Raw genomic sequence first — 101,635 nt, forward strand, 5'->3', positions numbered from 1 at the left:
CTACCGAGTTTGTGGTTTCTTGCCTTCCACACAACACAACCAGCTTCTGACCCTGAGATTTCCTCCCTTCAATCTACATTTCTCATGAAACTCAATCTCCAAGCATGAAACCAACTCTCGCTAATCTGTTTTCTGTTATCAGTTTACTCACAGGTATGTTTATAAAAGGACATACAAGTGGGTAGTATGCATGTCTCTCACTTGAGTTTGCCTCTGGCAGTTACCATTTAAACCACAGAAAGCAGAACAGGGATATTAAGCTCAGCATTTTCCAAATGGGCTCCAGCTTTGGATGGCTTACTTGATATCATTCATTTCCAGTCAATAAAAATTATTTCTTCACAAAATCAGATTTTATCCCACCTTTTACACAGTCAACTTAGATCTTAGGGAGCAGGTTAAGAACAGATAGCACAGAAAGACAAACAGGGCAGGTTAACTACATCTCACCTCTGTCCTAGAGTGGTTGTGCATGGCTGCCTGGGACTGGAAGCAGGCTGCAAGCTTGTGTGATCACCTCCAACACCTATTCTATCACTTTGCATTGTCTTTTATTACTGGAGATAGGCATTACTTTGAGACCAAAAAAAAAATTACGTAAAAAGTAAATATAAAACAAGCTGCAATAAAGTGTAACCAGGACTCATTTAGAGATGGAAGCTTTCTGATTTGGAGGTTTGGCCATGAGTATGCCCAAGCCTTCCTCTACACACAGGGCAGCCACAACTCCCTAAGCTCAGTGGGGATCTGTTTGAGCTCAGACACAGATCTCATCTGCACAGCTCCTCTGGGATCAGCCCTGCTCCCGGGAAGGGCTCCTGATCCATTCCTTTCATTCACTGCAATTGCTGCCAGTGCAGCTCGTGGACACTGGTGGCACAGGCACAGTAACTTCACCTGGCAATAAGCAGTTCCCTCTCAGCCTGAGTGCATGCCAAGAACAGCCTAATCTGCTCAAGAAATTATAAGCCCTGCAGCTATTTGCACTGAAACCCCTGCAGAAACAGCCCTCCCCCACTTCCTTCTCTGCTAGCTTGCTCTAACAGCAGGCAGACATAAGTGAAAGGAAAAACAATGAGAAAGGAAACTTGGGAGGGACAGGTTAGAAGCAGAAGGAAGAAGCAAAAGGTCTGACTCTGCAGACCGTATTCATGATGAAAAGCATTTGCACAAATAACCTAATTGCATTCTGTGGGACTGCCGGGCTGAGTAAAAGTGCTGCAAGTGCAAGCAACAATTGCAGAGGCAGGAAACAAGTAGGAAAAGAAAGAAAAAGGAAGCCTCACATGAATCAGACACCTGCACAGAGGAGAGCAGTCTCACACACCCCAGGAAAAACAAATCAACCAAAACACTCACTGCCTTTGAGTTACTGCAGAAATATTTATAGCGCCTTTCCCGACCTCTGCCTTGCTTCCTGGCAGGCAACGCCACAGAAAGAATCTTTACCACTGGCATCCCTTTCTTCTGCCAAGCAAGAAAGCAGTCCCTTCCCAGAGCCTGCAGAGGCAGGAAAAGAGAGCAGGCAGGCTGCAGGAGCGGCCTGGTCTTCACCTGGGGAAGGACCAGCAGCAACCCAGGCACACTCACAGGAGGGAGCGTGGGCCTCTCTTCCTGTGTGATGAATTGGGGCCACAGCATTGGTTTTGTATTGATTACTCTCAGCAAGGAATAACACAGGAGCCAAGGAAGTGATGGGTTCCAACAAAACCCCTCATCTTCTCTAAATGGTCACTTCTTTCCTTTCCCTACAAAGCATGATGTGGCACTGAAGAGAATCTCATGTCCAGTAACTGAATTGCTCATTTTCCAGCGAGCTCTTCCAGGAATTCTCAAGACACCTTCCATGACAGAGCAGTTCTAAGATTATAAATCACTAAAATAATGCATTTATTTATCAAAAGCTTTTCTCCTAAAATGAAACACTAGAGAGCAATCCAATCATTCCAATGAAGACATGCATTTGAATTCTCTGGGCTCACACTAATTGGCACTTTTCAAAATGTTTCCAGTTAGGATTGTCCATAAGTGTAAAAAGGAAAATCAAAATATGTCTCTCTGAGATTGGCTCATGTTTGTGAAACAAAACTATCAAATCAATCAGGGAAACCGGGGACTAAATTCAAAGCAATGATGGCTTGAGATCATACATTAAAGTTGACAAGATCTTTCTAAGTCACCTCAAACATGAAACACTTGCAGTACTAAGTCACAAACTTATCTGAAAAACACACACTACCACCTACTGGCAATTATTCATATATGTTATTTACATACTGATAAGTGGCAACAATACATGCACATTTAATTTGCATGAACTTTGCCAGAACAAAGATTTTTCTTCGTCTTTATAATTCCTAGACTTGAAGAAAAATATATTCCTGTGGATGTAATTCCCACAGCATGTGACTAGTTATTGTTTTCTTTTCAATAAGAACTTAAACCAGAATAGCTGTTTAGTGAAACACTTCCCATTTTAGGTGGTTGTTTTTGCCAGTAATGTAATATGGGGTTATTTTTGGCTCATCCATAAGTTAGTAACATGGTCCCACCAGGCTTACAGATCTTCTCATTTCACACCCACTGTTCTGGAAATGGGGCAAAAATTATTTCAGTGGTGGTATGGGACCAGGGAAGAAACATGGGGCAAGTGCTGCTCCTGGATTCAACCACTCTTCTGCCCCAGCCACACAGCAGCCTGGGAAAAGGAGGACCATGGCTGATTGAGGAGCTAACATGAAGGAAAAATGACACTCTGAAACATCTTTTCCTCAGGTGATTCCCTGCCTTTTGCTGCAGTTCTCACCTTCTTGCCCTAAGGTTTACAGTAATGCCACAGAAACATCCTGGAGGCAGAAATGCTGTGATTTATATGCCAGATTTGTATGTTAGTTAAAGGCCCTGGTGTGCACAGCCCACACATCACCCTGGCTGAGCTGGGGTGGCATTTCCCACCTCCATGCTCTCAGAGGAGATCCCTGCATGATTGCTGAGGTGGTGCTGCTGCGGATGATGCCTAATATTGCACATCATTCAGAATACAAAGTTGATGCTGGGACTATGTCAATGTGCAGCCTGACTGAGCCCTCACCTCAGCAAAAGGAAAATGTGCCAGGAAAGCCAGGCCTGGCTCCACTGAGTCACGCTCTGACCTGCTGTGCACTTGGTCTCAGCCCTGCTGCTGCCATTGCTTGCATGAGATCAGCTTCCAGGGAGGCTTTGGGTACGTGGGTGGCAATGTCAGAGAGACTGGCTGGCCCTGATGTAAAGGCTCCCTGAAGGCCAGAGTTGGACACTGAGAAGAATTGTCCCTGCAGCTCTGAGGGCACCTGCCCACACCACACCAGGTTAAACCCCAGACTGTGCCTACTCAGAAGTCAAACCAGCAACAAGAGAAGCTCATCACCAGCTGTTGCAGCTCTGCAGGAAAACTTTTCAGCATCTTAGAAATAAACCATTCCATCCAAGAGCGGCATTTTGAAATGAATAAACTTTTATACATTTACGATTAATACAATTTATCATTTAATTCGATTTTTTTGTAACCTGAGTTGATTTTCAAAACATTTTTTTCTGTTAGCTAAATCCTAATTATACACCAGGTTTCCTGCTGGCAAGTATCAGACTAGCTCAAGACAGGCCTTCAGATATGCTGTGCTAATGCCTGACACTCAGAACAGACACTTTTCGTTCCCTTCAATATATGCATTGCAAGTAGTATTTTAATTGGGCTCCCAATTCAGAAGGCTGGAATGAGCTCGTGAGTCATTTTTACAAGTTGACTCACATGCTACAAAATTGAAGAATTTGGTGCAGGGGAAAAGAAAAAGCAGAGGCAGGGTTTGTGGATTTCTGCACATCCCTGTGGTGGGGAAAAGGGTGAGCTTGTCCCCAGACCCAGCTGCAATTAAAATACAGCACAGGGGTTCAGCAAGTGCATTGCTCAGCTGAGGCTTTTTCACTTGTAGCTGTTGAAGGAAGGATGCTCTTGGGAGGCCTTTGTTTCATGAAAGCTGTGATCAAGAGATTATATAAAGTATGATAATTTTGAGATAGTTTCCTTTTGGAGAAGGGAGCAGTCCCAGCCTCACAGGATGCCTGGTTTCAGGGTGTTTCAGTGGTTGCATTTCAGCAGTTCCATTTCAAGACTGGGCAACATAGAGACAACAGGGAGAGAGCTCCTCTTCCTCTCCCTCAGATGCCAACCCTGCATCTCCAATCTCAACCTGGAGACAGAGTTGGATGAGTTCTTTTCTCCCTGCACATCACCAAGGAAGTGTCCCACAGCTCCCACTATATCCATGTGAAAACCCTGATGCCTTCCCACTGCAGTGCCTGCATTGTGTAACCTCAGAGCCTCAAACCATCTGCATGGGTGCAAGGGATGGGAACTCAGTTGGAACAAGGCAAGTGGAATCAAACCCGTCCTTCTTTTTGCTGTTACCTCAAAAAATGGTAAACCCCACATTTATTCACTGAAGCAAGGAAGTGTGAACTGCAATACACAGAAACTACAAAAATAATTTTCCTTATACTGAGGAAAAGGCTTTTTTGACCTGTCACTTTGGCTGTCATAACCACATTTTAACATTTTTCTTTCCTTATCCTTAGAGGAATCTATACAAGACACAAATGAAAGGCAAATTCAGAGAAGGCAGAAAATGCCAGGGTGTTTTTCATTGTCACGAGGACAAATGCCAGAGCCCTTCTGGGACATTCAGAACATCTACTCACTGTATCTTATTCAAGGGAAAAGCCATCTGTCAACAAACTAATCACTGGACAGATTCAGAGACAAGTGAAAATAAAAAGCCAACACAAACATGCAGATGAGGTTCCAGTCAGCAACTAGCCACAGAAAACAAACAAATCCCATCCACAAAGCCTGGCATTTGGGCCCAGCCATTTTTCACTGAAGTCAAAGCTGGGGAGGGAATAATGCAAAGTGATCTCCACACCCTACCTACATAAGCCAGTAACAGCAGCAGAACAGAGCTCCTACCACATTATTAACAGTATTAAAAGCCCTACTGCTTAATATTTAAGCATCCAATGATACTGAACAATTGGAGTCTCAGCTTGTGGCTGATTGCAGCCTTCATTTTTGATCAGAAACACACTACCCCAAGGGAAGGGCTCCAATAACTAATGTTCCTAGTGGCCAGGATTCTATCACCACTGCAAAGTGAAGCATCTGCCCCACGTGTGGGCCCAACTCTCATATTTTTTTCATGAGTGTTTTCTATGACAAGGGACTTCATGATATGTGGACTGAGATCTTTGCCAGTCTTCCTCTTGAAAAATGAAAGCCCTCTCCTGGGTCACCACAAGTACACTTTCCTCAAGCACAAAGGCACAAAGAGCGCTCTGCAAAGGAGTTCCCTGATGTTAAAGCCCTGTTTTTCCTTTCTTTTCTAAGCCTCACTTCAGGATGTGCATGCAAATGGCAAAAGGACATCATTGTTTTGATTCTGCACCAAGTTTGCTCTTATATTGGTGAAAAAGATTGAACAGCAGAGGAAAACTGGGATATTTCACATCATTAGCATGTGCCTTGTTAAATAAACAACTGAGTTTGATTTCAGTTTCAGCAACATGAAACATGAAAGAAGTTCAGCTGAAATCAACCTGAAGGAGTCCGAACTTCTGAGAGCTAAAATCATAATTGCTTCCTTAAAGGCATCACTTGAATAAAATTAAATGCTTTTCTCCAAAAGCTTCACTAGCATAGCAACTGATTGGCCCTTGAGGATTCCTATAGATACTTGTCATTCAGCATGAAATCAGGTCAGCAGCTAAAATTAAACACCCACCTCTCCCCTGCATCGCTTGTGGAGTCATCGCTTTTAGTATTGCTCAGCTCTGCCTCCCCAAATGGCTTCATTCTTACCACAAGCTTAAAGGCTGTCTTATCAAGGAGCACTGATGGATACAGTCATTGCTGCTCCCAGATGAAACTGTTGGGAATCAGGCTGGCAGTCCCTTTGACTCCATCTGCATTGATTAGCTCTCGGGCAGCCTGCCAAGGCTCTGTGCTGCCTCTCGCCCTCGCCACTGTTAATCTGCCTCAGCGAGGCCTGCAAGCCCTACATAAACTGCAATTTCTCTTCATTAGTGTGATTCTGCCTGCATGAATCTGATAACATATGGGATATTATCATAAAACAGCCTATTTCACCAATTCATTTTCTCCTTTATGAAGATTATGAATGTATTGCAAGCTCATAGGCAGGATAGAACAGAGGAGTCTACTGTACAGTTTAGCTTTGATTCAGTTTCTAAAATGCAGATAGCCTTCCTTTTAAATTCACATTTCCCAATAATCCTGTGCTAATATATTACAAAAACTGCTGACTCTCTCTCCCTGACTCTCTCTAGTTCATTATGGCTGATCCACACTCGGTGTCACTTGCCTGGATGGAGACTTTAACGATGAACAGAGCTAGCAGATGCCACACAATGGAAAAAATGGGAGCTACAGTAACTGTTTAGTCAACCCTAATCAGTGCCACAGTCTGACTAAGCATGAACATGAAACATGATCACAGTTTGACTACGGATTATGTAATTTCAAACATATGCTTCGTGCCCCCTCACTTCCTGCCTGTTTCAGATAAGGCCAGTCTGTTGGAAGGGGCAGCTTCTGCACAGCTGAATGAGCACTTTGTCTGGGCATGACACAGACGCAGGTAGATCCCTACCTGCTTCTGAGATTTATTAATTAGCACGTGTCCCCATTTAATGAAGCCTGCGTGCCCTCTGCTGGTACATGCATGCACTCCTAGGAACATCAGCACACACACACACAGAGAGCTGCTGCTGCCCCTGGGACAACGTGTGTGCGCCTGTCCTGGTGTGCTTACACGTCCAATATAGAATAAAATGAAATTAAAATACCCTTTTATTCTAAACAACACAGCTGTTTTGCCCTTCAAACAGTTAGGTTGCTCTGTGCCTCTGTTTTGAGGGCATTTTCTGCTAAAAGGTGCCATTCCAAGTGCACAGTGCATGTCTCCTGCAGGGATTTTCCATGCACTGATCCCTCAGGGAGTGGCTCTAAGGGGATGCTGCAGAGGGCAGAGAACAGAGAAGCCTGCAGCAACGACAGACTTGTTCTGTGCTGCCCCCAAGGAAAAAAAAAAATTCAGCTTTCCAGGATTAATCCATTATAAAATGCTACACTAACTCCTGGCTAATCTGTATCAATTACTGAGTACAGACACATGCAGTAAAGGTCATTGTAATAAGCAGTTCACTCTCTAAATTGCTTCCTCTGCCAAACCAAGTCAAGATTGCTAGGGATCATTACTAGGGGATCATTAGCTTAACTCCTCTGACAACCTCTTCTGCAGACCCTTCTGACTCTTCATACTGCCAAACACCAGCAACAGCAGAACCCACAAGACTGTGGAATGGCTTTTTCTCAAGGAAACAAACAAAAACCACAGGATGGGCAGGGTGAAAGTGGCATCAAATGAAGATAAATATGCCCATAATTACCAGCTGGCACCAGTGCCCAGAGAGGTACTGACAGTTCCCTTCAGCTGGATGGTTCCAGGAGAAATGGGACATACCCATGCACCATTCATACATGGCTGTAGAGCAGAGGGGACAAAAACCATCTCCCTGCACCCTAAACTATGAGAAATCCCATGAAAAAAAAAACCCTTGAGAAAAAGTATTTTTGTACCTCCCTAATGGCAATTAAAACAGTAACAGCAAGGAAACAGCTGAGTGTGTGGCTGACATCGTGCCCTGCCCTGGGAAGTGGCAGCAGATCCTGGCAGTGCCCAGCAGCACTGGCACAGGTGGCACTGTGAGACTGTCACAAGGGCTAACCACTGCATGTCAGAGAGAAGGGGCAGGCAGGAATGTCACTGGGAACTGGCTGGCTCAGGGCAGCACAGGAAAAGCTGTGTGAATTTTCAATGCTGCTCATGTTCAAGACCCAACACTGAGTGTGGACCAGTGACCTGTGCCAGGGAGGTTTGCCAGCTATTGCTCAGATGCATATCAAGGACTCCTATCTGTTCTTTATTCTTTCCTTTCCTTTTAAACTGAGCAGTAGCTATTGCACAAACGTGTGAGTACAGACCAGCCTAACTGCTGCAGGAGACAGAAATGTCAAACAGGCTGTCAGGAATGGGAATCAGAGTTAGAATCAGTCCTGCCCAGATGAAAGCATAGCACAAAAATTACCTGCAGTGGCATCTTCTCTATCTTCCTGTAATTTCACTGCATTATTAAACTCCATTCTCACTGCGGGCTCATCCAGACTAGAAGAGGTCACAACCAAACATGGAAGCAAACACAGCATTAAACCCAATTTTATGTCCAATGTTCTGCTATTTCAGCTGTGTTAAAAGTACTGTGATCTGTCTGAGAAAGGAGGAGAGCCAAGAGACAGGTGTAGGCAGAGATTTTTCAAAAGTGCTAAAAAGCATGAGTCTCAAAGCAGAACACAGCTGGAAAGGAGAGAGGAGGCTCATTAACCCACAGGTACTAATACATTTTGAAACATGACCCATTTTTACAGAGTCAGAGTACAGAAAATGTCCACACTGTGGCTCTAATAAAGCCTGTGACAGCAATAAGGGACACTGAACAGGTACAAGAAGCTGTATGAGTAGGTGAGCAGGAGATGGAGCCAGGCCAAACTTCCTGCCGTAAACACACACACATGTTGTTTTTCCAAATCCAGACACAAGCTTATTTATTCCAATTTCAAGGATGTACACACTGTACTAGAGACACATTGTCAGTAACAAAAATCTATCCCAATATGGTCAAACTACCTCCCTATAGCTACTCCTGCTGGCTGGTGATGTCTCTGTTAAAGCTGTGTCACCACCACTGCTGGCAGCTCCCCACAGCAACAACCCAAACTTCATAAACAACTCACCCATGGCTAAAAACCTCCTTCTGGTAGTATGTCCTCATTTAGTATTTGGTTGGACTGGAAGACAAGATCATCTCCCTTTCCTGCTTTTCCTAAGATGATACAAAAGAGATACAAGAGCTAGGAAACTGACTTGCTTTTTATATTTTTAAAAAAAAATTTAAAATATATATTTATATATATAGAAATTATGGGCAGATGGGACTGACTCCAGGAACTCTTTATATTAAAATATGTTATATATATATATATATATATATGTGTGTGTGTGTGTGTGTGTGTGTGTGTGTGTGTGTGTGTGGTTGTCCTTCATCAGATTAGGTTATTATCAGGCTAGATAATAAACATCAGAACCATGATTACAACTTCCAGCCTGTGAGGACATAAGCAAAGATCTTCAAAGAATAAGATGTTGAGGTGCATTTGTGCAGGAAACTGAGCAGGAGCCCAAGAGGCCTTTTTTCTAGTTTGTGGCTACCTTAGCTCCTCATTACTAATGCTCTACTCTGCCTAGTGATGGGTGAACAGCAAGACCTTGGTCAATAGAAATAACCATATTTCAGTTTTAAAGCAGGACAATACTTATCAGCTTTCTGGATCCAGTGCACATCTGGGCATTCAACTCTTAAGATTAATGTTCATAAAGTTGCCTGCCAGGTCTATCTTCATTTCTCCTACATGTCTTCGTCAATAAACAAAGAGTTCTGTAAGACTGGATTTTATTCTCTTAGTCAAAACAAGTATAGAAAAGAGTTCCTCATTTCCTGTGAAGAGATCTGGCTCACTTTGTGTCTTCTCATGCCTTAATCCTAAGATTACAGTAACCTTTAAGCTTGGCAGTTGTTTTTGCAAGTATCCTCACTACCAACAATCAGCAGCAGCCACAGCATCCACTGCAGAATCAAAGCAAGGAAAAGGTTTCTCTCATTGGTATTTAAAAAAAAGGAAATAGACTGTTGTGAGATTTTAAGAGCAATTTCTGTACTCAGAGAGATCCTAAAGTTGAAGTGAACTGGGAGTACTCACTAACAGAGACCCATTGACAAGGCCAGAGAATGAAGTGCTGTTCCCATCCAAAGAGCAGATACCCTGCTCAGTACAAGTTCTCCCACTTCCACCTCAATCTCGTTCTGACGTCATGTCTAGAACTGAGAAAGTTGCCCAGTCTCCACAGCCATTCAATCATACTATTCTTGGAATTACATTTGTGCCTTCAGGCCTCAACCTATTCAAGATTCAGTTGTATGAAGCATTCAGAACATGAGACAGTCCCTGCCCCAAAGAGCTTTCCATATAAATAGCACTTTCTGCAAGCAGGGAGCTCAGAGTGAAGCTTTGCATTTCTGTACCAGCCCGTCTGCAAGGATGCTAATTACTGCCAGGAGAACTCTGGGCTGGTGACGTGAAATCCTCGTCCACTGGGAATCAAGGCTCATACCCAGCAAAGCAGCCATCAGATGATAGTAACTATTTTTAGGCTCCTTCTGACCTTTCACAAAGTAAGGACTCTTCAAAAGATGATTAAAATACTATGTGAATTATGCAGAGAGTTGAATAGTCTGAAGAAAATGAAACTTCATTTAGTCTTGCATAACGCCTTTGGTAACACGGTTAGATTCTTCTGGCCCACAAGAGTCTGATTTTCCACTCAAGTGTCAGGATGTAAGTTGGGCTGGTTATTGAGTAATAGAGAGGGCTTTCTTATTTGTGCAAACTTCCTAACCTTCAAGAGAACAAAGATTAATCAACAACATTGAAGAGGATGTTGTCATGAGATCCAGTCATAAGATTTGTAAGGACTCCTGCAGGGGCTGCAGTCCTTAAAACTATTTTGGAATAAAATCTGAGAGATGGAAGCACATACAGAAAATATTTTCGAAATAAAATCCAATACAGTTATTAATGATGGAGTCAAGGAAGTTCTGCCATTGCAGTACATATCTGAAGAGCAGAGTTCAGCACATGAAGATGATATTGTGAGGTAGAAATAAATGCAGAGGCAGCCACCTGGTTCTGAGTTTGGGATCTAAATGATCCACTGGCTTTCAAAAATAAGTACTCCTTGTTTTGAAAATTACTTCTGAAATCATTGCCAGTGCATCTTTACACTGGCTTCTTGTGCTTCAGGCTATTTTTGTGCTAACATGGAAGTGACATAAAGGGACATCTCTGCACCTTAAAGCAAGGTACCTCAGGGATTCACAGCTGTGTGGCAAAAGAAGCATCCAGAAGTACCTGCAGCTGGTGTGGTTCTATGAAATCAGGGGCAAGATTTCCAAAACATCTAGATTGCTGACTTCACCCTACCCAACACATGCTGAGCAAGCTCATGAGAATGGCCTCCCAGGGTATCTGGGAGGATTTGAAAAGAGATGGGCTCTGTTGCTCACATGCTGTCTTTGCCTGAGGCCACATTGAGCTGATTGGGACAACTGCAGCTGAAGAGAGCTTAGCAAAACTTCCTACTTAAAGATGAGTTTCTGAAATTCCTTAATAAGGAAAGCAGCCCCCTCTCCTGGCTTGTCACACAAGGCAGCCTGAGACAGGGCAGGGGCAACTTTTCAGATCATCTTTTCTGAGCTACAAAATCTTTTAACTGTGGTTTACAGTAAAGTATTTAACACCACCTAGAGGTGGTGCAGGACTGGCAAGCTGAGGAGCTGGGCACGTACCAAGCCATGCCCATGTTGGAAGATGCCCCCTCACCTCCCTACAAAATCATTACTCACCTACCAGGTAAAATCCTCAATCGTCTGAGTGTTGAAATATCTGAGGCCTTGCTGCCAGACCTCTCAAAACAAGGGACAAAAGGAATAAATAGCCAGCAGGAATCATAAAAATGAAGCAGCTGAACTTTAAGAGAGGGATTAGCTGTCTAGATAACCTGGGGTGAAAAAGAGAACCAGGGAAAGCTGGAAGCAGTTGGACTAGGCTGGTACAGCTGACTGAAGAGCAAGTTCCTGATGAGGAACCTCTGGAAGCAGTCACAGGACTGAAAGGCTGGGCTAGAAATGCTGTTCCAGCTGGCTTCTGCTGCAGCAAGAGCAGGTAGGTCCAGACCTGCGTGTTGTCTGAAAGCAGCACCGGCAGATCAGCCAAAGCCTGACAGTCCTGGTTTCTCAACTATCCCCAACAAAAATGAACTTGGCACAGGAAAGGATGGTAAAGGCAAGCAAGTGGTCTGTGTGGAATGTTTGCTGCGTTTTCCATGGACTGTCAGCAGCTCTATGAGCACTTCAGAGCAGCCATAAAAATAAAAAACAACAAAAAAAGGGAGGAACCCAAAAAACCACGGGCCGAGCTGAAGGCAAAGCAGTGAGGGCAGAGCACAACAGCGCCCCTGAGCAGCTGCAAATCACAAAAAATGAAGTGTGAGGATCAAGACTTGCCCTTGCAGGATGCAGTGGCTGGGGACACAAGGTGTGCAGGGAGGAAGGGAAGCAGATCCCAGGCTCTGTGCCAACGCAGATAACCAAGGGGACCAGAGGAAGGAAACCACAAAGCTCTGCAGTAAACACAGGGATTAGGAGAAGGGGCAGATGAACCAGTCAGACAAAATAACTGACCCAAAACTCTCTTCTCAAAACTCAGATGAGATTTGTGTTTTAAAAATATACAGTGCTTTCCTCTCTTCCCACTTCCTATATATATATATATATATATATATATATATATATATATAATTTTTTTTTTTTAACACTTTCTGGTTTTGGCCAGAAATGGGTAAGAAAGTGCCAGGATACTGCTAGAAAATCTGTCTGTTCTCACAGTGTTTCTGGACCAATCAGGAGTAGGACGGAGCTGGACTCCCAGGAGAGAGTCTGTTTCCATTTAATTTCCAGGCCAGTTTTGCAGACTTACAAGGTTAGGTAAGGTACCAGACTTCTGGGTGCTGCTGGAAAAAAAACCTTGAGCCCTTGGAAACTTTTCTTCTCAGCAGTCAGGAGAAATACTGTAAACACAGAGGGAAGAGATTTGAGGGAACAATGATGTCATAATAAGAAACATGGAAGTTTAGAGCCTCCCATGCCACCTCTTTTATTCTTTCCAAGGCTAGGTGTCTTTTAAGAAAAGCTATATAAGACTATTTAAAGCATTAAGACAACATGAGTTGCTCAATGCAAAGCAGAAACTAAATACAAATTATTTCATTAATTGTTTAGTAATAATTCCACTTCTGTATTTTACACTTAAAAAAGAAAACAAATGGAGAAACACTCATTGTGAGCAGGGAGATGTAGGTAACATCTGGTTAAAATGCCAGAGGGTTTGCCTGGCAAGGGGCCCTTGCAGGCTGCTCACTGACTCGCTGGAATCCCCTGGGGTAGCTGGGGGTGTTTTGGAGAGGCCAGAGAGGAAAATGTTCAGGGGCTGAGGACTGAAAGGCAGGAAAAGCTCGCTGAGAGCAGGCAGGAGCAAAAGCAAAGCCTGTGGGAGCTGCTGGCATAGGTGTAGCTTGTCAGAGGCTTGGCTTGCCCCTCCTCCTGTGGCAGCAGAGCCTCAATCAGGCTGTTCTGACTCCAGCTCAGGCAGGCTGTGCTCTGGCTGCTCCTCACAGCCCTGGGAGAAGCCCAGAGAGCCCTGTGATGGCTCTGGTGGCACCGAGCACACGGCGCTGAACCTGCCGCTCCAAGGGCTGCGGAGTCAGCACAGCAATTTCTCTGGCTTTCCTTTAGCACTTCCCTGGGGTTAAAGTCTCAGCCCTTGTGAATGTATTTGTTTTCTTTCAGCATACCAAAGAAACCACCCATTTAAAAATATTTGCTTTAAAAAAAAACCTCGACCCATCCATTTTCAAAGACAAATCATTTTTTCTTGAATTCTGGGGAGAGAAGGAGGAAGGATGCATACTTTGGAGTTTGAAAGAAAATCAGCTTACCTCTAGATGCAGTTCAGACTTTTATTTTCAGATTTCATCCTAATGAAAAGAAGTTACTTCAGCCCAACTCCTTCTCTGCTGCCAGCACCACTTTCAGCCCAGAGGAAGCTACACCTATCCCCACTCTCTGTTTACATAACTGGCACATCCAAAGCACAAGGATTGCAGCAAGATGGCCCATACCAAGCACAGAGCTAGCAAGACACAAAAACAGGATATAAAAGCAGCTGCTTCACCTAAGGTAAGTGATGGCCACACATAAAACCCGAATTTTGAGAGCTCCAAAATATTTCTCAGCAAAAGCAAATTCAGAATAAGCTCACACTGACCTTATCAAAAGACACTGCATAGGACTAGTTGTTATCTCTCCTAACATTGTTCCTAGAGCACAATTAAGAAGCAAATATCACATTTCCCACTCTAGCAGATACAGGAATTTCTGAATTCAACTGCATGTTTCAGAGACTTTCCAAGGTCTGAGAATCCTTGTTAACAGGAGAAATTTCTATGAAGGTACAACCAGACCTAACAGATGCTCACCTTTTCACCTGCTTTCCTCACTTTCCTCCCTACATGCATTTTTTCTCATGTTTATTTAGGACCTCAGCTAACTGAGGACCTCAGATGCCAGCCCTCAGTTAGGACAGGCATCCAGGACTCTCTGTGGCCCAGCAGGTCTCACAAAGCCTCTCTGGAGGAATCTCCCTTCTGAGGGGTTTTGGCCTGTCTGGCAAGGGAAGAAATGCACTGGAGAGATCCTTGCAGGGACTGCAAACCCAGCTGAGGATGGTCCTGCCAAGGGCAGCCTGAGCAGGGGCTGGACAAGGTCACATCCAGAGGTCCCTTCCAGCCACAACCACTCTGATTCTCTGGGATGGGCCCACGACTGTGGTGACAGAGGACAGAGACATGGAGACAATGCATTTCACCCGCACTGACACCTCCTCACACTCTCCTGTCCTCATCTGCCTCTGCACCACCCTGTGCCTCTTCTCCCCAGTGTTCCCTGCTCTGATGTCCATGCTCTGGTGAACCCTGAAGAGAACTTTGCAGCAATTCATCAGGAGTTTCCACACAGACACGGAAAACAAAGAAAAATCAGCTGGAATTTTGTCACTCAGAACATTTTGGAGATATCCATGGGGAGGCTGTCAGGAAGGAAATGCTGAAAAGCCAGCAATAGACATGCTGATTAAAATTCATGTACCTCTCCCAAACCTGGACTTGCTTTCCTAGAAGACATCCCATATTTTTTTTTTAAGAATCTAGGAAAGTTGTGAAAAACAAGCTCATCAAGGCAAGAGACAAGGTGCAACCTTGACTGTGAAGCAGCTACAAGATTTCCAGTTGCCAGCTATGCTACAGCATCTCCCCAATCTTTTTTTGAATCACACAAAAAACCTTTTATCAAAAATTAACAAATATTATACATACACCTGATTTATGTACAGAACTATTCTAATCAGAAACAAAGAAAGAGTGAAGGCTCAACATTCATAAATGTTACAGGTGATGGGAATGTGGGCTGTTAATCTGCAGCACTGCACAGATGGTAGGAAAAAAGGGCACCAATGGATATCCAAAAAACAGCATAAATGACATTTAATTTAAGCTTAATAAACATATTATAATGTTAGAGTAGTCATAATATGCACAAATGCTAAAAGGTGGCCCAGAGTTAGGAGAGGAACCAAGGATGAAACATCTGATGGTATTCATTATATAAGGTGTCATCTACTATCTCAAAGAAAGCATTTTAAAAACCTCCAAAGATATAGAGTATGTTCTAAAAACAACTTTTCAACATCAGCATCTTGGGTTTGAGACTATTCAAACAGCAATAGCATCTTTCACCCACTTCTGGGGAGAAGGGCAACTACACATTATGATACATAAAAATACATGATCTCCTTATGTTATATGCTACCAAGTAATGACCAGAATCACAAAGCTAGCTTCATGCTAGAATTATTTGGTTGTGTTCAAGCATTGTGGGTTTTAACATGGAGAAATAATCAAGGCCTCCAACCTCCAAAAACCTGTAAATTAACACTGTGAATGTTATTTGGTTACCCCATAAATTCTTTAGCACTGTAATTAATACCTTTTTTCAGTACACTGAGCCGTGACCTAATGACTGCCCTTAGTGACTCAAGAGTGGGGTTTATGTTTGCAGGAGCTGAACTTTAAGGATTCTTTGAGCAAAAGCCATAAGGCAGATAGATAATGCATCAAACACTATCCCCGTAACTGGGGAGCTCAACAGAAACACTGATTCTTTAGCCAGTCATGCAGCTGCAGGCTCCAGCAGACGTAAGGAAATACCCTAATTATTAAACTGTCCATTCTTCCCAATAATTTCAAATCACAGAGTGAATAACCATTTGGGCTGGGCAGTAATGACATTTACCTGTCTAGGAAGAGAAGAGTTAATGGACACAGCACATGATGGACTTTCCCTGGCCCTGCAGGAAGCCCAGGGCTGGCAGGCCCGTGCCAGCAGCAGCTGCAGCCTTGCTCAGCTGCCACATTTCATGTCAGGACAAATGTCCCAGCACAGGAGCCTCTCCTGGCCCAGCAGCTGCCTCCTGTACTGGGCTGCCCAGTGCACTGTTCCAGACACCAGCAGTTTCCTTCTCCCTGCTCAGCTCTCCTATTTGAGAATTTGAACAGGGATTGGTGCTGTTTTTGGTGTGCCCTGGGCATGGAGGGACGGTCCTGTTCCAGACCACCTCTGCTCAGGTGAGAAACCAGAGCAGCTTTGTTCTGGCATTCAGGCTGGAGACAGGTAATCTGTGAGTGAGCTGAGCTGCTCACAGTGAGGAGCTTTCAGAGAGAGAGAGCATTTATAATTTCATAACAAACCTCAAGATCAATATGGTAAACACGTGCCCAACTCAAAGACTGCTCTCAGAAGGATAGCACAGATAGCCATCTTCCTAAGTAGATTTTTACTTCCTTTAGTGGAAGCAAATAGGGTGGGTAAGTGCTGGGCCATGTCTCTGAGCGAATTCACATTCACAAGTGAGGCTCTTATCTGTGCCATCTCCTCGCTGCGATAGGAACAGGGTGAGCAAAGCCAAGGTTAGCTCCTGCTCAGCTCACAATAGCAGCATGTGGTGCCTTTCAGAGCATGAATGCCAGTTCTTTACTGCAGGTGCTCTTGTGGTGTGGCCACGGGAGGAAAGCGATAACTGACATCGTTTTCCATTCAATTTACAGTCAAAAGAGTGTTTGTAATTTAGCAGTTGACTGGCTGAAGCTCAGCCCATATGGTAGCTGTTGTTCAGCAAAGGAAAAAAAAAAAAGTACAGTACTTAAACCGGAAAGAACAGGCAGTCTGTGCTTCAGCTCCAGGCTTCAAGGAGGTTCTGGCCCACTTTCATTCATATTGAAATGTGCACGTTCACACTGGGCACAGGGACACCGAGCCTCATTTCCGAATAGTGCAAATCACTGCTTTACTTTAGGGTCTTGTGCTGTTACACACAAAGAGGGGAAAAACGTGAATGCAGATTTGCATCAGTGTCCCATGAGGAATGCTGAACGTTAGAAGCAAAACCAGCTGGAAAGTACATAAAGAGCACAACAGACTCCAGTCTGGTTCCCTTTGCAGAATATTTCTCTCCCATTTGCCTTCTGATTGCAGCTCTAAGAGGCCCTGAAGTCACTGTCTACAGCACATAATTCTGAACACAAAGAAAACAAAGATGAACTTCCTCGATCCTTTATCTATGAGGTGAAATGTAATTCTGAACGGAAATGTCACCTTATGAGGGAAAAAAAAATAAATCAGTTTCTTTCCTTTCAGTCTTTTTAGACAAAGATATGCTGTTATCAGTATTTCTTTAAAAAGCAATAAAAGAAGTTAAAAGTGGCAAATATGTCCCACAGAACAACGAACAGAAAGAATGACATTAAAAATAAAAATGGTAGAATGATGATTTCAGGTTAGCTTTAGCTTGGGGAGAGTACAGAAAAGAAATCAATACAGGGTACACTGGCACATGCAATCTTGCTGAGACTTATATTCTACAGCTATGGAGCTTCCCAAGAAAACAAGGAACAAAGGAGAATGGGCAAAGAGGAAAAGAGGGAGGGAAGGGGAAGAGGAACCTCATCTCTTTCACTTGGATTTCACTACTCCAGTCAAGCTTTTTAAAACATTTATGATACCACTGGGGACCTGGAGCTGACACATGACTCAAAGGGGAGATGCAGTTATTAAAATTGTGATTAGCAATTACAAGTGAAGAGCTTGTGGAATTATGTTTTTCCTGTGCAAACGCATCCCAGAGATAGGAGCTACACAGAAATTGTATTTGCACACCACAGAAATTGTATTTGCACACCACTGTACACACTGACAGCTACTGCCAAGCAGCATCAATTTCTGTCCATTAGTCCTTTAGTTTAGGATAGCACACAGATCACATTAGCAAGCCAAAAAAAAGATATGTTCTAGCCTAAAATAAAAACTAGTAAAAAGTAATTTCTGCATCCTTCCAACTAGCTCCCAGACTATCCAGGTATGTACTTTGCAATGCCATCCTCTTATGAACTTTTCTTCTTGCATGTGAAAAGCCACACAAACAACAGGAAACTGTCCCAACATGCAGGAGAAATAGTGAAAGTCACTGCACACAAACTGATCTCAGACACATAAATCAGATGAAAACCTGATTTTTAATGTCATAATACGAGATATTAAAAATTAATACCAATAACACAGAAGACCTGGATTGCTCAAAAGGTAAAATGCACAAAAATCAACACATGGAAGGACTGACAAAGGAAAGAGGCTTTCTCTGCTTCAATCCAGCAACAAACCACAGCAAGAATATTCAATTCTTCACCCTCTTTGCAGCTCCCACAACCCTGCACCCCCTGCAGCATCCTGGATGCCAACATGAAGGTATTGACTGCAGAAATTAATAGGCATCATTCTGAGGTATTTTGAAAGCAATTTTGCAGCCACTAAACCCCTGCTGTGTTAAATGAGAAAATTGTCTTTGTTGGTTCATGCGAAATTGGCCTTTTCTATGAATTAAGGTAATTTTGCTGTGGCTACAGTGGTATGTCTGTTTTTTTACAGTGCTTCTGCAATTTAAAAGCTGGTCACTGTGGAAAAGTCTTTCACTTTGCTGTTGTGTTTCAGGCTAATTAATAAAGGTGACAGCATTAAAAGAAAACACTGAAGTTACATCTGAGGTAGATGCACATGTGCATACTACATGGGTTAGCATAGAAATGTTAGGAACAAAAAATGATTATTCAAGGTTATATATTCAAGTTTATCTCCAATTATCCAAGTTTACTACCTTTAAAAAGTAGTTTTGAGCAGCTAAAAGCTAGCTACACATCCCACAATATCAACAGAAGCATTCTGTTATTTCATACTGTATTTCTGCAGGTTTCATTAGCAAGGTCAGGAGTCAACATTAGTGATTTACAGTCTGCAAAAAGGATGATGTCACTGAAATATGAAGAAGGTCAGAATCCCCAAAGAGAAATTATCGTAACAACAGAGTGAGATCATTGCTTGCACTTATCTGCTCCAGGGGGCAATAATCAAACAGACCTACATGTAAAGCCTGAACTGAGCATTAGATAAAAGCCACAGAGGCAGTACTTTCCCTAGGTAATACAGCAGAGTGCTGTAGATTTTGTTCTGAGCTTCACTCATGAAAAAGCTTACTCTGCAAGGGTCTCAATCCCTTTTTTCTCCCCTAAAACATTACATAGAAAATTTTATACACGTATGTGAATAAAAAACCTGGTTCCATTTCAAACAGAAGCACTGATACCTACACAAAACTAAATAAAGGGGCTCATTAAAAAAGGAGCTTGTCTTTGACCTTTCATGTAAGGTTTAATACACAGCTTTTCCCTGCACTGAAATTCTACAGGCTGCTCAAGATCCCAATCTGCACCAAGAATAAAATCCCACAAAGACCCATAACTACAATAAATACTTAAACTTCCCTGATCTACAAGAGGTGCAACACTGGCTAACTAATGTTAGCTATCAAGACAAGAAAATTAACAAGCTTATACTATCTGAGAAAACATCCACATTTTTATTGTTCTACCTTCTGCAACATTTTCCTGTGGATATGGGGGTGCAGAAGTTGCTGTGCTGTGGTGAAAAGAAAATGTCTTTACAGAACAGAGAGTGCTGCTAATCATCTGCAATAGGAATGAGCAATTCATCAAAAATTAAGTAAGCTTAAAATGAATTTGTAACCAAGGTCTCCTCTTATTTAGAAGTGGTGTCAAGTTGTTAGCTCTCCTCTTCCATCTCAAATAAATACAAATTTCCAAAGTTCAGTGCTTCTGAAGTGGAAAAGATGTCCTATCAGTACATTTAAGGAAGAACTGCAATTGTGCTCCCACATGAGAGAAGCAGCTTCCTGGCCGTGGGTGTTTCATTTAAACTTTTAAGAGGACATCAAAACACATTTACATGAATATAGATCAGTGCTTCCGCTGGGTGATTTAAACGCATCTTACAGCTGTGGAGAAAAAGTTTCTCAGGATTCAAAACATCCTTCTTAAAAAGAGGAATTATTAACTTATTTCTTTCTTTTTAAACACATCAGTAAAATCAGCCCCACCCCTGAACCCCTGTATTTCCTTAGCAGCAACCCTCCTGCTCCTTGTATTTGCCCTGTCCCAGAACTCCAACACTTCTGCCTGGCAAACATTCCATGGCACACTGAGCTCAGGGTGAGTGCTCAGTGCCAGACACACTTCACACCTGAAGCCATCACATATCCCAGCACAGAAATCCTGAGTTTGTAAAATCAGGTCTTTTCCACTACTAATATGGGTGTGCTGGAAGAACAACCATCATGAGGAAACCATCATCTACAAAACCTGCTGATTCCTGGTGTGTCTTCTGGCTCACCAGGACAATTTATTTTTATTTTCTTTTAAACAAACAAAGAAAACTGAAGGTTGTTTCTTTAGCTGAAATGTGAGTGTAGAAAATCAGTTTGGGACTTGTTCCCTGGGTAGGTCAGTGTGAGCTCACTCTGAGCTCTCTGTGTGGGTGAGGGCAGTGCTGCAGCCCTATCAGCTGATCTGGGGAATGTGATCCATTAGAGAACCATCCTGCCCTGAGGGACCAAACACAGGGTATGCATGAAAGGCTGCATGAATTAATGCTGCACAGACCGGTAATGACTTCTGATTAGATAATATAATACATCCCTGAGCAATCAGCACAGAAAAAACACCCCAGATTCTGCCACCAGCTCTTCCTCTGCTACACCAGTCACAAATCACGCACGTCCCCAAGTACATGCTTCATTTTTTAAACACTGTACAACAAAATATGTACTGTTCAGAAACATATTTGTCATGTATTCTTCATGAGAAGAGAAAATACATTTTTTACTGACTTGGTGAGTTCCTGGGATGTTCTCCCCTGTTTTTATATCCCCAGAGAAAGCAGTATGCTCTTTGAGAGTGTCACTGGAAGTCAGCAATGAGTATCATCACCAAGAAGTTCGACACAGCACCATCAGAAAAGGAAGCATGGAACAACAGAGAAACCCCCCATGTTTGCCTTAAAAATACATCTATAATTAATAAGATTTGGTTAAATCCATGGAGTAAAAAGGACAGAAAATAAACTAGCTCCCCTTACTTTGCTGTAATTCCAAAAAGAAGCTTTTTAGAGTACAACAACATAAAATCAACATAGCTCAGTCATGGAAAATATCTTTTGATTTCAAAATTAACAAACGTTGCAAAATTTCAATCTCTTAAGTATCAGATAATCATTATTTCTGCTAACCTCCTCTTAACCTTTCCAAAAGAATGTTTCTTGTAGCAAAAAGGCCTTTGAACTTACCAAATTCTTATTTTCTCTTCTGTAATCTTACCTCTGGTTGCACAACTCTCAAAAGTGAAGTTTGCCCACTGTTCCAGTAATCATGTTTCTCTCTTCAGCCCTGATAACTGCTTCATCTGCAACAGCATTTATTGTCAACAAAAGCAGAGTGAAAAGCTTATTCAATGACATTTTTTGCCCTTTCATTACTTATTCAGGATGCTTAAATCTGATCTGGAGTAATTTCAAATTGATTTTTACATGTGGAATATCAAACACAACAACTTGCCATTTTTCTGCCTTTTGTTGGAGTGCTGAATAATTATGTTATGCTTTAAAAGACTTAAACATTTAATCTTTCTCTCTGTGCAAAGAAGAGTGGTCAATTCACAGGAGTGGGTGAGAGGAGAGCTCCAGTTGAGTTTGCAGTGCCCAGAGCCACAGAGATTCAGCCTGAGCACTTGAAGGAAGTGATGACTTGAGACTTCTCCAGTAAAAGCACAGCACACACACCCTGGTTTGCTGAGTCAGAGTGGGGGCTAAGGGAGGGCTCTATCATGAGAAAATCCTCAAAAAGTGAAATCCACGGTCTAAAAATGAAAACAGAACAAATTTTTCCTTAAACATGATGAAAAGCAGGGGTAACTCAGCACATATTGAGCAAAGAGGGAAGAATCAAGGCTGGCACTTCCCTCCACAACAGCTCAATATTTCAGCAGATTTACTGTCAGCCTCCAGCCCTTCTGCTTTGGATCATGCAGACTCAGATCCAGAGTCAGATCTAGGGAAAAGGCATCTGTTCAGGGACTATTAGCAGCTCTTTGTTTTATGAAGTGACCAATGTTTCCAAAGGATGCAACATCTTTTCTTTTTCAATAAGGATTTTGCAAGAAGCTTATCTGCAATGAAAAAAACACCACCACTTTATAAAAAGTATTACAAAAGTCATTTTTACAGTTACAGTAAAAGACCACAACACAGACATTAAGAGTCTGTCCCTCAAAACCACAGGTCTTTCATTTGCTTGATGGTTTGGGATTTTTTGTTTGTTGTTTTTAAAGTAAAATACTATATTTGGGGGTTCTTGTATGCATTTGTTTTTTCTGCCATCATGGTGAAGCTGCAAACACTGTCATGTTTTTCTCTAATTTGGTGCCAACATCAAACTGGAAACTTTTTTTTTTTTAACTGAAAACCAAGATTGTGATGAAATACAAGACCTGTGGTTTTTAGGAAAAACAAAGTATCACAAGATTTGTCATAAAAACACAGGGCTGGCAACAGTAACAATCTTATGTACAGTAGCCTGCTATTTATAGGTGCACTCACAAGTCTGCAGACATATTTCTGCTCTCCAGTAACAAACCTAGGAGGAAAAAGGCTCAGCAACAATTATCACAGATACCTGTCATAAGTCAAGAACAAAATGGAAGTGGCACAAAACCCAGATCATCATCTGGCAGAAATCAAACTGCAGACACATAAAAAACAAATTACAAAAAATGAGATTCTGGTCCTAAAACTCTGTAAAAGTCCTAAAAAATCCTTAAGTCCTAAGAACCAAAGGCTCTGCTGTATTCTAAAGGGCACTTCCATGGAATGGGCAGCAAAGGGAGGGATATACATTCTTTGTATATCCAGTCCTGGCTCACTGAGGTGTGTCTCTGACACTGTACATGGGATTTTCATGCACTGGCTCTGTCAACTGCTCAGTGCCTTCCTTCCCTGAACAGCTCCTTTGTTCCCTGCAAGTTGAGGCTTAACTTAAAATGTCCACCTCCAGCTCTTCTGGCCCCTGTGTTCCTGCTCACAGGACACCCTCTGGGGGTTAGCACAGCCCCACAGCATGGAAGGGGCAATGTGGCTCTTTTTGATTGTCTCACAGTGATTCACACATAATATGACAATGACATTGCTCAAGTCCAAAGTCCTAATATCAATATTAAATGTTTATACACAGATGCAAGGAAACCTTTCAGACATATTTAGAAGATGCAGGTGTTTGACTTTTTTTTTAGTCACCTATGAAAAAATGCATGGCTTAATTCTTTCTGACCAGAGAAATGTGTTGGCTGCAAGCTCCAGAGGAAAAGCAGAGCTCAGCTTGTCAGACACCAACTCTTTGTCTACACAGTTAAGTAACTGTGACACAGTGATGTTAATCACTTTTAGTATTTTCTCCTTGGAAGAAATGATGCTGATAAGCTCAAATACAAGTGACAGCTATCAGAGAGCAGGATGGTTACTGTACTTCCATCCTCTACAGCCCAACTCTGCCAGTCCAGGTTAGCAGAGGCTTCTTCATGTGCTCTGGGGTGCTCAACCAAGAATGACAAGACCAAAAGAGTAATTAAGGGATTTCCCTTACAGTATTCTTTTAGTTGAGAAGGAGTAAGATCTGTAATTTTATGATGTTGGGCCTCCCACCTTCAGGCAGTCCCAGAACTGCATCCCCAGTGGATCTCAGAACACCAACCCTGACATATACATTTCCATTCAGTTCTTCAGGCTCCACCTGTCCCAGCAACAAGATTCAACAGAAGCCATGATTCAGTGGGAGGTCCTGGCAGAAATGGGATTAAAAAGGTTATTTAGAGCTGCTTTCTGTAGTCATTGTACTGGTAACCGGGGAATTGTTGCTGCTGGGAACACACAGCTCCCTTCCAACAAGCTCCCCAAATGATGAGCCTGCCACAGTATTTTTACTGAAATCACACGACTGCAAAGGAGACAGAGGCTTGTTTCTTCACACAGTCCTTTGCAGAAGCAAGGCTACACAGAAGGGCTGCTCTGACTCCTAATACACTCTGCCTGCCAAGGCAGCCAATCTTCCATGGAGCACACTTGCACATTATCTATTATTGACCACTTCTAGAGCACAAAGCAATCTCATTATGCAATGAAAACAGTTCCTATAAAGGCATCTATGCAAGTGTGATGGGTTTTTTTCCACAGCATTTTTACATTACTCCTCCAGCCTTCCCCTTTCATGCCAGCTGCAGTCGAACTACTCGCTGGCCTTGATGCTTACAATGTTGGATGTGATAGGAACAGACTAGACATTGTTTTAACACAGGAAGGTTAATTTAAAATAACCTTCCTAAGCTGTTCCTCCTGCAAGACAGCAACATTACAAGGAGAAGACAAGGATTCATAAATAGGATCAGCTTTCAGTGCTCAGAGCAGTGGCAGCAGCACTTGTGACGAGCGCTCTGTGCCGAGTCTCCGGGGAAGCGCAGCCTCAGCTGCTCTCACAGCTCCTGCTGTCACTCACTCACAGCCTCTCCCACTCAGGAGCCTTGCTCTTGATCTCCTAAAGGTAAATGCTACCACCAGACAAGAGATGAAAGGCAGAAAATGCTCCATAGCATGCCCACTACTGTATTTCAGCACCAGCTTTCTTTTGATGTATCTGTATCCCCCAGCAAACGAGCCAGCCTTTGAAATTAGGCTGATTGTTAGAAAATCATCACTTAAAGGAGCCTTAAAAAGATATAAGAAAAAAAAAAAAACCAAGACTTACAGTCACACACATGTATTAGAGGTAACCAAAAGTCACTACTAAAAGGCTGTCTAAGTCCTGCCATAAAAATTTCTTGAGGGATTTTTGTCATCTTAGTCTCTACTCCCACATGACTGACCTTGACTTTGCATCCTCCCCTTTGAACAAAGCAGGAATAATACCCCAGAGTGCTCAGGAGATAAGTCTAGCCAAAAAGATACACTGCCTTCAGATGCAGCAAAGGATTAGAATTCCTGAAGCTGTCATGGACTTTGTCAAGGTCTTTATAAGCATAATTAAATGTGTCTCTTTCTCACGATCAACCTTCTAACAGGTCCACAAAAACAGCATTTAGGCAGCCTTGCATGATGGCCACTCCAAACTATTTCCTTGAATCCTACAATGAAAAGACTACTGGATGTTGTTTTCCAAATGCCATAAAAACACCACACTGAATTTAAAAGGCCAGGGATTATTTTGTACTACCCCTCTAAAAAGCCTGTTGCTTACTCCATAGCCACCTTTTTAGACAAACAGTGTGGGCTATTTCTTCTATTTTAAGAAAGTTATAGTCCAGAATTACTGTTTTCATGAAAATATGGCAGAGGGGACAATGAACCATACAACTGTCATGGAATCATCACTAAAGCCCAGGAGTTTCTTAAGGCTTGTCTCTAACTCTGAGGCCTCTGCTATAGCAAAAAAAAAAAAAAAAAAAGAAAAAAGACAAAATATTCCATGGTAGCAGTTCACACTGGCATAAATCATTCTGAAAGCAGTGATATAACAGTGATTTATTCATTACCTTACTTATTACAGTGTAAAAGAATCATATGAAAAAATCTGGAAAGAGCTCTCCACAGATGGGAAAAAGCCAGCACTGAACTGGTGATGATGAACAATCTGCCTTCCATTTGTAATTCCACCTGAGAAGATGCAGATTTCAGCTGTGCTCAGTGGCCACTTCACAAAAAAAAAAAAAAAAATCTTATAACAGCACTGAATTCCCCTCCTCCTCAGGGGGTAGCAAAACTGTGTGAGCACGTAGGAAATGAAGGGCTCCTGACTAAAGTTTTATTTTTGCTGTTATTATTATTAGTTGTTACCCTTTTACACAGTAGCTTTTCTGGGAAAAAAAATGCATCCAGATGTCTCACTGGAGAACACTAAGACATGTCACTTTGTAAGGGTGAAGGACAAGGCTTTTACAAGGCCATGAAAATGCTAACAGGAAAGCACTACTGAATTTTGCCTTTTTTTTTTTTTCTGTGTTGAAATTCCAGAATCAGCAAGTCTTTACAAAGCTAAGCAGTTTCAGTATAAAGAAGTAAGATGATAATAAAAATATTCCTCTAAAGAATCAGTCAAGTGTTATACAGTTGGATCTTTGCTAAAATAGGAAATGAAGGAGGAGGGATGAGGGGAAGAAAGGATAAATTAACAAACAAATAAATAAATAAATAAAGCAAGCTCCTGTAGGAAAACAGCATCTGTTGAAATAGCAAATATCTGTCATACAGCCCAAACCACACTATTTCATGGTATCTATTTTTTCCTCCCATTAGTCATGGTTTGCAGGAGTTTTAGAACCATGGAATGATGCAGCTGTAAAAAACCAAAACCTTTTCAGTTTATTAATAGATGCTATAAAAATAAATACTAATTTTTATCTTATCTACTTTTGAGTAGATCCAAAGTAGCACAAAACAAATCAAAAAGCACAAAATCACAACAGAGGATATGACTAAGCCACATCAAGTAGATAAGAGCCCAAACTTCAGGCACACTGCTAAATCAAATTGGTATTTACATGTAAATATTTTATCTTGCATGTAAACCATTTGTCTCAACACCAGTAAGATCAGCAAAGCCTACACAGACAACTCATGTTAGCACTGGAAGTGTTTTCCTTCTCAGGGCTGTACTGAGGCAGCACATCACAGATACTGCACATTTGAGAAGTAAAACTGGTGAAGAATAACACAACATGAAAAGTACACACTTTTTTATCACTATCCCAACATACCTATGTATGGTTTAAAATAAGAGGTTCTACTCCAAGGACCAATTTCATAACATTTTATGAATTCCAAAGGACAATGTGCCAACTTACAACAGGTATTAAAAAGCCCTTATCCCTGTTTTCATGACTGTCCCCCTGCTATACATGATGCAACAAAAAAAACTACACTCTCTTGCCTAGTTTCAACTCTTCGGTTTTCACAGGCAGTCTGGTATGAACAAGAACCAAAATGAATCAGAAGCCATGTGAGAACTCAAATTATGCATTAAAAAAAAATGGTGCTGACAAAATTGTCCAGCTCATTCACATCCTCTCCTCCACGTGCTCTTCTCTTTCTGCTTCCAAAGGAAGCTACAAAGAAGCACAGAAAAATTTACACAGCATTCTGAACCAAACTGAAGTTAGAAAGGAGAAAACCTAATAGAAGAAGCAAAACTACCAGATACCTTCCCTGAAGAATTTAGATTGATGTGATCAGGGCCAGGAGAAAAGTCACTTGAGCTCCCAATTCGAGTTCTGCTGCCAAGTCACACTGTGGGAGGTTTTAAGCAGACCTGCAAGCTTCTAGTCCCATCTGTAAATGCAACTTGTCTGGCACTAGGTTTAAATATGAAAAAACATTTCAGACAGATATATTTGAGGAAACCCTCTCTAATCAGGAGTGCTGTTTTACTTCCAGAGTTTTCAAGTACAAAGTACTTTACTTCCTGCATAAAGTATGGGAAGAAAACTGATGTCCAGTTTCTCATTCATACTGAAGATACTCACTCCCCTCACCTAATTTGTGGTAACTGAAGTTTGTAATAAGGTGTTCTCTAAGGAGGGAAAACAAGACAAATCTTGCTCAGCTTTTTGCAGTGCTGTATTCCACATATGCTATTTTTGCCCTCTGATTTAAAGATATATTAAAAGATGTAAAATATTAAGATCTATTACTGCTTTAAATAACTGCTCACATGAGGAATGGAGTAAAACAAATAGTTTAGAAACTCCTAATAGGCTTACATCTATTTACATACAGGTAACTATGAAAGGTATGGGTAAGAAACAAATACATTACAGAAATTAATTTAAAAAACAGTCAAATCCATTAAAGAGCTAAATTCAGTGCATGGTTTATTTGCAAGAAGCTAGTTAACCAGCTCTTACTGCAACTACATGTGACAAATCAGAAAAGAACAAATTGAATTGGGAGTTCCTAATCCTTGGGACACAATGTTCAACAGGGCATTAAATTTTAAAAATTTAGACCAATTGCAGTGAATACATTTCTATTTTATTTCAATAAATAAACTATTTTCTCTGTACAAAACTTGGAAAGGCTTAAGTTTATTAAAACATAAGCCACAGACAAAGCATGTAAGAAAAATGGTATCAAAGAACAAAGTCCAGATGAAATTTTGCATCTGCTGCATATAAAACACTCCACCCACACTTAGCTGTGTCAGGAGGGAAAGGAGGCAGACACAGCTACTTATTTCTGCTCAGAGTTCTTTGCTTCTCAGCGTGCTCCACGATTTTTTCTTCCACATAGAGCCCCTTCCTCTTTCTCACTGCATTCATGTACTTGCGGGCCTGGTTCTCCGAGTCTGCCTTCTCCCCAAAGTGCAAATATTCCTCCTCAGTCGTGGGCACCCAGAACGGGTCACTGGAAATGATCTACAAAAGGAAACAAACAAAAAAGAGTCAAGTAGTACAAAAGTTTATTAGCACATTTCAAGCAATCAACTGCTGGACTGGAGAAACCAAAGTAGAGCAGATCGAGCTGTCTGGAAAGGCTGCAATGAGCTATGGAAGCAGAGGACAAGAGTTAACACACACTCTGCAGCTCTCACCCTAAGAAATCCACAATAACTTTTCAAATTCAGCTGCAATTATCTGTACAAGTTTTTCTAAAAGCAATTTCAACTGCCCATCAGCAAACAGTGCTAAATAATGTTCAGAAAATTCTCAACTTTCAAGAGAGAACTCCTTATTTAGAATATTATTATCACACAACTATTATATCAGAATTTATCAGAACTGAAGATTTCTACTCATTTCTGTGCCCTATGTTTTCCAATCCCAATCCTGAGTTGGACAGATGGTTTAAAAATCACTGTTTCTGGCTCTAACATATTTAGCAGAGCTGCTCTTGCAGCTTTGTAGCCCTCCTCTAGAACAGATTTAGATCTAACATGATCAGACAATAACTGGACAAGCCTTTATTTCCAGTTCATGCTATATACCCCACACTTGTGGGACTACCATAGTGGGTATTACAGAGAATCCTAAATATGAACATTGGGAAGGGATGGAGTTGACCATATAACGTTACACAGGTTCTATTGTAGATTTCAAAAACAGTAATTTTTCTTGATTGTAGATTTCCTCACAACAGGCAGTTACAGATAATATATTTTTTTCTAAAAAAACCCAAAGATAATAATGTACTCATTTCTTAAACAAAACCCTCATGGAAAAAGCAGTCCAGACAAGTATTAGTTACTGCAAGAACCACAACAGTTGTAACAACTGAGCACATTACTCTATAATAATTCTGAAATATTAGCGCAAGCACTAATAACTGACAAGGAGAGAACAAATTTTCCTAAATTACCAATTTTAGCTTAATGCTATGAGCCTTTTGTACCGTTGCAAACTTTTTCTTCTGACAAATCCTTTCAATTGCCATATGGTACTTCAACCTAAGCAAAATAACCTAAAGCTCAGGTTACACAAACAAACAAGAAGAGGAATTAAAAAATGATGACTGAAGATGGATGATTTTCCCCAGAAAAATCAACAATTGTGGAGTCTTAATTTAATACCTCACATTAAATAACTCCCAAGACAACCACACAAATTACACTTTATGGGGAGTTAGGAGAGTGACTATGGCAGCCTAATTTGTATTAGGCAATACTATAGGTTCAATCTTGCAAAAATGGGATGTAAAGCTAAACCAACAGAAACAGTTCTAGCTTGCCACAGTTAAGCACATGCACAGACTAAATTAAGTGGGTATTAGTCGTGCTGAAAGTGACAGCCAATCTCAATTATTTACATGGGAAATGACTATGCACAGGCTTGTCTGGCTGAAAACCAAAAGCAAGTAGAGCTCAGAAATAAACAGTCTGAAAGTCAGCTTTCCAAATTTTTCTGTGTTTATTTTTCACCATAAACGTAAGGACTGTCTAACCACAGAAGAATCTGCTTGAGTCATACCCACTCTGATGTTTTGCACAGGGCCTTCTAACCAACGCATACAAACTTAGAGGTAATTCCTTGACAGCTTACATCTATAAAAAAAAAGAATGGTCCCCCCTCTGTAAGAGTTTGAAAGTTTCACCATTAGTTTATGCCCTAAAAATACAAAGGGCAGTGAAGATTGCATGCTGACTTGCGCTCATCCTGAACACCTTAATGATGTAAAGCTACAAGGGACTTCCCCTTTAATGATCTGCCTAAAGAGCTGAACAAACAAAAAACTCCAAGTCTAAGAATACATGAAGAAAAAAGGTGATTGATGCTCAATTGATTTGCTTCAGACTGTACTACTGAAGGAGGTTCTACAGCTACAAACCTCTAAGTTAAAGATTGTTACTATGCCCTTTGATGCCTTTTTTTAATTGGCAAGAAATGTAACACCCAGAAATTATGCCCAGAGAGAAGCTGTGAAACAGCAGTTCTTGAAGAATGAATGTAACAGAGGAGTCCAAAAGTATACAAAATTGAACTTACAGATCTAATATACCTGTAAATATTTAGATACTGTAGTGATGGATGTTTAAGAAAATCCCCAGGTTTGACAGACTGGCTCTTTCAATAATTTATGAAAGACTTGCCCTACTGAAGTTTTGCACTGGTTATTTCTTCCACTGACAAGATTTCTTTATGCTTCAACAGGTCTAAGGGAAGTCAACATAACAGCAGGTTTAAATGTACTATTACTATTCAGTATTTATTAGCCAGCAAGGGTAAAGCTATTTCAGCCCAGGGTTACAGAATCCTGAGTGAACCTTGTACTGCTACATGATGCAGAGCAGTGCAGTAAAGAGGTTAATTAGGTTTCAAAGAACTACCTCAGGAGTAGCTTGGCTTTTCAACCTGTCTAAATAATTCAGCCACTACACACTGCTTCTAGAGCAAGATCTGGTGGCATCAGAAAATTTCTGTTAGAGGACTACACCTATCTAAATGGTGCAGATACACTATAAAAGATTAAATAATCAGCAGATGTGTTGCCATGCCATGCTAAGCAAAGAGAAAGAGGAACCTAGGCCATCATCTTTAAGAAGTCATTGTAATCCTATTATGACACAGAGGGGTGTTACTGACTCAGTGACCCAAACAAAAAAGTAGAAAGTTTTCCTTTTTTGAAAGTTCTGATTCTGTGAGTGAAGGCAAAGGCACAAACCAGACTGTTCCTCTTTATTCATATCACATTAATGCATCGAGGCAAATGTTCACAGCAGGTGGAATCCATCATTCCCCTGCTCTGTTAATACAGTGCAAGCATGCAAAAGGAGAACAGTCCCAAAGCATTGTCATCAATTTCCTTACAATGGGAACTGTCAGAATGGTGGGTCTGGGTTTCCTGGAATCAGAGCTAAGAAGCTTTTTAGGTCCTGAGCTATTGTTTGTATTCATGGGAACCACACAGGGATGGTTCTGGAATTTGTAACAGGAATTGAGTTTTTGTCTGGATGAAGCCCTCAGTGATGAATTAGATTCTAAATGGACAATTCCTTCTGGAATACGGTATAGTAATTTCACAGAGAGCATTTACTTTGGATCCTGAAAAATCCACAGGCTCAAAGCAGAACAGATACCCAGAAACATTATTTATTCTATGTTGCATGCCACTTCTAACTTAAAATTATTTAAATGTTTCCATATTCTACTTTTTCAGTACAAAACTACAACATATAGCTAAGACTCCCCTTAAAATCAGAAATGTGACAGCATGTTGACAACACTGTTACAAAAAGCTACACTCCTCAACAAAACCTTCAATCAAAAGAGAACTGGACGTTCAAAATAATATGCTTTGCAGAGATGAAAAATCTTTAAGAGACTGAAGCAATTCAGTCAACCTTCTATCAGAGGTCTGCCTCTCTCTCTCTGCCAGTGTATTGTGTGTCTGGGAACCACTGAGCAGGGAGGAAAATAAAATTATCACAGCCAAATATTATGCCCCAAGTTTAAGAGACAGAAGATGTCAAGAGGCACGAACATTAGGAATAAGAATCTGTAAAACCAATGACATTATGGTATTGTTAGCATTATGATAAAGTACATTTACAAATACCACCATAGACTTGGTAAGTGGAAAATTCAGCACACCTTTTCTCCAGGAATTTTTCTAGGATTTGGGAAATTTTATTTTTAACAGCATGAACTAGCCAGTGGCCTCTGCTTATTTATTACTCAACATCAGAATTCTCTGACAGGGACAATATCAGCCTTAACTGCAAACAGCCCAGAACATCCACGATTACTCCTCCAAGTGTACACAACAAAGTGCTTCCTCCTTAACACAACTGAGTATTTCTACACACATGCAAGGCTCTTCTGACATTTATTTTTCAAAGTAAACTATAAATCAAGATCCATGCAGTGGATCACTGGACCAGCATTTATTCTATTAGAAAACAAGCATTTTCTCAAAATGAGCCCATATAAAATGCAACACAGGAAAATGAATCAGTGCACAGCAGCTGATACAGTTCTTAAATCTGTTATTGCAAACACAATGCCTAAGTGATGGAAATGTTCCTATTAAAGGAGCACTGAAATTAAGGAACATTTTAAATTAATCTCCATTGATTTATTTTCTAGAAATCTTGAGTGATATAATTTGTTTAAAGTATGACTATAAGCACACCTGTAGAATTCCATTATGCTTAAAAGAAAAATAAAAACTCCCAGTCAAATACATGAAGTGTGTCCCATCACTCACTGCAGAACCCGCTCTAGGTATAAATAAAACTATTTATAATGTGTCAACTGGGATTAGGTATCTCAAAAGAAGTGAAGAGATTACTTCAAATATTACAAGCAAAGAGTGTTCTTTAGAAGAAGAAACCACTCTAAAGCAAGACGTTTCATTAAATATAACAACTATTCAAACCAACACACCCAAACAATGAAGTCTCCTAAGACTTGTTTAGTAAGAGCATGCAGAGTAGCACAAGCAAAACAGATGTCACTCTCCTTCAGCCTAACAACACATTAATTATTCAAGCTATAAATGCTTGTATCTCTGTGAGAGACATAATCTGAATACCTGTAATAATAATCAATAAAAATAGAAATACTGTGAGCATACTATGTCAATACTGATAAATGATTGAGTGTGTACTAATCCTGCAAATGATTATGTAGGCTAATAAAGCTTTTCAGGAAGACATGAGTTAGAGCAGACCACTTGCAATTCAAGAGGACTTGGAATTTTAAGGCTTAATTTGAGGATGATTTATTATTTGCATTTCAGTGTCACCCAGATGGCTCCAATAGTGATCCTGGTCCCATTGTCTAGTGTATTTCACAAAATGATGGTAAGAAACAGTTTCTGCCTAAGGCAGTCTAATTATGCAAAACAAGGTTGAGAGAAGCACCAGAAGCAAACAGAAGGCATCAGCCCAGTTCATCCAAAAGGTCAGGCAGATTTGGGAACACAGCCATGCTCCTGGTAGCACTTCCCCTACTGCTCCTTACTGTCTGATGAAGACAGAAAATTTCTTTTGAGCCAAATATCATCAATGTGGAAAATGCTGGGCCATGAATAGAAAGAGCAATCTTACACTGTCTGACTGAGATTTGAAGTCCAAGCAGTATTATGGCCTTTGTGAACTGCTCAGTAAGAAATCTCAAGAAACACTAAATTCAGTATGACTGGGCACAGCAGCCATCAGCAAGCCAGGAAAAACATTATGCCAGAAGTTCTTTCTTGTGTCCAAAAAAAGTCATCTATTATGCACAATTTCAAAGATGACACAGGCTCCAGTGGATCAGAAGCCTTTCTACCTTCGAAAATTTGATGGCAGAAAGGTATTTCAGGAGCATTTACAGTTCAAGTGGTGTCCACCACCTAGCAAAGACAATGAAATAGACACAGACTATGCAACTGAGAAAGGTACAGCTGATATGAATGTCTGATATGTCTCAAGTAGCCCTGAGAAACAAAGAATACAGAGGTGTATGTGAACAGTTATCAACTGTTTTTCAAGAAAACCATATGTAACATGCTGGGTAATGCTGCACAAGTGGTTCTGCACTGAGCACAATGCAAATTCAAGTACTTGGGTACTGGCACTGTGCTTCCAGAACAGAGAATACCCTACATGAGTGTACTGGCTGTGTGGATGCCCTGCAAATAAAAGAAGCATCCAAAACTATCCCATAATTCAGAGCTTCCACGCACAATATAATGGGGGCTGCCAAGGCCTGAAAATGCCTGGTTAGATACAAGAACTCCTCTTCCAAGAAATATTGAAATAATGAACATTTACACAGTAAGCTATAAAATAAACTCATACAAGTTTATTTTGGCTCAGCAGCATCATCCTTGTTTGTGTCTCAAACAGTGACAGCTAAACTTTACTCTTGACTTCAGCCAGGAGCTGTTAATGGGAATTTGGTGACTGGAAATAAAAAAAGGAGATGTGTGGCTCTACTGCTGCATTTTTTCCTATTACTTAAGAAACATGTATTGAGAAAGAGAATTAAAGCCACACCCCTAGCACTCTTATTTACTGTTTCAATTAGCTTCAGATGTTCCTGCCAAAACAATGAGGTTTTTATATTTGAAAGGTTCCAGGTTACTCCTCGAATTCATTTATGCGCCCAAACTGTCACTGGTAAAATAATGTATGTAAAATTACAGTTCAAACCTAGAATAGATTCTCTCTCATTCCCTCAGCCTGCTTCCTGTTTAATGCAAGCCTAACAATCTCATCCAGCAACTTCTATATTAAGCCCTATCTTCTGAGCTGTAAAATGACTTACAATTCAAAAGGCATGAATTAAAATTCAGAATATAAAACTTCCACATTCAGAAGTCTCATATTCGTGGCAATTATTACACACAGCCCTTCTCTTACCTTTCTCCAGAGCCCTGAGGCACGTTCTAGGCACTTTTCTACTTAGAAGGGACAATGACAAAGAATTCTGATTAAATGTGTTTACAGTTCACTCATGCCCCCTCAGGAAGAAAAGCATCTTTAATAGTTAATATTCACACAGTTGAAAAGATGTGATTTAACAGGAATACTACACATTTTACAACTTTACAACTAGTAGATGTGTTTGACAATTCTTGCTGAAAATTCAATCAGCATCTGAATAGAGCCACATGCATTATTTCTTCTTGCTTTTAACACAGATTTCCCAAATGGGATGAGAGTTCCATTATTCTAAGGATTCTGTAATCACAAATACCTTCTTGTTCAAAACCCTATGATTAAGATAAAATTTCATGACTGAGTAAAAGATTTAACTGCAAAGAATTGAGAACAAAAGTAACAGGCTTAAACAAAAACATACTTATTAACTGAAGGTTATTATTAATCCAAAGTTTAAAAAAATACAACTAGCTCATAATTATCCCAAAGTTAAATAATTCAAACTAACAATTAAATAAGAAAGTTTATACTGAAATCTAAGAAAGTGCTGCCAAGTAAACCCAACACACCTAACATTTGCCTAACTTTAGTTTTTTTTAAGCTGGGACTAAACTGAAAGCTCCCATTAATGGTTCCTTGGTGCTGTCCTTTACAGGCAGGAATAAATTGCATAGGCATGCCAGAAGAAATTAATAAAAAAGGAATATCTGACAAGACAGACCTCGATATATGTATTGCTCCATCACTTGGGGCTGGAGCAATCCCAACTACACAAAATCCATTCATTAACTGAATTTTTTTAAAAAAAATGGCAGTATCATTTCCACAAAGACCAAAATGGCTTCATTTAAATGTAGGGTCTATCACTGACTTATCTGTATTCAGAGTCTACAAATCATGGGAAGGAAATATATTAAAAGAGTGAACTCAAACCTCAATTCTTTAAACATACTCTATGCATGTGATTTCCATGGGACAGTGTTTGGAAGTTTAAAAATCCTCCATACTGTCTATTCCCCTTTGTGTAAAATGGGGTTAACAACACTTTAGAAGGAATTTGTGTGACAAATACATGTCCCAGGTACTCAGCTAATGAGCTGAGCACACTGAGAAAACAGCAGCACCACAGAGTTCATTCAGAATGCCATGGAAGGGTTTGGAGAGTGTGCAATCAAAGCAGCAGCCACACTCTCAGTAACACAGTTTTAACACTAAGGAAAAACCAGCTTAAGATTACACAAAGTTCACATTATACTATCTTAAACAATGATGCATTAAATAGTAAGAATTCAAATAAAATGCTGGAGTTTATCATGTAGATATATATACCATAATTCATCAGTAAAGCGATAAAGTCATGCCCAACACCTGATGCAACTTTGTACAGAATTCAAAGAAAGGAAGAAACAAGAGCTGAGATACAAATAATTTCTCATGGTTTCTCTGTCATGTTAACACTAGAGATTCTGAAAATTGTATTTGTTGAGAAATTGTCTTGATGGTGTGAGAGCAACATGCACTCCTTCTGCCATCACTGCACAGAGATAACACTACCAGTAGCTTAGTAAAAGGCTTACTTTATCACAAAAATATGTGAGCATGGCTTTCATGGAGACAAAAAGCCCAATCCTCCCCCACTGACAGATTCCCCAGGTGGAAAGGTGACTGCTTACACAGTAATTTTCCTACTACCAATGCATTTTACATACTAGCTGCAATAATAATCTCTCTCAGAGGTCAGTTTAGAATATGTTGCCAGTTGTTCAAATCCCTCTCTCCTGAGAATATCTATAATCATTTGTGAATATTTTTTAATGTGAAATTTGTAACATCTGAGAGTGAATGCACCCACCAAGGCTTGGGGATAGAAGGGGAAGTCTGAGAGCCACAGGGTTCATGTTTTTGCTTAGTGCTGGAGCACAGGAGCTACAAACCCTAAAGAAGCTGGCACAGAACAATGGTTAGCTGGAATTGAATCCCACTGGCTGATATTCCTCCAGGGCACTGATGTCAGAGGTTCACACAAAAGACCACTAAAGCCACAAAACCTCACCAGCTGCACTTCAGAGGAGACCATCCAGAACTGACAAGATTACTGTACACTCACTGGTTTGAGGTTACCTGATCTGTAACTGGCTGTAACCAGAACCTTTATACTTAAAAGATGCAGCTGATCTATTTTGTGGTGTGTATACACCATGTGTGAAGGGTCTTTTTTTTCCTTTCTGCATTCTGTGCAGCTGTTTTTCCTTCTGTGGTTCTATGTGAAGGTGGACTTAGTCACAAGAAGACTAAATAAATCAATATAAAGGAGGAGAGCCAAGACCTTGGTGCCTGCATTCACTAACACCAGTAAGGCACCACTGCCAAGCAAGACATAATGTGCTTTTCCAAGTGGACTGTTTCAAGTACTCTTCCCAACTCTTTTGCTAGCACGTGGCCAGTTTGCAGTTTTCCATTATCATCCACATAAAATTTCTGACACAGTTACCCTAGTTACTAACAAAGAAATACAGTCAGTGGAGTATTTTACAGATAGGGGGACAACTTAGCTGTGGATGAAGGATCCACACCATGTGAAAAGGCAGCACATACTTCAGAGAAACACTGGTAAGCAGCCCATACTCAGCTGGTAACTGAGTGTCACTGACCTCAAAATCTACAGGTGGTTGTACTCAGAGACTTGACATTTGAGGTGACAAAATAAATCAAGGATCAAACAAAGAAAGATTTTTTTCATCCATTTACAAAAGATTCTGTTGTTTTCTAACACCAAATAAAGGAAGGCTTCACCAGAACCAACAAACAAACACCCCCAACCAAACCCAGAAAAACCTAGACTTTGAAGTTATTTTAAAAATTTAAGGTGAAAAGTTTATACCCACTGACTTTTGCCCTTGAAGCCATTTTTAGCTTCTTCAGTGGAGTCTTCTGAGGAGCCTGACAATGAAGGTGTGTTTGTCTTGAACAAGGAGCTCTGATTTACAGCCTTTTATTTTTCCCCCTGAATATCTACTCCCCACATCATAGAAATAAACTACACTTTCAGCTGATGACACTCCTCAGCAGTTCTCCCACTTGATTTACACCTTCACATTCAACTCTTCATTTCTTTAAGTGACAGAGATGACCAAAAAGAAATGATTTTGAGGGCACCACTACTTACTATCAACAGACTTAATTTTGAGAGAATGAAATCTATTCGGTTTGTCTTTTAAGCGTGAAAATTTATGTTGGCTTGGAATATGGAAGGTGCCTGCTAGACCTTAAGAGGTTAACTTTCATGTGCATTAGATTTGCTGATACATTTATTTTCTGTTAGTGGTAGGTTGGGGCTGTTTTGTGGTTTTGGTTTCTTTCCCATACCCCAAACAAGTTTACCAGAGAACTCATGAAAAAGGGCACATAAATACAGGAAAACATATCTATAAAGAAACAGTTTCATTTATGAAATATTTACTTGCTATTGAAATAAAAAGACCATCTAAACAAAATATAAATACATTTCTGAACAGCATATGTACAAAAAGAAATAATATAAGGCTTTTTTCCTCATTTCAAAAAGGAATTAATCAAATGTCTTGACCAAAACTTAACCTTTTCTGCTTATTATTCCAGTCTGCCACATCTACAGGAAATAGATCACCAAAACAGATGGAATGAATAGATATTTTTACCTCCCAGTGGCTGAACACCAGCTGTGGACTGGCCAGGCCACTGGTTCTCTTCCTGATTTCATCAGCAAAGCCAAAGCTTTCTGCTACTGGCAGGACTGCCTTAATAATAAACACATCCGTGCCCTCCTTCATCTCCTCCTGCAGCACTCTGCCTTCCCTTTTGGACAGCACAGCATACACACGACCTGCAGAGACACAACTCTCATCAGCTCACCAACATATTCACATCCTGAATACACCATGAACAGAAATACAGCAATGTTTGTTCAGGAAGGCTCAGCTTTAAGTAAAATGCACAATTTTTTTTCGGCTAAAACTCTTTTTTGTAAGTCAATTAAATGGACACACTAAATTCAAACAACATATTCTGCTATACAATGTGCAAAACCATCTGAGTAACATCTAACACATTGTTACTGCTGGATGAATACATCTATGTCCATTTCATTTTTAAAAGGCACTTTGCTAGATTATGTGCCTAACTTGCATTTTTTCTTATAACCAAATATTTGAGAATCATTACTGAGAAGTATTGTTGTGTTTCAGGAATTGTATCTAAGCTACTGGTAGAAATTTGCTTGGATGACCATATCCCCACATGGTACTTGCCTCAGATAGTGCAGAGCTATTCCAACCACAAAAAATAGTTTATCTGAAATACTACATGTTGATTAAGTTTAATGAGTTCAACAGGTTTGTTAATAAATTCAGTCTTAAGTTAGTCATGGATAATTTCAATTTTCTTTCCCAAGTTTATATTCAATCTATTGAAATACTGCATGCATGTCATGAAAGTAGCTGTGAAAATGCCCATGTTTGACTTCATAGTAGGTATCATGTTTTTGAAAGTAACTTACAGACAAAAACTAACAAATACATTTGTGTTGATCAAGATAGTAAGCCCAAGAAAAGCACTTAAAAACAGTGTCCCCCCTCCCTGCTCCTCACCTCAGCTTCGGTTTGATTTATTGATTGTTTGATGGAAAAAGTTTTATATTCTGAGAATACAGAAGACTTCACTTTTGCAGAAGCTACCATCTCAGAAAGAAGCAGGCCAATATGGAGATATATTAAAATTCCCAAGGTATCAATGTATGGAATGCCAAAGGAAAGAACAAAGATACAAAAGCCAGTGGTTTGACACATGTCAACTGCCAAGCCTGGCTGCATTGAAGGCCTGCTTTTCACTCCTCCTAATGAGGATGCAATTTATTAGTTGAAGTTTCCACAAGAAATATTAAACCCATGAATTTGTAATGAACTAAGTGCATGTCCATGGCTATTACAACACAATTCACATTCATTAGACTGTACTAATTTGTTTGCATGTCTGAGTCCTAAATTGCACTCATTAAATATATATATATATATATGCATTAAAAAGCCATGTTTCCATTTGAGTTTATGGCACAATAGATGAGCCAATGCATGTTTATTACTTCAGTGTAAACAATCATGCCTTTTGGGTATTGAGTAGTTTGGAAAACAGCAATTTATACAGTGTTTCTGAGGTTTAAAAATTGGTACCTTGCTTATAGCTTGATATAGAGACTCAGAAGCAATGTGCCAAAGTGCTTCTGGAACAGGAACAATACACAGTCCAGTTCTGACAGCTGTTAGTTATCTTACACATTAGGAAAGTGTCTGAAATGCCAAAGTTCCCTGCCATAGTAGGGGATGTTTAGGGTAATGTGCCTGAAAGCCCCTGGCAGCACATCCTTTGCCAGGGCTACTACAGGGTACCTCCAGCAAAGAGCAGGATCATGCATCTGCACAAAACAGTTGCTCACTCAAAGGCATTTATCTTCATTACAAAAACTGTAATTTTTGGTCATTGGACTGCTATCAGTATGACTGTGTGCACAACAGCTGACATTTTTTTACAAGTAACCAAATATTTAATTATTGTATGTGGGATATGCTGCAACTTGTGCCATGATTAGTACAGTCAAAGTAAAATTGCTGATAGCTTAAATACATTGGAAGTTCATTTTAAAGAAAATCTCAGTGCTTTGGATCAGAATCAGCATGCAAGCAACTCCCATGGAACACTCCAGGAACAAATACAGTTAAGTGGTGTCACAAGTAGGTCATAAAAACAAGTTTAAGTAGGTGTAAGTGGTAAGGTAATATCAGTGACACCATTTGGCATGCACTGGGTTGAGAAACTTGCATACCAGAAGGATACAGATGCTACTTAAAAATACAAATTTACCAGCTGGACTGCAACAATAATTTAATATTCCTTTTCCTGATTTTATTTTTGTATTACTGTATAAAAATATCTTGATATGGCATTTGCTGAGATCTTGCACTCCCTTAATAAACAGGAGAGGTTTCCCTTCTCTTCATGGAATTTATGCTTAATTATGAGGCACAGTATTGATATTCATGGTTACCAAAGCTGATCTTACAGAAACTCTATAGAAAGGCAACATTTTGTATCTTGCATTTCACAAAGGTGCAGCATTGTTCTTTATGTCTATGGTTCAGACAAGCAAGAAGAATGCTGAATTCTCATTCAGAATAGTGTAAATATTACAGGCATTACAAAGCCATTGGAGAATCTACTGGAGAACTATAAAAGACTCCTGACAAAACCTTCAATGAAGTTATACCCTCTGATTCAGTCTCACCTTAGAAATCAGAAAGGAAATTCTTGGCAAAGGTTTCTTTTGCCAGTCTTACCTAAAACTTCTGCAGTAGCCATGATTTCACAGGTGTACATTGCTGCCATGAGTCTCTGTGGCTTTGCCTGCAGAGCATAACGACAGGCTTCCTTCATGGTGGCAATCAGCTGTCCAGTGAAAGGGCCATAACAATCTGCAAGTGGTAATTCTCCTTTGTGCTTATTCACTTTCTCAGGTGAGTCTGTGCCACTTTGGTTCCTGTCCTGGTGTTCATTTGCACTGAGACCTTCACCACTGCAACTGCTTTCTAGAGTATTATCTTCATTTTGCTGATGTTCTGTGGTATCAAATTCCCCTGAATTCTGCCTACTGTTTGACAGACTATCTCCAGCTTTGCTTAATTCCCATTTTTCCACTGAAAAACAAACACCCATGAGAGGCTCTTCACACATGGGACCTGAAAGTGTAGCCAGCTGAAATCCACTCACTATGCTGTTGTCAAAGTCTCTGTATTTACCTACTTCTTTCACAGAATTCCCAAGGCACTGCCACACAGATCTTTTATAGCCCCCAAAATTATGTAACAAAATATTAGGCCCACACTTCCGTGGTCCAAATGACCAGATCTGATCAACTGCATTTCTCCACTTTCTTCCCTGAAGATTTTTCTCCAACTTTTGTTTGAATTCTTTGATTCTATCAAGAGTCTTCTGATTTATCTCATGTGTTTTTTTCTCTTCATTCAGAGACGTGTTGAGCTGTTCCATAGTTCGAATTAAGTCACTGTTTTCTTCAAGAAGTCGAGTTACCTCCTCAGGGAGTGGCATTGCTCTCACACTCAGAGTAGCTTGTTTATTTGGAGTATTAATTGTAACAAGCCCATCTGAATCAACCTGAATTCCTTCAGGAATTTTATTTTGGTCTTCTTTTGTTTGGTGTATGACAGCAACTTTCTGCTGTTTTCCTATTTCTTCATTCACCATGTCGACTTTGGGAGGTCTTGTTATGGTCTCTCTGAAGGGTATAATAGGAGCAGACACACTGATCTGCACCTTTGCAAACCTGCAAAACAAAGTTAAGAATTAGTTTAAAATCTTGAAATAGTTTTAAACTTGGGGGTGGGAGGTAGGGCAACGGCCTTAACACGGAACAGATGTTCATGAAGAAATCTGATTGCAACATAGATTACTAGGTAATGCATTTCAAACTCAAATTTTATGTACTTCAAAAAAGAAGCACTGCCTTTTATGTCTTCAGAAATATTTGGAAAGGAACTCAAGAAAATAAAAGCAAAAGCATTGCTATGCCTCTGCATAAATCACTGGTTCACCCACATCTTGGAAAGTATGTGCTGTTCTCTGCCCTCAAATGAGACAGAACTAGAAAAAAAACTGAGAAGAAAGATGATCAAAGGAACTCAAGGACAAGAAGCCTTCAGATGTTCCAAGGGTGCAACAGAGACCTACAAAACCACATGGGGTATGGGAAAGGCTGACCAGGATTAATGGACAACCAAACCACAAAGGGCCCTGGACTGAAAATGACAGAAGCCTGGGAAAGCATCACAGTTACTCCAGTTTTACTCCTCCTATCCCTGCTGTTGGCCACACTGCTCAGACAGAGATGGACACTTGGTGTAAGCCAGCACAACTGCTCACACAGGGAGATGCCCAAAGAAGATGAAGCACTGAGAAAGCTTAACAGAGCTTTGCCTGATAATCACAATTATAAAAGGTTAATGCTATAAAGTGATGCTTTAAAGTCAGGTGATTTTAGGTATGTCAAATGTTGTGAATGACAGCAAGAAAAAAGGAGAAATTATTATTATGTGACAGACTCAAAGATCAGTGCTGTGTATCCTCCTTAACATCCATGAGCTCTGAGCAGGATCATTAAATGACAGGAGAAGGACTAACGAAAATTTCCTATGTTCCAGTAAATTTTGGCAGTGATAAAATAGTTGCAGAAGAAAAGCAAATACAATTGTAAGATTTATTTCCATGGGAGTCAGAACTAGGAGAATTATCCCTTTTGCAGTTCTTTCCAGAATTTGCATTATACCAAAAAACCAAACACAAACCCACCCATATGTCACCATTACCTTAATTCTCTTTGTTTCTCATTCTGAAAAGGGTAACTTAATCCCCTCATGCTTAGTATTTGCAATGCTTCTGGGAAAGAAATGTCTAAAAATTTCTACTGTACAATGCAGAAAATAAAATGTTGAAAGTTACAAGGTCTAATTTCTTACTCTATTCAAAAATAACTAATTGGGAACAAAAAAATATAAATTTGGTGAAATCAAGCAGAACATCCATATTTAATGATTTAGATGAACACATGACTAATCTTTTAGTTGCTTCCATGTCTCTCCACATCTCTGACAATATGTGTCACTCAAACATAATTTTCTAAATACACAGTGGGAAAGCTAAAATTAAATATGCACCTTTGAAAAAAATCTTGACAATGCAATGTAGTTTGAATTCAGCAGAACCTCCCCAACTGCTGTAACATATCCAAAAGCATCAAATCTGCAAAACCCAGTTGATGCAATTGTGGTAGATGCCAACATCAGTATCCTGCTCTCTTCAAGTGTGACTCAAACATTTTGAATAACCTTTGCCAATATTTTGGAGGAAAAACTTGTGGGTCACATTTTAAGGTTATTATATGCTGTCTTGATCCCTAGTTCACTATTTCCATATTATATGCACTTAGAACACGTTAAACATTTATACAGAAACAAAGGGCACAGTTCAGAGCATAATTTCTCCTTTCCACATTTTAATAGTTAAGTAGTGCCAGTTTACCACTGTCAGAATTAGGACAGAATCCATGAGGAATGGAGCAAGACAAGAATCCCATTCTGGAGCTTTTCTTCTACAAAATGGGGAGAGAAGGAAGGGACAATTCTTGTCCCACTGACGCCTTAAGTTTTGGCTTTCATATTTTCCAGATTCTGTACTGCATTCATATATAACTCTGAACTTCATATAAAGCAAGTTCTCTTCACAGTTTAGGTAGACAAAATTCTTTTCCAGCCCCAGAACCAAGGACACCACTGCAGCTTCAGGCCCAAAAAGTGTAAACAACAGTGAACTGAGGAGAACAGTCTGGGAGGATGGGACTTCATAATTTGAAGCTGCAATTTGATAATTAACCACAATATGGAAATGGACCAAAACTTACAAAAGTGTGAAAACTCTTAACTCAGAGTCCATCTTGGGTGTAGTCCTCGCCAGGCTATTGTAGTGTCCAAGGTGCGTCCTCTGAAGGCTTTTTTAATAAATACCTATTTCATTTCTTTACTCTGTCTAGCCTCTGTTCTAGGTAGCCTCTCAAAGCTTCACCACGAGCTGGTGTGTGAGGGATGGCAACTAAAATGTGCCAAATCCTGAGAGATTTAGAGGGAGCATGAGCTCCATAGTGAGCACACCTGCTCCCAACTCCTTTTGGGAGCTGGTACCCAACTGAGAAATCATGAACCACAGTCAGGCAGGACAATGGTGAGAGCCCAGCTCATCTGTGCCTCCAGGTGTTTCTTGTTTCTGCTCACAATGCCACAGGCACAGGGGTGCAAAATGGTCACTTTTGACAGGCTACCATTCTCTTAACAAAAGACAAATTAGATGACAACTCATAAAAACCTCCAAAATCATGTACCTTAAACACAAGTTTAGGGATGAAAATGTACATAAATGAATCTAAGTAAGTCCTACTAGCTGCTCACTATAATCCTATTATCCTATCATGGAGTATCATTTTAACTTTCTTTTTTTCAGATTTGGACCATTGCCAATAATAAAATCCTGCTATGCAAACTGCAGCTGAAGACAGGCACAACCAGTCTTGCTCAAACACATTACATTTAAACAACATGTATCAATAAAAAATAATAATTTTTTAGAAGCAGTAAAAATACGTTGCAGTAAGTCGTAATGAGAATAACCATTAAAACATACATCCAGTTTTACAAGTCATCCAGTCTCATTTTCATAAGAAACTACATTTCTCTGATATTAACTAAAATGAGTATGGGTGCAGTAAGATAAACATTCAACCACTCATCAGGTTTGCTCTTCGGTTTACGAAGAAAATGCCAGTAAATGTATGTGGCAGAAATATCAGAAATGCTTTAGTAAATGAAGTTACAGGAAGGGATTGTTACAGACATCTGTTCTTCTGCCATTTGAAGAAACATTAGAGGATACTAAATATATGCATGTGTGCTTGCAAAAAAAAATACTACTCATGAATGAGAACAGATTAACCTTTGAAAAAAAAAATCAGTGAGAAAAGGCACAGGATAGAGTGTGCACATACAATTTTGGTCTTGGTGCTTTATGATTTTTTTGAGTTCAGACATGAGTCCCTCAGTTTTTATTTTGTACAAATGCCACATTACATTCTTAATCAGACTTTTGAAAGTACTGCATTTCGTAATTTCTAGAAAGTGCCCCAAGTCTCTGTTAGATGTATAGAAGTAATGAACTAGTGGCTTCTGCCAAACTACAGATAAATTTTATAGCTACAAAAAGGTACATTTATGACTCAATGGTAAAAACTGTTTGTGGATAAAGCTCTATTTTACCAGAATATAAATCAAAGATATCCATCTGACAGAGAAATACAACAGACACCTACTGAACCAAAAATATTTCTTCCTCCTTGCCCCTCTAACCTTTCTTTCAGGTCATCCAAGCAGCGCTGAAGATGAACTTCTCCTGCTGTCACCAGCACATGTTCTCCTGTCTCCTGGATTAAAACCTGCACACATGGATCAGCTTGGTTTAAAAGTTTCATCCCTCTGACCAGCTGAGGCATATCACCTGGCAAAACAGGGTATTATTAACAAAGGAATACTGGGAAAGGAATACTCAAAATAGGATAGACTTAAACTGAGAAATAGTAACACTCATTTTTATGGAAGCTTGAACACAAATGGGTATTTTAGGAATACACAAAAACTTTCAGTGGGCAATTTTCTGCTTATGAGTCACACAGAGCAGCGAGGTTTGAGAGCACCAACTGAACACATAAGCTGCACTCAGCATTTGTCACCAACAATTTACGTACTGATGACAAAATTCACATCACACAAATATAACCATATAACACCACACTTCAATGGATTGCACATTTTTTGTTTACACAGCTTTGCAGCAGGTTCAGTAGAACAGGTCACCTATTGACTACCACTGTGCTATGTTGCCTCCTATACACAGTTAACATAAGATACAGCTCATGAACAGCTCACACCCAATAAAACACCTGAATTTTATCAAAATTAAGTAAATAAAAATTCAAGACTTCACTCCTCATTTTCACAAATTATCAAATTATAACCTTTCTTATCTATGACAACTTTTTAAAGTCATCTTTCAGTAAATAACTTCATTTCCTTGCAATCTTTTATAACTAAGTGTAGCAACTTCCAAACTGCTAATGCTTAAAATGCTCCAAATAAAAAAATATTAACTTTACTAAAATAAAAGTAAAAGCATTCCATATGGATTACTTAGAAGGCATAACTGCAAATAAAGCACAGGAAGGATTTTAAAGTAGCTGTAAGCCACTAGAAAGCTTTAAAGTAATTAAAATCTGAAAAGAGGAAAAATCAGGAATGTGAGAGCTTTTCAGTGAAACAAATCACAGCTGTCCCTAAAATGAAGGTGTTTAAAATGAGCTGTCTTAAAGTTAATGGAGAATGAACAAGCACAGCTGAGTCAAATTTGGCTAGATTACATCAAAGCTATGCATAAACACCCCATGTCAGCAGCCTTTCATAATGAACACAATTTAAAGAAATTAATTAGGAATTCTTTTTTTATTTTACACAGGCAGTAGAGAATACCCCAGGGGTTTCCAGGAATGTATATTCATATTCAGAAGGAAGAGTGACATTAAAGTTGTCATTCACTTGAAGACTATTAAAAGAAATATGATATTGTTTACTGCTCAGCTTGTAAGGGTGTAACAAAAAAAATATCCATGAAAAACAACAAAATAAATGAAAAGTGGAAAAACTGCAGTGTTATTTCACATGGCCAACAGAGTTGAACACAGACTTTTAACTTTGTCTCTGCATTTAAGCTCATGGAATGACGAGTACTTTTTTTCTTTTGAAGCTTATGGCAGTCATAAAGGAAGATTTTGACATGAGCGTGAAGACATGCAGTAATTTTGTAAAATGTACATTGAGAAATAATTTTTATGAGTCATTTTTCAACATAAGCAGATGTAGTTTTGAAGCAGGTCTGATGTGGCAGTGCAATGCACACATGTAAGAACATGTGAAGGCCACCTCAAGACTACGCACAGCTCTCTGGGCAACTGCATTGGCCACATTTTGCTTGTCTTCCTGTTATTGCAAGCAACAGTGAATTTTCAGGAGACTTCTGCACATTTAACCACTTTCAGGCCCCCTAAAAATTTAGTTCAGATCATAAACTCAGATGCTACTGAGGAGGAGAAACTAAGTAATGGTGCAACAATGAACCAGCTTCATTTCTTAAGGAACAAAAATTACCCCCAAACTGGTCAGTAGTTCTAGAACTACATTCCTTTAATATTTTGAACTTAATACTACAATCTGCAGAACCAGTAATTTCCAATACTTTCAAAACTACTTTAACAAATGTAGGATGTACAATATATGATTATCTGTTACTCAAATGCATGAAACAAAGAGCTGCCAAGCTGTCCAATGGCTGTCTAAAAAAACATGTAATCTCAGTGTCAGAGTATTTTGCAACTGAACATAAAGCCAGTTATTTTGGTTCTACCAATGCTACAACAACAGATGGAAATTGGGCTGAAATTCAAATAAAGCCAGAGGTATCCCACTCTGTTTGGAGGAAGTGGGATGGAGGCACCAAGAAGCAGTACTACAAGCTTGCTGACACCCATTAAACAAGGGCAGCAGACACAACCCACAGATCTGCTCACCTTCACAGTAAAGAACACTGAACTGTTAACCCATGCAGTGCCTGACTTGTGAACAAATCTGTCACAAAAGGGCACAACAACTTCTCCTGTGTGCCCTCACCTACTGAGACACGAGCGAGGCAGCTGGAACAACCCACGCTGCCCTCCAGGCAACCTGAGGGTTTATTTTATATTGGGCAAGTCTCTGATTCAGTGGCTAGCTCATAAACTAGCCAAATCACTGAGGGCTGGAAGCTGCACTGCAGCCACACTGAGCTGCTGGTACCATCCCCATCCCTCCTGAAGCTTACTTGGATGTTTGGGTTCAACTGCTACTCGCACAATCGGGGTAGCTTCGAAGTTGAGAGGTGTAAATGGTGGACAGGCAGGTGATGTTGACAGTGTTGCAGACTTCAGCACAAAATCTTGCAGGCCTCCTATCCCTAATAGAAATTGGGAAAAAAAAAGGCAAAAAACAAAAAAAGATCACCAACTGTCATATTAAATGAGACTAAAAACATGACCATCAAGTTAATAAAAGGTGAAATCATTCTAATTACAAAAGGAGGATTCAAGAATTCCTCACTGTTCATATAAAGTATCTGTTAAGATACTTGTCCATAAACTGGGTTCTTAATTCTCTGGTGTGACATTTGATATTTAGTCTCACAGTTCCCACTGCATTCCCTCAGTATTTTAAAAGGCATGTTTATAGCTCTGAAGAACAGAAAGGACATGAGGAATTTTTTCCCTTCTAATATGTCCAAGCCTTTGTACAGCTCAGATTTAATTCTGGTGGTTTAAATTTAGAAAAATTCAGATTGCACGAGGCCAGCAATGGTCATCCAGTGCAACATCCAGGCAAAAGCAGGGCAAACTTCACAATTAGATAGAGTTGCCCAGGACCTTCTTCTCAAGGTTTAAACACTTCTCACAGTAGAGACTGCACAGCCTCTGCTGGCAACCTCCTCCAGTGCTTCATTATTATTATTGTGAAGAATGCTTTTTTTTTTCTTCCCACCCCCTCATGCCCGTTTGGGATTCACTTTTTGTCCAACTTGATTCTTGTAAAAAATGAATTCATCCCATTGTAAGCTATTAATTCTCATTCTATTATACATTATAATACTGACAAATTGAAGAAAAGTCAGATTAAATGGTAGTGATAAGAGAAAATATAGAAAAAAATATTAGCTATAAATCTGCAAAATAGCTGCTGTAAATGCATACTGAGTTTTGGCTGACTGGCACATTTAAGAGAATGTGAAATTATTGCCTTCAAATTCCTAACCAACTGCACATCATTCATAATTTAGTCAAAGCTATTAAAACACAACTAGAAGTGTGTGAATAATAAAGACAACAAATAAAGCTGATATCAATTTATACAATCACTTTTCCTGATGCTCCTTCAATCATAAGCAATGAGCTTTGCAGTTCTAATGGAGTATAAATTAAATGAGCATGTAACTTGTAATGCCATGAGAAAACTGAAACCTTCAGCTCATAATCTGTATCTGCTTAAAAATCAAATTCCCATTGTAGACTGCAGGATATTTGTGCTCCTTCCTACTAATTCTCTCCTACATGCCTGAGAAGTTCTTCACCCCAACTCCCCACTATCACCCTAATACTTTACCAGGTTTTTTTAAAATTTTTTTGGCTTAGCTTTCTTCATTTGAGGCCAGAAACAAAGAGGGTCAGCTTCCACCCTATGAGATCATGCAAGAGTTTGAGGTCTGGAGTTTGAGTTCTGCTGCAGATTCAGCTGCAGAATCAGGCTGTTCCTCCAGCTCTGCAAGATGGATGCCTGGCCAGCAGGGTAATCCAAAACCCAAAATGTCATTATATAAGAAAACCTGCCTCAAAATAACTGGAAGCAGAACAACATTCAATGGCTTTAAATGCAGGATTGCAGATGCTACAAAGAAAATAAATCTGTATAAACTCTGTGTTGCACCTGACCTATGACCAGCGTGTATTTCCTCTTTTTCACTTATTCAACATGTGGTTTGAATGAAAAACAAATGCTGGATCATCACCACCACCAGGGACTGAGAAAAGGGATGGGTCCATTTTATTCTGATCTTCTCCAGCTGGTAAAATGAAAATGATTTAGAATGGGAGGTGAACAGCTTCTTTGCACAGTGTAATGTGAACCAGAGAAATAAAGTTACCAAATCTTACTTCAGATAGACTCACTCTTCTCTTAACACGTTCCTGTACTTTTACTGTCATAAAGAAAAATTGAAGCTTTTTGCTCTTCTGTTTCACATTTGAAGGCAAAAATACATGAAATATAAGAGTCTGGTACCAGTAATATACTAAAAATAAAAAACTGTCAGTTTTCATGAAAATCTGTTAGGCTTACAACCTGAGTGTTTTAATTGCTGAAGTGTGTGAGCTAGCAGAAAGCTGTGTCCAGTCATGTTGAATCTATTTAATTAAAAAATTCTTATGAACGAATGTTGGAAAAAATCTATAAAGATTCTTGGATACTCCTTTTGTACAACGTGATTACTAAGTAACTGCTAATGTGTTTTCTGAATAATTTTAGAGGAAGAGGTAACAGAACTAATTCCCAAGTACCACATGTCATCAATGGAAGAATACCACTAAGTATGATTATACATAAATCTTAAAGTTAGTTATTGTCCAGACCACTGAAATTTGTTCTCTATTTGAGATCACAGATCTCAGATGTGTATCAATATGCTACTTGAAAGGTCTTAGAAAAATCACTCAAAAATTAAGCCTTAAAAAAAGCCTGTGAGACAATGGTAACTAAGACCTTCAGAGGTTTGTGCTTTTAAAAGTAGACCAAATGATGGTTCAGGGAGAATTATTACAGACGTGGTGAAATATGAGATTGACAAAGGTTCTTCCTTGAGTCCCTTCTCTGACTTGCCCTAGAAGATAAAAATAATAAATCAAGTATATACCTACCTGTACCACCAGATATTAGCATATGATAGAAGCTAAATGGTAAAAAGAGATAAGAACATCATGACTGAAATTTTCAAAAGGAGTAGGAGTTTTAAGACAAGTCTCAATTTACTTTTCACTTCTATGTCTTGCTGGTAACCACTACACCTTACACAATAATTTTGCTGCCTTTAAAGTATGCTTTTCCAGCTCAATTCAGCTATAAAGATCTGAACACATAAAAGATCAACTTCAAGGCATCTGTAATTAGTTCCTCTTGATGTAGAAAGATTCAGGCATTTAACGTTCTTTCAAGTTGAAAAAAAATGAGGCAGACACCACCACCACTGCTGAAGTTTTTCAATCAGATAAGGGAATAATTTAGTTTGCAGTGTGAAAAATCAAACAAAGAAGAATGAAAGCTGTTTAAATTTTAACTTCTGCCACATTGTTACTAGCCTCAGCACATTAGTTCAGTTGATCTTTATCTTCTCTCACTGATGGTATCACCACTTAGGAATCCCGGGCTGCTTAGGAATGGAGACTTGTCAGGCTTTGGACTAAGACCACAGGAACTAAGGAAAGCAGAGAGCTGATGGTAATCTTCCCAGTAAGGCTCTGTCTCCACTGAAATCTATCATTTCTTATCAATGATACCTCCTTAGAAAGATTGGGACCTTACAATATATAAAGCTCCTGGTTTAAATGCTCCATGCACTTCTCTATGGAACAGTGAAAACCATGCAAGCTCCTCCATAATTCATGTGAATTATGTAGGTGTGAGGCAAACGTTTGTAAATCTACACAATCTGAAATCTCAAAGTGAGCATGTGGCTGTTGTTTCAACAGGATTGTACAAACACAATGACACCTCTACAATTTTCTTTGAGCAGTAATACAAATATTTTTATTGTGCCCTGTGAGGGACATTTTAAAAGAAACATCTTTAAAATGTGATGGAAAAAAATGTATGAGAAAACAAATTCACAAATCCACCTTAAAAGTATGATTGGCTCTAGATGTTTCCAGTTCATTCTTGAAGTAAACAGGCTAAAGGTCAAACAAAACAAACAGAAGAACAGCTATATTTGCCAAATAATATTAAATTAATAAAAAAATCTAGGAAAATGCTTCCATATCAATCATCATTCTTCCTCAAATCTATGCAAATAATTTTCCTTCTCCCAGTATGCAGATGAAGATTATGAAACATTATACCATTAGCACACTGTTACCCATTGGGTGACTATCATTGGTTCTCTAGAGCCAGAAAAACTTTAAGCATGAGCCTCCAGCCTTTCATTACTGTCTCTAATTTAAAAAGAAAAAAAAGGAAAAGAGGGATTTTGTAAAGAAAAAGTGGCTTTTGGTAGGATTAAACTCAGTTACAATAGTATGCCTTTTACATTTGAGGAATCTTAAAAGGTTTTACTAATCACTGAGATTATATGACTAACTGCAGGGACAAGTAACTACCATGGCTTAAGAATAACTTGTATTATACATTTATCACCTCAGATTTTAAGCATGTTTCTCTTGTGTCTCAGGGGCACTGCTGAGAGACATCTGAGGGCAGAATTTGACTTTTCTATATTAGAAACTGTTTCTAGAAGAGAAGGGAATGTAAGTCAAGACACAGACCACATTCTAGTTGAGATTTCATCAACTTTTTCCATAATACACACCACATGTTAGCACAGATTGCTGGTGAGCCTCCTCCTCTCATCTCTAATTGTGCACTTCCCCCTCAATTCTTACTTGTTTCTAGGCAAGTGAAATTGTTTGTATGGAAAAAAGAATATTATAAGGCATGTGTATGGTTTCAGCAGCTCTCAGATCACATCATTTTACAGAAAATTTAATTAAACATTTCTTTTTCTGCTTTCCCAATTTTTTTCCTGAGCTGGATCTCTAGAAATCAGCAGTATCCAACAGACTGTAGAACCATTTGCCCCAGCTTCTTCCTGAGTTTCAAAAACACAAGTTCTACCTGAGTATGCACTGGAGATTAATATGAACACAGTTTCTCAATACCAAAATGTTCAGGAGTAATTTTATTATAAAATTTCACTTTTCAGTTCACAGCAGTTGAGGGGAAATTGAGCCTAACTTTCTGATCAGATGAGAGAAAACTCAGCCATATTACAAATAATACTAGAACAAAACTCCCTCTCCCCAAGGGGCAGGATTGTGATAAGACACTGAATGCAATAAGCAGCTTTTGACACAAGAAGCAACTCAGTACTTTACTACTGAATCCTCAGGAAGTGAAAGATGAAACAGTGCTGGAGCACCCCACTGAGTTCTTTCAGGAAAAGAACAGCAGTTCAAAGAACAAAGCTGTCTGCTTTCTGAGCTGCAAGGATACACTCTAACAGAACATTCCCCTAAAATACCCCATTACTAGATTAGAGTTTCTAGAAGGATTGCAAACACACATAATGAGTAAACCAGCCTCATTTATTTTCTGCTGAGTATCTTTGAGAAAAAATATCATATATTTCATTAGGCCCTTAGACTGCATGATAACACACATTTCCCTAAGTGCTGATTGAGCTGACAATTCTAATTATTAACATTCTTATACTTCTTCAGATGAGACTATGAACAATTTCAAGGAAACTGTAAAAATATCCTTTACAATAAACAGTAACATCTTTAAAATGTTACAGTGAATAGCTTGAGATCTACCTGCAATCAGTCTGTGTAACAAAGCTGACATCAAAGCTGAGTCAGAAATTCGCTTGCTAAAACACAAATTTACTTTAAAGTAAACAGAATTAAACCAAAATCTGTTAACATTCCAAATCCGACTTCTGGATTTACAAACGGTTGTAGTCAAGATGAAATATTGATTTCCTTAAGCTGCTTAATGAGACCAATAACTACAGAAGATGAAAGTATTTCAAATAATCATGTTTTTCTTACAGTACAGAATTATTTCATTTATCATGCCATACTAATTTTTGGAGCTCAAGACTGAAGAAAATTATTCCAATTTTTCAACATTTATGTTTCAGTGTCATTTTAGCACAGAAACCTAGGAATTTCATACTTAGATCTGTAACAGGCCTGCATCCATCTTTATGTATTATGAAATCAATACACTTGTAGCTCCACAGAAAAAAAAAGAAAAAAGGAAAAAAAAATCTTTACTCCAATTAAAACTACTTTAACCTTTTAACTGTAGAGCATTCTTGATAAAGGCACTGAACAGCACCTTTTGTGGTTTAATCAAATGGTCAGTAGCTGTCTTCAGCAATATATATGCAATATATTTTGCCTTAGCCCACACATTAAAATTCTTTTCCACACACCAGCTCAACCTGACATCACTTGAAAGCAGCAATCCTGAAGAACAGTAAATATGTGGACTGATCTCTGTACAATGCGACCACATAGGCACTGGAGCTCACTTCAGTTACAGCCTCTAAGTCAAATCAATGATTCCATTACTGCATGTGGGAAGCATTTAGTGCCACACAAAACTCTGCAAGGGTTTCTGAAACACAAACCAAATTTTAGATTTATAATTACTTTATATAGATTATTTTAATTTGACCCAACAGCAACTCATCTGAATTTACTTAATGTTTTAAAAAAAATTACTACCAGAACTTCAGCACCAGTTGAGAAAGGTTGCTGTCCCAAATATATGAAATTTAGGAATAGTTGTTAACATATTTACTTTGATAATCTACAAGTCTTTTGAAATGCTGATTTGTTGTTGAGGGGTTTTATTTAGTAATAGTAAATGTGCTTTTATAAATAAACAAATTAAATTGCATGTTTTACTGGAAAACAGATCAGCTGAATTCCTATGAAGCATCCTCTGCAGGGAAAAAAATTGCCCAGCAATCCTCTAAGAAAAAAGAAAGTCTTCTATTCGGCATAGCTTTAACTACACTCTCTGAAGACTCTAGCTATCTTTCTGTGAAGATGAGAAATGATTCATGTGTAGCTCTGGAGGCCTCCCTGCATGTTCACACATGCTGGCCCATCCACTGCTGGTTCCTACTGGTAAAATTAGAAAACTATTAAACAAAAAAAAATTAAAACACCAAAACTCCACCACCAACACTCTCATCCATTAACAAAACTCAACAAAACATTGAAGTGTTTGGTAAAATAATTCAGACTTAGGCTTGATATGAATATTTAAGTTTGTAAAAGGAACATACACCAAAAGATCCAAATTTCTTCCCTCAAGCTAGCAGAAAAAAAAGACAAATCTCCAGCAGTTATCTAGCAAACGCACATTTGATATTGCTATTTTACACTTTAAAAAGGAGAAAAAGTTATTTAAAACCAACTTCTCTGGCTAGTTACATTAGAAAAAACTATAACAATCTTTTGCAGGACCACCATCAAAACGTTAGCTGTGTACACATAGTCGATTCCAGAAACCTATTAAAGGAGGACCATGTGTTATAGCATCATGAAGAGAATAGATATCAGAAGTATTAATCAAAACAATCACTTCTCAATTTTTATTTCAATGTTTTTTTTCAAATATTTCACCTGCATTGGAAGGCATGGATGTGCAGAAGGCAGAGGAGAGGGAGGCAGCAGCCTGAGGCTGGGAAGGGAAGCATGGAATCACTTGTGCTCTATCTGACTGAGCATGAAAACTGTTTAACATTAAAAGAAAGGAGATGGAGGCAAAGCCTTTCTACTTGAACACATAGCAAAGCTCAATATTTATTTCTAAGTAGACAATGGGAAGACAAAAACCTCCATGCAATATTTTATTATTTTTATGAGACCACTAGAGGCAATATGCAAATGAACAAGGATCTAAAATTCATTAGGGATTTCAGCACAATAGAAAACTTAAATTCTTTCTAATTTCTTGATCAAATGCTTCCTGTAACAGAGCAAAATAACTAGATCAATAACATCAAATGACTAGTTATAGCATAATCTACAAACCACCCAAAGAGCAAATGCCATTTTAGGCTTTATTCAGTTCTTGTAATGCTTCCTGAAAATGGGCAGACTTCATGTATATACTGTTTTCTTAAACAGTAGATTTAAGAAGATTGTAAAATATAACTAACATCTGTTACTTTGCAGAATCAATTATAAGATGTTAAAATTAATTAAGCCTTCAGGCACTGATCTTGCAAAGAATTAATTTTAGAAGTCTTGGAAGTTTTGTCATGTTTGCCTAGAAAAAGCTACATGATCATATCCCTACATATCCCAGGTACACGGGGAATTTAGAATCTACTACCAGAAGTGTCAATTACAAAGGACAATGGCAGTTAGTTCAAAAGCTCATTAAATTTGTCCATCCACGTGCTGATTTATGTTTAACTGTAGAATCCCGATACATGTGATTCATATTTCATTACTTGAAGAAAGAACATAAGGCCTTTATCATCCAATACATCAGATAAATGCAAATACAGACTAACCAGCTATGAGGATATTCCAGATAGCACAGGCAGCACACTGCCTACCAAATGTGTACAATATCCTGTGGGAAATGCCTGAGCCATTGACCATTTATCCTGTTAACTTGTAAGACATGCAAGTAACTAATCACAATTCAATTTTCCAAGACCTGACCCAATGCCTAATGCTCTCTTTTAAAGGCAGCCTCCCCACCCCCAACACATCTGTCTGTAAGTGATTTATGCTGCCTGATTTTGCTGCCTTGGGAAATATGGCTTAGGGTTCATCCAAAGCACCATGAATAATGGACTGCTTCAGCCTGCATGATACAGAAATTGATGTTTACTTTAAATACAGTAATTTTCAAGATGGATAAAGAAGAATATAAAATTTCACATCAAACTAAAAGAAACCTTGAAGTAGTTCATTTGTAGTTACACAAGCAGTAATATTTTGGGAAATAATTAATCAGAAGGATTCTAACCAAATAAAGCACCTTTCAAATGTCTCAGATTTGGACTATTTGACATAATGGGTGTAAAACAGATGGCATTACAGGGAACAGGGATGTCTTAAATACACTTGTTATATCAGCAGCCTAGGAAGTTATTGATAATGAGTTATTTATCACAGGCTCCAGTTTAATAGCTAAACTAATTAAAAAATAAACAGAAAATGCACTCCAATTGTAAAAAAAAGAACGAAAAAAGTTGCTGCCACATGAAAACCTGTTACTGGGCCATTAATATTGACTTCAGATTGAAAATGATTCTTATTTTCCCACAAAATTATATTTAAACAATGGATTTTAAAAGTCAGCTTCACATTAAGTAGTACTGCCAGTCTGCCTCTGAGTAAACTAAGCATACCAAAATCAAGTATATTTAAAATGTAAAAAAACCCTAAAAGTTAGGAATGCTATTTATCTTCCTTATCCCTCCAAACCTTTTTCCCCCAAAGGAAAGAAGACTGTAATTTTCACCCTAATTTCTGATTACTTCAGTTAATGTATCATCGAGAGTTATTACTGTAATTTGCAGTCTGCATAATTTTTACTTCCTAAAATATTGCAACATATTAACTTCCATTAGCTCTAGGACAAGAAAAAAATGGGAAAGAAACTGAGATCATTCCTAAGGTATGAGAATTCTTAGGACTAGTGCAGAGGACCACATTATTAAACTGAGCTTTAAAACATTCCTCTATTTTAAAATGAAGATATTAAATAGAACTAATCTTGATTTTTAATGCCTTGTTGCTAAAAAGCCCAAACCCTAACAAAACAACTAATAAGATTTAATTTTATTTACATCACATGAGTCTATATGGATTGATAACATCCCCAACACTACTGTCTTTGCTACAAACAGGCATGAGCCTCACAGTGACAAAAGATACCAGGGAGAGAGCTTGGAGCTTTAACACCACAACATGTGGAAAACCCTGTGTTTTAATTCCCCTTCTTACAGGAATATCTCCAGTCACTGATCAATTCATTTGCATTCAAGGATAAAAGGTAAAGAGACCCCACCCCAAAAGGCAGTCTGAGAACACCATCTCAAACACAGCTGGGATGACCCACAGCCAGCTATCCCCTAAAACACCAAGCCTGTCCCCACTTCTGGCTCCCTAGCACCAGCATTTGCCAGACTCTGGGTGAGACAATTCAGGATACTAAATAAACAGAGTAAAACTAATCTAATAAAAAGCAATTTTCCCTCTCACCCAATTTGCACTCCCTCAACTCTCAATGCATTAAGAGGCTGCTTCTGACATTTTATCCAAGAACAGGCAACTCAACATATTAATCCCAGTGAAACCCCAATGGCATGATGACACCAACCACAACACCAGGTTAAACAACCAGCATCTCCAAAAACCAGTTAGAGATCTTGTCTCTCTTTCCCATCTATGTAGACGGAGCAGTTTAACACCTCTAGGCTGTCAAAAAAGTTTATTTGTGTCCATGCCCCACCCCTGTGCCCTCCCAAAGGAGGCCAGGCTGGCTGACACTGTGCTGCCTTAGCAGCAGAGCCCACAGATGAGGTATCCAGTGTCACCCACAGGCAGCAGCAGTGGCTCAGATGCTGCTTCAAGACAAAGCAAAACCTTAAAACACAGGAAAAAAAAAGCTGCTTTTCTGAACAGAAGAAATGTGGCCATTTGCCACTGTTCTGTATCAGCTTGAAAAACCTTGGAACAGTTGCAGATATATAAACCTTTTTTACTAAAAATGAGAGGCATTTCTGCTAAAAATGCCTGAGCACTAAAATGACTCTTTTCGGTTGAGAGGCAAGGCTTTCAACACAGTATGTCATACTTCCCGATGGCACTGTGGACACAAAAGAATCGTTAAAAATGGAGTATGTTTTTAGTCCCATTTCCAAAGTAAACGTAACTCCTGTAATCACACAGGCTCCCCTCAACAACTTCTAAACATGTTGTCAACTTCCACTAAGCTCACCAGCGAGAGAGAGCAGAGGGTTCAGGTGTAATTAAGTTTCCACAAGTTATGTAAAATCATTGGCTAAGTACTGAAGGGAGACCAAAATTGGTGATCTCACTGCAGAAAGGGCAGGCAAACACAATCACTGTATGTCCTGCCTGGAGCAGCTGCCTGGCGACCAGCACGCGCAGCCCCGCAGCCAACTGGGACGCAACTGCAGCAGAGAGGGGAGCTGAGGATTTTAAGGACATCAGTCCACAGGAATCCAGGCTTTGTTAGCAACACTGCTCGGAGAACTTTCTATTTGAACATCACAAAACAATTATTCTTTTGTGCAAAAGCTCCAAAAAATATAACCATCGGGGTTCCAGACGTTTTACATCCCATTCTGAGAGCTTCTCAATCATGTGTGCTTTCAGCTGCCTGGTCCTCATCAGCTCCAGCAGCCTAAAGAGTGGGGAATGGGCATGAATGTCTCTGTGTAAGTGCAATAAGTGATGGAACAAGAACTACCAGCAGGTTGCATTTTCATTTACAGTAACGAGTTCACAGCCATGCAGCTCACACCAGTTGGTGACCCAATACTTCAATATTGTACAAATCTTAACATATGACACTTGGAAAACATCAAGCCTTTCGATGAGTATTAGTTGCTCAATGTTATGTTTCAGAAATGCAGTTAGTCACTGAAACAGACTTGTATCAAAGCTGGCATTTCATTGAAGCTTAAAATGTCAGTAACAGATAGACTGACTCATGCCCCATACACTAACTTAAACAACTGTAAAACTTACACACTCACAGTGGAGCTTTTCTATTTTCCCACCAGTACATTGTCTCAGCACAGGTCTGGCTACATTCAAGACAATAAGAGTGCACTTAAACCAACATCAAGAGTCTTAGAAAAAAACTTCCCAACTTCCAATTTATTGGAATGACAGAAATTACCTCTATTCTGTCGGAAAAACTTTGACTCACATCACAGCTGGGGTCCTTACACTCCCTGCAGTTTTCCTACTGCAATCTCACTGTTTTTACACAGACAAGGACCAGAAGCAAAAACTGCAATATAAAATTCTCTCCACCAAATTAGGTGAATTATCAACCAAAACATACATGGAGGTTACCAAATGTAAAACCTCACAAAAAACCATTAGCTACAGTCCATGACAGTCACAACAGAGGAGCAGCCTTGGAAAATGGAACTTCTAATTTTTAAAAATCACTCTTGAATTTTGCCCCTATACATAACAGATCTCACTGGAGGGAATTAGGCAGTAGGAAGCAAAAAAGTTTAGAAAAGAACCATACTTCTTTAAGTATTAATTAGATGCAAAAAGATATCTAAATTTGGTTCCAGGCATTAATGACAAAATTTAAAATACAATCAAAGTAAGGTGAGCAAGTGTTCTGCATCTTAAGGCAACTCAATGTTTACAGCCCTTCAAACATTATTTCCTGTCTATGACTAGAATTTAACAATTCTTTATACATAATGTTCTTACCCATTCAGATCGTGAAACATGTAAAACTAGAAGTACTATCAAGCCTTGCTCTTTTCAAACCATACCATTTTGACCGGGAAATTACAATCGTTTTACTAGGTAAATATAAATGGAGTTGAAACTCACACTGCTTGGTTTGCAGAATACTTCTAGTAAATATCAGCTTTTCCAATTATTTACTAAATCAAAAAGCACTACAAACAACCTAAACTTTGAACCTAAACTATCCAGTGCTCTCCCTTTAAGAGTGTTGTTTAGCAGTGCTCCACAGTTTGACATCAGTTGATAATCCTAAATATAGCTGTGCCTTAAGTCCCCCCCACAGTTCACAGCCCAGACAAAGCCAGCTCCATGACTCACAGCCTGACACAGGCCAAACAACCCTCACAACACTTCTGCAATTTCAGCTGAGACGCCAACAACATCCAAATCTGGGATAATATTTAGAAAATAAGTCATTGAAACACAGCCTTTGTTAACAGGCTCTTGACTTTTGAACCTTGCTGTTTGTTACACAGGATTGTGATTCTCTGTGAATCATGTCCCTTCAGTGGGGTTATGTGCAAAAACAACTCCAAACTGGTCTTCCCCACTCTGACTCCTGTGCCCGCAGTGCAACCCTCACTGCTTTCTCTGAACTCCTTGAAGAAGCTCTGGTAACAACAGACAATGGAAGCACAGCAGAAATATCCAAAGCAATAAATGAAGGCTTCTGCGGCCAAATGTAGAAGCGGTGGCATTTCTCAGCCACAGACGGTATTTATTTATTTATTGTAAGGATGCTGTGTATTACAGGGCTACCACACAGTAAGAGGAACACTTCTCCACACCAGGTGGGAAAGCAGGAATCCTGCTCCTCTCCCCCTTACACTTCACATTAGTAAGTGTTCCAGGAATTTAGAACACATTCAAGTAAATTGCCCTCACAGTTTAGTGGTTTTGCATAAATAATGCCAGTTAAAAGAAAAGCTTTTTCGTCTGCTTAGGCTGTGGTTAACTAAAATATTCTCATATAGTCTTACTTCATTGACATGGGATAACTAAGGTAATACAAATTAAAAGTAGAGGTGGAATAACAGAGAGAGAAAGGTGGAATAGAAAGGGAAAACAAGAGGTTAACAGTAAGATTTGGGCTGGGGAGCTTAGGGGGAAAAGGGTCGATTTCAGAGCCACGTTAACACTCCAAAAACAGCTGAGGGAGGTCCAGCCTAATTTCTACAGTCCCGCTATTACTCCGAGCAGAAGGCAATTAGTGTAGCCGTGAAAGTTAAAGAAACATTCAGAGAGGAGCTCCTTTTCTATAAAAGAGTAGCTTTTCTCAGGACAAAGAAAGTGTCAAAAAAAAAAAAAAAAGCTGAACAAGACGTTTTCATGGCAGTGGCTTTACTTAACATTACACTGCCTCTGAAACCTGTACACTTCCAAGTGGAGCTAATAAGTAGGAACCACACTGATTGCAGATTTTTGGCTCTCAGACTACTCGGTGAGATTAATTTAATTTAGAGTCAAAACATTTGTAGATATTCTGCATGAAGAAATGTACATTAAAAACTATAATCCAAAGTTTCCACTACACTGACAGTACTGAGAATCCATATGAGACCTTCATCCAAAGCTGAAATAGCAGAACTTTTTGTATTGTATGAAAAACAGTGCCCTCTGGCTTCATGCTAAATGGGAGTAAGAAAACAGTATAAGAATAAAACAAGATAACTGGTTCCTATAGCCAGTTCTTGTAAAAACATGTAAATTACATGACAATTCTCTAATTACCCTAATTTGTCAGGGAATCATCATAACTCAGATGCCCTGAATATTGAGATATTTCATATACAAATCAAAATATAATCCTTATCAGAGAGCTGTATATATGTTTCAAGAAACTGAAACTCAGTGGAAACCACCAAGTTTCAGTTTCTTGAAACATATGTACAGAAAACCACTAAATTTGTTCTTTCAAACTGTTTTGTTCAAAGGATATTTGTTTAAAGTATAAAGATGGGGAAAAGCCTTATTCAATCAAATTTACATAAAGGAGTTTCAAATTTGCAGAACCTTAGAAAAGATTTTACACAGAAACAGAGAAGATTAGATATTCACAAGAACTGTAAATCTTTTATTGCTAAACACATACAGAGAGCAACTTCATGTGTACTAAAGGTGAAAATGGAAAGATTTTAAAGAAAATACTCAGAAGTGAGTAACTATGCAAAAATAGTGACAAACTACATGTAATAATAAAGCCTACACTGCCTAGAAAAACCATGTTTATTTATCCATCACTTCAGGGCACAGAGACATTTTGAGACAACTAAAGTAACTTCTAGATCCAAGTTGCTCCTCCCCTGCCCAAAGTGCTACACATGGTAAATTGCAGAAGTAAGAATACCATGAATGAGAATATTTTCTATCATTAATACAATTATTTGAGTTATTTGGGTTGTGCTGGGAAAAGCACAGTGCTCAAGAGTGCAAAGAATAAAGAAGCAGGACTGTATCTGAGGCCTTGCAAGAGAGAAGCTGCGTTAGCAACAGAGGTGCACACACATGTGAAATACATCTCTATGGTATTAAAAACAATGATTATCCACATGGATAACTTTATGATTTAATGTCATCTTTCACAGCCTTTTGTATCTTTGCAACTGCACACTTGAGTACAAGTCCAGCCTAAATGACACCTACAAGGCAGTATTCCAGTTACAATTTTATTTAGTTACCTGCCCCCAAGTATACCATGATTTGATACTGACAAATGTCTACATTTCACAACTACCTTTTAGTACATTAACTGACTACCTGTGCAATGAAGATGCAACCTAATTCATCTGATGGAAATTGAACTTTATCTGCCAAAAACAGAGAAAGGAATAGCCAGATGATTAAAAGTACATACATCTTTTCAAAGATTTCAGGATTTGATTCATGTGCACCATCACAGTAGCAAGAGAGATGTATTTTCCATAAATAACACTGCAAAACCTCAAATTCTTTTAATATAAAACTTCTTTTCTGCATTGGTAATTGGACACATTCCTAAACAGATTTGATTTATGGTGTCTTTTTCATGTTTGAATGACTATACATGAATTTACATGCAGAAAGGCATGTATTTTCAAACCCATTTGTGCTTAAAGCAATTATTTTGCACCTACTTCTGAAATGACACTGAATACTCCGTTTGAATTTTAGAAACCCATGGTCACATTAAATAAAGGAAATGTTCCTTCAAAACAGCTTTCTCAAAGTTTGAGTTCTACGGCAACAACTTCTGGAAAGGCAATTCTCTAGCATATTTAATTCAGAAGGAAGAAAAGCCTAATGCCATTTTGTACAGGGGGATAAAAGTTTCAATTATATATAGTCTAAATACAGAGCCGTGTTAAATCAGGTAATTTACACCTCTGTTAAAAACTGAGCCTCAAATACTCAAATACTCCTCAAGTGAGGCCTGTTTGCTGAGTCTCTCAGACATTGACTCCAGTGCCCTGATGTCCCAAACTGATGTTTCCCACTCTTGATCCAGCATTTCACAGCTGCACTTACAGGCAGGATTTTCTTAGAAATGGAATGCTATTAACTTTGAGAACAAAACTGAAGTCACTGTGGTTCCTCTGTTATAATTCTTCATTGAGTAATGGACACTGAAGTCTCTTTAGAGATTTTCCACCAATCAAGGCAAGTTAGATGGTTTCCCTTAGAACCACATCAGAGGAAAGGAGCGAGCAAACAGCTACACTACAGATACCTACTAAAAAATGCTGACATTCTAGTTTTAAAGAGGATACTGCCTTAAAAATATACAACACACCAAAGGAAAAGAAAACATGCTCCAAGCAATTTTTATAAGTAGACTAAGGGGCATAGCATTCAGGCTCTTCAAATGAAAACATGAGGTCATTTCCCCAAATGATCACTGACGCATCTCGGTGTGCTGTAAAAATACACAAATGCAACACTGCAGATGTGAGCTGAGCAAATAATTTCAAAACTTCACCTTAAGATTGCTCTTACCATTTTACATTGATGATAATTTACATTAACTACTGTAACTTCTTCTCTTCATACAGTATTGGAAAAGAGGTTCATTAGCCAAGTAATAAATACAGATATTTCTGCAGATAACTGTTCTCCCTTTATTTTTACACACACTTTCACAGAGGAAAAGACTGAAAATAGTACACTGATGCTGACTTAAAGTCAGTAAGGTGTGAAATACTGGGGGAAATCCCTGTCTTCTCATTTTAAAGAGACTTGCAAAATTACACCCATCTAAGCACTCAGAGAAGATTTGCAAGTTTTGGAGATAAGCCAAGTAGTACCTGTGACCTAAAGCCAGTTAGCTACTGAAAAGCTGAGTAACATCTGCCCAGGGGCAGTGACTGCAGAGGTCAATTGTCCACTCTGACACAAGAGGAGTCAGCCCCTCTACCACTGGCCCTGAATTCTGAACAATGAAGAGCAGTGTGATAACAGGCACTGGACAAATTTGAAGTCTCATGACCAAGAATCATTTATTTCTGCAATAAACTCTGGGGTGATAAACAGACAAGTGCCTGCACCTCAGAGCCTGTGCCCACTCTATTTCTGGATGTTTATATTAAGGAGCTGCAGAACATGTGCCTGCTGCTGTGCTCTGAGCTCCTCAAGCAGCAGTGCTATGAAATTGTCTCAGTTCTTGTTAGCCCCACTGCTGCCCACAGGCACACAAGCAGCAACAACCAACACTGACAAGTCTGGGCAGTTTTCCTTCTGGTATTATTTGGGAAACCTCAAGCAGCAGCAAGAAGCTGTGTGCATACAAACCCAAAAGAATCGGGAGTGCCTGCCTCACATTTGAGAAAATATATAGAAATCTAATTTCCATTCACACAAAAGCTCTGTTTTTACAGATTATAAAAATTAAAAGCTGCTATAAAACTGGCATAGAATGTTTCATTTCATTCTCCCCTTCCTTAAAAACTTAATCATTTGCATTTTTTGACATTATAATCCAGCAGGGGTCAAGAGCAAATTTACAGGCATTGTTATAGATGAATGTATTATGACTTTAGCTTAAATAGTCTTATACAGTTCAAATTTTAAACTATGATTTAAAAACCCCTTGTATTTTAGTGGCAAGACTAAAAACATTTGTGAGATCTCATAATCAACTCCTGAAAATTAGAGCAGAGAACATTCCAGAAGCACTAGAGAATTTAGAAGTGTTTCTCCTCAGAAAGGATTACTACACTTATGATTTCCTTTTATAGTCTTAATAAGCTTCAGTCAGAAAAACAGAAAAAATACTCAAAAAGCAATTTAAATTCTCAAAAAAAACCCACAAAAACCAAAGAAACCCACCAAAAATCCACTCAACAAAAAGGGCTTTATAAGGAAACTATTAACCATTCAAAGTATGCTTCCAAAAAAATTTAGCTGAGTTAATAAAGACACATGTCAGTGCTATAACTCTGACCTAAGACATGGCATATTTTTTCCCTCTCAAGTGATATCTTGATATTGATTTGAAAACAAGGTAATGAATCCCTTATTTCCTTTGCAATTAAATTTGTCAAGTCAAAGCCCCCAGAGTAAACCACATGGAATGATAAGGCAAACAGGGCAAGGGAATCTCAGCAGATGATCAGCAAAATACAGTTCTAATTTCATTTGGTGCTAGTTCATTAGCTGTGCACTATGTCATGCTATGTTGCCCTCTAAGCAATACAAATTTCTCAGCCTGCCTTGTTAGAAAAGCAAAGAGCAGGAACTGCAAAGGGACTAAATCCACTACAGCAAAAATAGAGTTAAAGAAAATGGTTTCAGTTTCCAGCTCTGAAAGAGGCCAAGCAACAGATTAACTATTATGTCTTTAGCTCAAAGAAACAAATTGAACATATTCAATGTTTCAACAATTTAACTATTAATAAAACTAACTGGGTAGGAAAATAATATAAATACTATGGTGTCAGGCAAATGCAACAGTCCATGGAGATCAAATGTCAGGCAACAACAAAATCTATTAAATTATATACCTATTCCTCAACAGGGCTGGATTACTAAAAACAAACTAAAAATGCTATTTTTAGCCTTAGAAGGCAATTTCATAGACATTATAAGATGGCAGTTAGAGATAAAAATTGTAAGTATTCCAAAACAGAAGACAAAGGTTTGAGTTTTCTTTGTTTCATTCAGTATTTTGGGCTAAGTTCAGTAATATTCTGGAGGAAGACTGCCCTCCTGTGTTCACCCTCCACAGCAAGCTGGGCTCAGACAGCCCCTGCAGCTGGAATCACTTCAAGATGCCCATTTTATTTATTTATTTTTTTTTAAATAATCACATTACTGATTCAGAGAGTGAAATTAGCCCACCAAATGTTTGCACAGAAATACAAGGCTGGCGAACAGCAGGCCTGTTCCTAGTGCTCTCACAGAAGGTGGCAATGCCTGCTAGCTGGCACCAGGCCTAGAAAGCCATTCTGGGCCTTTAAAATGGCATTGCTGCTTGCAGCTGCTCTTTGCTCTTAACAGAGACTGCTTATTAAAAGCCCCTAAATTGTTCAATGAAGTCCTAAAGGAATAAAATGCTTGTTAGACACCTTGTAATGAGGTTAGCTGTACTCCTTCACACCAGCTCTTCATGCTACTGCAGTTCTATGGCACCTATCTTCAGAAAGGTACCAAAAAATCCAGAGGAATGAATCCATCATCACCCACATTTCCTGCACCACATTGTTCCCATGTCAAGAATCCTGTCAGTGCTTTATAAATAATTAGAACATGAAAGAACACTGTATGGGAAAACGAGCATTTTAGAAATGGAAACACCAAGGTACACAACAGTGTGTCATGTAGGAAGTCTGACAGTGAGCTGGCAACAGGAGGGACTTCCAGATTGCTGCTTTTAACAATGTCATTTGGTAAGTTAAAAAACAAAATGCTCCTAATTGGGTAGAACTCTTGGTATTCACATAGCTAACTGCACTAGAGAACATTCAGGAAATCATCCAGCCTCCTATGAGCCCTACAGTAAAGCACTACAAATCTAGTGGCAAGGGAAAAGCTTTGCTTTTAACAGTATTCAACAAGACACAAAAAGCACTTCAATAGTTGTATAGGCAGCTCTAAGAAAAATCTAGGTGTTGTACACTAGCAAACACAAGTCCATTGTTAGGGTACTTGTGGATAAAAAGCAGCACACAGATCAATAATTTCAGATGCTCGTCATTCTGAGCTTGTGTGTGTGCATGCACAACGTGCCTTGAGATAAACTCTACTCCAATTAACAAAAATGTATCACTGAATGATCCTTCAATGATTCATTCAGGAAAAACATGAGACTGAGTCAATAAAAAAATCCCACATTCATTTACACAAGTATCTAAACCAGTGTTTTCAAATGTGTGGTTTTTTTTACATCAGCACTTGTTTACCTTTCTTAGCAATGATAATCAATATCTCAATGGTAAGAGAATCTTAAGCCCTTCACCTGTGCATGATATGATCACAAAAAAACCACTGCCTCTTTTCCCTTTTTTTTAAATACTTCTTTACACTATCTCCAACAACCCTTTTTTGCAGAGAACAAAAAAAGGTATTTTGTTTTCAATTATAGGACAGAAACAAGAAAAATTTTAAAAAAGGGAGGAAGAAAACAAGAAGCTATTATTCTGTGCATCTGGAGGGCATGCACTTGTTAAATCTTTACTTATGAGCCCAAATTACTTTTTCCTCACATACTGCCTCATGATTATTCCTTTGTCACTCTGGGGATCACTCAGTTCTTTTTATAGCCTTCAACCATAGGAATTTCACAACAATTGTTGCAAAGTGATGCTTTTCCTGTAATTGTACTTTTTCTTTGACTGCTTCAAGCAAATAAATAAAGTAAACAAATAAATAAATGTATATACATAAAGGGAAGAGATTCTTACATGGGAACAAGTAAATCAACCATCCCATCTTCTGGCATTCACTGTAATTCAGACTTTATTAATAGTTCAAGACACTGGTGTAAGAGAGTTTTAATTTAGACAAATATTCTTAACATAGAAACATAATTGAAATTATTTAAAACTCTTGCATTTAATAATCTCCTTTGTGGAGCTTTCAACACTGTTTCAATTTAAGTTATTGTTTTACCTCATGGTAAATTTCCTTCATGGAAAGACCTAATAAGTGCTGCTTTCCCACAACCTTCATTAATAAAAAAATGAAAAAGAAAAATTGTTTATGGTAGTGTTAATTCTTCTATTTGTGTACCTGCATTATCAGTCTCTACAGCTTGGTAAACAATACCTAACACTACTTAGCAAACAGAAGGCCTCACATACAACATCCAAACTAAATCAATTACTGTATTCTAACTAACCATTGCTAATTTTCCTTTTCAGAAGAGGAACCAAGCACTAGCAAGGACAGCTATGATAATCAAATTAGAGAGCAGTGGATTTCAGGCTACAGCCAGGGCTCACCTCCTGTCCAACACACCCCTCTGGAGATGTCTGCACAGAGCAGGAACCTCAGTGCCACTGATAATCCCAAGGAAGTGTCCCAGCAAGAACCTAAGCTACTAAAACACTCACTAAACTAAAGCTAAAACCTCTGGATAGCCAGATGATTGTCTACATCAAACTCCTTTCTCTATTTTTGCTGTAGGAAAGAAGGACAAGCCTTTAAGGAGCATGGGACAACTAGAAAGGCTTGCTGTTTGCACAGATGATATCATGGAAACAAAGACCAGTGTTAGTGTCTCTAAGACAAACACACTATGCGTCATTGCCCTTTCTGCTGGGGGTGTTTTGCAATCTCAGATTTTCATCAATTAAAAGGAGAGTAGTATTTTAAGGAAATGTTAATATTGCTCTCTTTTTAATTGAGCAGAAGGAATAAGGGATTACATCTTCCCATCTTCAGTAAAATGACCTCTGTATCAAGCTTTGTCTTTGATCACTAAACCTTTCCATAAGCCAGTACAAAGGATGAAAAGGCCACTTACTAGAACCAAGCAGATCCTCCCTTGTAAGAAACAATAAATAAATAATAGCAAAAACCCCCAAACCCTTATGAAAAAAACCTGAAAAAATCCATATCATGAAGCTTAAAGTGGAAATAGGCAGTTATGATTAACTGTGTATTCCTTATGGCAATAACTTAATTATACAGAGTGAAACCACAAAGCTCTCAGAAAAGCTTCCTTAATTTACTGGATAATCCACAAGCAATTTCCTTATATGGCTGGAGAGAAATCACTGCTGTGTGCACTAAAGCTGCAAGACAAATGGCCTTACAAACAGAAATCACTGTTGCAAACTGGAATAATAAAAGTCTTGCATCACCATTGTTACACATTCCTTTCATTTAAATGCATTGTATATTCTTCTGAGTGTGAAAAATCATCATCAAATCATAAAACAGCTTACTGAACTTATGTACATTAACAGTGTAGCCTTACAGGGAAATGGGAGAAATAAAGGAAAAGCATTTAGGATTTTTAGTCTAAAAAAATCTTTAAAATTCCATTGGGTTTAAAAACCCAACATCCAGACTTGAGTTTATATGCTTCAGGTAAAAATGAAAACTTGCTTTGTTTCATCATTTTACAATGATGTGATGATAAAAGACGAAATAGCTAAGATTGTCTGTGAATTCTGATGTTAAAATTCTAATGAATTCTTCTAAATATGAGACCATTTAGAACTTTTCCTACTCAAGCAAACTGCGTTTCTTTATAGAAAAATAAGACCTCACTGAAGGGCAGCCTTCAGCACTGGCCTACCAACTAATTCTGGTAAAATTTGATGGTTATAAAAACCTTTCTTAAATTTGGTCCAACTCTTAGCACCAAAGACATAACAAAATCCTCACAATATATTTTTCTCTGCTGGAGGCAGCTCCAAGAGTATTTACTGTTTGCTATGCACAAAGACCACATAATTTTATCTTTACTGCAAAGTGTTTTGGGATCAGTTTCCCTATTTTTTTTCAAACTCCTAATCCCTTTTTCAACTAAACAGACCATATACTTAATATATTTTCTCACACACTCTCACTCAGCCACACTCACTCAAACTCTTTTCATACTGCAAATAGTCAACTAGAATCACACTACAGTAAGGTATAATTCAGAATTTTAAAATATTAAGCTTCCAAATAAAAGTAATTCACCAGCTGCTTATGTTCTGAATGCTAGACCCATAATAAAAAGAGACAAAGCATGGTTAGGTGCCTAAATTAAAATATTTCAACCCTTATAGAGCACACCTATTTTTCATTTACTGAATATATACACCATAAATTTCTAAAAATCAGGCAGTACTCATTCTAGAGCAAAGCAGGCCAGAATCTGGCACAAAAGAGCATAACTCAATGATTAAGTTGACTTTTACAACTCTGTCCATAGAGAAAGTGAAAAAATTGCCACAGCCATAAAAGAAGTAATTTTTAGCACCAGGGTTCAAACAGACCGATAAATAAAACTTCACTCATCCACATCACTAGTAAAGTCACATTAAAGAATTTCCACTGTTGGGAAAATATTATAAATAATCCTTGCAATCTATGAAATATTGAAATTTGCTACTGCCTTTGGCAATTCCTGGCAGCAATGCTTACCTGGCAATCATCCAGCTTGAAGATAACAGGCTAATGTAATCTTTTCTCCTATTCAAAGTGTACAGAAATGCCAATTTAATTAGACTGCCTTCCCTTTTTGCACATACAACATGCTTAGAAATATTCATGGATTTAAGGTTTCATATTTATTAATCATATTAAACCAACTTCAGTGTATTTTGGACGACATAAGGATTCAGGCTCTAGGATATTAAATCCTAATTCTTACCCAGAACATTTCCTGCAGGCACTTCGTCAAGATCTTCAAGCTCTCTTCCCATAAGTAAGTAGAGGTTCTCCAAAGTGCAGCACGTCATGTGAGGGACTGCTGGCAGACCATCAGTGGCAGAGCACTGGGATGACAGCTACACAGACACAAAACCAGCATTTGGACATGCATCACTCAGCTCTGATAAAAACTTCTTCCACAAAACCTCCTCCCATTCCAAAGCTTAAAAATGCAATCCAAAGCATTTTCATCTCAATTCTCAAATGTTAGAAACCAACAGAGAGTCCCAAAAATCCAGACTTGAGGCAAACACGTGAATGTTACCAAGAAGATAAAAGATAATGCTTTCTTTGGCAAATTTTAGGTGTGTACTACCTCTACCTTGCTTTTCCTTATCACTGAAAAAACAAATGTTTTAAGTAAATTCAAAAGTAATGAACTTCTTTGCTCAGAATCTCAAGACATTTAACACCAGTTTTTCCCAATACTATTGCGGACCTTCTCTTAAAAAATTGCTTTTTCTTTCACTTTTTTTTTTTTTTTAACACAATAAACACATATTGGATTTACAGTTAGCTAATACAACACTGTACTTAAAACTATTTTGGAAATGTTATGGTTTATAATGAGTTTACAGACACGATCAGCTATTAGCACAACTACCTAAATTCCTTTGATACTTTTTGGAATTATTAATTTGAACTTTTTTTCTTTTTTTTTTGAGAGAGACACATGTAAGAAGTTAAGTCATCAGCTTTTCAAAATAATCTCAAGTTACTGCAACAGTTCACAGTCAGCTCTTACCTTATGCAAAGACTCAGCAGGATCATATTTTGGTCCTAAAACATAGATTTTTTGCCCTCTTTTCACCACACCACTGAACACTCTGGCAAAAGCAATGAAATGCTCCTTGTTGTCGGCTTCCTGTTTCACTGCCTTTGAGGTCACACTGTCTCCTTCACCAGGGAGCTGCTGCTCTTCACCTGACCAGTCAGAAAAAAATATATTAAGCATAAAAACACTTTCTGCCTCATCATCTGGAGGAAAAAAAAAAAATGTACATATTATATTGTCACATGTGGCCAATCACAGAATTGTTCCCATTAAAACAGACCTTCAAGATCCTGAAGTCCAAGCCAGCACTGCCAAGTCCACCACAAGCCCATGTTCTTTAGTGTAACATGGTTTAAATATCCCCAGGGATAGTGACTTCCCTGGGCAGCCCTACTAATGCTTTACACTGCTGGTCAAGAAATATCTCCTCTAAACCTTCTCTGGCACAACCTGAGGACATTTCCTCTTGTCCTGCCACTTGTTACTTGGGAGAAAAGACCAACCCCCAGAGCTGTTATCCATAATCCAGTCCTGCTGTTCACACCCTGATTTTGTACCAATTCTGGTGTGGAAAGCGACTGTTTTCAGCAGAGCATCCTCTTGAAGCATCATCTCCCTTCAGTGACTCAAAGTACTGGGATCCAGCACATTCTCAGGCTAAGGAACATCAATCTAAGGCACTATTTCACTGTTTATGATGACCTGTCAGCTTTCTTACAAACCCCTCCTCACTCTTGGCTCAGCTCCATGTATTGCACTTTAGACTGCACGATTCACAACATGGATTTGTAAGATGCTCCTTGGCAACACCATTAAACATTTTCCTAGAAAATCAGGTATTGAGGTACCACACACCTTTTGTATCACCAGTACTCCCAGTTACTTCAGGTGAACTTTCACTTGGGTTTTTTTCTGACAGCTCCTTCCCTTGACTGGCTGCCAGTTTTTCTGCATGCCTTCGTTTGGCAAGTTCCCGCCGATGAGCAATCTCTTCTTGAGTTAATGGCCTACATTGTATTTTAAAACATCAGTATTTGGTAATGTCATTTATTTTAAAAGAAATTCAATAACAGTAATTAAAATACTATATTTGACATAAGTAAAAACTCATGCAGAATGCCTTTTGTCCCCCAGTACAATAATTTTAAGTCACCTAAAATTAGCAAACTCTTCCTCTACCATATTTAGACTTTTATTTTTCTGCCAAATACAGATATCAAATACTGCCATTTTTAATTACTCGTGTTATCTTTATTACTTTAAGGCAATCTTTACAGCACGTGCCCAAATGCAGGGAAGAGTCTCTGCTTGTTAGAGCATTGGGCAAAAGATTTAAAACAGACAACAACAACAAAAAATAATTTTAATAGGCTGATGAATCCATCTACTCACTGGTACACCCTGCCTTAAAGCAAAGTGCTTCAAAGTATGATTTAGAGCAATAAATAATAAAAGATAAAGAATATTATCAACACTCTTACGTAAGGCAATATAAAGAGACTTGTTTGTCAATGCAAGCATTTTAAACAGCAAAGTGATATTCATTATACACCTAAGAAATCTAACAGCATTGCCCAAAACTGTCCATTTGATTTTTAAATCTGGTCCTGAATAAAAAATATGTTATATAATGTTATCCTCTATTTGATGATTTTAAAAACTGAAAATAAATTCAGACACTAGTCATCTTCTCTTTTCAGTTATTACTCTGTTTCCAATAATTTCCCATGTAAACAAGGGGAACCTAATAATTACAGATACTTCTATGAATAATCTACACTGTTTACTAATTTCAGTATCAACAACTTCTCAAGTAATGTGCTGTTATGTGCCTACATTAAAAAAAACAATCTTTAGTGCTGTAACTTAAAAGCAGAGAAATATAATGAAGTAATGTAGATATAATTTTTCTAATGGAACCAGAATGTTGTCAATGTTGGTTTTGTCTTTTTTTTTTCCCTCACTGGGAGCAATGAACATATATACTGCTTTCCAGCATGAAAAAATTTCCAAAATAAAAACCAATGTATCTTTTATATTATATTAGTATTCTTACTGAAAGTCTAACTCCAGAGGAGGAACAGAAGCCTTTCTATCATAAAAGATGCATTTCTACAACACAACTGGAGAAACTAATCCCAAGTCTTGGACCATGACTTCAGCTGAAGAAGGTGAACATAATCCCACAGCAAAACCTCACCTACATGATTTGTCCTGCATTTGCTCACGTGATGGAGACAAAACCAACAGTTCTTGGTGTTAAGATGGTTTAGGATTTTTTCAGTCAACTGCATCAAGCACACAGCATTAAAACAAGAAGGGCCCTATTAGTAGTTTTAGCTTATTGAGTAGCCTTGGACAAGTTACTTCCTCTCTTCAGCCTCCACACTTACAAACACAGGTCAAGATTTCCTGAGCAGCAACAGCAGTAATGAATGATAAGGGGAAGAAAACCACAGGGAATACTACAGCAGTAATTTTTGTTTACAGAAAAACCATATAAATATGATCTCAACTAAAAAAAAGGCACTAAAAAATTGAGTCACTTTGCTACATCAACTATTGCACACTTTGAAATAGGGAAAAACCCTATTAAGCAGAGGTCAAAGGTTTTATGTGCAGTCAGTACAAAGAGTTACTCTGCTCTTAACTGGATTAATTAGGGGCAGGAAGTCTTGAACAGATTACATGGCTGAGACCAACTCACTCCCAGTAAGGTTTTTATTTATATCGTAATCAGGATGGTTTTCTGCATGTAACACCTTTGCAAGAGACTCAATTTAAAAAATGAGACACTTCATTAATCAAAATTCTTCATAGAACTTGAAGAAATCATTTGGAACCGTTATCATGCTTATCTTGAACCCAAATGTTCAATTTGAAAGAGTAAGGAAACTATATAGAAGTTTAAAATCTCTCTAAAAATTACCTAAGAGAGGCCCCCAGGATAAAATGTCAGAATTTGAAGCACAGACTTTTAGAATGCAGAATCTGGGACAGACATATTGAATGTTATGGAAAAGGAGAATGCAAGAAAATCACCACTTCCAACTTCTTAGCAACTTAGTTTTTCTCTTTTTTTAAGGAAAAAACCTGTCTCTTAAACAGTCATGACAGAATTAAGAATATGTATCTCTAAAATTTCAAATACTGTGGTATTTCTGCTTGGCTTGTTTATTTTACTGCTGAACAGAGCAAGGCTTAACAATACAAAATGCAAAGCAGATGGTAGAGAAGAAAACTTTTTTATGATTTTTTTTTTCCTGAAGGCAGCTGTTCAAAGTTATTTAAAGGTTTGGAATGTCAGAAAAATTTCTTGAGGAGATAGATTGATAGGGAAAGTACAGATCAGACTGCCAAGGGTGACATGAACAGTCTACATATAATGGCATAGTATACATACAGGGACTATGTATGCATTCCAATGCATCTGATTGTCCAAAAATACCTTTTATTTTTGCAAATAATCCTGAGAGTAAAAGAAAAAAGTTTCTTTGCTTTTTTCCACTTTATATGGTATTTTTCAATATCAGTATATTTAGGTTAAATAGCCCTAATCACAAATATCAAAGGTACCTTAAGATTCTGAATGCACTGGTCTAAGTTGCAATATATATAAACACACAATAATATTCTCATTTTGATAAAAAAGCAGATTGAGTGTAGGTGGGACTTTTACTGCAGGTACAACCTAAACTTCCATCCTGGCTTCTGTCACCATCAATTTCTATAAAATTAGTCACTCCCAGTAGTATCACTGGAAAAGACAAAAAGATAACGTTGTCAAATAAATCCTCATACAGAATTGTAACACAATCAAGCAGAACACAGAACAAGATTAATGCACATAAAGCACTGGATCTGCAACAAAACCAGTTTCACATTATACCCTGAATTATTCAACTTCTCCAGCTGGCAAAACCAATCAGAAGTAAAATCAGAAGTAAATTTTGAACAAAAGCTGCCCACATCAAAAGAAAGCTTGGTGGTTCTTCTTCTTCCACCCTTCCCTTCTTGTTCCATTAGAAAGGAACAACATACTACTGGCAGAAAGAAAAATGGCAACTTGCAGTCACACAAAAACCAGCAAATAAAAATTCTGTAGAAGAAAGAGAGAGATCCCCTGACTCCAGAGAAACGCTACAGCACCCAGACACAGGAGTCTGGCACAAGTAATGAAATGGAGCTGGCACAGAAGGGTGACCACACCATTACCAAACATGTGGTAAACAAATGCTATGGAAATCATAATATGGGAAAGGGTATCATATACATGCCATTGACATTGAATAGGTTGCTGATTTAAGGCATTAGATTTCGGGTAATGTAAGCAAGCTCCTGCTGACTTCTCTGATTCCCACATTCCCCCAGGATAACACATTTAGTTCAAACTGAATGACAACTAAACTTCCTTATGCAATCAATCCTCTGAACATGACAGCTTTTCGACTCTTTCACATTATTAAAGACAGACTTGAAAAATTCACTTAAAAAGAGTGAATAATCAGAACAAAACTGCCAAAGAAAAATTCGTCTTTGATTATTGAAGTGTTATGTTTATGTTTTTAACCTCCAGACCATTTTACGAAGGAAACACCACAGTCAAAACATCAACTGCTTTCTGAAAGACTAACAGATGTCTGTCTGTGATACATCTCTCATGCCACGAACAATGGTTTCCAAGCTCTGAGAATGCTTTCTCTCCATACAGCTTTTTACAGTTTAAACTGCATGAGCTCATGGACACATGTGTGACTTCAAAAGGTGTGATGGAGTAACTTCTGATAATATCTTTAAATACATGTAATTAATAGAGAATCCTATTCATGACTCTGCTCTTCAGAATTAAGCTCTAGTGAAATCATTGGCTGCTGCCCTGCTCACCTGGCACTCAAAGGACACTGTCAGCAGCATCCCTAAGGACAGCTTGGTCAAGTGCAGTTTGCTACATTTCAGCACAGTCTATGTCCAGTGGTCTCCTATATCCTTTAAAAGCTCATTAATTTCTGGATTAAACTACTTAATGTCTATGGAACAATTTCCATTCACAATCTAAGGTACATCTACTCAGATCAGTTACTATCAGTTCTATTGCAATGAGACTGGTACATAGTTCACATTAGAAAAAAATGTGTTAACACAAAAGGAGCAATTGAAAATTATCCAAATCACAACTTACACTAAATTTCATACAACAGACTTACAGAACTCTTTCAACAGGGAATACTCAACTGTTTGTATTACATTATATAGCAGGTATCATTCATTCTGAGACAAGTAATGAAATAAGATATCAATCCCAAGCTGTCACACTGCCTGGAAAAACACTCCAGACTGATAGAGCGACCTCTGATTTATCTCACATGCTGAATGTGCAAAAAAGAAAAAAAACGTGAAGCAAAACTCTCCCACAATGTTACAAGCTTTACGCACTTCAGCTCACCATTACACAAACTGTAGTATGTCCAGAGATTCAAATTTCAACCATTACTCTGTATTTCTTTCTTGGATCAGTTGCCAAGGTCTTAGCCAGATTCAAATGTATACTATTACTGAAATCTATTTCATGATAACCATAACAGGAGTTTTAATTTTTGAAAAGCATTTATTAGTTATGCAACTGGATGCCAAATTCAGATGCTAACCTGTAAATTTGACAGCCCATTCAGATGATACATGTCGTACTCATTTCTAGTGCACAAACTCCAATTTAGAACAAACTGCTAATGAAAACAGAAGATGATGGGTTCTGATCACACTGAAGCTGCTGCAAGGCATATTGCCTTAAACACAGAAATTAATTTACTTGCAAGAAGATAGCAATTTCTTACAGAGCTTGGAGCTTTATACAGGTTCTCATTTGATCAATGTCATTTCAGCTGAAGATCTGGCAAAAATCACAGGATTTTTTTCCCAGTACACTTTTTATAAAACATGAGAAAGAATACAAATGAAGCACACTACAATCTGTTTAAGAGATGCTAACAAGCTGTACCACAAAACAAAGAAACAACTATGACTGTAATTTCATGCAGAATTGTATGGAGAAGTGTCTTTCAGGGTGACCCCTAAGAAAAAAAAACAGTCCTGATTTCAAGCTGACTGAGGAGAAAGAACCACCTTTCATATTATCTGGAGGAAAATAATAGAGGTATTATAGATTTTATACCTCCCAAGCAGTAATGAAATATAATTTTAGTGCACTAGCTTATCTGTTCAATAGACTTTTCTTTATTACCACTGGAAAGAAATCTAATTTCTTCAGTACACTTTATTTATTTACATTATTCAGGATTATAAGATGGACTTGAGTTAACATAAAAGGTTTGCTTGCTATTGCTCACGTGGCTCACTGCAAGATTTACACATAAAGCTTTACTAAGTAAGTAGATTATTTCATCTTAACAAACACATGATATTCAGTTTATATCTTCTAAACATTTTACATTAAATACCCCTAGCAATTAGTTGGAAGCAATTCAATTAGCTACTAAATATTTCTTTTACACTGGGTTATATGAAGACAGAACTCTGAATCTTAAGAAAAGCAAACTGGTACATTTGTATTCCCTGTACCTAAATGTCAAGCTTGGCTTTTATTCCTACACCTACACTCGAGCATTCTGTATTAGACTGGGGTTCAAAGTCACACACCAGTAGAAAATAGAGAGAGAAACAGCATATGCTGAATGAACACCTCATACTGCACACAGCAATACTTTAGAATAAATAGCCACAGGCATCATCAAATAACCATTACATGAAGCAAAGTGGAACAGGGGCCCTAAGCTGTTCATCTTCTCTGCCCAACCAACAATTCACATTTTTGCCTGACTTGGTGGGAATTAGCAAATAATTTCAGAAGATCAGACAGAAGAAACTGGAAGACAAAACACTTGCAATTCTCATTCCTTGACAAAACCTGGTAAAAATGAATGACATAGCAGTACCATACAAAAAGTCAATTTACAAATCTTTCCAAGGAAAGATAAATATAAGCTGACAACCTGCTTTAACTTGACAACTAACAATTTTACCATGTATTCTGCTATTTAAACAGTAAAAGCAAAATCATACCAGCTTTAGTATAGAATCTATTAATTTTAAAGTGACCTTCAAGGAGATATTAGTTGCCAACAGCAGTCTCAAAGGAGGTTGCTTTAATTAAAAATCCATCCTTTGTTATCATTTACTGTACACCCTGGACTTAGAAGAGCTTTTTGCTTTTCCCAACTTAAGCTTAATAAGCATTACAAGCAGATGGCAGAAATAAGGCAGACTATCAAAAAGGACAAAGTCAGTTTGAATCCTCCAACAAAGTCACAAAAAGGTAACCTTACCCAATACTGCCTCACAAAAGGAGAAAAGTGACACCAGCATAGATCTACATTTTTTCCCTCAGGAAGTAGAAGACAAATCTTGCAAAAAAAAATCTGAAGGAAACTTTTACATTTTTTACATGCTTTAACATGCTTAAAATCAATTCTTCCCTGCTCCCAAGGGATGCAAATAACCTTAGGTCAGTCCAGCAGTCAAACATCAAGATACACAAGAGCACAGCTATGGCTTCTCAAAATTAACATGGAGGTGAAACACACAGCATGGATTAATGTTCTTCAATAGTAAAATGTTAAACAATTGACAATAGACATAGTGTAGATATTCTCTGTTTCTTCCCCATGTTCAGATATTCTTATGGAGCACCCTCATGGAATACCAGTTTAAATGGAATCCAGTTTAAATACTGGATCTCACACACGGCACTCAAGCATCACTCAATTCTGTTAAGCACAATGTTCCCTAAGTAACTGTAAATAGCACACAGTGACCAATGCAATTAAAAATATGCTCAAGAATCACAGGTACACAATGTTCTGTTTTTAAAATACTTGAATTCTTCAGAGTGCTTTCCTTCATTAGAACTAACCTCCTTTTCCAATTTCTTCAAGAACTGCTTACCTGTAGAATCTTAACAAATCAAGTATTGAGAAATACACATTTAGCTCTATTGCTGTTTTTCAATTATTGGAAGCAAACTGTCACTCCAAAAGACATCTTAGACATTACCTAATCAGGAAAAATCACACAGTACTAATAACAACTGATTCTCTCCAAGAAAAACACACATGTGATTTCATTTTAATATTAGCTAATTAGTAATTGAATTATTTAATACCAGCAAGAGATACTTTTCACACAAACTACAGAGCAATACATTAAAATTTTCAGTGCACTGAACAAAGAGGGAGAAAGGAGAGTAACTACAACACTGAAAATTTCTGTCTGGTGTATGTAAAAGCCACCTTTGCCACTATTTCACATACTCATCACCTCAAAGACTCTTGATTCTCTCAAAAAATAAAAAACCAGGTCATTATCAGTGACAGAACAGCCAAAAAGTGATGGCCTCAGCGCAGTTGCCTCTGATAACTGGAGCCCATGCCCAGGAAAGGAGACAAAGCAGGAATGGCGCTGCTGTGCCACACCTGAGAGGGCTCCTGTGCCAGAAACATTTCAGGAGAGCACTGGAAGCAAAACTGCACCATCTAGTGTCTGCTCAGCCCATGCACACGGAGCTTCTCCCTGAGCGCAAACACTGCAAGGAAGATTTCTGCAGGGACACTCACAGAAGATAACCTCGGTGAGAAAAACCTGAAAGAAATCTAGCAAGTGCAAGAAAAAGCTAAGGTAAAGCTTTCAAATATTACTACAGCAGCAGAACTGCTTTTCACACAAAGATTAAACACAGTCTAATTTAGCAGGAAAATTATAATTTTCTATATTACTTTGCTGGACAGTAACAATCCCCCCCAAAACATAGTAACATAGAAATTGCCTACTGAAAATACTTCAGAGGCTTGGAGGGATGAAAGGTTAAGATGAACCTCATTCTTGTAAAGTCATCAGAAAAAGTAAACCTCATTCTTGTAAAGTCATCAACATTTTAAAGTAGTACACTTAAGTGTGCCAGGAAAATGAGATCTAGAATATCAAAGATCTCAAAGATAATAGGATGGCTATTAAAAAACAAAAGGCTGTAATAAAAAAATCTTCCAAACCTCCCAGAAAAAAAATCTTTGGAAGGGCATTAATGCCCTCCAGATCACTGCAAAAAGGCAAGATTTGGACTACTTTAATAAACACTATTTTATTTTGCTGTTGCAATGAACTGGATGATCACTGAGCTGTTATCCCCAGTTTGATGGGAAGTATTCCTTGGTACAAACACAAGCTGCTCTGATCATGCCAACACAACGTTGCTGAAAAACCAAAAGAGTTTTACAATTCCATCATTTCCACCAGACAACCTGAAACTGCTTACATTGCAAGCATTAGGATGATACCTTTGGACAACAGTACTATTCTCCAGCACATGTGCTGTAGCTTCTAAAACTACCGTGATTAAACAAATCACCTCCTGAACTCATTCAGAAAATCCTTACTAGCAGAAAAGATTTGACTGCATTTCAAGAATTCATTAATTATTTTCTCAGGTCTAAACCAACTTATTCATGCCTTCAACAGAATTTTTCCCCCCCAGAAAAAACTAAATAAAATGCTACATTTTCCTACCTTGGTTTATTCTGTGGCAATGCCTTTGCATCAACAGGAAACATTTTAGAAACAAAGACAATAACTGGGGCTGTTCCTTCGCTACTGCATTTCATAAAAGCTGAAACAAAACATAAACACAAGTTATTTTCACATTTTTTTCCCTAAAAGTATGGACAAAGCTATGACTTTACATTCATTTTGTAGGCATTGCTGTTTATTTCCAGTGTTAATAGATCATATGCTAAGGACAAACCAACAATAAAAAAGTAGAAATTTCTCTGGACTAATAATTTGATAACACTGCCTGTATCTTAAAGTGTGTTTCACAATAAAATGAACAAAACTTCAAAAATAGAACTCTTGATAAAAAAATACATACACCCCAATTAAACAACTTGAGTTTACAGGCTGATTTAGATCACAATGGAAACCAAAGAGCAGCACAGGATTAAGACTGAACACTATTTACTCAGTACCTCAAAGTATTCTCCTTTCTTTCAGACTAAAGGAGGAAGTCCTGAAAACGTCCAGATGCTCACAAAATCCTAACACAACTTCACTGCAAGAACAGATATTCCTCAAAAGGTGAAAGATTCACACAAAACTCATTTAATAAGTAGGAATTCCCATTAACCATTTTTTCCATCCAACTTGAAACATGTGAAATTCAAACCAGGCAATACCACTCAAAACTTCTAACTGAATCATCTTCTCCTACACTTCTCCCTTTCATCTGAAATATGAAAAGACCACAGAGCTAAGGCAAACAAAAGTACAATACTACTAAAAATTAACAAAATACTTACTAAATGTGGAAGTCCACTACCTGTTCATAACCAAGAGCAATAAGATCTAAAGTTTACAGAGGCAAATTTCTTCCAATTAACTTACACTAATACAGTGTTGAACACTGTCTGGAGAATACCATGTTTTTAAATGTTCAATAAAGGATGAAAAGCCAGTTTTGTTACCCCTGGGAAACAATTCCTAACAGCCTGTCAATTTGACATTGACATCTCATTTTTAATTGACATTTGATATTTCACCCTCTTCGATTTCTTGAAGCTCTCCTCAAAACACTGTGCTATGATTAATAATTAATAATTACTAAAAGTTAATCAATACACTTGCAAAAATTAAATCCAAATTCAAACCACTGCTGGCTAAAAATTAATGATTTTAATACACAAGTTAGCAAAATATTCAATTCTCAATTACATAATGACTTGTACAGTTCGGAACTAAAAACAAGTATTAACCTTGCAGAAGGTTAATAATTCCTGTAGAACTCCCAGTGTAAGAGTCCTGAACTTTACATCATCTGCAGCTTAAGCTGAAAAATCCAGGAATATATGGGATGGAAGGAAAATGCATGGCCATAAAACCACAACATGTCAATGACAGACATCAACAACATTACTGGAAGCAGAATATTTATACATTTACATATAGATTACTACACACCTTACAAGCCAAAGACAAACAAAACCACCAGGACAGAAACAACATTCATGTTAATGGGAGAACACCTACTTACCACTTTTAAGTTCCTGAGTTTCTGGTGGCAAAGAATCAAATGTTCTTGCTCCAACACACATCAGCTTCTCCACTCTCTCTGCTGTGATGTCCAGAGGACTGGGAATCTTATTACACACCATGGCTAAAACACATTATTAAGGATACATATTTGCATTTTCTTGCTGAATGCAACCAACAAATGCTTTCAATACTTCTTTTATTGAGCCCCATGCACCAAGTACCAGCAGCAGCAGATCCAAAATCCAGCTCTGCTGTCTCAGTGCATTCAGGTCCCTCTCAGGTCAGCAACAGTTTCTTGCCATTTGTCAGGGGCAGGGTTAAGGAGGGGTGGCCCACCCTAAGTGCAGCTGGGAAGCTGAAAACAGCACAACTGGGGCAAGACTTACAGAAGTAGTTAGTATTTATGCATTAATAATTTGTGCACATCTACTGTAATATAAGATATATCATATTATAAACAATGGGCACAGCTGACAAGCAGCAAAGACTGATCTTGAATTAAGAAATTTTATGCCTAAAACATAACACCAAATATCTACAGAACTTCACGGATGGACAAGACCTATATCACTATTATAAACATGAGATTAGTTTCTACTTCAGGAAAACCACTAAAACTTGAATATAAAACTACATAAAGAAGGTCTATTGTTGAATTACCTCGTTTCACAACTTTGTCTCCTAAAAATAAGATACGCAAAAGCACAAAGTTGGCAGAAATGTAAAAATAATGGTAGATGTGTCATTTGTAATGTTATGAGCAAGAAGACAGGTCCAGGTAGCTTAGGCACAGACATTAAAAAAACAAAACCAAATTATACCAAATCACACAGTGAAATATGTGAGCACACTCAGAAGTCTGAGAACTGCCAATAGAAAAAAAAATTGTGTTTTTTTAAGGATACAGAGGATTGCATCAGATATTGGTAGCCACTGGCTACAAATGGCATTTAGATGAACTTTTGGGTCTGCATGCCGTGATTCCCGGGCACCAATTCTCAGCCCCAAAGAGGTAACTATCTTTTCTATTTTTTCTTTATCTCTGTAAGGAAAATAATAAACAGATTAAAAATCCAGAGAAGCAATATATAACCAGCATCTATTATTTCTGAGTATTTAAAAAAATCACCAAAGCATATGGAAAGAGATGCCATGAAAACTTTATAGATGGTCTCACCTTTTCATAACAGCCTCATACAGACTCCAAATGTTGTCCAGCACCAGCTGCACAAACAAAGGTTTCTTTCCTTTTGACTGGTAGAAGATAAAAAAAAGAAAAAGAAGGTTAAAAAAAATTGCATTACCAGCAATTCCTCACTTTTTCAGTAGGCTTATGATTGCACTTTTCATTAGAAATTAGAAATATGTACAACTTTTATTCAAAATCAAGAAGTCTGTCTTATAAGAATGGCATAAGGCATAAAATAAACATGAAATTTAAAAGTGGAGAAGAAGGGTTTCAATTTCAGAAAAAGAACCTGATAAATATGGCATGTGACAACCTTGAGCCTGCTTATCATCCCTTTTATAACTACTAATCATCACCTATGCAAACAGGAAAAAAATCATGATTACATGAAAATAAGGAAACTACTCTCTCCTCCCTTAACTTTTAATGGTGGAAATGTTTAATGCTAGAGAAGTGCAGCTTTCAGACCAGGGCTTCAGTACAGCGTTCAATGGAAATTCCCAACAGCAAAAAAGTTTTTTTCAATCCTAAATCCTGAGCTAAATGTAAATACACTAAACCATCAGCTGTGGAAGAGCTTTTCACAGAGGATAGAGACCCAGTCACAACTCTTGTTTCTACAGGTAATCTTCCTTTCCTCTTGTGTGTTTCACTTGATGCTGAAACCTTGAAGCTGCAGTGTCCCTTATTTAGTGAGCACTGGTAGATGAGATTTCCTCCATGCAGCATTTGAGTGGTCAATTTTGGAATGTTCTATGCTCCAAGAGCTGTTGCATTCTGTCCTGGTGACTTTGTATCTCCAGTAACACTGAGTCAACAGGCACTGAGGTCAAGTTTCAGAATACACTATGAGGAACAAAATTGGGGGAAAAAGTAAACTCCAAAATAAAAATCAGGTTGTGTTTTTGACACCCTCCATACCTGATCACCTTTCATTATCTTCTTTGCTTTAGTATTTAGATAATAATCTCCCCATAAAGTCTTCAGAAGTACTGCAGGCTTGATTCCAATTTTTTGGCTATACAGTTTGGCAAAATGTTCAATTCTGAAAGCAAAGAAAACATATTTTGATGGAAGTGTAATGTTTTCTACAGCAACAGCTTATGTGAAAATCACACAAAAATCTCAGATCCTTGTTTTACTCCCACTTTTCCAATTGTCTTCACTTCACATTGTTTAACATTTACACCTGTAAAAATATTTAGTCATAACAGATCAAAAACATCAACAGTATTTGAATGGCTTTGCTTTGTTTCAAGTCAGCTTCAAGGCTTTACTTGAAATAAACAGTTGTGTACTATCCCCTCATCAAAAACTCAAAAGCATAACACAAACCTTATATATACATTAGTGATGACTCTTGAGCTTACACTTTGAAAGACTTCCCATGACACACTTAACTATGGTCTGGGACCAGAAATAGAATATGTTAAAAACCAAGCATTGTTTCGAGTCGCACTTCAGCCATCAGATGGTGGTAATTATTTTTAATTAACCACTTATGAAAATTCTTGTTGTTTGAATCATTACTTTAATAATGAGTAAACCCAAGAAAACTTCACAGAACTGTAATGCTATAACTATGTTGTAAAGCCAGCTGTGTTGTTCAGCAGTCCCCATGAGTTAACAAAAGCAGCCTGCTTAGCCCAGACAGGGAGTCCTGAACATGCTATGGTTTCCTTGCTGAAAATGGTCTATGAGCAGTAATAAAAAATATTTCCACATATTTGCTCCCTGCGCATGCAGAAAAAAAATACAATCCTGTTTACAGAACAGTGCTATTTGATAATATTTTCTTTGATATTCAGAATTCTTAAGTTTTTACACAGCTAAGAAAAGGACCTGTACATATCAGCTACACATAAGCTGTGAGTTCTGAACTAAGCCCAAAGAGATTTCTTTTTCAGAAACTACCTAAGCTCCCAATTCAGGGAGAACTTTCAAGATTCTTGTGCCAGCAGCTCCTGCAGGTATGTTAATTTTTCAACACTTCAGAATTAAGAGAAAAGCATATGTACTCACCACATTGGATGAGGCTGGCACTGCCTAATAAGTTAATTTTTCTCTGCTAATACCTTCAGGAAAAGAACCCACAACCAAGGAACACCAGCCAAGACTTTCCATGATTACCAAAAAGCTCCACGGATCAACACACAGTACTGCAGCTGGCAGTCCAGAAGAACCTCTTCAAAGTAATTAAGAAAAATGTTTTTTTACCCTCTCCATTATATGATTTATCAGAGCCAGGGCCTGACAGCTCATCAGAAGAAACAAAAGTCTTGAAAGACAATTAACCTAAAATAGCCCATTTTATTTTCCCTTCCTTCTGAAGGGACCATAGCTGTTTGTGTTGGACAGCAAACTATGCATAGCACCTTATTTACAGTCTAACTTGGATTTAAAAATCCTGGAGTTGATTTTCTATAAGGGCTCTGCACTACTCAAGACATTCCCTTGTGTCACACGCGAGCTATCCCTGTAATTACAATTTCAGGACGAAGACAACGCCTCCACCTCGTGGCCAGCGACCAGAACACGGGCACTGCTCAAACCCTGCTGCCCTCCCCACCAAACAGAGAACCCTGAACCAGCTCCTGCCCTTGTCTGCTAGTCTATCCAACAGCAGCAAACTAGAAAATAACGTTTATCATAAATATATCCAGGCTAGGCTGGAGCCCACTGTGGGCTCAGATGCTCCTGTGTAAGTAAATCAGGGATCCCTGTCACTCAGATAATTTATACAAAGCTGCAGATCACAGAAGAACCTAACAAACATCTTTAGAAACATGATGCACCTGAAATACTTTAACAGCAGTAATCAATGTTAAAAAAAGGTCAGTAATTAAATCTCAAACTTACCCAAATCCCCAGCCATCAATTGCACTGGCAAACACCACATTTCCATGTTCTGGTGAAAAATAGAGATGTGAATCATCAGTGTCTTCCAATCCAGTACTCCAGTCATAAATTTGATCTCCTGGTGATGCATCTGAAAGGGTTTCACTTTCTGTTTCTTTTTCAGCTCTTTCTTCTAACACTTTGGAGGTAAAAAGTGTTCCAGTGACTGCATTGATCTAGAGAAAGATATGTGAAAACACCCTCAGATTCATTCACTCTTTCACAACCCTTGCAATTAAAATGTAATTTTCCCACCCTTGAAAACATAAAAAGAGCTGTGTTAACAAGCTAGCATGCCAGTGATTCATTTGGCAATTAAAACACACCTAATTCTACACACTTGAATACCACAGGAGTTCATGTTTTGACATAAACACCCTGAAGTTTCCAAGTCAGCCACACCAGGACAGAATCAAAGTATCACATGTAACACACTGTCTCTCAGGACAAGGAATGGTGAAACAGGAACTTGTTTCTGACAACAAAGCAAACAACAGAGGGCAAAGGGAAACCAGGCAGACAAACACTCCCAAGTGAGCCTGGGTTGGAAAGAAGTTTTGAGGGCAGCTTAAACTACAATTCCAAAGATGAAACAACATTATTCCTACATAAATCCACCAATATCAGGAACAGTCTACCTCCAGTAAGTTCAAGCAATTTAAGAGAAAAAGAAAACATTCAGCATATTACTTCTAAAAATGAAGACTTTTCCTCATGACCTGTCAAGAGGCATATACTACCCTTTTCTCCATCACAGGCACTGTGAATTAACCTCAAAACAAATCAGAAATAAGATGCACCTCAATGTTAAAAATCAGACTGGATGCTATAGAGTGCCACAAAATCTGCTGTGTGAAATGCCACCTCAGCACAAATACCTGTTCTAAGATATTCTTAAGGTGCAAATATGCTTCCTGAGGGGTGAGCTTCAGCTCCACAATCAAGCGGTCGATTTTGTTAATCACCAGGACGGGACGGATGTTTTCCAGCCATGCCTGCCGCAGGACTGCCTGCGTCTGAGAAGGAAAGAGTTTTAAAAACCCATTACAGAAAGCCTGACAGCACCAAAAATCAAATATAATTCTAAAATTTAATAAACATAGTAAAGGACAGGTTGACGCTTAAAACAGAAATTTTACTCCCACTGTTATTTATTGCAGAATTCTGCAGAAGGGTGGGATTTCATGGCAAAAACACCCAAAATAACAAAAACCAAACTACTTAGAAAAGTAAGCCATGAAAAAAAGCAACCTCATTATTTTGTGTACTCTTTTTCAAACCCTGAAAGCCCACATAAATATACTCAGTTATTTCTCTATCAAAATCACAGAATCACAGAAATTCAAGGCTGGAAAATATTCCATTACACCTGAAGAATGGCATACCCACTGTTTCAACCCTGCTTCTCTACACCCATTCACCAGCACTGTTCACTTTTTCAGCACAACTATGATTTTTACTGCTCACTTTAACAGCTCAATTGTATTGTCATTTATTAAAAATTTTGTAAAGCTTCTTAAACAGCTCATCTTTTATTTCTATATAACCCACTTCAGACTTGGCTTACACCCCTCTTTCTCTACTTAACACACTTTATTTCACCTGTGGACAGACTCCTTCAACAGCATCCACCACTATGATGCAACCATCACAGAGTCGGACAGCAGTAGATACTTCTGAAGAAAAATCCACGTGCCCTGGGGAGTCTATTAAATTAATCAGATATTCCTGATCACCTAGGATCAAACAAATTAATATTTCAGAACAGTTTTCAAAGATATTTCTTCCAGCCACCCAGTTATACTGCTTCAGGTATGATTTTTTCATGTCCTGACACTAGCTACACTATAAAAACCCTTACAGCACAGGTGTAACAGGTATCTCAGCAAAGAATACTGTACTAAAACTTGAGTTTTTTTGAAAGGTCTTGCCTTTAAGTGATTCAAGACTTAAGATGAAAATATACATACTTATATCTAAAATAAAAGATGAGGCAACTACTCTCATGGCCTCCACTCAGAGAGATGATTGAAAATGTTTTTCCTGACCCTGAGATGGAACACAATTATCCTGGCTGACTTACTTGCCTAAGTCTGCAGAATTAGAGCCTAACACTGAGAAACACAAAAGTCAAAATTGCACACAAAAATCACAACAGCAACAACAAAGAGACAGGGGAAATTAACAGAAATGTATATTAAAATTTATACAAGCCAGCAACAACTTACCTTTCACAAAGTGCAGTGAAATTGCACTAGATTTCATTGTTATTCCTCGGACCTGCTCATCTTCCCTACTGTCAAGGTACCTCAGCTGAGTATAGAAACAAAAGAAAAAAATAATAAGCGTGTAGAAACATCTTCACAATTTACTTACCAACTGTCCGAGTATGATGGTGGGAAAATGAGGTTTACCAAGACTATAGATGGAATTTCCTTAATGACTCAGAATTTACAATCCCAGCATGTACAGACCCAGAATTTTATTAAAAGTGACAGTGTAACTCTACCTTTCCTGCCAAGCGGCTGGAGATTATTCCATTGCTAGATATAAGGCAATCAGCTAGAGTGGTTTTGCCTGAAAAGAAAAATAAATTGCTTAGACTAAATGAATTCAAACTATGGCAAAAGATGCAACATACAGTATTCTAATATATCAACATTAATAAAGACTATAAAGTGCCATGAAAAGTACATTCAATTTCAACTACTCACTCAATTTCAAATTACTATAGTTTGATGCTCTTTTATGCAAGACAAGCTGAATCGGGCCAAGAAAAAGGTGCCTAAAGCAGATTCGCTTTCCTGAATCACGTTCAAGCCAGTTTGAAGCTAAATGCACGGAATCCTACTTCTTTAGAACAGCGAGCAAGGTATCTCACCGCCATTCAGACACCCACGAGAGGAGCAGACACCAGCCCTGCCGTACCGTGATCCACGTGCGCCAATATACAGATATTCCTGATGCCGGACGCCTTCTTCTGGAGGCCAACCATCTTCCCCACGCTTGTGAGCACCATTCTGGCTAATTCTGCGAACGGAGCAAAATTTTTTACTGAGGTGTCAGCCTGAGGAAAGGTTTTGGTTTTTAATGACGCCAGCTGCGATCAGAGCCGCTCCTGAGGGAAGCTCCGAGACACGTGGGGCGGGGACACCCGGCAGAACCCACGGGCCGTGTCTGCGCTTTGAACGCGCCTCAGGCTCCAGCTGGCAGCGGACACCGAGCCGCCAGCAGCGGCACAAACCTCACGGTGCCCCCGGTTCGCCTTCCCCTCCCGCCGCTCCGAGCGGGCACGGCCGCGCTGCCCCGGGGCCGCCCCAGGCGGGGCACAGCGCTGCCCCCGGCTCGCCCGCGGGGCGCAGGCCGCTCCGGGGCCAGCCCCGCTGCCCGGGCCCTGCCGGCTCGGGGCACACGCACCGGGCACACGCACCTGCGCTCCGCCGCCGCTCCCGGAAAGCCGCGCCCGCCCCGCTCGGCCGCTGCCGGGCCCGCCCCGTGACGCCGGACGGAAGCCGGGCCGGGCCGGGCGCCGCCGGTGCCGCGCGCGGCGGCGTCCCTGGTTACCGGCCGAGCGGCCGAGCGGGCCGGGCATGGGGCCGCCGCGCTGCATCTGCGAGATCTGCTCCTGCGGGTGAGTGAGGCGGGCACCGAGCCAGCCAGCGCCGCCCTCCCTCGGCACCCACTCCGAGCTGGGGGCAGCAGCACCGTTGTGCGGCGGGGTAGGAAGGCTCTGCAGAGGGAGCTGGACAGGCTGCACCCATGGAATAATGCCGGTGGTAAAAGGTTCAACGAGGCCAAGGGGTCACAACAGCCCCACACAGTGTACAGGCTGGGGCACAGGGGCTGGGCAGTGCCAGCAGAAAAGGAGCCGGGTGCTGGAGCAGCAGCTGAAGGGGAGCCAACGTGTGCCAGGGGTGCCGGTGGCACCGGGCTGTGGCAGGAGCAGGGTGCCCAGCAGGGCCGGGGCTGTGCCCATCCCGGTACTCAGCGTTGCTGAGGCCACAGCTCGAGTGCTGTGTCCAGCTCTGGGCTGCTCGGTTCAGAGTGGTCACTGAGGTGCTGGGGCATGTCCAGAGAAGGTAAAAGGTCAGTCAGAGCTGGGGAAGGGTCTGGAGCACAAGTGTGATAAGGAGTGCCTGACAGAGCCAGGAGTGTTCAGCTGAAGAAAAGGAGGCTCCTTCACCCTCTGCAGAAGATCACAGCCAGGCAGGGCTCAGCCGCTTCTCCCACACAACCAGTGACAGAACCAGAGGACACAGCCTCAAGCTGCTCCAGAAGAGCTTTAGGTTGGACATTAGAAAGAATGTCTTCACAGAAAGAGTGGTTGGGCATTGGAATGGGCTGCCCGTGTCCCTTGGGCTGCTTTAGGAGAGGCTGGATGTGGCACTCGGTGCCATGGTCTGGTTGTCATGGTGGTGTTTGGCCGCAGGTTGGATTTGATAATCTCAGAGACCTTTTCCAACCTCATTGATACCATGAGCAGCACCCTGGGCCACTGAGGAGTAGAACCCAGTATGAGCATGTTCTCAGTAAAAGTGGAGTAGTGTATTCACATTTAAATCAGGTAAGGGTAAAAGAAGGTCTTAAATGTACTAAAATAGAACAGAATAGAGACAGTCTTAAAAGCCACCCAGACTAAGCCAGAATCAGGCTTTTACAGAAACCAGAGCCAACTCCCATTGAAGGACTGCACCAAAGAACCTTTGGAAGAATTTTGCCAATCTTGTCAGAAACCTGTGCAAGCACTGCAGCCCTTCAAAGAGATTTAATCTATCTGCCCTTCTGCCATCACATCCAGTAGCACTCACCACTTTGCTTTATGTTCCATGATCCCATAGAGAGACAAACAGTTCATCATGTACATTATCCTGTAGCCTCTTTGACCCAGGGAGTAAGTACCAAGAGGGTACAGTAGGCAATTCTTAGGGGAAAATTACTATTACAGGTCTATAAGCAGTATTACCAATGCCATAGGTGAAAAAAAAGCACACAAATCAGGTGTCCCAAAATAATAAGGGACTTGGATCTTTCAAAATTCAGATATAAATTTACAGGTCGGAGTCACAACTGTTAATATTTTCAATTTCTTATCTACAAAAAAAAAAAAATATCACAAAAATAATCATCCTAGGATTCAAAAGTTCACTACATACTAAAAAAACCTAACAACTACATACCAGAACACTCATCATAAGATCACAGAGGTGTGCTCAGTGTTTATGGAAGTACAGAGCAAACCCTATGGTTGCAAAGGTCACCATGACCCACAAGTTTCATCTCAAGGGCTGCAGAGCAGGCCCCTCTATGTGTTTCTGTGGGGGAAGTCTGTCTGTCTGTTCATCAGCCACTTTTCTTGTCATCTGTAGACGAGGTGTGAGGCAGGCACCGAGTAAAGCTCCTCATGTTCTTTTTGGCTAAGCCTGTGGTGAATTTTGTCCCATAAATTTGTTTCTTAAGCCCTAGATTAATGAAGAGTTGGAACACAATGTTTTCATGATGAGATAACAAACCTGGCCTGGGCTCAAGTACAAAGATGGTGAGATAACACAATGAGACAGCACAAAATGAGCTTCAACTCAACCAAAAATTCTCAATCCAAAAACTGAGTTCAATAACATGAATAATTAAATTAAATATGCATAAACTTGTGGTTTAAAATAAACCTCACTGAAGTTTTTACAGTCAGTAAAAGCTTAAGCCATTATTGGTTTAGGCAGCACATTGTGTTTGCTTCAGTGTACACTTGCTGTTTTCAGGGGAAGGCTGCTTGGTCACTTGGCAGTGTTACCTGGACACTGCAATGCATACACAGCTTAGCAGGGACTTCAAAGCAACTATAAATATCTAATGTTTTGTAGACATTATCATTTAGCTATCTGCAGGAAATTTTATGGAGGTATAATTACTGCTTAATTCTAAATAATAAAATAGAAGGAAACAATCTCCCTTATCAACAGAATTTAAAAACACTGGAAAAACTTATAGGGGAGCAAAGCCAGCAAGACAGAATTTCATTCTGCTTTCTCAAATTCAGGATGTTAAATCTGGCTTCCAAAGAAGAAAAAAACCAGTGTGGTAGATGAACTTTCTGCACTCAAGAATAGCATTAGTCTGTTACAAAAGATAATCACAGCCTACAAAAGCATAAAAGTTGTTTTGAGACACAAAAAGATAGTCCTGCTTTATCTCCTTCTCAGTCTGTCAACCTTCCCCCATTTCTTGCCCTTTTGTTATCATTATCATAAAAATCTATATTCCTGCATAAATGTAAGTTAAAAGAAAAGATTTTTTCTAAAATATGGGTTACTTAAGCCATCATACTGACCACACAGAAATACAAACCCAGTAAAAACTACCAGATCTCCTGTCAAGAACAGGAAAGTAGATGACTCAAAAACAGTGTCCATCCATCATTTCTGTCTTCCAGACCATAGTATGTACACTGGCAAAATTAAAAAGAAATTAAAAATAAAAGTTTGAGCTGTGTTTGTAGAGGAGCAGTAAGTTTTCTATTATGTCAAATATTAAGTTTTTCTCATTATTAGTCTAATTCTCTGGGAGGAAAATGTTTTATGGTAGAATTTCAAGGATCTTGCTAGCATTGTGTAAAAAAAAAGTGTGTGTGCCAGGCCTTAAATAAGTTAAAATCACCAGCATTCTATTAAAATAACCAGAACAAGAGCATTTGGCACAAGAGAGGTGATGTACTGTCACTTTTATTTAGCTGAGATTCTGTTCAAACCTTATGCAAGACACAAGATAGTCTCCCATGAGGAAGGGAAAGAATAATAATCCATCAAATTAAGTGCCAGTCAAGCATGGAAAAAGGGATATTCTTACCAAATCCATTTGAATTATCAGTAACTCTGAGGTGGAAATTAGGATAAATACAAGGAAGAAGTTAAAAATAAACAATGTCTCAAGGAGTGCAGACCAAGCTCTAGGCAACATATTTCATGTATCAGAGCTGTAATCTGTATTCTCTGATAATTCCTAGCACTGTGATATAATTAGTTTTATAAAATTATTATCTAGATGAAAAGTTTTGGTTTAGCAATTTGACAATATTCTAAATTTGACAACATCCTAAAGCAGATTTCTCAGTTAACCAAAAAAACCCCAATCTCTTCTCCAAGTCAAATTCACAAGCTAATTTTAGATCTTCAGGCTGACTGAAAGCACTTTCACAACACAGAGTAGGATGTGGGAACTTCCTCAACAATATAATCTGATTCCAAGTAATTTAGTGCAGTTAGAGTGTGTTCAGAATTATTTTATACACTAGAAATGAGTGCTTTAAAGGACATTTTTTTGATCAACAATGAATTCTAATAAAATTACAAACATCTTTCCTTGAAAAGAGTAGATGGCTTTCACATCTGATTTGTATTTACCAAGAACTACAGGCTCACTCTGCAGTAATTATTTTTCTAGTATCTATTTCAGTTTATAGCATGTCCATGCTGCAATACATGGGATATACTCACAACATTGCTTAAAAATATTCAGAATTAACTCCTTAAAAATGGTGACCCCAGAACACAGAAGGTGATTTGTTTGGTGCTTGGTCTTCCAGACCAGCTTATGGCAAACTGAAGATGGTCAAAGTGAAGTTTTTGCAGATGGATAATGTTTGTTTCCAACTCCTTTGAATTGTATGCCAAAAAATCCATGAAGAACATTATAAATTGATAACCTGTATTTCAAACAGCTTTCAAATCATCCATCCAATGTCTTTTGTTTCTGCTTAGCTTTTACCTTTAGATGCTATGTGACACAGTATGTGCTGTTTGTACTTGCTGAAAAAAACATTACTGAGGTGAAAGTGAATTTCATGACAAATGTAATGACAGGCAAACACTGTAATGAGAAACAGCACACACTTACCTCCTTGTTTTCCTACCTTTCCTTTTCTTTCCCTCTTCTTCCTTTTTTCTTTCCTGCTATGTTTTGAAAAGGTCTCTCAATTGTTAATTTACTTGATTGAAAAGGAGTAAACACCTGAGGCTTTGAAAGGATCCGAGTTCTTAGAAAGGGCTACTTTATTTCTCATTTTTTAACTACTGAGCTGGCAAAATCAGGCAGCACAAACTAATACCAGCTTTAGGATCTCCAAGAACTTCTTTCAGTGTTTTTTTCATTTTTTCATTTTCCCAGCAGGAGTCCTTCATGTCGATTTCTGCATTCTATTTTACCTTGCTTTAATTTATTATTTTCCTTTTTGCTGTTCAGTGCTAGCTAAAATTCTCTGCAGACCTTTGAAATGCTCTTTGGATATCTAGCTTCCTGAAACTTGAATTTATTTGTATTTACTAAGAGCTGTACAATTTTCCCCTTCTTGGGGTTTGGATAATTAACTTTTCATCACAGAATTTTACAATACTTGTTCATTTGAAAAAAAATTTATTGTTTTTTCCCTTTGCATTGCAAGTTGTCAGCCATAAGTAAGAGGAAAACCTGTCATTATATATTTCCTTGAGGTCAGCCAGAGATGTGCATTGTGCAAATTAGAACTACTACAAAAAGATTTTCAAAACAATAACATTTAAATTTCAATTTTATGGATCATTAATTGAAAACAACAAGGCATAAATAAGGAATTGTCCTTATATATCTCCCATTATGCCTCCCTTTTTGCACAATGGTGTCACTGATAGAAGCATCAAGGAGGAATTGAAATAAAACCAATTAAGAAAAAGAGATGTCATTACTTTCAAATAAACATGTGTTTTGGATAGAGAATTTAGTCAGTCTGTGGAGGAAAAAAAGAGTTGAAAATTTATAAATGGCCTGCAGAGCACTAGAAGGGTGCATGAGATTTCACACCATAAAATTTTAATCAAAAAATGTTAATCAGTAGTGGTGAAAATAGGTGAGATGTACAGAAATAAAAAGATAAGTGATGAAGTAATAGCAGTAAAAATGAGACTCTATGAGACAGGAAATGAAGCATAGTTAGTTACTTGTCCAAATAAAAGGAGGAATATCATTAAACATTAGAGACAAGAGGAAAGTGCATCTTGCTGCTAGCACCATTAGAGAACTGAGATCAACCCTGTCCATGCTTTGGATTCTGCACCAGGGACTAAGTCCCAGCTGATAGTGCTTTCATTACTGTATTAGCATGATGTGCTCTGGGACCTGTGCCACCAGCACATTTTGTGGTTTTATCACTCAGAAAAGATTTTAAACAAAAACTACTGACATTGTTCAATCTTCCCCATTTGTTATTCACTCCCAGCAGACAGAATATGGGTTTTCCTCTTAAATGAAACGATTCAAAATTCTCTGCTCTGATGTGTTTGACCCAGACGCCACCGCTGCTGCCACAAACCCACAAAGATTTATGATGATGGAGCGAAACCGAGCCACAAAACTGAGTATGTGGAGAACTACCCTGGCTATGGCAATGTCTGCCCTCCTGAGAGCTGCAAGCCAAAGCCAGAGCTCCAAGAGGATAAGGCAAGAATGGACGGCACCACAACGTTCAAGTAAATATTTTCAAACCATGTTTTAGAATTAGTCTGTCAAGTTTTTCATTCTTTTTTTTTAAGTATTGTATTGCAATCTTCTCAAAATGCAGTCATTGCATCCTTTGCACTTTTTGCATATTTAAAATGTAAGTGTTGAGTATAGAAATACAGTTACCACAAAAAGGTTGTAAAAAATAGCAAAACATGTATCCAGCAAGATTTGTATTCTTTACAGCAGCCTTTAACCTGTAAAGAGAATTAAAAATTTTTGTCTTGTTTTCAGCCTGTTAGGAAATTTAGGTCTTATGGAAAACCTGGTGAACTGGGGAATTTTCTGTAATGTATATGTAGAGTCCAAGATAATGAAATCTTAAGAAAAAAGTACAGGAATTCTTTTACTGATTTTTTGAATTCAGATTATTAGTTTTAAGAAAATCGTTAGTTTTAAGAAAGCAAACTGTAAAGGAGTTCAGTATATCTGTCCTGTCAGTGCACAGACTCTGATTTTAAGCTTACAGAATTAAAGAGCGTCTTTCAAAGAACTGGAAAAAAATATCACCCATTCATTGTTAGTGATATAACAGTAGATCAACATTTACTTTTTCCATTATTATTGTTTATCTTTTAAGCTGTGAGGGTATCTGGATAATTTTTTTTGTTTCTCAAAAAAAAAGAGACATAAATAGAAAGGCCAAATGCTGTTCTGCCAGACTGCTCATGTGATTGTACGATCTATTTAAACACCCACACATGTAATATACATCCTTTTAATGTAATGTGCCCTTACAAAAACAGTGAAATGCTGTTTCTGATTATATTCCATTCTCCTCATGCAATCAGTAAATGCTACCACTTGTAGTAATTTGAGCTTTGCTCTGCTTCTGCTTTCTGATCATTTCCTTGCAAAATTATAGCAACTTTGTAAGTCTCCTTTTAGACACCTTAAATAATATTATTAAACTGTGAATGGGGCTCGGAATGGGACATCTACCTTTGAGCAAAGACTCTATAACACATCAGAGACCATAGATTTATGCGCTGTGGTTTTCTCTCCTTTGTGCTATCCCTCTAACATGTGGTGTCTGATAGATTTTTCAGAGTAAACATTTTTTTATTTTTCCAAATAGTGGAAAAAATACAGAAGTGGCTTCAGAACGAAGAAAATATTTTTTGATCAGTGTTTTCTTTTCTCCAATTCAGGTCTGATTATTTACCATATGAAATTGTTACGAGACCTTTTCGGCAGCAAGAACAATATAGACCAAAGTCAGGGAAGATTGACCTGGGAACCATTTACCAGAGAGATTACAATCCTCATAAAGTAGGACCAGTGACATTAGCAAGGCCTCGAGAGAGGAAACACACTTCAGATGCCAAAGTGGATACTGTCCCAACCTATCGAGGTAATAATAGGTGTCCCCTACAGAAAGGGAAATAACCCAGATGAAGGTAGCATTGGAGTTCTAACCTATGTTAGAAACTGGATTTGTTGGTTTGGGACAGGGAGTAAAACATACTAGGAAGCAGGTGATGATGCTCTAAAACATTCAGCGCTCCTGTTGTTGAGGGGAAACCTATTGCTTCTAAGCTAAAAGCCCTCTCTGAGGTTTGGTCAGCTACAAGGGAATTCCAACATGCACCTGGTTGGACTATCTCAGGCAAAACTGGATGGAAATTAAGGTGTAGTGTATTTTTCAGATAGTTTTAGTTCATGTCATTTATTTTTCCACAGAGTAGGTCAAAAGTGGAGTTCAGGCTTCTGCTTGTGTACAGTATAGCTTACATATACATCATCCCAGTAATGATCTGTCTTGACACAAATTATTCTATTATGATGGTCAGTGCAAAGGTGCTAAATCTTCTATGTAACACGGAAGATATTGTATTTAAAGCATGTATAAGGCTATTTTCTGTATAGTTTCTGTTGAGCAAAGAGTCAAAATAGGGCATCAGGTACAATTTTGGGGGTCTGTTTTTATCACTATAAATCACACTATAACAGACAGTTTCATCAGATCACAGACATGCAGATAAAATTATCATTTTCACTTACATCCATTTTCTTTGTTTTGCAAGATTTAATACCAAAAGACTTTGTCTTCATTTTAAAGGACTGGTTTTAAGTAATAACACCCATGTGGTGGAATTTTGGTTTTGCCTTACAGATCACTACAGGTTATGGAAAAGTCAAAGAACAGAACCCTGTAAGGTGGAGCGTGACTACGAGCCACCTTCGGAGAGGTTTGGAAATCCTTCCACGTTTCAAGATGACTACATCCCCAAGCAGCCCAATCCCCCTGCAAGCTGCAAACCCTGTGACACCAAGCTGCCAGAGGGGCCTTTTGATGGCAACACCATCCATCGCACGGCCTACATCGCCCATGAGTTGGAGCCCTTGTTTGTCAGGCCAAGGGAAGAGTACAAGCCAAGTGACCAACCCTTTGAAGATCTCACAACCCACCAGAGAGATTTTAAAGGGATGCCTGGGGAACAAGCAAAAAGCTGCAAGCCTGAAGGTCAAAAACATGGATCTGATGATCCTTTTAAAGGAACCACTGAATTCCAGGATCGCTATCAGCCGTATTCGGTCACCGCGCCTGAGTTCCACAAACCAAGAGAGTACGTTCCACCCACAGACAAGATGGACCTCAAGTCCTCAAACCGTCTAGATTACATTAAACACAAGGTTGCTCCTAGAGCCCCCATGAAACCAGCTCCTGGAAGAAAAACCACTGGCCCTTTTCAAGGGAAGACTACTACAAAAGAAGACTATCAGCCTTGGAGAGTTCCTCCACGAGGACCTATTAAGAAAGAAGAGGAAATTCAAAAGCCCACAGGAAAATTTGCTAGTTTAACCACATTCAGGTCCCATTACGTACCTCATCAGGCCAATCCGCCTCAAAGTTTCAAACCTGTAGAGGTTGTACCTACTGGAGTTCCTTTTAAGGATGAAACTTTGTACCGCACTGAATATACACCAAAGAAGCCCGAGGTCTGCCCAGGACTCAATCCAGATGCTGTGGGTTATGTTTATGTCAACACAGATTCTGAGGGTCACAGATTCTACCGCCGGCTGTCCCCAGAACCATCCGCAGGCAGCAGTCCTGTTCCAGAGGAAGTACCTGCAGTGTCATAATACTTACATGCAGTATTGCAAGCACCTTAGTTAAATAATGGGAAACCAGCTTGTTCATTTTCTCTTTAACACTGAAAGCAAGTTAAATAAATTATTTAACTTGCTTTCAGTGTTATTTATTTAAATAAATTTTGCTTTTAGGAGTTTGAAGAAAACCAAAGCCAAACCAAAGTTCTCGTTATGAGACTAATAAAGATTTGCCAAATGCTGAAGGAGCACTACTCCCTACATGGCATCTGTGCTTTTTCTGATTGTGTATTCTAGTTTTCTTGACTCCCCAGATTTCATCACGCTCCATCTCAAGCATCTTTACAACATATTTAGTTATTTGATATTTTCTGCAATCAAATTATTTAATTTGTGAAATAACAAGTGCCTTTTGCTGATAAAATATTTTACACAGTAAGCAAATAATGCTATTTAAAATAATAAAACAAATCAGTCATAATCTCAGTAATCTGTAAGATTTGCATGCTATGACACCTAGGCATTTCTAAAAACCTCGTTTTAGCTGTAATCATCAGTGCTTCAACTTCATTCAGGTCTGGAGTATAAAGGTCCCACTGTAACTTCTAGTAGCAATTAACAGGTGGTAACCTCACTCTTTTTCTGTTCATGTAGTTGAAACCACTCAACACTCAACAAAAGCATGTCATTAGACTCTGTTTCTTAATTTCCCTGATCGTGCTCTTTCAGCCTTACTTCCAAAGGAAACAAAACTGATGCACCTTGGACACACTGACACACTTAGTGCCTGTCTGAATCATCTTTAAACCCAGTGTGCAAATTCAGTCAAATCTCATGATGAGACTGCATAGATTTACAGAAAAGAGAGTAAACTCAGGTAAAAAAAGAAATACCAGCTGAGATGCAGAAATCTGTAGGCAGCCTGGCTTCAGTCTGTCTGCTTTTCAAAGAATTGCTTATTCCAAATACACAGACACTATTTTTTTAATAGAAATTTTATATGAAATTGCTTCTGTATGAAATATTTAGAATTTTCTCTATGTATCTTTAGCTGAGTTTGAAAAATCCAGATGAATCAATTTTAGTTTTATTACAGTCATGATTTAAGCAAGTCCCAATTAATAGTTCTGTAATTAACTGTATTGTCATGCTCTACCACACTACTCAAGTATGATTTTTTTCTCAGTATTGTATATCTTGTACCCATTGGTGTAGAGCAGTATTTGGGTTCTGCAGAGTCATGTGGCTGTACTTCATAAACTAAGTCTCTTATTTAAGGGCTAAGATCAATGATGGCAATATTTTTAAAGCAGGAACTTGGTCATATGAAAGCAAGAAAGCTGAACTGTGCAAATCAGCTGTGCACCAAAGCATTGCATGAGAGGCATCCAGACAATATTAGAGCATCAGTCACTTACAGAACTTTGGTCTTTGTACTGTGATTTTGTAGTATCA

The 101,635-nt window shown here is 38.7% G+C and overlaps 2 protein-coding genes across 3 annotated transcripts; one reads left to right on the forward strand and one right to left on the reverse strand.

Annotated features, from left to right (window-relative positions):
- Positions 1 to 28,233: 28,233 nt before the first annotated feature.
- Positions 28,234 to 91,054, reverse strand: EFL1 (elongation factor like GTPase 1). 2 transcript variants are annotated; one of them, XM_059482479.1, is made up of 20 exons: positions 91,035 to 91,054; positions 90,533 to 90,634; positions 90,114 to 90,181; positions 89,833 to 89,917; positions 89,207 to 89,340; positions 88,483 to 88,620; positions 87,566 to 87,780; positions 85,628 to 85,751; positions 84,695 to 84,771; positions 84,423 to 84,559; positions 83,516 to 83,638; positions 81,997 to 82,096; positions 73,279 to 73,430; positions 72,394 to 72,572; positions 71,590 to 71,725; positions 48,800 to 48,931; positions 46,243 to 46,390; positions 41,617 to 42,620; positions 38,929 to 39,113; positions 28,234 to 28,802 (listed from the first exon to the last, which is right to left on the reverse strand). In XM_059482479.1, exons 2-20 carry the CDS (start codon positions 90,621 to 90,623, stop codon positions 28,614 to 28,616), a joined length of 3,417 nt encoding a protein of 1,138 aa, XP_059338462.1. In that variant the 5' UTR covers positions 90,624 to 90,634; positions 91,035 to 91,054; the 3' UTR covers positions 28,234 to 28,613. The 2 variants fall into 2 exon arrangements, with proteins under 2 accessions (XP_059338462.1, XP_059338463.1); XM_059482480.1 differs by lacking the exon at positions 91,035 to 91,054 and adding an exon at positions 90,849 to 90,870.
- Positions 91,055 to 91,194: 140 nt separating this feature from the next.
- SAXO2 (stabilizer of axonemal microtubules 2) lies at positions 91,195 to 100,213 on the forward strand. Its single transcript, XM_059482429.1, has 4 exons — positions 91,195 to 91,235; positions 96,916 to 97,095; positions 98,278 to 98,480; positions 99,243 to 100,213. Exons 1-4 carry the CDS (start codon positions 91,195 to 91,197, stop codon positions 100,211 to 100,213), a joined length of 1,395 nt encoding a protein of 464 aa, XP_059338412.1.
- Positions 100,214 to 101,635: the final 1,422 nt, after the last annotated feature.

The sequence above is a fragment of the Ammospiza nelsoni genome, chromosome 14 (assembly GCF_027579445.1).
Source record: "Ammospiza nelsoni isolate bAmmNel1 chromosome 14, bAmmNel1.pri, whole genome shotgun sequence".
Lineage (NCBI taxonomy): Eukaryota > Metazoa > Chordata > Aves > Passeriformes > Passerellidae > Ammospiza > Ammospiza nelsoni.

Bases quoted from the DNA above. Each gene is read 5' to 3' on its own strand.
- EFL1 (XM_059482479.1), bottom strand. From the start codon at position 90,623: ATGGTGCTCACAAGCGTGGGGAAGATGGTTGGCCTCCAGAAGAAGGCG. The intron at 90,182-90,532 runs GTACGGCAGGGC...TTTTCTTTTCAG, and splicing joins ATTGGCGCACGTGGATCACG to GCAAAACCACTCTAGCTGAT. The intron at 84,560-84,694 runs GTGAGACCATCT...TTTTCCTTACAG, and splicing joins TATGAGGCTGTTATGAAAAG to AGATAAAGAAAAAATAGAAA.
- SAXO2 (XM_059482429.1), top strand. From the start codon at position 91,195: ATGGGGCCGCCGCGCTGCATCTGCGAGATCTGCTCCTGCGG. The intron at 97,096-98,277 runs GTAAATATTTTC...TCTCCAATTCAG, and splicing joins GACGGCACCACAACGTTCAA to GTCTGATTATTTACCATATG. The intron at 98,481-99,242 runs GTAATAATAGGT...TTTGCCTTACAG, and splicing joins TACTGTCCCAACCTATCGAG to ATCACTACAGGTTATGGAAA.